This window comes from Trichomycterus rosablanca, chromosome 7 (assembly GCF_030014385.1).
Source record: "Trichomycterus rosablanca isolate fTriRos1 chromosome 7, fTriRos1.hap1, whole genome shotgun sequence".
NCBI classification, from domain to species: Eukaryota; Metazoa; Chordata; class Actinopteri; order Siluriformes; family Trichomycteridae; genus Trichomycterus; species Trichomycterus rosablanca.
Window position 1 is genome coordinate 35,555,210 of NC_085994.1, and position 124,167 is coordinate 35,679,376.

Here is a 124,167-nt window from a genome sequence, read left to right on the forward strand (position 1 = left end):
AGACAGTGAACCATGTTAAGAGTCATGTCCCACTGTGTTGCCCTTTCGGCCGGCAAAGGGAGCATGGTGGCGCAAATGATTGATGTGTCAGTTTCTCCTAATTAACAATCACTTGCGCCTCATGAATGTTAATTTGCTCCAGCTGGAAGATTTTCTATATATCATGGTTTCTCACTCTCACACTCGATGGCTCTTTTATCGGCAAACCTGCTATTTCTCTGAAGTAATTATAACAGAGTGCTCTGTCCCGTCTGGTTTGCCATTTGCATGCCTGTAAAACCACAATTTGCGTGGTGTGTGCCAGCTGGTGTGGTTGGGGTGCCACTGGTTTTGATTTGAAATTTAAGTGATGGAGATCTATTTATTGTTTAACTGGCTAACATTCTTTATAATTAACATAAAATTCAGTTATAAAGGCAACTTGTTTAAAATACTGAGACTGTACAGAATACCAGAATCTCTATTTAGCTAAATATCGTGTAGGTTTTAGGCCACTAAAAATCCTCTGTGATCGCTTTAGATCAGCCGGCAGATTTTTAATAATCAGTTATAAACCAGTTATATTAGATTTGCTATTATGCTGCCAAACTAAATTAAGAAGAAATTATTATCATGGATTTAATTATTTTTGTTTTTTTTAATTAAAGGCACAAATTGATCTAGAAAGTAATAAAATGCAGCATAGTCACTTGGGAACCAACCAAATAGCAGCAATAAAGATTTAACAAAATAAATTAATATGAAAATACACTGTAAGAAAAGCTTAATAATAATCCACCAAACAATTGAGTAACTGGAACACAGTTACAAACTACTCTCTATTCCTAAACAAACTTCACTCAAGTTATAGATTTATGGTTCTTATGGTAAAATGTACAGCTGTACCTGTTTTGTGAATGAATAATTGGAAAACATGATTCAAAACTTTTCTTCTGGGTTTTTTGTAAAACTGCATGACTAGAAATATATCCAAAATAATTTCCAAATAAATAAGTGATCTGTTTGTCAGGACAGCCGAGGGCTCAGAAAAGTTGTGCTTTTGAGGAGCAACAAACTTGAATCATGCTTTTTGGTGCCAATTTGAAATGAAAATGAACCTGAATGCAGCATTATAGAGCTGTTGATGCATTACCACTATGTAAAAGCCAGCTGAGGTCAGACAATGCACAAACCCTCCTTTTTAAACTCTGGTAAATGTCCGTGGTATAAGCAGGAGATTACCCCTGAAGTGTCCTGTTATCAGGCTAAAACAGATTTGGTAGAAGAAACTCTGAGGCTCTGCTTCGCCTTTTAAAGTTCTTCACTTCTGCCTCATCTGTTATCATCCAGGCAGTCTGGTTTCCTCAGATAATTCAAAAACAAGCAGACGTTTTAAATGCCCTAGTATGTGAGTGAGTGACTTCTTGTCTAGTAGGTGTATTCCACTGAGATTAATGAATTAATTCATGAATTAGATAACTTTACAACATTTGTGTCATGTGGAAGATTTTTTTATTTTTTACAGTTTTTACAGTTTAAAACACTGCATTTGCTACACACTAAAGAGTCGTTTGTAAGGTGAATGAATCGGCTCGAGTCACAAGATTTGACTCATCAAAGGGGGTTAGAATACCCTTAACTAGTCAAAAATATGTTCTCCTTCTCTGCCATCTAGTGGAAAGAAACATGTTTTGCAAACAAGGACCACCTTGCTTTCTATCATAACATTTCCTATCAAAAAATGTAAGTTTTAAAACATTTGTTCTTCAGTAATAATTTTGTGTACTTTATTTTTTGTAAGCCAGAGAAGTGCAGTAAAAGGAGGAAATTTAGTTTTGTTATTATATTATTTATTGTATATGACTGTATGAAAAACCTCTAACTGAAAATGGATTTAAATTAATTAATCATTTTAAGAGTTCAAGTTCAAGAGTTCAAGAGAGGCTTTATTGGCATTTCAGCCATATACAAGTACATACTGAAACGAAACAACACTTCTCCAGGACCAGGGTGCATCATAGAACAAAAAGTGCAAGACAGTACAATATACACCGCGCAGATAAACAACAGTACAATAAACCAGTACAAACAGTACTAAAGACATTTCTAATCTTAAACAATGGTTCTTTATTCGAGACGATGGTTCACTTAAAGGCTTCTTTGCATTATGAAATGTAGGCCTAATTATCATCGAAAAAGAAGTACTGCAAACCACATTTAATGTTAGTCCATGGTTTTGTTTTGTGTCCTTGATGCCACATTTAAAGCTAACAGAAGCGTGTATCAATCTCCCTGCTAAAACTTTCTTTTGGATCTAATTAATATTTCTTTCGTTCTTTTATTCATGACAGAAAAGTGTAAGTTTCTAAATACTTTGCTTTGCACATAGAGAAATGGGGGCATTTTTTATGGAAATAATAGTGTAAATTATATGTACGTAAAGTACGAACGCACCTTACGCACCTTGCGCACTCTACGCAAATTTACTACGCATGCGCAATGAGGCTCATTCCACGAATTTGTTTTGATTAATTTAAGTGCTCTTTTCTTTTGACTGTGTGCTTGTAAATGTAAACGGATTAGCATCTAATTATACATTTAAATTAACAAGGACAGATGTATTCGGTCTTAATTTAAAATGTACTTATTTATAAACCTGGCAACCACAACTACGTGGTATGGTATAAGCCCCTTGGTGGTGATACGCTGTGATGGTAACGTTTTATCTCAAAAGTGACGAAAAAGCAAAGCACCCAGAAACAGGAAATCTGAATATATATCCACAACCCTACTGAGAGCACCTTCACACGGCTATTCTAACCTCATTACTGAGTTTCTACAACGTTGAACTCGTTCAGAATGAAGCTCAAACCACTACGTCTCAAATCACGATCTAGGGTACTAAGTAGTGTGTAACGACACTGTTAATTACGCACTAGTTAGGCATCCTAGTTAGTACGGTAGTGTGCTGTTGGAGTAGTAGGATTGAAAATGTCACTGGGTAATTCCTGAAGAGTGAAGTTTTACCTCAATTGTGTCTGATTGGTTGAAATCTCACTCTGGTGCATTGTGATTGGTGTACCGTTTGGCCTGGTAACAATACGAGAGTGTTGATTGGACAGTGTCACTGTGAACGTTGAGTTTTTTTTCTCTAGCGCTTAAAGGATGAGTTTGCGTTAAATATTGTATAGGTAATCATATATTGTTATATTTTGTAGGAGAACTGTACATACTTAGAGTTAAAACAAATAATGCGAAGGGTCACGCTTTTTGTTAACGGCTCCACCAAAAATGGCAAGGTGAGTCATAAGTTTCAGTTCATTCTTACCTTGGAGTCTACAGTTAGCTTAGCAATACTAGCATGTGTAATTGAATGTAGTAAAAGTGTTGTTTGTTGCTGTTGGTGTAAATATGGTTTATTCTTTTAAATAAACTTGCTTTATTGTTTAAATATGTGTTTAAATAATCACTAACACATTCAAATGGGGTTAAAACAATGGTTCTGGAGCTGTCTTTCCGCAAGGCGTGTTTGCAAGAGTAGTGTCTCATACTGCATACTACCATCCTAAACAGTAGTTCATAATAATAATTGATAATACTACTTTGACATACTATGTAGTATGATAGTATGCTGTTACAGACGCAGCTACATTATACTACAGTACAGTACACAAATGTATACAGATGTTTCCATACACCTACGTGGATGTCATTAAATTATGAAGCTATTTTTGTGACAATGTTGGAATGAAACATGTTATACTATGGATGGATGATGTTGATTTCCCATAAAACATCAGTGAAATATGGAATTTGACAAGCTTGTCAATTTTGCAAAATCGGGTGTATAGTTTGGTAGTTTAGTTGTAGTTTTAGAAACCCCAAATCTGTCTCAGTGCCCACATGAACATGTACTGCATTATTCTATTTATTGTCCTTCTGCAAATTCTCTGGTCTGCCCTATATACATTACAATTACGACTGAATACAGTCAGAGCAATTGAGGGTTAAGGGCCCACAGTGGCAACTTGTTGATGGTGGGGCTTAAACCGGCAACCTTCTGATTACTAGTCCAGTATCTTAACCACTGAGCCACCACTGCCACATATGGCACACATGCTCTATATGGCTCAGTACACTGTTGCTCACTGCCTCTATCCATTATCTGTCACTGTATGAACACAGGATATTGTGGTGGGTGGCAGTTCTTAACCTGAGCCATTGAAGCCAAACAGTGCTACTGTGTCGTATACACTTGTAGCAGAACCACAAACAGTACTTTGTTTATTAATCTTTTCCCACTTCATTTGTATATAAATATTATTTGAGGTATATTCGATTTCCTACTGTCCTTTGCGTTTCTATAAGCGGCACAGCATAGGGAGAATTCTGCACCCCATCATCTGGCCATAAACTATTTAATGTTTTGGATATTCTGGATACTCTCCAGTATGCTGTTGGACATGGCTACAACATGGTAAAACCTGAAACAGCCACTCCTCAGTTCCTGTTCATTCCAAAGTTGTTTATTGGTGCAGAGGTCAGGGCTCTGTGCAGGCCACTGGGGTTTCTTTAAACCAAGCTTTACTTCATATCTTTATAGAGCTTGCTTTGTGCACAGTGGCACAGTCATAATGGAACAGGAAAAGGACTTCCCTAAATTTATTTATGGACTTCCTTTTTTTATTTAATTGATTTATCTCACCTGTTAGTAATTGTTGTAGCTCAAACACATACATTCACAAATTACAATTGGTGTCCCATTACTTTTGTCCATATAATGTAGTTGTCTGTGTAATGAACAGGGTGTTGTTTCTAATACACAGTAAACAAACACAGCAGTAAAAATCATCTGGACCTGACAACATTCCTGGGCGGGCCCTCAGAGCATGTGCTAACGAGCTGGCTGATGTTTTTACTTCTATCTTCAACCTTTCCCTCAGACAATGCACAGTTCCCACCTGTTACAAGACCACCACCATCGTCCCTCTCCCCAAGAAGAATCCCCCATCTTGTCTGAATGACTACAGGCCAGTAGCACTCACTCCAATCATTATGAAGTGCTTCGAGAGAGTGGTGCTGGCCCACATTCAGAGCAATATACCAGGCACTACAGACCCCCTACAATATGCATACAGGGCCAACAGGTCTACCTCGGATGCCATCGCCGCAACCCTTCATGTCTCTCTCTCACACCTGGAATATAAAGACTCCTATGTCAGGATACTCTTTATTGACTACAGCTCCGCCTTTAACACGGTTATACCTCACAAACTTACACATAAACTGTCATCTCTTGGACTACACCCCACCATCTGTGACTGGCTTTTAAACTTCCTGACTGGTAGGCCTCAGTCTGTTAGGATTGGAAACAGGACATCAGCCAGCATAATCACCAATATTGGTACCCCGCAGGGCTGTGTCCTCAGCCCTATCCTCTACACCCTGTTTACCCACGACTGTGTCGCCTCCCACCCCGACAACATCATCCTGAAGTTTGCTGACGACACTGCTGTGATAGGTCGTATCACTGGAGGAGAGGAGGCAGCCTACAGGAGTGAGGTGAACAGTCTGGTTACCTGGTAACCTTACACTCAACATAGACAAGACCAAGGAGATGATAGTGGACATGAGGAGGGAGAGGAGACCTCATCAGCCACTGTTTATCCGGGACCTTGAGGTGGAGAGGGTGAACAGTTTTAAATACCTAGGGGTCCACATCAGTGATGACCTCACTTGGACACTAAACACCACACAGGTGTTAAAGAGGGCTCAGCAGCGGTTGTATTTCTTGAGGAGGCTGAGGAAATTTGGCATGTCACCCAAAATACTCAGCAACTTCTACCGCTGCATCATTGAGTCCATCCTGACCAATTGCATCACCGTGTGGTATGGCAGTTCTACTGTGAAGGATCGCAAACGCCTGGAGAGAGTGATAAAGACTGCTACGAAAATCACCAGGACGGTACAACCCTCTCTCCAGAGCATCTACCATCACAGAGTCCACAGGAGAGCTGTGTCCATCATCAAAGACCCCACCCACCCCCAACATGGACTATTCACACTTCTACCCTCAGGCCGGAGATACAGAAGTGTGAAATGCAGGACAACAAGACTAAAGATCTCTTTCTTTCCCACAGCTATCAGACTCTTAAACAGCTGAGCTGATTATTCATAGACACGATCACACTTGCACACAATACTTGCACTATACCACATATGACTGTTTACAGGTCTACATACAGCTGCACATGTATGTTTACACTACTGTCTTTACATTTTGCACATGTAACTATATTGTCTGATTGCAATATATCTGCTCTTTTCTTGCACAATGTACATAACTTATACTCAGCGTGTTTTTTTTTACTATATCTAACTTTTATTTCTTAATTTGATTTTATTTTATTATTATCTTTGTACTTTGTTACATCATGTGTGGACAGCAAAATAAGAATTTCATTGTACAGGGAAACACGTTTCCTACTGTACATATGACAATAAAGCTTTGAAATCTGAAATCTGAAATCTTACTTTCATTTTTGTGTTCAATTTCTAATTCTCACAGGTTGTAGCAGTTTATGGGACTCTGGCTGATCTGCTATCCGTCGCCAGCAATAAACTTGGAATCAGGGCCACTAACTTGTACAATGGGAAGGGAGGCCTCATCGATGATATAGCCCTAATCAGGTAAGATCAACAGCCAATGGAAGACTGTGAAAAGGCTTTTGTTTGGTCATAAAGTAAGTTTCTGAAGCTACACACTCCTACTGTCATACTTCCCTACTTCATTAACTGTACGTGTTGTTAATGGGGGAAAAATAGTTTAAGGTGGACCACTGTGTGTGTATATTTATCACAGCTTATTGTAAGCACACATTGCTGTTTCAGAGACTTAAGCTAGTCAGTTTTTAAACAGTTTCAAGTTATTAAACTGAGTAAGAGCCCAATTTAATAGACAATACTTTATTACCAAACGATATACCAACATTTCTTATCCGTGACATACTACTGGCTTTAATAAAATACAATTATTAAAAAGTAGTTGTCATTTTAGGATTATTAGTATAATAGTATGATATTTAAGGCTGACCTTTAAGAAAGACATGCTGATGCAGCAGGATTAGAAATCAAAATCAGAATTAGTACTAAAATATAAACAGTAGTTTGTTATTGTTTAAAGATTATTGTATCTCAGTACTTAACCTTGACGGGTTGTTTTGTCTGTTTTCCAGAGATGATGATGTTTTATATGTGTCGGAGGGAGACACCTTTATTTGTAAGCTATATAATAATTCTTCCTGAATCCAAAATATTTCCAATACAATACCAATAAGTCTTGGTTATGTGTGTGTTTGTTTTAGACCCTCAGAATGAAGGGAGGGCTGCAGATGACTTTGGAAGCTCCCATAGTGATTGGCTGACTTTAAATATTGGTGGTCGGCTGTTCACGACAACACGGTACGAATTGTGCTGATGATGGTGCACAAGAGCGATTTAGAACCAAAATCAATTGTCTTGCTAGATGCTATCCTCCCCTATTTCTGACAGTGTTATGTACATTTTATAAGCATTAAGCCTTATTAATTATTCTGTTTTATTTCCTTCATTAGAAAAAGTGAAAGATTCATGATTTTGCTGTGTTTGATTATTTTGGTTACATTAGGAGCACTCTTGTGAGTAAGGAGCCTGACAGCATGCTGGCCCACATGTTTAGAGAAAAGGGTTGGTTTACATTTATTGTATTCTGTGTGAGATTTGTTATATGATGCATTAAGTGTAAGTTTACTTCCAATGGTTTCCTTTGATGCTTGTTCGTAGATGTGTGGGGGAACAAGCAAGATGAGCGAGGAGCCTACCTCATCGACCGCAGTCCAGAGTACTTTGAGCCGATCCTGAACTACCTGCGACACGGTCAGCTTATAGTCAATGAAGGAATCAACCTACTGGGTGAGTGTTTGCCTTGAACTGCAGTTTGCAAAACCATATAAAGTCCTGCTTGCATTATAGATTTGAAGTTCATCCACTCTGCACGGCGAAATAGTTAAATGCTTCAGTATTCTGCATCATTAATCTACTGTATTATTAAATTGTAGCATATTGTTTAAACTTTAAACACTAATTCTAATAGATTTTTGTTTTCTTTTATTTTGCAGGTGTACTGGAAGAAGCTCGGTTCTTTGGAATCGAGCAACTAGCAGAGCAAATAGAAGTTGCTATTAAGGTAAAAACAAATGCAGATGATGGAGACATAGCCCACCTTGTCTATTTCTCATTGGTTTTGTGTTCATAACTTGTCTTTTCCACAGAACTCCCACCCCCCTGAGGACCACTCGCCCATCTCCCGAAAAGAGTTTGTGCGATTTCTGCTTGCCACACCAACCAAGTCAGAGCTGCGCTGTCAGGTACATGCAGTCTCATTATACATTGAATCCTGATTTGAATTTAATTTAGTTACATTTGTTCTATTATTTATACCTCAATCTTGCTTCTTATCTTTCTATAATCCAGGGGCTAAACTTCAGCGGAGCAGACCTGTCCCGGCTAGATCTGCGCTACATCAATTTTAAGATGGCCAACCTGAGCCGCTGCAACCTTACCTGTGCCAACTTGTGCTGCTCCAACCTTGAAAGGGCCGACCTCTCCGGGGCCAATCTGGATGTGGGTATCACTCGTAGTATATGTCCAAACGCACACCCGATTCACATGAGTGTTTTTAGGCAGTAAGATGCATCATTGTGACACGACTCGTTATTGTACATAGTTGTTTTTTACACAGAGTAAAGCACTGCAATCTCAATTAAATTCCATTTGATATTTAACCACAACATGTGAATGTAACACGTGGCTTTTGGAAATTGACCACTTGCATAAAATAGCAATTTTAGAACACGCTGTTTTCTATGTATGTTAATTTTATATGTATTATGCAAATGCAAATTTTTACCTGAATAAAACCAAAACAGTAGTTAATTCCATTATAGCCCTAACATGATCGAAGAACTCTACTCTACCTTGCCATGTATGTAACTTAATCAACATTTTATAATAAAGTGCTTAGAGACTCTCTCTTTTTGTCTTATTAAATAGAATCAGGATTTAGACAAATGACACACGATAGCTTTTATTTTTGTCAAACAGGCCCGACCATAACTCATAGTTCCTGTTTTCTCTAAGTGAAATTTTGGTAACAAGTGCTTGACATGGCATTATTATTTTTTAGGGTGCTAACCTGCAGGGTGTTAAGATGCTGTGTTCGAATGCCGAAGGGGCTTCACTAAGAGGCTGTAACTTTGAGGACCCATCAGGACTTAAAGCCAACCTAGAGGGTACTTGTGTTTATTATGGCTGTGTTTCTTGTGACTTTTTTAAATAGAAGGTTTGTAGCTGTGTATCTTGATTATTGGAACTTAGACTCGTGCTGTAATATGTTATTATTATGTGCGTGATTTAAACATGTTAATGTAGATTGGAATTTTTGTGTTATTTGGTTTTGCAGATTTCAGTCCAGTGCCCTAACCACTGAGCTTGCACTGCCCTAATGTAATACCTTAATGTTTTATTGCCATGGCAGTTATGAAGAGTGTGGCAGGTATAAACACCTTACTTGTGTACAATTTTTGTAAGCTTCTTTGTGTGTGCTGTAGGGGCCAATCTGAAGGGAGTGGATATGGAGGGCAGTCAGATGACCGGTATAAACCTGCGTGTGGCCACGCTGAAGAATGCCAAGCTGAAGAATTGTAACCTGCGAGGAGCAACTCTAGCTGGCACAAATCTAGAGGTGAGAAAGGTTTAAATCTATAGGCAGAGTGTACTTAATAGCTAGACTATTACATTTATGGCATTAAGTAGACTTTTATCCAGAGTGACATTTAATTGTGTATTGCGTACAATCCATGCATTTTAGGGTTAAGAGTCTTGCTCAAGGGTCTAATAGTGGCAACCTGGTCATTGGGCCAGGCATTTTCATATTACTAGTCCAGTAATGTAACCACTAGACTAGCACTGCCCTGATAAGATTCACAATATTACATACTGACTGACACTATTTAAAAAATAAATAAATAAATAAATAAATAAATAAAAAAACTACCAGAAAGATTCATTTTATAGGAAACAAAATCTTATTTTCAGGGTCACTACTAGTACCAGTTGTTCCATTACAAAGAGACCACTAACTGGTATTTGTGCTGGTTTTCAATTGTCCTACATGTGAAACTTAATAAGTGGAATAGTATCATTCAGTGAACTTATAGGTCTCATTATAGAGCTGTTTTGCCTTTAAGGGTAAAAATGGGGCATGAATATGTGCATTATGGTAAATCTACACTTATAATCACCACTCTCTGATTATTGATGAGTAACAGGTTTGTAAATATTTTGGTTTATAGAAAGTGAAAAGCAGCTTCATCTTTACAATGTCTCCCTGTGTTACAGAACTGTGACCTGTCAGGCTGTGACCTCCAGGAAGCCAATCTGCGGGGCTCCAACGTGAAAGGAGCCATCTTTGAAGAGATGCTAACTCCACTGCACATGTCCCAGAGTGTGAGATAACCAAGCTGAGATGTCAGCCAACGAATGTTACATTCTCTTTTATAAATGTATGCAATACTGGCATTCCTTCTCCCCATTCCAGCTTTATTCTTGCACAGGTGCACAGCCAGGGTCTTCAAATAAGTGAAAGATTTTTTTTTAGGATTACAGATACAGTCCACTCTAGAATTGATGACATTCTTCAGGAAAATGGGCAAATGTGTGGCCTCACCTATACATATAATTAAAAAAAACTCTTTGTCTTTGCTGTAACAGACATTGTTAGTACAATTTATCCTCACGAATATTTAAAATAATTGCAAACATTTCTGTTCTTTACCTCCTCAAATCTACCTCCCTCAATGAATACTTTGCGAAGGACTTTGCCCTTTCAGTCCTTCGTTGTTGTTACAGATCCTCATGTAAAGACTTAGGAACATGGTGGATAAAGGAAAGGTGATTTACCAGACTGCGGTCACATAATGGAGATAAGCATTTGTGTGGCTGTAGGATATTCGATAATTGGGATAGGTTTTATTTATATGTTTATATCTTATAATGCCTTTATTTCTTATTAGTTGTCATGTAACTTAGGGCTGGGTGATGAGCAAAATTACTTTTTCCCTAGACAAAAACAATATTTGTGGAACACTTATGCTTGCACAAGGTTGCTGTTGCTATCTGGTGTCATGTCAGTCAGTTCCATGGTAATGATGGTCTCACAGGGCCAGCCCAACACAGGCTTATTGAAACCCATCCCTGTTAAACATGGGAGACAATTGTAGAAAAAAAAATGTATGCAGCTGGCCACATAGCATTCATTCAGGTCTAGTAATGTAGCATTATAAAGCATCAGTCAGATATATCTATAAAATATTCTAGCCTAGGGTTATTTGTTTTTACTCAACCAAAAAGGGTTAAAATGGGTGCTTGACTTCAGCTAGTGCTTCCTTGGGAATTATTATATACTCAAATGCTTTTTGCTGATGTCTTACCTATTCTTTGCTAGTAATGCTTAATTTGAGTGCTACAGGTCAACGCCAATATTAGTTCACCTGAAGCTCTGGTTCCTTATTCAGTGCTTTTGTATTAATCATGTGAAAGTCTTAAATCCTATTAATCTCATGTTTACTATGTACTCTGTGACTCATTTCGTGTCTATCGCTGACCTGGATTATTGCTGCATGGTGAAACCCAGCCATTGAGTTTTGAAATAAGCTCTGACAAGCTTAAAGCTATGATAAACCATTATGACATGCTGTTATTACTCTATGTAATCATAGGTACTCTTGTTAAATGAAGGCAATCAAAAGCAGACTTTTGCACTTTAAGTGTGAGTCTCTGTGTATATCAGACCTGAAATGGGTGCAGGCTATTTATTTATGTATGTAAGCAGACTGTATTTATGTCAAGTGCAAGAGAAGAGATGGCTCGTCTTTCTCCTCACTATATCTTGCACTTAATATGACGGAAGTGAATTTCCATAAACTGACTGTTATAAACAAACTGAGTTTCGTGTGATTACTTCTGCTACACAGACATTGTATGTTTTTATATTGCTGGTTTTATTCAGTGCAACTCATTCTTTTCCAAACGCAGCTGCTAAAAGGTCCAATGTTGGTACTGCAGGTGAGAACCTAGTTAAGGTGCATGAGGGAACAATGGAAAAGTACAGAGGGCCTGATGTTCTTTTGAGCATGTGGAGCTCTGTAGGAATCAGAAGGTCAAAAGGCAGCAGGAGTTTTGGAGAAAGTGCTAGTTTGTGCCCTTTCTCAGTCAGCATGGGTGTCAAGTACAATGTGAACTGGAAATGAAAAATTAGGGCAAAGCTGTCTATGGGGTGTGTGTGTATCGAGGAGTTTGGATTTTGTATAATAACCCTAACGCATGAACTAATTACACTTTGGTTTTAGCTCATGGTCCTTGAATCACCATCAAGAACTTATCAGAGTCAAGTGCCCGAAGTGGGCTGGTACTCACTCAAATGAACAGTAATTGTGCATTAAATGTGCTGTTACTTCCCTTTAGATGGTATGTTACCTTATTTTAATCTACAGTCGACAAAACATGGAATATGACCAGCCTGGAAGTTTTAATTATGGCAAATGGGAACTTTATAGTCAATGTTCATATTATTATTTAAAAATACATAAATATAGAAAACTAAAACATTTTACACAGATTTCTACATAGATTTTTCTTTCATATTTAGAAGTGATCAAATGTCTAAAATCTCTAACTTGCTATTTATTATTTTCATGTGTGTTTTAAATATTACATCCAATAAATAGGAATTAGGTACTTTTATTTTGAAAAGCGACATCTCACCACAGACAAGACTTTTACTCTGAGACCGAATACCTAATAACTTCGTATTGACTACATAGTCCACTAGATAGTTTTAAAGAGTCATTACTTTACTCCCTTCAAAGTGCACTCGTGTGCAAAGTTAAGATGTATTTGGGATTTGAACAGTTTGTGAATGAAAATGTGAGAGTTTAATCTTGTAAGTATAATCACTTTTTAAATCTTTAGGTTGGCACTAGTGGTGTGCGATACCAAGTAAATACAGGGCCAGCATCGCCGATACCAATAACAATACTTAAACTTTTTACTTATAAAAGCAGTTTGTTTACTTTCATGTAGGGGAAAGCAGTGTTTCATGAGTAGGGCATTTAATACCATGATGAACTAAGTCTGAGGTTTTTGTTTAGAACCGATTATATTATAACAAAACATAATTTATACATTCGTATAAATTCGAATTTGCGTAAGTTGCGCAAAGTACGTAAAGTGTGTTTGTACTTTACCTGTGTATAATTTACACTATAATTTCCATAAAACTGTCCCATTTTCTGCATGTGTTAAGAAAAGTACTCAGTAACTTACAATCTTCTTTCAGAAATAAAAGAATGAAAACAATATTAATTAGATCTAAGAGAAAGTTTCAACACTGAGATTGATATACGCTCCTACTAGCTTTGTGGCATCAAGGACACAAAGCAAAACACTGAACTAACATTTAATGTGGTTTGCATTAGTTCTTTTTCGATGATAATTAGGCTACACTTCTTAATGCACAGAAGCTCGACTACAGAACCATTGTTTTTAAGAGTGTGTGTAAATCAGGACAGTAATCAAGTACAGTTCTGAAAAATTTCAATAAATGCACTTTATTTGTACTTGTAAGTGAATACAGACAAAAACTAACACACTCACAACCGACTTAGCTTCTCAATGCTGTTACCAGATGATCATTTATCCAAATAACGCTCCCTGGCATCCTTGCTGAGTTTGTCTCGGTTTAGTTTTCTCTCATTTCGTGTCTGATTCTCCAGCTTTCACTGCTTTAAAAGAATATAAAATAAGTAATGCAGTAATGTAAGAGTCTCTGCTGCTACTTTCACTGTATCGCTAACAACAACAAACACAGTGGCGCGTTGGTGACGTCATATTAAACACACGTGACTGACAAGACCAATCAGCAACTAGTACTGAACTATTGAATCATTAAACCGACTCAGGATTCACATCGTTCATTTTAGTTTATAATGTTGCTTATTTATATTTAAATGAAATAATTTTTTGCAGTTCCATGTATAATGATAATAATTTGTACTCATTATTTATGACCGTTTTGATAATAAACGGAAATTTGACCAAATGAAGCGTTTTCTGTCAGAATGTTTGTGGTGTTTCTGCGCCATCATGTGGATCTGTGCTGAGGTAACTTCTCCAGCTGCTTGTTTGGGTTAAGCTCATCTTCAGGGGAGATTTACTATATAAAGAAGAGTAAATAAACATTAAACAATGTGGCTGCACCGCAACAGCGTCTGTACATGAGCTCAAATACTAAAAAAATAAAATAAATAACGCTTCCATGTTGTGTTTTGAGCACTGAAGCAAATCGAGTGATTTATGAGAGGAAAAAGCAGCTTCACTGTAAAACTAAACAGTGAAGATGAGCAGAAGAAACCGGGTGGTTTTATACGAGCTGAACGTGTTTTTACTTCTTAAAATAAGATTATAAATCACGCATTAAGCGCAATATGGCTGTTTTCTTCTTTTAATAGAAGCAGTTGAGAGTGCAGTGATAAAATACTCGTACATGAATGATAAACATGTACATTTATTATCGACCGAAGTTCCACTTTTCTGGCTTTTTTAAAAGTAAACAAAACACACAAAATTATGAAATAACTTAAATTCATTTTTAGTTAGTGGTTTTTCATACAATCATATACAATAATATAATAACAAAACTACATTTTCACTGCACTTCTGTGGCTTACAAAAATAAAGTTAACAAAAGTTTTACTGGAGAACAAATGTTTTAAACTTTACATTCTTTTTTTATTTTATTTTTTTCCATTTACTGCTGTAAAATATCCCCACCTCTCTCTCTCTCTCTCTCTCTCTCTCTCTCTCAACTCAAACTCAAAAGAAGCTTTATTGGCATGACAAATGATAACATTCGTATTGCCAAAGCAAGTTACAGAGTCAAGTCAAGTCAACTTTATTTATATAGCGCTTTTTACAATATACATTGTCTCAAAGCAACTTTACAAAATCCAGGACCAACAGAGAAATATAAAAATAAAAATAAGAAAGAACAAAAATATACAGAACAGTTACATGTGCAAAAAATATAGAATAGAATAAAATATTTATAAAAACAGTGCAAAATAATAACAATAAAAATTATAATATTTACAATAATGAGGTAGTAAAACAATCAGTTTGTGTGTGTGTGTGTGTATGAGACATGGTCACCCACTGTCCCTCACCTGGTGGCAGGTGTGAGTATAGAGTGCTGCTAGTTTGCAGCTCTCTCTGTGCTCCCCCAGTAGGTGGGGCAGTTTGTCGTGGTCTGGGAGGGAGGTGAAGTTGGGGATGATGTTATTAAATTTAGGGAAGAATTGGGAGCGGACGTGGTGGTACTTGGTACACCGGGTGAGGAAGTGCAGCTCCGTCTCTACTGTACTGAGAGTACAGTGCTGGCACAACCTCTCCTCCCGGGGCAGCCAGGACCGGGTGTGTCGCCCCGTCTCCACGGCCAGGTCGTGTGCGCTCAGTCTGTACCTCGTCAGGGTGTTTCTTAATTTAGGGTCAGATACTGTGCTCAGATAATCTGCTGCACTGTAGTGTCTGTTTAGGGCCAAATAGCACTGCATTTTACTTTGAGTTTTAGTTTCAGTTTCCCAATAATTCAGATATTTAGTTCGGATTTTTTGTGTAATTTGGTTTATTCTAATTGGGTTTACAGATTTCTCTTGTTCCTGAGTCTTTTTTGTGTTAGTGTGTGTTAGTGGTGTGTCGGTGTGTGTTATTACAGTGTCTGTGTGTGTTACTTGTGTATCTGTGTGTGTTAGTGGTGTATCTGTGTGTGTTAGTGGTGTATCGGTGTGTGTTACTGGTGTATCTGTGTGTGTTACTGGTGTATCTGTGTGTGTTAGTGGTGTATGGGGGTGTGTTACTGGTGTATCTGTGTGTGTTAGTGGTGTATGGGTGTGTGTTAGTGGTGTATCTGTGTGTGTTAGTGGTGTATCTGTGTGTGTTACTGGTGTATCTGTTTGTGTTAGTGGTGTATGGGTGTAGTGACTCCGGACCAGTTGGATGAGGGGACTGGTATGTTTGCTCAGCTCTTGGTGTTTCAGGGCTTTATAATGATAAGTTTGGGGGTCGCTCTCATTTAGATGGTTCCAGAAGTTGATTGCTCTTCTCTGTATGTTTATAATTAGTGGAAATCTGCCTAATTCTGCCCTGCACGCATTGTTCGTGGTGTGTCTGTGCACCTTTAGGATGCTTTTACAGAACTCTGTGTGCAGGGTCTCTAATGGATGTTTGTCCCAATTATGGAATTGATGGTGTGTAAGCGAACCCCAAACTTCACTGCCATATAGAGCAATCGGTTCAATTATTGATTCAAAAATTTTAAGCCAAATTCTAATCGGAATTTCTACGAATGTTTGACGTTTTATGGCGTAGAAGGCCCTGCGAGCTTTTTCTCTCAGTTCATTTACTGCCGGGTTAAAGTTTTCTGTGGAACTGATGTTCAGTCCGAGGTAAGTATAATCTTTAGTGTGCTCAATTTCATGGTGTCCTAATTTATATGTGTGTTTGGTTCCCTGAGATCTGGCTCTTTTCTGGAAGGTCATAATTTTGGTCTTTTTGAGGTTGACGGTCAGGGCCCAGGTCTGACAGTACTGCTGCAGCAGGTCCAGTTTGTGCTGGAGACCCTGAGCGCTGGGGGACAGCAGGACCAGATCATCTGCATACAGCAGGAGTTTAATCTCTGAGTCGTGTAGAGTGAGACCGGGCGTGGCTGAGTGCTCTAACATGGAGGCCAATTCATTAATATAGATGTTAAATAGAGTTGGACTTAAACAGCAGCCCTGTCTCACTCCACGCTCCTGAGAGATGAGATGTGTTCTCTTACTGCCGATTCTTATTCCACACTGGTTTTCTGTGTACATGGATTTAATAAGATCATATGTTTTACCCCCTACACCACTCTCTAACATTTTATAGAACAATCCTTCATGCCAAATAGAATCAAAAGCTTTTTTTAAATCAATAAAACATGCAAATATTTTAGAGTTATTTTGAACTACATATTTTTCGATCAGGGTGTGTAGGGTGTAAATATGATCGGTAGTGCGGTAATTTGGTAGAAAACCAATCTGACTTTTACTCAGGACGTTGTGTTGGGTAAGGAAGTGTAATAATCGTGAGTTAATTATACTACAGAATAACTTCCCCAGGTTACTGCTCACACAGATGCCCCGGTAATTATTAGGGTCGAATTTATCTCCACTTTTGTAGATGGGTGTTATGAGACCTTGATTCCAGATATCAGGGAAGGAACCGACACTCAGAACCAGGTTAAAGACTTTTAACATCGCCAGGTGAAATTTGGAGCTGTTGTGTTTGATCATTTCATTCAGGATCCCGTCAGGTCCTGATGATTTCTTTGTTTTTAGTTTTTTAATGTTGTCTTTAAGTTCCTGCTCAGTAATGATAGAGTCTAGAGGATTCTGGTGGATTCTAGAGGATTCTCTCTCTCTCTCTCTCTCTCTCTCTCTCTCCTGTATGTGCTTGGTCTTCTGAGCCGCTTAGTCACGTGACGGTACCACAACAACACACAGCAGAGCAGCAGGACTAAGATGAGAATGTAAGATGTGAGAGGAGCGGCTCTGTACACACATGGTTTCTACTTTCTAATAAAACAGGAGAAACGAGCTGAATGTAGCGGAGAAAAAGTAAAACTGAAGTATTAATACTATCGATATTTGGACCGATCCGCCCGTCCCTAGTAATAAGGTTAGAACAGCCGTGTGAAGGTGTCAATACCGAGCCTAGCCAACTAGTTTTGACTGACTAAAGCACAAATAACTCATACATCATAACTATTATTATTATTATGAAAGATAAAGACTTGTACACTGTGTGCAGTACATTAACTATACGAAATACATTACAGCTGTGAGTTAATACCCTGAGTCAACCACACCGGTACTTGTTAGCTTAGTCGCTAGTGTTAGCTGCTAAGCTAACTGCAGTGATTTCTGTTTCTATAAGCGCTCTGTATTTATAACTCTATCATATTATTATTGTAATACATTTTTGTAAGTAACTGCTCTCAGTAGGGTTGTAGATAAATTCAGATGTTTAAAGCGGTTTAAAATGTTTCTTGTTTCTGGTGCTTTACTTTCTCACAACGTTACTATCATAGCGTATGGCCATCTGGGTGAATCAATTTGTACATTTTTAACAGTGACCGAATACATGTGTCCTTGTTAATTTAAAATAAAAATAGATGCTAATCTTTTTACATTTATAAGCACAAAGTCAAAAGAAAAGAGCTCTTATTCACCAAAACGCACTCACAAAAGCCTCACTACGCATGCGCCGATTAATTTGCGTCGAGTGCGCAAAGTGCGTCCGTACTTTACGTACGAATAATTTACACTATCATTTTCATAAAACTGCCCCTATTTCTGTATGTGCAAAGTATTCAAAAACTTACATAAAACTTACAATCTTCCAATGCCTACCAACATACTGATGTCTGTTAGGATTTTAACAACATAACAACGTGACGATACCACAACAAATTAGATTACATGCTCAATTTCCAGAGAAAAACTGAAAAAGGGGGACTGTACATCCCTGACTTTCACATACACAATTGTTACAAAATGGCCATTGCCATGCACATTTTTGGACTGCAGTTTTCTCCCCAAATACATACCTATATGTGAGTGAATATTTGAGTTAATGAGGATAGTATACCTATACAATAAACTGGTGTGCTGTCTAGTGGTTCAAAGTATCTAGACACCAATTAGAATAAAGCAGTTATTTTATTTCTTATAAAATAGGCATTGCCATGCACATGGCTCATCAGTATAGATATACTGAATAAATGGGGATTTTGAAATGCTGTGTATTTGGCCAAATTTAACTGATTACTCTCTTTTTAAATACAATTCCTCTGCGTGCAGGAAACAACTAGATTGAAAGGGGGGAATGCACATAAATTCATAATATTTTTCTTTTTTACCAAAAATTTACCAAAATATCTTATACAAGTACCATTGCAGATGTTAATATTACGTATGTTTTCACACAGCTTTTACAAGAAGTTCAAAGATTGAAACATCTAAACTAAGAAAGCCACTGGAACAATTCAACATGGAATCTCATGGGCATCAGTGCTCCTGCAGTGCCCAACACTCCACCCCAAGCGTCCACCAAACCCTTGACGAGATGGATTTTGAGAGAAGTAATATATAAAGTCTCTAAAAGCCCCTTGAGAATCATCACTCATTCACACATTCATTGTTTTTTACAGGTATATGGTCAGCAGCTCTGGATGGTGATTTGCAAAGGGTTTGGTCATTATTGAGGAAAGGAACAGATCCGAACCAAAAGGACCAGGCTGGATATACCGCTTTGGTAACCCCATTATACTGCATACAGAAACATTTTGATCTGTGGTTTTGAATCAGTTTTCTTATGCCTAAAGAGAAAATGAAAAGCCTGTAGGACCAAGACTAAATGCCTATTATTTAAATACCTCTGCTATAGACTCATGTTTAAATCCCTGAATATATGAAGCTAGAAAAATACATTAGAAGTTACTTGCTATGTTTATCTACTAGTTTGATAGGAAAAATGTTTATATCACATTTTTATGTCTCTTTGTAGCACTTTGCCAGTCGAGCAGGACACCAGGCGGTGTGTGAGCTGCTTTTGGATCAGGGTGCCTGTACCAACTTCCAGACCAACGGTGGTACCACTGCTTTACACAGAGCTGCCTACTGTGGTCACATCGGCATTATTAAGCTGCTGCTGAAACATGAAGGTGATCCCAGCCTGACAGATGATGATGGATCAACACCACTGCACAAGGTAAATGACATCCAGTTCTAGTTTCAGAAATGTATGCTCATGTTCACAACTAAAAATGAGTCCAGTTGTTTCAGCCACACATATTGCTAACAGGTATGTAAAACCAATTATATAAAATTTAAGACCTGCTTCTAGCTGTGGCAACAGTTTGGGGATGGCCCATTCCTGTTTCAGCCACTGGGATGAGTTTGATGCGGAGGAACTCCAGTGTCCTGCACAGAGTTTTATTTTCAACCCTATTGGACATCTTCTCATATCAGCCTACATCAGTACCTGACGTTACAATTGCTGTTGACTAAAAGGGCACAAATTCTTGTAGACACAGTCCAAAATCTTGTGTCAAGCCACTACAGAAGAGTGTAGGCCCCTTAATATTAATGTCCATGATTTTGGATTGGAATGCTGTAGCCTAGTCGTTAAGGTACTGGACTAGTAATCAAAAGGTTGCTGGTTCAAGCCCCACTGCCAGGTTGCCACTGTTGGACCCTTAAGCAAGGCCCTTAACCCTCATTTGCTTTGACAGTATACTGTCACTGTACTGCTTGGATAAAGACGTCTGCTAAATGCCGAAAATGTAAATGTTCAACAAGCTCTTTGCTCCATGACCGTATAGTTTATATTGAACAGTGTCCTTCATACTGCTTATGTATAATGTAGAGCATTTTTCCCCAGTAAGTCCATGCTTGTTTTAGCAAGACAATTTCAGGCATCATTCTTAAATATATATATTGTATAAAAAGGTTGTTGTCTAATTGTGCTTGTTTGTGTTCCAATGTATCCACAGGCTGCTGAGCAGGGCCATCAAGGAGTGTGTGAAATGTTATTAAACAAATGTCCTGTCTTGAGAACTGTGAAGGATAAAAGATCACGCTTACCAGTAGATCTCTGTCCAGAAAACAGCGCTCTCCACGAACTTCTGAAGCTTTCTTAATGATGAGCCCAAAGACTCTCTTCAATATTCTGGCCAAGGTGAAACAGTTTTGAGACTTTACCAGTGCCTTCAGCTACACCTACATCCTGAATTTGTCATAAAAATGAAGATATATAACGTGGAAGCTTTATAAATACAAGAAATGACAAAATTACTAATTCAACGGGGAACTACGAGCTTTACATCATTAATTACCATTTATTTCAATGTCCGTATCAACTATGCTGAATGTGCCAGCAGGTGGCACTACTGACCATCCCATGCTTCTAACACCATCTCACCATTCAGCATGTTGGCTTATTTACGGTTTACAGTGTGTGTATACAGTATATTCGACTGAAAGTATGTGGACACCATTCCAAAACCATATTTATAGCAGGCTGTATGTTAAAATCTGTACGAATTTGTGCCCATTCAGTAAAAAAAAACACTGATTTTGGACAAAATGGCCTGGCTTGCAATAGATTTCAATTCACCTTCATACTTCACCCCTGTAAACAATGGATGTAGGCAGACTTGTGTTATGCTACATGGCTGAAAGTATGTGGACACCTCTCTTAATACTGAGTTTAGTTGTTTCAGCCAAACCATTTGCAAATATCAAATATATGAAATAATTTATACACTTCTAACAGTGTCGTTTACTCTTCAGAATCAGCTTTATTCGCCGAGTATGTTTGCACGTACAAGGAATTTGTTTCCGGCTGTTGGTACCTCTCTACAATATACAGACAATACAGTGTACAAAACACTAAGCAGAAAAATTGCCTAAAATACATAATACAAATTACAAATGAAATTACAGTAAAAGTCAATGCAGTATATGTATAAAGTGCAGTGTGGCATGTAAACAAGAAAGTAGTGAGACAGTGTTGTGTGGTATATAAACAACAGCAGCATAACTATTACCTATGCACAAAGCAAGGTCTAAGAAACAAGGTTTGATGAGTTTGGCATGGTAAAACTCCAAGTGCCTCCAGAAGCCATATCTTAACACCATTAAACAACTTCTGGATGAATAAGGCCTTCTTTGCCAACATCAGTGCTCACAAATGCTGTTTGACTGCATTGAAGCAAGAAGGTCCTGGGTTTGATCCCCAGGTGGGGCGGTCCGGGTCCTTTCTGTGTGCATGTTCTCCCCGTGTCTGTGTAGGTTTCCTCCGGGAGCTCCGGTTTCCTTCTACAGTCCAAAAACATGCAGTCAGGTTAATTGGAGACACTGTGTGTCTGCCCTATGATGGACTGGCGCCTGGCCAGGGTGTTACTGTGTGCCTTGCGCCCATTGAAAAGCTGGGATAGGCTCCAGCACCCCTCCTCGACCCTAATTAGATAAGCGGTTAAGAAAGTGAGTGAGTGAGTGAACTTCCACAGACACACTTTGAAATCTTGTATTGTGCCTTCCCAGAAGAGTTCTAGCCAGAAAGATGTACTGGCCTCCGTCCAACAGCTTACCCAGTGAATAGAGTTGATGTGTTATTGAAGGTGTTACAGGACAGGAAATTAGCAATGACTAAAAACAAAATGGACTTCCTCTTGTCATCAACATTGTGATTCAGCACATTAGAGTGGATTTGGCTGACAGGAGTTGGACCTTTGGTTCTGCTGACTCACTTCCAGCTCACTGCTCAGAATGTGCTGGCCTGTTTGTAGAATCCTTTTAGTGAGTAAAGCTGGGACGTTACCGGTAGTTTCTCAGCTTTGTGTCACTGCACCGATTCACCAAGTGATTTACCAATGAATATTCAACTTATATACACAGAACTGCTATTTATTTAATAATTTTGTGCTATTTATTTTAAGACTCGTTCCTTCAATTCTGAATCACTTCAAGTTACAGAGATTTCTTTTGTATATTTTAGTCGACTTAAATCTTCCCCAAACTGACCTTATATTGATGTTGGTGTGTCTTACCTGATAATACAATATTTACTTATTTATTTATAAGGATTTGATCGTCATGTTTACATCACTAGTTACTTAAGATTAATCAGTTTAAGTCTTTAATTTCAAACACAGTCATGGACAATTTTGTGTCTCCAATTCACCTCACTTGCATGTCTTTGGACTGTGGGAGAAAACTGGAGCTCCAGGAGGAAACCCACACACACGAGGAGAACGTGCAAACTCCACACAGATAGGACCCGGACCACTCCACCTACTCACTAAGCCACCGTGCCACCTGATAATACAATACACAGCCAAAAGTATACTGACACCTCCTAATGATTAAGTTTAGGCATTTCAGCCACACCCATGATTAACAGCTATATACAGTTTTTTTTTTTGACGTCTTACATATTAGGTGTCGCCAGTGGATCATTTGGCAGTTTTATGCCAGATGCCCTTTTGATTTTAACCATGTTTGGAATTGGCACTGAAAGTGTACTTACGTAGTGTGTAGACATAGCCAATCATGTCTGTATAGACGCCTAAGCTTAGCGTGACTGTGCCATTATGAACAAGGCAAGATCTATCAAGACAAGATACGACAAGTTTGTAGTGTAGAAACTCCAGTGGCCTTACACAAAGAGTGTAGGCTGTTATAGCTGTAAATGCAGATCTACCTACATATTAATAGTAGAGGATTTTAGCCCTCATGGCAACTATTGGCCAGTTCTTCAGTAGTAAAGGCAACTGTGTTCAGAATTTCTACTGTGTTAATATGATCTAGTGTGCAGTGCATACAACATACAGCCAAGAGTAAAAAAAAATAGTTCTCTAGAACCAAGGTTTGCTATCAATCTGCCCCTGATATTCTTCCCCCTGAACTCTTATGGGGATTTAAAAGATGACCGATTGAGTACATGCAAAGTAACTGACTTTTTACCCAAGTCCACGTTTCCACATTTCTGTTACATCCCTTGAGGTTTTCTTTGTGTTGTTTGTCATAGCAAAGGCTGTAGTCTGCTAAGTCCCTTAGTAGTACACACGTTTGGCAGAATAGGTAGCCCAGCGGTCACTCTGCTGATCGTTTCTGCAGAAACATCGCAAGGGTTGGATTCTGGGAAGTCAGAATACTCCTTTTCCATAGGAAACAGCAGATTATGCAAAATGCAATTGGACACAAGTGCTACAAGCCCAAGTATGTAGTGTTTGAGCATTATTCATCCATGTAGAACACAATAAGTGATCACATCAATGAGAACCTGACTTGATTGCTTAAAACTGTATGAAGTAGAAGTACAAGTCAAACTTATTATCTTTTGAGTTTGATAAATATATTTCAATTCCTAATTTGATGTCTGCTTTCAATTCCTAATTTGATGTCTGCTCCTGTCCCAACTTTTACGGAATAATACAGCATGTGTTTGATATTTTCTTCAGGTAAATAGGTGAATAAGTAAGCAATAAGCAGGTGATGCAATCAGCAAAGCCTTTATTTGCTTTGGCCTGGGGTTGTGTTAGTGGCAATGGTATGGGCTAACATGCACACCTGTAAAGGCTTTAATAATGCTGGGGGTTGCATGTGCATTTTGACATGTGCTACTATCTTATGTGGACTTCCCTGCTTCTTCCAGGCTTTGTAATGAGTGAGTGTAGGTGCTAGACTGGCCTGCCTGCAGTCCAAATCTGTGTCAATTAATTACAAAACGTAGTTAAGAGGAAAGGGATGTAACACAGTGGTAAACATGCCCCTGTTCCAAATTTTTTGGAACGGTTGAAGCCATCAGATCTTGAATGAGTGTAAAATAAAATGACATACAGTGGTACCTTGTAACTCGATGTCCCCTAAACTCGAAATCTTGAAAACTTGACACCCTTCGTGGAGAAATTTTTATTCACAGGCAGTGCACGAACGGTGAAAAAAGCATAAAAGTGAAAAAGCTATTTTGTCACATGTGAATGCACCTTTACTGAACGGAATATGGTATTCCAAGAGCAAGCATCTCCATGATTGTGAAGCGTAAGGAAACAATAAACAAGTAAAGGTAAAGTGCAGGTTTTATTGTATTTTCTATTGATTTTTAACTGTTTTTCAATTGCATTTCAGTGATTTTATATTATACTTTATATTATACTTATTATTTTCAGTGTATCAGTGTCAAAAACAACCCCATTATTTAAATTTTAGTATAAATTATATGCAGTTCTGCGGGACAATGGGACACATTAACAGGTTTCCCAAACATCCTTATGGGACAAAAAATACCTTGGAACTCTGACATCAGTCCCAGAACCAATTGACGTCAAGTCTTAAGGTACCACTGTACTTGGAAATCATTTGGATTTGGAAATCATTGCTGCCTTTTTGTTTACATTTTCCTGCTCTTTCAATCTTACATAATTGCTGAAAATCCAAAGAGCGTTTTCAGCAAACAGCTACATCTGTCCACCTCCTTATCTTAATGAATCCATGCAATTGTGTTTGAGATGTTTATTGGTGAAGGGAAATGAATCACCAATAAAGACGGTCTGGAAAAGTTTATTGGTTTGCACTTTCCTCGTTCCTCCTACTCAACATTATTCACTTCCTATTTTTGAAGGACCATCACCACACACATTAAACAACATAGCTGGTAAAACGAAAATGATGTACTATTAAAAAGACAAAAACACCCTTCTACTTTTCCTTCCTTTGGACCACACCACAGAGCTATTTCTACTGCTTACTTTTGCTCAAAGTAACCACCACCCCTAACCTAACGTTGTTTCTACATGTCTGCTTTACCGGATACATCCAGAGTAAAATGACATCTGTGTACAGAGCTGATTATAAATGAATAGTGTGTTCCATATTTGTACGTAAAGCATATGTAATTATTTTCATCTCACTGTCATGTCTCAACCTGTCAATGATAAAAACATCATTGTAAATATATAGGGATATTTCATATTTCAAAACACAAATCCTTCATGTCCTTTGGCATCAGTAAGTCCTCGCCTCCCAATAACCTGTCAGCAATTTGTGGCTTGTCCCTCCTCAGACCACTGTCAGTCGGTACTCTGCCTGTGGTTGCAACCCTGTTACTGTTTCCTTGTTGATACTTCATCTTTTTCTTCAAAGATGTTCCTGTATTTGGCTGCATTTATAATTTCTTCAATTCTTACCAGTCTCCCTGGTAACACCCATTTTGCCCAGATGCCCAATTTGGCCACTAGTAAAGTTCAAGGTTGGGTCACGATTCTATTCAAAATTGATGCCACTGTGGTCTTAGTCACAAGCCAAGCTTTAGATATTGTTTATACCCTCTCCCTGATCTATGCCTTACCACATATTCAGATCCTGTACAGATCCACAGACAGTTCCATAAACATCATGACTTGGTTTTAGTCCTCACAATGCAGTGTAAACTGTGGGCCCTTATAGACCCAACTGTGCGCCTTCCAAACTGTCCAATCAATTACTGGTATTCCTGTACAACAAGCTAGGTCATTTCAAATCCATAGTCAGTATATAACAGTACTTAGTTCTGTATGGGTAACAATAAAGTCTAGCCTTAAATACAGCAGTTTTGAACAGAAACGTTTATCTCAGACTTTTTTTTTGCCAAGCCAGCTGTAGATGTGTGATTTCTGTGGTCTAATAAAATTACATGTCACACTGCATGACATGATGCCAAAACATTCTTGGCTGGATTCTATAGCAGCTGGTGTGTTTTCATAAATTTTCCATGTCAGATTAAGTTTTAAAGGTCACTGTATAATTGTGGAAATGTATTTTAGTTGTTGAAAGAACCTAATTAAAATTGTTTTTATGGCAGGGTAAAAAAAGGACAACATGGAACATCTGTCCACGAAAGTGACTAGAATGTGACAGGTGACAAAGGCTCTTCCAGGGAGTCACAAGAGAACCACCTGCATGTTCATCAGTCCATTCACTTTTTAACTTCACTGATTTTTACTAATCATGGTCGGTGTTACAGTATTCCACCTTGGACAGGAAGCCTATCGAATGCAGAGCAACACACTCTCACATTTAATTTACACCAAGGGAGAATTTAGAGCAACGAAACCCCAAAGTGATCGTCTATCATAGAAGTCAAAGTCTAGATACAGTTATGAAGGAACTGGAACTAATGTTTTCCTGTGAGTAAAATATTTTTATATTTACATTCTTGTCCATTCTCAAGCAAACTTTGTCATTAAGGGCTTAAGACAGTGGCTCCTGTGGTTTGTCAGCTGTCCCACAAGGTGCACATTGAGATCCCATGCCTTGAGACTTCCGTACAAAAATATGCCTCTTCTCCTGCTTTTACTTGTATACTTATATACTGATCAGACATAACATCAGGCTCTTTGTTTCTACACTCACTGTCCATTTTATCAGCTCCACTTCTCATATAGAAGCACTTTGTAGTTCTACAATTACTGACTGTAGTCCACCTATTTATCTACATACTTTTGTAGCCTGCTTTCACCCTGTTCTTCAATGGTCAGGACCACCACAAAGTAGGTATTATTTGGGTGGTGGATCATTCTCAGCACTGCAGTGACACTGACATGGTGGTTGTGTGTTAGTGTTTGTTGTGCTGGTATGAGTGAATCAGACACAGCAATGCTGCTGGAGTTTTTAAACACCTCACTGTCACTGCTGGACTGAGAATAGTCCACCAACCAAAAATATATCCAGCCAACAGCGCCCCATGGGCAGTGTCCTGTGACCACTGATGAAGGTCTATAAGATGACCAACTCAAACAGCAGCAATAGATGAGCGATTGCCTCTGACTTTACATCTACAAGGTGAACCAACTAGGTAGGAGTGTCTAAGGGAGTGGACAGTGAGTGGACACGGTATTTAAAAACTCCAGCAGCGCTGCTGTCTGATACATATAATCTCTGGCTCAAGCACAACATCCGTGCTGGTCAAAGAGAGAGGAGGACTACACTAAACGGCCAGTGGAGATCTACACACTGTAGAACATGCTATATTTCAAGTATTTCTCTGCCCTCATACTGTCACCTGAACCTGACACTCAGAGTACCCAAACCCCTCACCTTCTTAAAAAGCATTAAACTTCAGGCTCCTTTTTTAAGTGTCTGTTTCTAAACCTATGGTTATGCTGTAAGGCCAGTTTGACTCTGGATGGTGAAATATTTGTTTCAACAGCTTCTAATGAAAAGCAGACCTGTGTTTTTGGTGACACAACCATTTCTGTCTGTAGAGCGCACAACCATACTATGGTGGGTTAACATAATAGCCAAAGAGGATGTTTTGTGCCAGTGGTGCATGAGTCCATGGTGCATTAATTGCCGGTAAGCATGGCACATGGATTTTAGGTCCACCTTTATTTAAAGAAGCTCCTTCCAGTCAGACATAGTAAAGCTGGTTTAACAGGACATTCATATGGACTTTCAGAAGATCATCCTGGCCTAGTCCTGCCATCATGTGTTAATTCTAGGTCCTCTCATTTGCCCTCAGGAATGTGTGTGTGTGTTGCTTCACCACATCCATGGTTTTGCCTGGAGAACAGCAAGCATCCATCTGGAGCTTATTGCAGCTGGCGCTACGCAATCCGTGGGTGGGGAAGAGCGGAGAGCACATTTGGATATGAGTTTATTTGTTCACTGGGGACGAAGGAATTGATTTTGTTTGTGTTAGCATTTCATAATATACGTAGTGCGCCGCAACATCATCTCCAATAAGCCATTCGTTTTAACAGATGTCCCTTAATCACATTACAGGTGGGTCATGGGAAATGCTGGCACCAGGCCTCACTCACTTCCTGTCTGTTGCTGAACGTGTTTGTGTGTGCCTTTCTGCCTATATGCCAGCATACCACTGCAGCCTAATGTACAACAGCAGCCTGGCTGATTCCTTTCAGATGGCACCGGCGGCATGATGTGAGACGTCTAACCAAGATCTCGGAAAAAAAAAATTGACTGCTCAGCTCTTGCCAGAAAGTCACTAATAAAAACCAACAGGTCCCAGCTTTTATGTTTTTTGTTTTTTTTATTAGTTTGAGTGTGAGTGTGTGGGTGTGTGTGAGTGAGTGTTTAAATAAAAGCGACTCTGAAGTGGGTAATGGTTTTGGCAAAGTTGGTGTTTTAAGGCTCCTCAGTTAAAGAGATGCATTTTATTCCAAATGAATCATTTCTATGCCACTAAGGATCAGCACCAAAACTTTGAAAAGGGATTGTGACTTGGCACGCAAAATACATTTTCCTCTGATTTTGAGCTTCACATGATCACATGGCAGAAATACTACAATCAGTAGTTGAAACCTTCACTCTTGAAGGTGAATAAGGGTGAATTCTAACACATGAGGGTGATTTCTAACTTTAAGGGCCAATTCACTTCATTTGACACCAAAAAGTGCAAAACTCTCTAATTAGTCATTGTTTCATTACAGATGTAATGTCCTTAAACTACAGGCTTAGGTGAAACTCTTAAATCATCACCAAAACATTATTTCTCCTCTACCAAACCTGTATACAATTGACAGTTGACTATACATTTGGGCAGGTAGTGCTAACCAGGTATCCAGACTAAACCAAGATTTGACGGACAGCACATTTCATCTGCTCCAGAGTCCAGTTTCGGGCTGCTATACACTAGGGTTCATCAACCTTTTCCACATTAAGGCCTACAGGAATTTTTAATACTTAAACCTAGGATATCAGGACATCTATTTATTTGTTTATTTATTCTTAGAACTGTTTCCATTTTTTGCTATTTCCTTCACAAACGATGTATGTCACCTGTATTGTCTCAAGATCAATAGATCATTTGATTTCCGACACCATGTTCATTAGAGAAATGAGACAAATGAGGCAATGCAATGTTTAGAAATGCACTAAACACCAACAATGGAACTTATACCAACTGTAAAGTATGGTGGAGGAAGCATCTGGTTTGGATTTTGGTCGTTAAATGATACATCAGGATAGTGTGCAGATTGTAATTGTGATTTTTGTGCACTACCTTACTATATATGCAGTGCATGTCTCAAAAACAAACCGCGATTTCTTTAAGCCGCAGTGTCTCACTCCCGGGCGTCTCACTTCCTAACTTCGGTTTGACCTGATGAAAGTGAGGCACTGCCATCACAAGCAAAAGAAATTGATTCTCTGGGGATTTTAAAGGGACGGCACATGGATCCAAAAACCAACACCACTTTCGTCTTTTCTTAATTTGTCTCGGTCAGAAACACAGACAGAGAGCGACCACAGAGGCAGGAATGTGAGTCCCCCTCGGTTAAGTGAGATTTATTTGGAAAAACAGTCGACTGTTTCACCATCCGCTTCCTGAGTAATGAAACTCAGCTCCACCAGTGCTCTCAGAAAAACAACCGGTTTGGTTTTGGAGCCGACCGTGAGGTTCACTTTTTGAGACCTGGTTGAGACGTGGTTGCTGTTTATGGAGAGAAGAGGAGAGAGAGCACAGGGCCAAGTCTGTTGGTCAGGCGTATGAATGGGACAGGATGTTAGCCATGCCAAAGCTAGCTCAGCACCAGCACCCACTGCCAGATCACACAAACAGAGTGGGAGTCTTAAATGGATGGAGGAAAATCTGACTACTGCGTAGCATTTATTCTACGCAGCTAGTCTCAGAATTTATTTAGTTGGCTGTTTTTATGTCAGGATAAATAAAATAGCGTCTGTGAAATCTTTCAAAACACCACAGCACATTTACAGCACATGTCTGGACTTACCACTACAGCAAACAACCACTCCAAGCTGACCAGCACATCCCTAACAGACACCACAAAAGTACTCAAAAGTTTGCATACACTTGTAAATATGTGTAACTATATAGTCAAAATTATGTGGACACCTGACTTCTAAGCTTTTTGTACATCCTTTTCCAAGGCCATGGGCTTTAATATGGGGGTTGCCAGAAACCCACATCCCTCACTCCCCTATATACACACACACACACACACACACACACACACACATATTTTTAGCTGCTCCTGTATATACAGTAGATTAAGTGTTGCTACAGATGATCTGGTTCACATACCAGACCAGGCACAGTTTTTTACACCCTTCTTAATGCAACCCTCCTATTTCTATCCAGGCTTGGGACCAGCACTTATAGCACACTGACAAGTGCACTTTCCAATGGCTAGGCTGTTTGCCCCTCCCCCCTCCCATGTTTGTTAGATGCCCAACCTGCCAATAGTACTACTGAGATTTGAACCCCTATGAGCTACCATATTTTACCCCTGCTTCACCCATTTGGTCCATGAGAAGTTAAAGTGTGTCTGTGAGAAATTGTGCCCATACTGGCACAACAGAGCTGACATCTCAAACTCATCGGTTCAAATCTCAGCTCTGCTACCGGCAGGCTGGGCGCCTACACGAACAATAATTGGCTCGTTTGCAGGGAGGATGCCGGAGGGGATTCCTCATAACTGATGCAATTACGACCTCTGTTGGCTGATTGATGGCGCTGCACAGAGACGAAGGATCATGGGATTAGGGTGTGACTCTCCATACACAAAGCTGATCCACATATGAACTTGCCTCATGCAGGTGAAAAGATGCAATTGGGGCTGTACACTTGTTGGAGGGGCGTGTGTGTTAGTCACGGCTCTCCTCGGTCAGGAGTGGAGGTCAACATCAGTAGAGAGAAAGCGTAATGCAATTGGGTAATTGGATACGACTAGATTGGGAGGTAAATTGGGGAGGGAGTGATGCAAAAGAAGCATTTGTGAGGTCAGACACTGATGTTGGACGAGGAGACATGGTCTTGCTAGAACAGGAAAGCGCAAACAGTTCCCCAATCTGCTGCCATAAAGTTAGAAGTATTAAGTTTGTCTAAAAAAATTGTTTGGGTGGACGTGGATATGGCTGAAACACCTAAACTCCACGATTAGAAGGATTGTCCACATACTTTCGGCCATATAGTGTATGTCATGATTTCTCTGACTGGTGTTTTACTACAACTGTATGACTAAAACACTTCTTGCTTCTTTGTATTTATTGTGGGTGGTTTAGCTGGTGACTAGGGTGCCCTCATTGCACCCATCATAACGTGCATTAATAAAGAAAAGATTGGAAAGAAAATTAAAACTGTCACTTTAGTCTGAGAGAAAATGTGTCCAGATTTAATCTGAAAGCACAACTGCCATAAGTTAAAACATGTTCCAACATGGCTCACTCTGTCCACAGTCAAGCAAGCTTTACAGTTTCACTCCCAGAAATGATTAAAATCCCAAAACTGCCATTATAAACATGAACCGTACAAGTGTATGTAAACTTTTGACCTCAGCTGTATGTGCACATTTCTAACTACTGTGATTGGATAATTCAGCACTTGTCAGTAATAACAGTGGAACAAAACATCAGTGTACAGCCATAACATTTCCATAGACAAACATTGGTCGTACTAAAGAGCTCGATGACTTTCATTGTGGCACTTTCAATTGATGCCATATGTCCAACAATTCAAATGTTAAATGTCTGCTCAGGTTGAGCTTTCTCAGCCAACTGTGGGTGCTTGTGTGGAGAAATAGAAACATATCAGCCAGTTAATATAACGAGGTCTGTGGTAGCTGGTGAACGTGCCCCGGGTTCCCAGCGAAGCAGACATTACAGAGCTCAGAAAACAAAGGCCTCTTATACCAGGCCTCCTAATTAGTGCTGATCACCCGCAGCCGTGGGGCTGACTACTTAAGCCAGCTCCACACAGCAGCGGGTGTCGCACCTTTGTTTGTTTTCCGGTCCGTGGTGGCAGCTCGTCCACACGTTCGTAGCCTTAGCTGGTAGCCCTGGTGGCGTATGCCATTCGGGTAAGTAAAACCGCAAGGTTTGAGGTAACTGGTATGTTCTGTTGGTCTCGTAGATATAGTGTGGTGCGACGCGGTGCAGTCCTCGAACTGCAGTTCATTTTGCGCTAGCAGTTAGCGTTAGCGGTTTCACTCAGCGCTGTGTTAAAGCGCTGAAGGTAGTCTGGCATCAGTGCCTTCAGTTATTCTGAACATTGGATTCTCCAACCGCTGGGTGGCGACTCCGCTGAGCAAGCGGTTGCCGTGCTAAAGACCCCGGTTCGAATCCGCAGTCTAGAACTGCCTAACTTTGTTTATTTGTTTCTTTCTGGTTTCAGATTGGTGTGTCAGCTCCGCGATCCAGGGCGCGCCGACCGGTCACTGCGATTGTTAGTCGCGGTGTTGGGTCTAGCGCTCCTCAGAGTTCCCCTCCTCTCCCTTCGCTCCTAAGCGTATTAGAGGTTCTCGCGCTCCCGTTTTCCAGCTCCACTACAGTGCGGTGGTAACGCTCCCGGCTGCCACGCGGCTGACCGGGGTTCGCGTCCCGCTTCCTTCTGTTTTGGTTTCACTTTGTTTATTTTTCATTTAGTTGCGCCAGCAGCTCCGTCGGAGTTTCCGATCGGGTTTTTTGTGTTCTGTTTTTCGTTTGCTGTTTATCTTTCTGTTGTCCTTATAATTAAATAAAATATTATTATTTTATTTACTTCTGCATTTGCGTCCTTTCTTCCCACGTGACAGAAAGGTGCGACCAACCATGGACGCAGCAGAAACGCCACCCCCTATCGACGTATTACGCCACCAGGGTGTGGCGTTAGGCAGGCACGAGGTGGCCATTAGCCAATTGGCGCAGCAGGTAGCTGCGCTTAGCCAGCAGTCTCCAGCTTTAGGAGCCGGCCCACACCCCCCACCCCATTCGGGAGGATGTGGAAGCCGCGACACCCCCATTCCTCCTCCTGAAAGATATTCGGGAGAGGCCAAGAGGTGCCGTGGCTTCCTTCTCCAGTGCGCGCTAGCCTTCGAGTTGCAGCCCTCCCGCTACCCCACAGAGCGGTCGAGGGTTGCCTATATCGTTTCTCTCTTGACTGGCCGAGCCTTGGAATGGGCTACCGCCCTCTGGGAGCAGAACGCTCCGGAATGCTCATCCGAAAGCGCCTTTAAGGAGGCCTTAAAGGAGACCTTCTTCCACCCCTCGGGGGGTCGCGAGGCAGGCCCACGCTTACTTGAGCTAACCCAAGGTAATCGGCCAGTCGTAGATTACGTAATCGAATTTAGGACACTAGCGGCGGAGTGTGGGTGGGATGAGGGCTCTCTCACCGCCATCTTTCATCGTGGCTTATCGGAGAAGATAAAGGATGAGCTGGCCACCAGGGACTGCCCAACGACCCTTAAGGCCTCCTATACGCTGGCCACAGCCATCGATACCCGTCTTCGCCAGCGGATCCGGGAGCGGGGTACCTGTCCCCCGTTTACCCGCTTGCTGGCGCCCCCTAAGTCTCCTCCACCGGCCCTGGATCCCGAACCCATGCAGTTGGGCTCAGCCCGTGCCAATGCCCGTTCGGCATCGGGTTCGTTCTCCCGACCCCGGCGGTCGGAAAAACATCTAGGCCGCTCTCGAGTCAGGGACTCGGGAGTGAGCCGACCTACCATCCCTGCCCAAGGTCTGCTTTTGCAGGCCCGGTTGTCCTGGGGCCTCGGGAACACAAACCTTCAGGTTTGTGTCGATTCAGGTGCGGTGGAGAATTTCATTGACAGCGATCTGGTACACAGGCTGGGGATTGAGGTCCAACCGCTAGCATCACCAGTGTCGGTCCATGCGGTGGATGGCCGACCTGTAGCGGGCAGCCCGATAACCCAACAGACAAGACCTCTCACGTTGCGTCTGCAAAACCACGAGGAACGGATTACCTTTCTTGTAACTCACGTTCCTCACCTCCAGGTGGTTTTGGGGTATTCGTGGCTGCAAAGACACAATCCTCAGATCGACTGGGCCACCGGATCAATCTTCATCTGGGGAACGCGGTGTCGCGACTCGTGTTTGCTGCAAGGTGGCACGAGTTCTGCTCCGACGGAACCGAAGATGGAGGTGCCGGATTTGGCAGCTGTTCCCCCTGTGTACCATGACTTACGGGAGGTTTTTAGCAAGTCCCGGGCGCAGGACTTGCCCCCCCACAGACCGTTCGATTGCGCCATCAATCTTTTGTCCGGCACTACTCCTCCTAGAGGGCGCCTTTTTTCGCTCTCCGGTCCAGAGAAGGTGGCTATGGAGGAGTATGTGCGTGAGGCACTTAAACAGGGGTTCATCCGTCCTTCCTCCTCCCCAGCTGGGGCAGGGTTCTTTTTTGTGAACAAGAAGGACGGCACCCTGCGCCCCTGTATCGATTATCGCGGTCTGAACGCCGTTACGATCAAGGATCGGTACCCGCTGCCGCTGATGGCCACGGCTTTCGAAGCCCTTCAGCGAGCTTCTGTTTTTTCCAAGCTCGATCTTCGCAGCGCGTACAATTTGATCCGGATCAGGCAGGGGGATGAGTGGAAGACTGCGTTCATTACGCCCACTGGCCACTATGAATACCGGGTGATGCCATTTGGGTTAATGAATGCCCCCGCAGTCTTCCAGAGATTTATCAATGAGGTCTTGCGGGAGACTCTTGGTAAATTCGTCTATGTTTACTTAGACGATATTCTTATCTTTAGTCGGTCCATCGACGAGCATATAGGGCATGTCCGACGAGTTCTCCAGCTTTTGCTCGACAACCATTTGTTTGTCAAACTGGAGAAGTCAGTCTTTCACTCCCCCACGGTTTCGTTCCTGGGGTTTGTAGTGGCCGAGGGCACCCTGCGCATGGACTCGGCTAAGGTATCAGCTGTGGAGAAGTGGCCAACTCCAAGTTCTTTACGCCAACTGCAAAGGTTTTTGGGCTTTGCAAACTTTTTTCGGCGTTTCATTAAGAACTTTAGCTCAGTCGCCTCTCCGTTAACGGACCTTACAGGAAAAGGTCCGTTCCGATGGACGGTGCAGGCCCAACAAGCTTTTGACGAGCTAAAAACACTCTTGACAACTGCTCCCGTTTTACAGTTGCCCGACCCAGAGGAACCCTTCGTTGTCGAAGTGGAAGCCTCCGAGGTCGGAGCTGGGGCAGTCTTGTCCCAAAGAGTGGGGCCAGAGAAGAAGCTGCATCCATGTGCCTTCTTCTCGCACCGCCTGACTCCAGCCGAGCGGAACTACCCGGTTGGAGACAGGGAGCTCTTGGCCATTAAGTTGGCGTTAGAGGAGTGGCGACACTGGCTCGAGGGGGCCAATCATCCTTTTCTTGTCTGGACGGATCACAAAAATCTGTCATTCATCCAGCAAGTCAAGAGGATGAACTCCCGTCAGGCCCGGTGGTCCTTATTTTTTGGAAGGTTCAATTTTACACTGTCTTATAGACCGGGGTCCAGAAACGTCAAACCGGACGCTCTGTCTAGACAGTGGGAACCGACCAGGCCGGAGACCGGACCTGATCCCGTGATCCCCTCGACCCTGATAGCGGCCCCAGTCACATGGGGCATATCGAAGGTCATTCGGGATGCCCACCGGGCTGAACCCGACCCCGGTGGGGGACCTCCTGACAGACTGTACGTACCTTCATCCGTACGGCGTCAGGTTTTTGAATGGGCCCATGCTTCCCCATTTTCGGCGCACCCAGGTGTGACTAAGTCCCTGGTCTTGCTGCGCCGAAGATTTTGGTGGCCGGGGATGGAGAACCAGGTACGTGACTTTGTCCGTGCTTGCTCTGTGTGTGCTCTGAACAAGACACCCAGAGAGCGCCCGCGGGGCCTCCTTCATCCGTTGCCAATACCTGCTAGACCGTGGTCCCACATTTCTCTGGACTTTGTGACAGGCTTGCCAAAATCCAGAGGGTTCACGGCGGTATTGGTAATTGTCGACCGGTTTACCAAATCTTGCCTTTTTATCCCACTGCCCAAGCTACCATCCGCCATGGGTACTGCGCAAATCATCCTGAATCATGTGGTGAGAGCACATGGGGTCCCATCAGACATTGTGTCTGATCGGGGTCCACAGTTTGTAAGCCAGTGCTGGCGGGCTTTTTGCCAACTTCTTGGCGCCACGGCCAGCTTATCCTCCGGCTACCACCCGGAGTCGAATGGGCAGTCGGAGAGGCTGATCCAGGATCTGAGCAAGATGCTCAGGTGCCTGACGGCAGGGAATCCGACCACGTGGTCGGATAAGTTGATATGGGCAGAGTTTGCTCACAACACCCTGCATCATTCGGCGATTGGAATGTCACCGTTTGAGGCTCAGTTCGGGTACCCTCCGCCGCTCTTTCCTGAGCAGGAGCAGCAGGTAGCGGTCCCGTCTGTACAGCTTCATGTCCGCCGCTGCCGCGCCGCCTGGCGCAAAGCTAGGCAGGCACTTGTGGCCACCCAGCGCTCTGTGAAGCGCAAAGCTGACCGCAGGCGGCAGCCGGCTCTTACCTTCCGGCCAGGCCAACGAGTACTTGTGTCAACGAGGGATCTCCCCGTTCGAGGTGCCCCACATAAGTTGGCACCCAAGTACATTGGTCCGTTCAAGGTGGTAAAGCGGATTAATCCGGTGACGTATAGGTTGGAGCTTCCTCCCCGTATGAAAGTGCATCCAACCTTTCATGTCTCCCATCTCCGACCATTTATGTGCGGGGGAGTTTTACCCCCTCCCCAACCTCCCGCCCCTCGTATCATCCAGGGTGCCCCTGCCTTCACCGTCCGCCGGTTGCTTGACAGCAGGAAGGTTCAGGGTAGCACCCAATACTTGGTGGATTGGGAAGGTTACGGCCCTGAGGAACGTTCATGGGTACCGGCTCGCCAGATCCTGGACCCTGAACTGATCCGCGAGTTCCGGCGCAACCGAGCTGCGGGTCTTGGGACCTCAGGAGCTGTCCCTAGAGGAGGGGGTTCTATAACGAGGTCTGTGGTAGCTGGTGAACGTGCCCCGGGTTCCCAGCGAAGCAGACATTACAGAGCTCAGAAAACAAAGGCCTCTTATACCAGGCCTCCTAATTAGTGCTGATCACCCGCAGCCGTGGGGCTGACTACTTAAGCCAGCTCCACACAGCAGCGGGTGTCGCACCTTTGTTTGTTTTCCGGTCCGTGGTGGCAGCTCGTCCACACGTTCGTAGCCTTAGCTGGTAGCCCTGGTGGCGTATGCCATTCGGGTAAGTAAAACCGCAAGGTTTGAGGTAACTGGTATGTTCTGTTGGTCTCGTAGATATAGTGTGGTGCGACGCGGTGCAGTCCTCGAACTGCAGTTCATTTTGCGCTAGCAGTTAGCGTTAGCGGTTTCACTCAGCGCTGTGTTAAAGCGCTGAAGGTAGTCTGGCATCAGTGCCTTCAGTTATTCTGAACATTGGATTCTCCAACCGCTGGGTGGCGACTCCGCTGAGCAAGCGGTTGCCGTGCTAAAGACCCCGGTTCGAATCCGCAGTCTAGAACTGCCTAACTTTGTTTATTTGTTTCTTTCTGGTTTCAGATTGGTGTGTCAGCTCCGCGATCCAGGGCGCGCCGACCGGTCACTGCGATTGTTAGTCGCGGTGTTGGGTCTAGCGCTCCTCGGAGTTCCCCTCCTCTCCCTTCGCTCCTAAGCGTATTAGAGGTTCTCGCGCTCCCGTTTTCCAGCTCCACTACAGTGCGGTGGTAACGCTCCCGGCTGCCACGCGGCTGACCGGGGTTCGCGTCCCGCTTCCTTCTGTTTTGGTTTCACTTTGTTTATTTTTCATTTAGTTGCGCCAGCAGCTCCGTCGGAGTTTCCGATCGGGTTTTTTGTGTTCTGTTTTTCGTTTGCTGTTTATCTTTCTGTTGTCCTTATAATTAAATAAAATATTATTATTTTATTTACTTCTGCATTTGCGTCCTTTCTTCCCACGTGACAGTTAAAGCACAAAGTATATTTAAAAAAATCTACAGTCCTTAATTGTAGCAGTACTTACATGAAATTTAATGGCTCAAAAAATGCACACAATTATAATATGACCATGTGCAATGGCCTACCACAGTGGGCAAGAAGGTCCTGGGTTCGATTCCTTTGTGGAGCATCCTGGGTCCTTTATTTGCATAGTGTTCAAGTGCCTCACGTTTACTGGTTAATTTGTACTATAAGGTGGTCCTAATGTAACCGAGCATCTTTAGCCTGACTTGCTGACTTTATAAAGTAAGCAAACTATTGAGAGCATAATACTTTACTGGCTTGTTCTTTTGAGGCGCAGCACAGACTACACAGAGACGATCACCTGTGTAGAGAAGCTCACTTTTCCATTGATTATGGAATCCCCAAGGGGACAAAATGTACATGTAAACATGTACATCAAACATTGTCAGCACACTACAGCACAGAAAAGTCTGTTACACTAGCAATTCTACAGCAATTCAGTTAGCAATCGGTTAGTCAAAATGTGAGTAAAAACACGACTTCTGTGGACACAGAGGGGGGCGTGTCAAAACACGGATGATAATTTCCATCTTTGAAAGAACAAGAAGCCTCGCACTGTCGCTGAGCGCTCTAGGTTTACATTAGGGCGAGCTGTGCCATAAAATGTGGCACTTTTCTTTAAAAAATTGTGAAATCTGTGACTAAAAAATAAATAAAGAGGTTCGTGAAATTAAGCACATTTTCCCATAAATTTAGAAGGGGCCCTAATTATTACCCACCATCATTACTCAAATTCATGAATGCACTTTTGGCTAAATTAATTAATTTAAATCCTTAAAGTCTGAAAGCATTTCCAGACTAATGGAGGCTGTCGTAGGAGCGAAGTGGGAACAAATGCCACATTAATTCCTAGGGTTTTAAACAAGTATGTGTGATGTTCAGGTCTCCAAATACTACACCCCTGTAGTGTGCCTGGACTCGCCTGCATATCTGCATACACAGTGCAATGAAAATGAGACAGCTTGGTGAAACCTGGTTCTCACATTTCACATTAAAGGCCACTTGAATATGTATGTGCGGTGCTTGTCTGCTCGTCTCTTATTGTTTCTCCCAGCCTCCGTTTATTCTTGCCCTTCATGCGTTCATTTTTGCTTGAAGCAGGTTCAATCTGGTAAATGCACCCTCCAGACACCCTCCCTTCAAAGCACCGCGCATCTCCAGAAGAGCGGTCCTGCATTACGTAATGCTAATCTGTGTACACAGCTTCATTGGCACCAGAAAACCCGCAGAGAGGGGGATGGAGGGGTGGGCTGGAGGTAATTTAATCCTTTTGTGGTTTAAAGTATCTTGTCATTCTGATGATTTATAAGGTGCATGACCTAGAGGACAGGCACTGGAGGTGCCAGAAAGACAGAGGGTCTGTTTGAGAGGCAAAACCGAGGTCAGATCCAGTGTCTGCGTTTTGTTTTACAGGTGGAACGTGTTTGAGTGCTGCTGGAAGAGAAACAGCCTGGTACCTTGAGTGTTGCCATGATGCCCAACAGTACAGGGGCAAATAATTGATTCTTCTAGATTCTTCTAGACATAGCTGAAGTGAAATGTTTACAAACAGCGTATGTCATAGCTGTCTTGGGATTCCAATTTCAGCTAGTGTTCTTTTTCGGACGACTTTTTTGTTAAAGCAAAAAAGAACTAAATATAAAATATCATTATAGCCATTATATGGTGAAAGCCCTTCAATGGATTATCAACGTGTCCAGGGTGCTCCTTCCCTGCACCCACTGTTTCCCAATCAAACCCTCTGACCAGCATAAAGCTTTTGAATAAAATAAAATGAAAAATATGAACGTTTCATAAATAGACAGTGGTTATAAAGATCACATTTGCCTTGGGGGCTGCTCTAAATTTACCTACAGACTGAATGCCGAGGACAGAATGACTGCATTTCCCAGGTTGCAGCTGTAGGGTGTGTCAGGGTTCTCACAGCAAGGATGCAAATGCAGGGATTAAAGTATTTTATAGCGCTTACAAAGGAATGATCAGACAACCAGTAATCAAAACTGGTAAACAGAACATGAACCTGTGATGCACTGCACGATAACAAAGAAAGGAACCAATAAAAGCAAAAGTGCAAAAAGAAGCAAGTGTGGGACAGACTTACACACCACAGATGAGGACTGTAAAGTGCACAGTGGTGTTCCTCTCATATTGCATGTTTTCACAACCCTCGTGTTTTGTTTGGGTTCCCGAAAACCCCAGAGCCTCTTTAACAGCTCACAAAATACTGTTAGCCTTTATCAATCAGATCAATCAGCTTAATACTTCAAGACTTTTCCTCATATTTATAGAAACTGCAAAAAAACCCAATAATTTTAAATTGCTACTGTGTTCCAAACACCCCCTAATTTATACACATATGTTTGGGGTTATTGAGACCCCAGCTAGAATGCATGGCTTTTTTTTTTCTTTTTCTCAGAATTTTTTCCCCCAATTTTCCCCCCAATCTAGTCGTATCCAATTACCCTGATTGCATTACGCTTCACCTCCACCGATACAACCCTCCGCTGCTGACTGAGGAGCTTTGTAACCAACACACGCCCCCTCCGACACGTGCTTAGTACCAACTGCCTCTTTTCACCTGCATGAGGCGAGTTCATATGCGGATCAGCCTTGTGCACGGAGACCCACACCATGATCAGCATTATATCCCAACCCTGCGCAGGCGCCATCAATCAGCCAGCAGAGTTCGTAATTGCACCAGATATAAGGAATCCTGGTCCCGCTTACCCACCCTGTGAACAACAGCCAATCGTTGTTCCTCTGGCCGCCCACCCGAGCCGGATGGCAGAGCTGAGATTCAAAACAATGCAGAATGCATGATTTTAGTTTCTCTCTGGCTCCAGGGGTTCGAATCTTGGCCTGGGCTTACAAATACAAGAGGCACACGATGGTACGTGAACCTATCCATTGAGGGGACACATATCAGTGCACCTTTAGTGCAGGTCCCAAGCTCAGAAAATAGGAGGGTTACATCGATCTAGAATTTGAATCCCGAGCAATGCTACCGGCCAGTCAAGAGTCTACATGAAATCATGATTGACTGTTATTTTATGGGAGTGGGGAGGTGGGGGTATAATCAAGGCTCTGTGATGGATTGGCATCCTATCTGGGGTTTGGTACTGCATTTTACCCACTGATTTCATGTACCCCACACCCACCCTGACCCTGAAAACAAAAAATCAGTGTTAAAATAAGAAAGTTCAGGATGATGTTTTTAATGATGACCACAGAGCTTCTATTGGCATATTGTACAACAAATGACAGAAAACTAATATAAGCTAATATAATTTAGTGTTAAAATATAGATTTTTTAAATGTACATTTCTATTGCAGCCTAATGCAGTGTGAAGCAAAGCCCTCTCCATACACCCGGTCGGTACAAGTGGCCACATGTGCGATGCAGGTGAAATGTACTTCCGAGTGATGAGGGCAAGTCGACTAGGGCATGCTGAGAACTGTATAGAAACAGGGCTGGGTTTCGGTGCTGTTATATAGTCGCTGTTATGGTGCTCTATGATTTTCTGTTTTGTTTGAACCTGTTGAGACACGTGTGGAATGCACCTGCGTGACATGCATTCACACACTGTAGTATATTAGCCAGAAATAGCCCTCATACAGCTTTCCATCAGCCAGACATGAAAACAGAAAGAAGAAAACATAAAAAGGATAAATGAATGAAAGAGGAGATGAGTGAGAGGGTGAAAAACAACATGCCTTTTTAAACCCCTGGGGCTCAAAACAGGAAGGTCTAGAAAGATAACAATGAACTTGAACTGATTGTCTTTACTATGTTGCTGTAGTACATTTTATTACCCTTGTACTTTTAAAATATGGACCCCTCTTCTGCAAGCCACAGTCAATCTGTGCTTTTTGGTTAGTCACACCAAATCTATGGTTACAGGTAAAAACAAAAACAAACATGATGTCTATTGTGCAACATAGAGGAGGCTCAATTATGTTTTGGGGCTGCTTTGCTCTCTCAGGCACTGTGTGCTTTGAATCTGTACAGGGCACAATAAGGTCAGACATAAATAATAATAATAATAGAAATATCACACTCATTATGTTGTCATGGCTGTAACATCTCACCCTGTTCATCTCAAGGTTAACTGACGTTGTTAACTGCTTACACTTTTACACTGAAACAAACTGCTTTTAGTATGACATAGCCACATCGTTTTTACCTCTAACTGCTGTAACTGGAGCAGACGTACCTGTGTGGGAAGAAGACATCACACTACATTTAGCTTTTTGTCTTCCCTCCCTCACATTATGCAAATTGTGAAACATGTAGGAGGCTCAATTATGTTTTAGGGTTGCTTTGCTGCCTCAGGCACTGTGTGCTTTTTGTGCATTTTCTGTGCATTGTGGAGCATGACATACAACCCAGTGTCAGAAAGCTGTGCCTCAGTCACAGGTCATGGATTTTCCTGCAGGATAACAACCTAAAATAAAAACATTAAACGACACCCAAGAAAAGAAAACCTCAATAATGTAGCCTGTTATAGTCCTGATCTAAATCCTATATAACATTTGTGGGGAAAAAGCTCAATCTGCAGTTCAGCATCCTTGAAACTGAGAGCTGAAGGAGTTGGTCAAACTTCCAACAGATTGGTGCAGATTGGCTGTGCCTGAGGGGAAGGGATGGCCGAAGCTCTGCAATGGATTGGCGCCCTGTCGAGGGCTTTCCTACCTTGTACCTATTGTTTCTGACAACCAAGACTAAGATAAAGAAGTTGGTGAAGTTTCTGTTTTATTTGTTGTGACGTAAAGAATAACATATCACCCTGTTCATCTCAAGGTTAATAACTGCTTTCACTTTTACACTGAAACAAACTACTTTTAGTAAGACGTAGCCACATCATTTTTACTTCTATCTGCTTCTAACTGGAGCAGACGTACCTGTGTGGGAAGAAGAGCTGAAGGAATTGGTCAAAACTTAGCTTTTTGTGTTCTCTTCCTTACATTATGCATATTGTGAAACATAGAGGAGGCTCAATTATGTTTTGGGGTTGCTTTGCTACCTCAGGCCCTGTGTGCTTTGAATCACTTGTACACTGAAACAGACTGCTCTTAGTATGACATAGCAACATCGTTTTTAATTCTAATTGCTGTAACTGGAGCAGACGTACCCGTGTGAGAAGTAGACGTCATTCTACATTTAGCTTTTTTGTCTTCTCTTTCTTAATGTCGGTGCAATTTTACTCTTTCTTAACACAGACAAGCTAATTTAATTACTGAAACCGCTAATGACAGTGGTGTAGAGACAAAACACTCGAGCGTGTCTGGGTTTGTTTCAGCACGCATGAATTTTGGGATCTCTGGGAACTCCTGGGTATGTTAATTATAGTTTAGCCTTTTTAAAACCAACCCTGCAATGACTGTTTCATTTAGGCAAAACAGTAAGGAAAAGACTAGCAGTGTATTGCATGGAATCTTGGGCTTTAAATCTTATAGCAGGTAAAATATTTGCTAAAAACATCTTAAGATACTTATTAAAATTTATTTAAGGTTAATTAGTAGGGTACGCAGGGAAGGCAACACACTCTAGACTACACTGACCAGGCATAACATAACCACTGACAAGTGAAGTGAATAACACTGATTATCTCTTCATCACGACACCTGTTAGTGGGTGGGATATATTAGGCAGTAAGTGAACATTTTATCCTCAAAGTTGATGTGTTAGAAGCAGAAAAAATTGGCAAGCATAAGGTTTGACAAGGGCCAAATTGTGATGGCTAGACGACTGGGTCAGAGCATCTCCAAAACTGCAGCTCTTGTGGGGTGTTCCCGGTCTGCAGTGGTCAGTATCTATCAAAAGTGGTTCATGAAAGGAACAGTGGTAAACCGGCGACAGAGTCTTGGGCGGCCTAGGCTCATTGATGCATGTGGGGAGAGAAGCCTGGCCCGTGTGGTCCGATCCAACAGACGAGCTACTGTAGCTCAAACTGCTAAAGAAGTTAATGCTGGTTCTGATAGAAAGGTGTCAGAATACACAGTGCATCACAGTTTGTTGCTTATGGGGCAGCAAAATGGGGACCAACACAATATTAGTAAGGTGGTCATAATGTTATGACTGTTCGACGTAGGTACCAGTTCATTGCAGGGCATCACCCCACTCATTCACACCTAGGCGAACTTTAGAGCCGCCAGTTGACCATCTGTATATTTTTGGGGTTGGAAGTAAACAGGACTTCTCAAAGAAAAGTCAAACAAGTTAGAACATAGCAAATTAATTACAGACACTGACCAGAAGTGAGGTTTAAACCCAGGTCTATTTAGAGACTCTAGACTATGCAGTAGCCTCTCTACACACTGCACCCCCACCAGAATTTTGAAAAGAACTCATAGCGCTTGGGGTAGGAAGTGTATATCTTATTGTACGCCTACTTTTCTTCAAAATCTCCTGCTCAGGGTCCTTGCTGTAGAAACAATGCTTGTGATATGTACTTGTGTTCTGACGTTGTTCATTTTGTTTGTGAAATGCCATGGAACAGTTCTGGGAGTAATTAGCCGAGCTAAGCCAGGAGGGCGTTTTCTGCTCAGAGCAGTCTGATTTAAATCTGCATGTGCCGGCACCTTGTTGTGAAAGTTTAGGATGTGTTAACATCAGCAGCTTGAGTGGTTTTGATCCCAAAGTCAGAAAATGTCAAGATGAGTTCATAGCTCATAACAAAACACGGCTTTGCCACAAAGTATCACGCCATCACAGAAAGTGCTTATAATGTTTCTTGTGAGGGAAATGCCAGGCATACTTCTCCCGCTGACATTTACTGCTACAAACAAACATTTTGGTTTTTGGTTTGATGTGTTTGAGGGCATTTTCTGATAGTCTGGCAGTTTGTAGATTATGATCAGAGCTGATCATGACACATTTTCATGGCTAAATACTGAATACACTATTTTTATTGTATTCATTTATGTTTTTCTGTTACACAGTAAGAAAAATTATTTAACCCCTTGTGTTTTGTTATTTTGTTATTTTACATACGTTTCAGTGTATATAAAGGTTCATTCATTTACATTTTCTGCATTTAGAAGACACTTTTAAAGTGACTTACAGTAATGTGACAGCAGCAACCTGGCAGTGGTGGGGCTTGAACCAGTAACCTTCTGATTACTAGTCCAGTACCTTAACCGCTAGACTACAACTGCCTCATTCAAGCAGTGTCATTTATCTTTGTGCTTAGAAATATGAACCAAAGACAGCCTCCAAAGACACACTTCAGATTCTTGTGGAAAGACTTCCCAGAAGAGTGAGGCTGTTATAGCTGCAAAGGTCGTGGTGGTGTGTGGGGGGAGGTGTATATTAATGCCCATGATCATGCTCATGATCAGGTGTTCATGTTCACTCACTCACTCACTTTCTTAACCGCTTATCCAATTAGGGTTGCGGGGTTGTTAGGGGGTGCTGAAGCCTATCCCAGCTTTTCAATGGGTGCAAGGCACACAGTAACACCCTGGACGGGGCGCCAGTCCATCGCAGACACACATACACACCCATTCAGCTATAGGGCAATTGAGTGTCTCCAGTTAACCTGACTTCATGTTTTTGGACTGTGAGAGGAAACCAGAGCTCCCGGAGGAAACCCACGCAGACACGGGGAGAACATGCACAGAAAGGACCCGGACCGACCTTCCTGGGAATCGAACCAAGGACCTGCTTGCTGTGAGGCGACAGTGCTACCCACTTAGCCACCGTGCCGTGTTCATGTTCACATATTTACATTTTTGGAATTTAGCAGACGCTTTTGTCCAATGCGACCTACATTATACAGTCTAAGCAGTTAAGGGTTAAGGGCTTTGCTCAAGGGCCCAATAGTGGCAACCTGGCATTGGTGGGGTTTGAACCAGCAACCTTTTGCTTACTAGTCGACCTTAACTGCTAGGCTACAACTGCATTATGAACTCAATAAAGTACCAGGAGATTTAAAATTAAATTGTGTCATTCTTTGATTAGCACATAATTAAGCTTTTATTATGACTGCTGCTTTGAAAATAATTCAAGCCTTACCACTGTCAGGTTGCTGCTGTTGGGCCCTTGAGCAAGGCCCCATTCCACCTCCCAAAATATGCTGGTAGATTGACTGACTACTCTAAATTGAATATATTCCCACCATGCCCACAGTGTTTCCAGTGTTCCTATAGGAAAGAAGTTCCTGTTGGAAAGAAGCAGTCCCTATAGATAATTACTTAAACATATTTTCATTCTGCCCAACCCTGATTGTGATAAAATGAATTTTATAGCATCTTACAAAGGATTTACCTCATAAGTAGAGGTGAACTAGCAAGATCTGTTAGGTGTGCGCTCTACAAATACTCACACAAGAAAGCCTCCACTGATTTATAGCGCTGACAGACAACTTGAACACACCCTCCATTAAAGTTTTTCTCAACGCAAGGCGACACGTAGACACGCCCACACACTAACAATGGCAAACAAATTAATCTGTCTGACCTGTTCATGTGTCAAAGTTCATCGACTGCTTCTAACAAAATATACACAAAGCAGAGCAAAACATTCAGCTTCTTATTTCTGAAAACCCTCCCGCTCGGTTTGAAAGTACCTCCCTTCACTCGGGGCTACGGTATGAACTCCCCCTATCATTTTCTGGCTGCTGAACTCGGAGACAGCGGCCCACACCCAGAGTCGTTAAGAAGATGGGATATCACTGAGCCTGTCTCGGCCTGTATGACTGTAATCCTGAAAATTATTAGCTGCCATTAAATACAGGAAAAGAACTGTGGCCATAAGTCTGAGTCTGGCACCAGGCTGCTTTTATTTGTACATTTTATTTTGTTTAAGAACAGTGATGGTTCATTTTGACTGATGACAGATCAGTCTATTCAGCTAAAGATTGAAAACTCATAGGCAGTAGTAGTCTAGCAATTAAGGTGAACTAGTAATCAGAAGGTCACTGGTTCAAGCACTACCAGTGCCAGGTTGCTGCTGTTGGGCCCTTGAGCAAGGCCCTTAACCCTCAATTGCTCAGACTGTATACTGTCCCAGTACTGTACTGTAGGTTGCATCAAATAAAGGTGTCTGCTAACTGCTGTATAATAGTAATTGCCATTGCATGGTCAATGTTTTTATTTTATTCTACTCTATTTTATTTACTCTAACTTTATTAACTCTGTTCTGGAGCTGCTATTACACTTGAAATTCCCCCATGGGGATCAATAAAAAAATCTTATCTTAAATGCTGAAAATGTAAATCCCAGAAAACACATTAAACTACTTTAAAAACTGGCATGATTTAGTACATTTTTATCTACAATTGCATGAACAAGGCTTATTGTGAGCATGTGTGGTGTAATGGTAAAAGCAACATGAGTTCTGGGGTTTGAATCCCAGACTGGGCTTACAAATACAGAAAGTGCATGGCGTAACATTGTGGGAACACATATCAGTGCACCCATAGTGCAGGTCCCAAGCCTGGATAAACAGGAGGGTTGCAACAGGAAGGGCATCCAACGTAAAATAGTGGCAAATCAAATATTTTGATATTTGACAAGCCAGCCCCCTTACAATGACAAGCCAGCCCCCCCCCCCACACACACACATACACACAATAACTCAACTCAAAGATCACCACCCCACCTTTTCCTGCACTTGACTTTACATTACATACTACATACTACACACCTAGTATATAGTGTTTTCCTATATAGTTGTAATTTGTCATACTGCTGTATAATAGTAATTGTATTACATAGTCAACATTTGTTATTTTATTGTACTCGACTTACCGTACTTACTGTATTTACTCTGCTGTAACACTTAAATTTCCCCAATGGGGATCAATAAAGGAATCTTATCTTAACTTATATGTAGAAGAATGATCTGCTGTGGCGACCCCTAATGGGAGCAGCCGAAAGAATTCATCATCATCATCAACTTTGAAGGCTTATTAACCAAACAACTAAAATACAATTTTATACTAGAATGTTAAAGAGGTTAAAGACCCCCTCCAAAAAGAAAAAAACATTTAGAGATCTTAAAATAATCTATAATATTAAATTTTTTTTTTCAGTATTTAGTGTAAGGACTAGAAGTGTGTACCAGCATGGGTCTGTTTTCACCAGGCGGATTTGGTTGTTGATTTGTTCTGCTCATCTGATGTCACTCAAGTTGATGTCTCATCCCTCACATTAAAGGGATTATATTCCCTGGGATACTTGGCTGGTAGCAATGACAGACCCAAATCCAAACCCAATATTCTTAAAACCCTTCCATACACGTAGTTGACTTTGCTTTGTTTGACTGGGAGCAGAGGGAGAAAGTAAGCAGTTAATCACTAAAGCAAAGTATGAAAATTAACATGCAAATTGCCGTACCATCGCCGCATTGTTCAGGACAGGCGTTATGGACCTGCCTGTTTGCCCTGCCGACGGTGTGTGGCTTTTTCTTCATTCTCTCACCACAGTGGAGAGCCTTCCTGCCTGCGCTAGCATCCGGAGAGTTTCCTTGCACTGAAAATGAAAAGATCGACCTCCAGCTGGAGGCATTATGAGGCAAAGCAAAGTCAACAGACCAAATAAAAAAAGTGTGGTAAAGAAGATGCTGCTGGTCACACAGGTGTAAGTGAAAGGCCATCGCTCTAGACCTAAACCTAAAATAAAATCACTTGCTGAGCGTCATTCTGAAAGCAGGGGAGTTGAGCTGGTCTTTACTTTACTGCTATAACAGTCCTTCTTTGGAAAAGGCTTTTTTTTTGTTAGATTTTGCTGGGAATCACGTCTCTTCAGCTTCACGATATTTAGTAGAATAAGAGATTAAGTCTAATGTTGTAATGGTGCTCTGATTAATCACTAAGTTACTGGATGGGGCATTGGACTTCCTGGTGCATCCTTCTGTTGAGCTGGTCATATTGTTTAATCACTGAATCCTGAACAGCACAAGCAGTAATCTTGTTTATTGTGCAGTTTGGTTGTTTTTTGGTATTGTTTTTTGTAGCTGTCTGTCACAAATATGCAAGTAAAGAAGCAGCATCAGAGCCCCACAGCAAACTTAAATAAAGGAGGCCCACAGCTTCAATTCAAGAGAACCATAGGCTACAGTATAGGACTGGGTTTTTAAAACACTGGGTCACAAGTCAAAAAATGGGTCGCTGAGGAAAGTACTATTACTTAATAAACAAATTTCAACAGACACATAAACAAACACCCCTTGTGGAGGCTTTACGTTACATCTTGTAAACCCCAGTGGGACCAGATTGCCCTCATTTTTATTAATTAAGTATATTTTATTGTGTGTTTTGTTTTGATGCATTGTCTTGTTAAAAATCATGGACAAAATGTGGGTTGCTTGAAAAAGAGTTTAAAAAAACAGTGGTATAGAGTAAGTACATAGCCCCAACATTTGCCCGAACCCTACAAAACCCAAATCTGCGAAGCTCTCAACAAACAGATCTTGCTGATTACGCTATTATGCTTCTTGAGGCTGTTTGGAGCTCCGTATTTAGCACTGCAAACAAGATGCACACATTTTGGAACTTGTAGTGTCATTTTGTGGACTTTTATAGTCTACCACAGTACTGCTAGGCTGTTCTTGGCCAGAACGGGTCTAGCAGGGACAAAATTTGCTGAATAGAGTGTGTTGGAAAGGTACTTTCTATTATAGTGTCTTCTTGAAGTAATTGAGCACTTGAGCACTAATATGATTCATTCTACTTAGATAGCTGGTTTACAGGGACCACATGCTTAAGTTTATGTACCAGTATAAAGATAACCTGTACGTCTGTGTGGGATGAGAGTTTCGAGTGGGCGTCATGCTGTGAGTTAGGTCCATGGATAGACCTGGTTACTCATTAGACAAGTAAAGTTTATACACACCTTGGACAACACAAAGCCTTCTTTTATTGCATCCTTATAGTGTTCTATGACTTGTTTGTATTTGGTGTGGGTGCATTCCCAGGTTTCATCGTGTCTCATTAACCCCCCTTACAGGTTTAGTAAAGACCTCCTTGTGTTGAAGTCTTTGTTTTGTGCTGGAAAATTCCTTACAGCTTCACTTTGCCACCCAGAACCTTCTCATTGTTCATGACCAAACACCCCCATAGGATCAGCCATTAATCCACACACACACGGTCCTACACCTGGTGTGGAATCCTCTGTGTTCTGGTTGAGTGGAAATAGTTTATTATTATTTACCCACAGTTTCACTACCCAGATTTTTTTCAAGCAAATCTTTGCTTCCTGCATCTGTAGTGTAAATGTGATAGACAATAATGCCATTACATTCATCTGTAATGAGAAAAAAACAAACATGTACAAATAATCTTTTGAAGTTTTAATGTTTTCTGCAGTAGTTCATTTTCTGTGACTGAATAACTGAGAGACATACTGTACTTCTTTATACAACAAAGAAAGTAAAATAATTTGCATCCTGAAATGTGGCATAGAAGGTCCTATTACATCATTTCAATTTAGCATTGAAATGAGGAGAGGGAAGCTAACCCACGCCCCCTCCGACACGTGGGCAGCAGCCGTATGCATTTTGTCACCTACACCAGATGAGATCAGCTGTGGACCAGCCCTGTGTACGGAGAGAGACACCCTGATCCGCACTTTCTCCCGTCTCTGTGCAGACGCCATCAATCAGCCAGCAGAGGTCATAGTTGCATCAGTCATGAGAGATAGACCCTGTCCGGCTCAATATCCCACCCCTATATGAACAACAGGCCAATCGTTGTTCATGTGGTGCTCAGCCCAGCCGGCAGGCAGAGCCGAGACTCGATACGATGGTGTGCTAGCGTGTGTTTTCACTGCTGCGCCACCTGAGCAGCCTCTAAAAATCAATTGTAAGTGTTTTGGATTGAGTAGCTGGTGACTTCTTTGTGTTGTGTCTGCAAGTTTGAGATTTGAGCCATATTGTGATGGCTAGACGACTGGGTCAGAGCATCTGCAAAACTGCAGCTCTTGTGGGGTGTTCCCGGTCTGCAGTAGTCAGTATCTATCAAAAGTGGTCCAAGGAAGAAACAGTGGTAAACTGGCGACAGGGTCATGGGTGGCCAAGGCTCATTGATGCACATGGGGAGCAAAGGCTGGCCCGTGTGGTCCGATTCAACTGATAAGCTACTGTAGCTCAAAGTTAATGCTGGTTCTGATAGAAAGGTGTCAGAATACACAGTGCATTGCAGTGCAGACCAGTCAGAGTGCCCATGTTGACATGTTGACCCCTGTCCACCACCGAAAGCGCCAGCAATGGGCATGTGAGCATCGGAACCGTATTCCCTGATGGCTGTGGCCTCTTTCGGCAGGAATGGTTTGAGAAGCAGAACGAGTTTAAGGTGTTGACTCGGCCTCCAAATTCCCCAGATCTCAATCAAATCGAGCATCTGTGGGATGTGCTGGACAAACAAGTGCGATCCATGGAGGCCACACCTCACAACTTATAAGAGTTAAAGGATCTGCTGGTAACATCTTGGTCCAGATACAACAGCACACCTTCACGGGTCTAGTGAAGTCCATGCCTCAACGGGTCATGGCTGTTTTGGCAGCGAAAGGGGGACCAACACAATATTAGGGAGGTGGTCTTAATGTTATGCCTAATCGGTGTAATGGGGGTCATAATATTTTGTCTCATCAGTGTATATTACCATATTATGAAATTTTTTTGCCTAAGGTAATAGTTTAGGGTTCCCACCTGACCTGTACTTTGTAATACTTGTAGACAAACTAGCCCTATTCAAATAGTCACATATAAGTGCCATGTTTACAGCATGAAGTCCTTTCTAAACACGTGTTCATGCGAATCACACACACTACACATGAAGCAGATGGGTTCAAAAACACTGGAACATTTAAAAGTTTATTTCCTGGCTTAACACACTTACAGCGACCTGTGTTCACTTTCTATTCACAAGACATAAGTAAAACATTAGTAAGACATTAGTAAGGTATTAGTAAAAGTCACTAGATGAAGTCTCTGGTGTTTATTCATTCAAAAGGAATCACCAAACTCACTGAGATGAGTCAGTATAATGTGAGTCATACTCAGCAGCACAGTTGGATAATGACCTCTATCAAAAGTGATAGTAAACAATTGCACAAAAGAGCGTAATATGGTGTTTTGCAGTGATGCTGTAATGGGGGTGTAATGGGGGTGGTGGACTTCAGGGGTTTTATGCTGCATTCCACCAGCATTGAGCAGTACAAACTTGGAATAACTTTAGTGTGTTACAAAGTGTAATAACAAGGATGTTTCCACTGAAGTCTATATTTAGTTTGCCCTGTCTGAGCCCCGAAAGCTCATGAAGAGTTTTATAGTGTACATTTTATTCAGTGGATTAAGGAATGACCTTTTGTAAATGGATTCAATTGCCATTTTTACCCATCAGTCTATACTTAATCACCCATAATGACAAAATAAAACCCATTTTTTTATTAATTTTAGCATTTTCTCCCTTTTTCTCCCGATTTAGTGTGACCAATTAGTCTTCCTCTGCTGGGGATCCCGAATGCATTTGAGGAGGGTATATTCGCCTGCTCCACAACCCTCTGATGCATGTGCAGTCCTTGGACCCCTTCTTTTTTGCCCGTGCCTTGGTGGATTTGCATACGAGGCTCCTCCACTTCTGCACAGGTGCCTCGGTCTTCTAAGCAGGGTCCTTGCACAGCGTTTGAAGACCCCACCCACTTTATTAGTCCGGTCTTTTCCCACTCAGCAGACCCGATGGCCAGTTTTGTCTGCTAGATGGTGCCCTGGTGTGCTAGTGGAATATGCCACTGTGCCACCTGGGCGGCTATAACACATTTTTTTCGTTAAAAATCAGCGCATTGTGGAAGACTCTTTGGCAGTAATGTCAGCTGTAGATCTCCCTAGATAAATCTCTGCAGGCTTTGCAACCTGGATTTGGGCAGTTTGTGTTGTTTGTCATGGCACATTCTCTGACTCTTCAGTGAATTGAATGGCTGGCATCTATGGACTGCCATCCTCAGGAGTCTCCACAGACGTTTTGTGGGGTTTTAGGAGGAGAGGAAGTCCAAAGAGGAGGTTTATGAATGTGGTGAGGGAGGATGTTCAGATGAAGATAAATGATCTGCTGTGGTGACCCCTTATCAAAAGATAATGACATATGGAGAGATCAGAGTAGAATTCATTTGTTGGATCTTGCTAGATCTATAAGTCTTGCAAGGTTGTAGTGATAGCTAGGTCTTCTAACACTTTTTTTGTTACTGAGCAGAACCCTGGTCCTGGAGGAACTGTTTTGTTTCAATATGTACTTATATATAGCTGAAAGGACAGTAAAGCCTCTTGAACTTGATGGCATTGCACTGCTCTTTATCCACACTAATCGACATAGCTAGCACTTAATGTACCCATACATTCAACTGAATGGCCTGCTAAAATTATTTGGTGTATGAGTGTGTCCATAGTTTGACCTTGGCTAGCCGTGTGATTCCTTCCCGCTGTCATTACAAAAGGGTGGTGACCAGACAATGACTGGACAAAGCTTTGCTTTTACTTCAGCCATATACTGATCAATAAACCTGATCAATGTTGTTAGTGTTGTAGAGTGAATACATTTTCCCATGTGTGTTTAGCTGGGTCTTGAGCTAAAGACCCTGGGCCATATTTATAAACATGTACATTAAAGGCCCAATGCTCTAGGTTTATGTTTTGCATTAAAACATGTTTTATCTTGAGTAACCAATTCATCCTGATAAGGTTCTTGGCGGGTTCAACACGGGGCAACAAACATGCCGATGCACATGCAGGCCACTGGAGTTTCTTTACACTGAAGTTGTCAAACCTTATGAACCTTGCTTTGTGGACCTTTGAGATGAATTGGAACAGCACTGGATACGAAGCATGAGATCTTTCCGTCTCATTTACGGATAATCGAATGACGCGTAAGTTCCGGTACAGTCAAATCAAAGATAAAACAGCGCTGCGCTGAGTTTAGCATCAAAGCACCAAATAAGATTTCCAGAACCACATGACTTTGCTCCATGAGGCTGCTGGGTAAATGAATGTGGTTTGGAGGTTAATATGGTGACCAGATGAGAGTGTTCAGATTCCTAATGCTGTTACATGATCTTCAGCATGAAGGGATTAGAAATGACAACCGAAGCCAGGCGTTTTACTTTCATCTAAATGACCGAATGGAACAAAAGCATTGTTTTGAATGTAATGTAAGCCTGAAGCTATTTTTTCCTGGTTCTGATCATTGGAGCTGGATTTAAACTTTGTATCCAGTCCTATGTTTAAAAAAAATGGAACTTGATACCCTTCAAAAGCACTTTTCCATTAATATTGTGCCAGTGAATAATCCTTACCCATTCTGTGCTTTGTTACAATATACACCGATCAGCCATAACATTAAAACCACCTCCTTGTTTCTACACTCACTGTCCATTTTATCAGCTCCACTTACCATATAGAAGCACTTTGTAGTTCTACAATTACTGACTGTAGTCCATCTGTTTCTCTGCATGCTTTGTTAGCCCCGTTTTATGCTGTTCTTCAATGGTCAGGACTCTCCCAGGACCACCACAGAGCAGGTATTATTTGGGTGGTGGATCATTCTCAGCACTGCAGTGACACTGACGTGGTGGTGTGTTAGTGTGTGTTGTGCTGGTATGAGTGGATCAGACAGTAGCATTGCTGGAGTTTATACTGTGGAGTTTACACAGTTAAATACTGTGTCCACTCACTGTCCACTCTATTAGACACTCCTACCTAGTTGGTCCACCTTGTAGATGTAAAGTCAGAGACGATCGCTGATCTATTGCTGCTGTTTGAGTTGGTCATCTTCTAGACCTTCATCAGTGGTCACAGGACGCTGCCCACGGGGCGCTGTTGGCTGGACATTTTTGGTTGGTGGACTATTCTCAGTCCAGCAGTGACAGTGAGGTGTTTAAAAACTCCATCAGCATTGCTGTGTCTTATCAACTCATATCAGCACAACACACACTAACACACCACCACCATGTCAGTGTCACTGCAGTGCTGAGAATGATCCACTACCCAAATAATACCTACTCTGTAGTGGTCCTGTGGGGGTCCTGACCATTGAGGAACAGCATAAAAGGGAGCTAACAAAGCATGCAGAGAAACAGAAACAGAACTACAAAGTGCTTCTATATGGTAAGTGGAGCTGATAAAATGGACAGTGAGTGTAGAAACAAGGAGGTGGTTTTAATGTTACGGCTGATCGGTGTATATGTATATATGACAAATAAAGGCGTTCTATTCTTCTGTTCTATGTAATCCAAGAATCATTAAAAAATCTGTCATCACTGTCCACAGTCCAACAAGCTGCACTGCATTGCATTGAGTCTTTTGGATTAGGATTTTGAGATCAAATAAAAAAAAACATTCATGTTTTATCACTGCTTTACCCTGGTCAGTGCTGATTACTTCATCACATTACATTCTTTTATTTCTTATTTGATTTGTATTTAACCACGTTTCTCAATCTTGTCTGGTTTTCCAGCCTGTACCTCATTAGTCTGGGTAAGGCTGCTTCACACCTCATTGCCACCTCTATTCACTTCTGTATTTGGCTATAAGCCCCCTTCAGTAGGTCAATGGGACCCTTTCTGATCCGACTCCGGCTAATGGACAATTAGTTAGATTTATTCCTGGGCTCTGACGTCCAATATAATAAGCTCCTGAAACCACTTCCTCCTCTCACAAAATGCACCTTTTGGCCTGTCAGGCATCTGGTCATGTGCTGAAGAGGGGTCGATTGTTATTACAATATGTTTAAAGCTTCCTTTAAAAAAAGAAAGGAAGAAAAAAACCTTTTATGCTACAGGGGGGAAAAACATGTCTTAAACTATTAAGCAGGCAAAGTCTAAATCTGTGCAGTTCGATCTCTAAGAACTGAGGCTAATTCTGAGGCTTTCTTGATATATGTGGAGTGTAACTCAGTCTGAATGATGGCCACTCGCTCCTTTCTGGATAACAGGATTGTTTGGAAAGTAAACTGGGGTCAGCCGAGGTTTAACTACCCCTCCATGAAATCGTGATAAGAATGGAAACAAATAAAAAGCTTGAATGGTGGCCAACAATCAACCCCATACGTTTGACATACGCTTTTGTTTCCAAAAACACTACTTCACTACACTTCTTCTAGGTATTATAGCAAATCCGCTAAAGGAAACTGCAGAGACCAGGGGTTACCAGCAGTCTGTTTATATCCTGCAGGATTTATTTATTTATTTATTTATTAGATTTTAACGTCATGTTTTACACTTTGGTTACATTCATGACGGAAACGGTAGTTACTCATTACACAGGATTCATCAGTTCACAAGTTTAATGTCAAACACAGTCATGGACAATTTTGTATCTCCAATTCACCTTACTTGCACATCTTTGGACTGTGGTAAGAAACCGGAGCTCCCGGAAGAAACCCATGCAGATACGGGTAGAACATGCAAACTCCACACAGACCCGGACTGCCCCACCTGGGGATCGAACCCAAGACCTTCTTGCTGTGAGGCGACAGTGCTACCCACTGAGCCACGGTGCCCCCTCTTCCTGCAGGATTTAAAATTGTGATTTTTGTTTATTTGTACTGGCTTTCAACACCTTTAACATGGTTACTTCTATAAAGCAAACACCAGCAGTACAAAATACTGTATGTTCAAATATACACAGTCAGACACACGCACACACACACACACAATACACAAAGCCCTATGCTGTACTGTAGCTTTGTTAGGTTTGTTTATCTGATAAGAAATCAGATACAATCAGCTTCTTTGTCGCCATCATTAGCACACCACCATACTGAAAATGTTGCCTGGGGCAATCCTCAGTTCCTTAGAATCCACATATACGTACAGCAGTCTGTATAACAAATTAGATGTGTATGAGTGTGTGTGTGTGTGTGCGTGCGTGCGTGCGTGCGTGTGTGTGTGCATTGTTAAATGAATAATAAAAGTTTAGATACACTTGTGAGCACATGTATACTATGAGGGTTTTGGAATTTCAGTGACTTACCACTAATGATTTCAATAAAATTAAATAACTAAATTATTAAATAAATGTTTAAAAAATCAGCTTGGTCAAAAATTTACATATAGCAACCAAGATTATTTATAAAGTTATATAGTGGCATGTCTCCTTCATTTTCATGTTTTACCACTGCTTAATCCTAATCAGGGTTGTGGTGGTTGTGGTTTCCTCAGACTTACTAGGCATAATGTAGTAACACACCCTGAACAGGATGTCAATCCATCACAGAGCTTCCACCCTCCAGAACTTGGCCAATCATGTCTGCCTGTAGATGCCTGACTGGCTGATAGCACTGCTGGGGATTCAAAGCCTAGATCCCTGGCACCACTCGAGCTGGTAACTGGCTACTGTGGCTGCTTCTATTAAAAAGTAAACTATATGACCAATAATATGTTAAAGTCTGACTATCATTTTGTTGAATATCCTGTTCTAAAACCATGGCCATTAATATGAGGTTTGGAGTCTGTCTGTGGTAATCTGTGCCCATTCATTTGAAGAGCATTTGTGAAAACAAGCACTGATGTTGATGCTGATGTCAGGCCTCAATCCATATTTCACTTCATTTCAAAAATGTTTAATAGAATTGAGGTCAGGGCTCTGTGCAGGCCACTGGAGTTCTTTAACATAAACTTCATAAAACCATGTCATTATGGATATCACTTTGGGCACAAGGGCACAGTCATGCTGAAAAAGAAAGCAATGGATATGGCTAAACCACCAGACGATGGTGGAACACAGGATACTCTCTCAACAGTCAAGCCAGCTTTACATTGCTGTGAGCTCAGAGATTGCCATGCAGTTAAGAAGCTCCATCCTCAGCCCCCCAAAAGTTTGTTGCTAATCTTATAGACAAATAAAGAGCGGGACCAGGGTTTCCTTCTTGCTTAACTGTGGACGTCTATGTTCAAGCAACTGCTAATTTATAACAGACGTGTTTTTAAGGGGTTCTTGAATTACATCTGACCATCCAGACAGATTTCCTCTTAGTGTGGGGGGAGGGGCAGTTTGGGTTTGCTTTTTTACCTTGGCAAAAAGAAAACACCACTGTCCATTCTCCATGTTATTTATCTAGTAGTCATATCCAAATATTTGTACACTCCTGTTTATATTCCAGGTTTAAAAAAAAAAAAAAAAGAAGAAAAATTAAGCTAGCACATTTCTTACAAAAAACAAACAAACTGCACATTTAACACATAATTGTTGAATTGTAAATTTTTATGGCACATTCAATTGTTGATAGTGTATTTTAATACACTTTTATCTTGTTCTTGTTCTCTTGAAAGCTTGTTCAACAATATACATATAGCAACCAAGATTATTTTTGAAGTTCTAAAGTGGTATGTCTATTTTTAATTTTTATGTACCACTGCTTTATCCTGATCAGGGTTGTGGTGATTTTGGTGTCCTCAGACTCACTAGGCGTGATGCAGTAACACACTGGTACAAAATGTATGGCACATTTAATTGTTGATACTGTATTTTAATACACATTAAATATTTAATATTGTATATATTAATAGGGGCAGCACAGTGGGTAGCTTTCATGTTCTCCCTGTGTATTCATGGGTTTCCTCTGGGAGCTCCAGTTTCCTCCCACAGTCCAAGACATGCAAGTGAGATGAACTGGAGATACAAAATTGGCCATGATTGTGTTTTACATTAAAAACTTGACCTGATTAATCCTGTTTAACAAGTAACTACCGTTTCTGTCATGAATCTAATCAAAAAGTATAAAACTTGACGTTTAAATCCTAATAAATTAATAAATATTTAAGTAGAATTGAATAAGTAAATTAATGAATAAATGTTTCACAAGTTTATTATGGGCTTCAAAACTTGTGGCTTCAAAAACCATGGCATGGTGGGTAGCACTGTCGCCTCACAGCAAGAAGGTCCTGGGTTCGATGGAGCAGTCCGGGTCCTTTCTGTGTGGAATTTGCATGTTCTCCCTGTGTCTGTGTGGGTTTGCTCCGGGAGCTCCAGTTTCCTCCCACAGTTCAAGACATGAAAGTGAGATGAACTGGTGATACAAAATTGTCCATGACCGTGTTTTACATTAAAAACTTGACCTGATGAATCCTGTGTAATGAGTAACTACCTGGCCTGTCATGAATGTAACCAAAGTGTGTAAAACATGACGTTAAAATCCTAATAAATAAAAAAATAAATATTTAATTTAAATAGAATTAAATTACTACATTTATAAATAAATGTTTAACAAGTTTATTATGGGCTTCAAAACTTGTGGCTTCAAAAACTGTGGCATGGTGGGTAGCACTGTCGCCTCACAGCAGGAAGGTCCTGGGTTCGATTCCCAGGTGAAGCGGTTCGGGTCCTTTCTGTGGAGTTTGCATGTTCTCTCCGTGTCATATTAATATTGTATTGCAAAAATTTATGTGATAGATAGATAGATAGATAGATAGATAGATAGATAGATAGATAGATAGATAGATAGATAGATAGATAGATAGATAGATAGATAGATAGATACTTTATTTATCCCGAAGGAAATTATTGGTCTCCAGTAGTTCAACAAAGAAGAGAAAACTTAAATATTAATACAGCATGTGGTATGCAACAGGAAAACAGCATGTGCAAACTGTGCATCTGGTACATGTGATAAAAGCAGTATTGTATTTATTCTCATAAACAATATATACAGACATATAAGAATAAATATAGAGATAAGGATGTTGTTATAGTTATAAATATCTACAATGTATCAGTTATGGGTATATATATGTATATAAAATAGAATATGAATAGATGTATCAGATATAAAATATGACAGACATAGGTATGGATGAGTACAGTATAGTAGTGGTAATGTTCTTGTATATTTAGAAATATAAATATATTTGTACACTAAAAGAGTCAACAAAACGTATTTGACCAGTTATTACTGGGTTGCATAACTCAATAATTAATCATTAAATTGGACTCAACTAATCCCGCGTGAGAGAACAGAAGGCATGCTAAAAAAACAAAACAAAACTACAATCCCATGATGCATCTCGGCCCCTGATGGAGAAGCACTGAGGTGTAGTGAGTGGAAGGGGGAGCCAGGTTTAAATCAAAGCCATGTTAAAGCGCGCCGCTCTGTAGTTCAGCAGCAGGAGCGACTCTCCAATCTCCACCTTCCTCCCTCTTCTTTTGGTTTCTTAGAGCTGGAGGGGGTGCGAAGAGGCCGGCGGACAGGAGGAAAGTAAAGCAACAACACACAATAATCAATCCGGGATGCGAGCTGTGTGGGTACAGACTGAACAGAGAGGTTCGGATTCCTGAGATTTGCTTCTTTTTTGACTCTTTTATCTAAAGGATTTACGATCAAAGACTCGCTGAACTTTTTTCTTTTACTTTTTCGTGCATCGGAGCGACCAGAGCAGATCAGACCGCGTCCCCGACTAAAAGGAGAAAAGTACGGACGGATATGTACTGCTGGAGGGATAAACTATCAGTACGAGTATATTTACTTAAGTAAAACTTTATAAACGTATTAAACAGTTGAGATCAGCGATCAGATTTTCTTTGAGTGATTTTAGAAGACGCGCACCTCCGTGAAGAGATTTTTTTTCTTTCTCCACCTCCAGTCTGGAAATCTTTACACATCGAGCGACTTTACGAACCAAAAACACCAAGTGTGGAGTTTTTCCTGGTCGAAATAAAACACAAAGACCTGAACAACACCAAGTCGGAAATATTTTAAGTCTGGGAGGCTTTTAAAACTTTGTTTTTCAATCTCTGGATCCAGAAAACTAAGAGCTGAGCAGAAGGTGAGTACCGACATGCTGGATTTTAAACAGATCAACAGTTTGATCAGGTTCAGGAGAAAAGCACTGTTTTTGTGTGATTTGTTTGCCACATATTTGCTGTGATTGTGTTTTGACAGGCCTTTTAATTAATTAAATAAATAAAACTACAATTTTTCTTTGTAGGCTGCTCACTTGTATAAAATTAAGGTAGATGTTTAGATATTGTTATTAATTTATTAGTTTAAGTAGCTCACAACTAAGTTATTTGTTCTTTAATAACTAATATAAACTATATGTGTATATATGGTAGTATTATTTATATTTGTAGGTACATTGGTAGCCACTGTTGGGCCCTTGAGCAAGGCCCTTAACCCTCTCTGCTCCAGAGGTGCTGTACAATGGTTGGCCCTGTGCTCTTACCCCAGCTTTCAAACAATCTGGGATATGCAAAGAAAGAATTTAGTTGTATTGTACATCTCTGTGTGTATATATGACAAATAAAGGCATTCTATTCTATTACATTACAACATGTGTACCTATTTGAAGTCCCCAAAAAGTAAAACACTGAAGGCAGTTCTTCCTATCTGAACAGACTACATTTTCTACTTAAAAGAAATTGTTACAGTTGTTCATAGATACAGTTTGCTCTGTTGTAAAATAAAACAAAGATATTACAATGAATTTTGTCTGAAAACTGAACTACACTTGGTAAATTTCTCTCCCCAGTTTGTGCTGCTGTGAGCTATGGAATGTTTTCTTGTTTATCAGGAACATCTCTGTATGTTTGAAGAGAAAACACAATAGCATGTAAGCTTTGTGTTAGTGCTACAAATATAAGTATGGTTTAGACCTGAGACCTAGATTCAGATATATAATATACTACAGAACAGATAGTGAGGTTTTGCAGGATTTGCTGTCAAAATGCATTCGCTTCGACTGGTTTTCTGGAAAAATCAGATAGTTATTATGGTAACAATTACTAATCATCTTGTTTTTATAGAAACCGTGATGGAATCTAGCATTTTTTGGAACTGGTTGACTTTCTTGCATGTCGTGATGTCTCCATGATTTACCTGAACTAAGATTTGCTTGGGATTTTTGTATTTTCCTCGTTGGATCGGTCAGAAAATACCGAAGTCATTTGTTTCTTTTTACTGAATACTGAAAGTTACATTGGGTTTGCATTTATTTCCATAAACTTCTCATTATGCCTGACCTCTTTGCAAACTGGACCAGATGGGAAGAGCTTGCAGCAGTCCTTGCTGTCATGGTCCACATGCACTGTATATTATGATGGGTAGTGAACATGGTTTTCTCTATGGTGAGATTTGGGTAGGAAAGAAATGTAGTTTTTATCATGCTTCTAAAGGACAGTATATAATTTCTTTACTAAAATGCTGCTGTTTATGTAGTGTTCTAGTTTTTGTTCTTCACCTTTGTTCTTTTTTTATATAAAAAGTAGCTAGCTGATGACCTAGTGTGAGATATTTTAGATCTAATGCTTCTAAAGTGAGCAGTAACAATTTATTCTGGTTTTTTTTGTTATACAGTAACATTTATTTCTGATTGGAGGATTTGTTCTGATTGGAACTCAAATGGCTAAAATTTAATTATCTGTTCCAAAAACGTATTGGAACCTTATTGTTTTCTTTTTTTCTTAAGTTTTCTATATTACATCCAGTTGGAGAAAACATATTTGAATTAAATATGGACTACTATACAGACTACAAACCTTTCCTAGACCTAATTCATATGCATGTGTTAAGTTACCTTTCAGCTATCTGGTTTTGATCTGCCAATTTGATAATGGACATAAAGAATTCTACTCTGAAGGCCGTCAAATTCACACTCTTCCTAGACTTCCTACACTTCAAAAAAGAATCCAACATGCAATTCCATTGAACATTTCTGTACATCTCTGCCCAAGTTCCAGTGCATTTTCAGATTCCCCTCCCTCCCATACCTGCCCACACAGACCCCCTACAGTGCACATGCCCCCACATGCAGTCTGTTCACCCTCCCCCGCTTCCACTTCGGCCTCCCTAAAACTCTCTCTGCTAAACGGCTGTTGTAACACAGTCAAAGCGTTCATGGTCAATTTCCAGCCTGGGCCTGGAAAGCAAAGCAGCTCGGATGCTGATGGCTGCACGCACGGACGTGATTGGAGTCTAATGCAAAGCAGACTGCATTCAAAAGGCCAATGAGTGTAAACATTGTTTTGTATAGATATATATAGATAGATATATAGATATAGATATATCTCAACCATTTGTCTGGAATAGCTTTCACTAATAAACCCCTACTAAGCTTACTAAGAATACTACAAACTCTGTTTTAAGTGGCTTGACTGCACATCAAACTTTAAGCTTAAGGTGATCTGAAGCTTGCTTGACTGTGGACAGTTTACCCATGTTCAATCAGTTCCTAATTCTAAATGTCAGACATGTCTTGGTGGTCCTTTGATTAGATCTCTCCATGTGGACAACTAGCCTCTGTGCAAATGGTTTGGGTTTTCTTCTCAGCCCTTGCAAGTAAACCACTGGTCCATGAACTTTGTAATGAGTGTAGTAAAACTAGCTCTATTTATATGGGCACAGAAAAGTCACCAGCTGTAGTCAATTATAATCACAAATGAGAAATGAGGAGTCTTTCTGCACCACCGCATTAATAATCTGATTTGCCGTGTATGTTTTTCAGTCACAGACAAAGAATAGAACTCCTTGTGGAATGATCACAATCACTGTGTGTAAATGGGTGTGTGCACATGTTTGACTCTTGACTAAAATTATTGATAATTACATCAATTAACGAAATTGGAGGGCAAATGGTAGTGCTCGCTGCTCCCGCCAGATTTGACCAGTGTTTCTTCAGCGGCTCCTTCAAAGTGGGTCAGAAGTTCAGAGGCAGTTGAAAAGCTGCAGTGGCCTATTTGGGGAAAGTCTCGCCGCACTGGCTTTTCGAGGAAGAAATATAACAATGGTGGTATAACTGAACATTGTACATCAGTCAGCCAGTTTGTTTACTTTCATACCAGAGATTCCAGTCACACTAAGCAGTTAGGTGGATTTTAAACCGGCAAAATAGAAGAGCTAGAGAGTGTGTGTAATGCTAGATTTAGACGTGTCTCAAATTGAGGAAAGAGGTGTGTTTCAACATTGTATGTACACTTTTTTTTGACGGTTGAAGTCAAAAGTTTACATGTGCCTCTAAGGGGTTTATGTTCTGCAATTGTTCCTGTTTGGTGACTGTATGATTGGAACAGCTCAAAATCGTTTAGAAAAGTTTTCTCATAGGTTTAGTGTGTTTTCTTTTTTTTTTTTTTCAAAATCCTAGTTTACTTGACTAACCCCATTAAATTGTACATGAAACAGTGGTCTTTTGAACCCACTGTTTGAACAGGGTTTGAACCCAATTTCTCTGGGCCCTGCAGCTGTGTGGCACCCATACAATGGCACCCAATGTCAACGCCAATCTAGTTTCTTATAATGTTGAGTCTTTCTATGAGATTTTTTTTCCTAGATAGATGCTGTTTTAATGGTATTTCATCTTGTGACAAAGTCTATCCAATTTGGGATGGCAGCTTATGGAAAAGCACCATGTAAGGGTCCATGTTTTGGACAAACTCAATAAAAAAAAAAGAATTGCCCATGCTAAATTATGAGAATATGTTTCTGCCAGTTGCTTTTCCAGAGTATAGTTGGCAAAAATATATACCATGTGATTATAGAAAGTGCCCAGTGGTTGAAAATGTGTCCTACTGTTCATACAGTGGTACTAACGGATGTAAAGAGCTCAAGTATACTGAACTGCTTTATGCAATTTTATGTCATACAAAACACGTTTTTATTATATGTATATGGTCTATGGTGGACGTAAAACAACAACAGAAAAAGACACTTGTAGCCTTTTTCTTTATTTAACATTATGAAAGGAGTCATGGTTGGGTTTTTTTTTTTTATTGGAAAAAGTAATGTAATACCAGAGCTTTAAAAACTTGGCCACATACTGGTTTTCCACTTATTTATCATGGAGCTGCAATTTTATACAACCACATGGATGAAGTGATGTCACTGGTCCAACTTTTTTGGCTTTTTGTCATAAATAATAATCGGTAGAAAAAATTGTCTTTTTTAAAACCTGGCATTAGGTGCCTGTACTAATGTAAAAAAATAGCCACATGTGACTGTTCCCTTTACTATATGTACTATACTACTAATAGCCAGTAATTTGGGCCATTTTGATATCACGTTTTAGCACAGGAAATTATATTAGATATAAAACGTCTAAAATCTACCTGGTAGAAATGTGTATCTACAATTAATTCTGGAAAAAAGCTGTTCAGTAGTGTAAAGTAGTGCCTAATATTGTAACAGTGGCAACATTATTACTTTTCCCATTGCTCAGGGTTCCAAGTTTTGTGCTCTTTACGCCAAGTAATGCATTTTTATACATTTCATTTGATAGCAAAGGTCTGACATGGACCAAGACTCACAATGATCATGGCACCTATAGGTTCATTTAATTCATCAGTGAGCTTTTGACTGGCAACCACTGCTCCTGTACGCTGATGCTGGAGTTTTACATACACAGTCTAGCCGTAGATACGATTCGGACACACGCTATTTGGTCCCTTGGAACTCTGTAAGATGCCTCATGTGTTCTTTGAAATTTAGAAATGTTAACACTTGTATATTTTCAGTTTTGTTACCTTCATTTAATCTTCTTGGAAGATCGTAAAAACTGGGAAAGACTGTATGAGGGCACGAGCATGTGGGAGTAGTGGAGAGAATATTCTGCCCTCTCATTTTTTGGCACTGAAAATGAAATACCTCTTCATAAATTACACCATGTTTTAAAAGTCATTTTTGTAAACCCAGCAGGAATACTGCAGCTGGTACTGTTGGTTTTTTTTACTACCTCCACTAGAAGTTCAGATATTAAGCAAGTGAAATGCATACCAGATTGTACCTGTCCTGAGATCTACCTGATCCAGGGAAACAAGCCGAGCAGTGAAAACTGATTTGAATAGTAGATGTACCTTTTCAAACAAATCAGTTATACACAGGGCAGGACTGTGAGGGGGAAAGTGAAAGTCCAAATAATAACAATAACAATAATAATAAAGCAAATGTCTGTAGTAATATATTACAAGTCCAGTCACACTGGCTCACTCCTCCTAGACACTTTCTAGAAGGTTTCGCTCGGCTAGCAGGCAGTGATAATGAGGGGGTGGGTTTGGGCCCCGTTCCCCTCCGCCGATCACAGCGAGATAACATCCTGGGCTCCGTTTAATTAGGGGTCCAACCTTACCGCTTTTCACTCTTCCGCTTCTCTCCTGCCTTACTCTGAGCCTTTAATGTGTAACTCGGTTTCTTCCACAGCTTGCATTAGTCTCCGCTAAGTTTGTTTACAAGAAAAAACAGGAAACTTGAACTGTTTGGTTAGATCTCTCGACCGTGGCCAAAAATTGAACTGCATTTTTAGTTCATTGCCACTGAGCTGAGGCGAATTGTGGTACTGCAGTCAGATTTACTGCAACCAGTTGCATGATTTGGCCAAAATGTCTATATAAACATGCTGTACGATTGAGATGGCTGCATATTTCTAGTAAGCTAATAAAAAAGTAATATATTAGGAATGCACTACGTTGATAATGATGTTTTGTATCAGTATCAGGACTTAAACACCACATTGTACAAAACTGATTCATTCTAACAAAATAATTAAATACACAGGTTTTAATTATTCCAGATTTAACTCAGGCCAGGTAATGTGCTTTGTAATTATTATAAATTATAATCTGGTTCAGTCTCCAACTGTATACAATCACTGACCAATACTACTATTTAATACATTTACCTTACCTGGCATTTAGACACTTTTTCTAATGTGACTAACAATGGTAGCCAATTACCATGCTAGCAATTGAGGTAAGGGACTTGTTGAGGGGTCCAAGTGTCAGTGGTGGTGGGGTGTAAACCAGTGGCCTTCCGAACAACAGTCTTGTACCTTAACCCCTGAGCTACCACTGGCATGTAGTACGACTGTAGTTCTCTTGAATGCTTTTTGAGATGCTGCCTATAGCACAGTTTTATTGCTTAATAAGGAGCAGGTAGCTAAATGGCTTAATTACAGAATTTTTTTAATTAGGACTCATTAGTTACCTGTAAAAGTTACACATTTAATGAAGAAAAGTTAAAAACTTTGTTCTTACTAATATTTTTATATCTTATTTCTTCTTTGTTCAGTTTTTGTATAAAAAAAATAATAGCTCATGCTCGGTCTTTCTCGCATTGTGATCTCAAAGCCTGTGGTGATGTAAAGCTTGGTTGACTGTGGACAGTGTGGATACTGCTGCCACTGAACCGAGCTCAGTTGTAAATTAGTTTAACATTTAAACGTCCAGTTTCTTTTGGCTTTTCTATAGTGACCACTGTGTCCCATATGCAGTGGATTTAGAAAAGTATTCGAACCCCCATAACTTGTCTACACTTCATTGTGTTGTTAATTTGATTTTAAATGGACATAGTTGCAATTAAGTTACCCATCAATCTACACTTAATCACCCATTAAGTGGATTGTATTTTCATGACTGCCCCCCCTTCACCAGACATAGCCAGTTATAACTGTGGAGACACGCATTTGAACCCGGATCTCAGCAGTTGTTACAGGTCTCACAGGCTGCTGTATTTTTCATTTTTTTTATTTAAATTTAAAAACTCAAATTTTTTTAAAATGTTAAAATATTCAGATTTGTCACTGTGGCGGTCCAGATTGTGCATCCTGTTTGCATTACTCATGCTTTAGACATGTCTAGGTGTGAACTAGAGTCCAGCTGTTGCATGAACTGTTTGAATTGATTAGACATAGTAAGGAAAGGCGAACACCTGGGTCTGTAAGGGCCCAGAATTTACAATGGATTTTCTGGATGTTAGTCCGGGGAACTACCTCTAGATCTCTAGCACGGTCACCTCACAGCAAAAAGGTCCTAGGTTCGATTCCCCAGTTGGGGCGGTCCGGGTCCTTTCTTTATGGAGTTTGCATGTTTTCCCAGTGCATGCGTGGGTTTCCTCCGATGCTTCGGTTTCCTCCCGCAGTCCAAAGACGTGCAAGTGAGGTGAATTGGCGATACAAAATTGTCCATAACTGTGTTCGATATAACCTTGTGAGCTGATGAACCTTGTGTAATGAGTAACTACCGTGTCTGTCATGAATGTAACCAAGGTGTAGAGCATGACGTTAAAATCCTAATAAATAATAAACAAATAAACAAACCTCGAGATCTCTGTAATCAGAATGTTGGAATACATAGATGGAAACAGGGCAATGTTATAAAACAATATCTAGGGCTTTGAGTATTTTCAGCTCCACAATGGCCTCAATTTGAAAAAAATTTGAGTTTTTTTGAGTACTTTATTTTCACCACACAGTGAATGTAATAGTTGAACTGGTGTATTAGGGAATTATTGTGTGTGTGTGTGTGTGTGTGTGTGTGTGTGTGTGTGTGTGTGTGAGGCCGAGATGAGGTGAGCGTAGCTGGCCGTAAGCTCTCACTTCCGAGTGTCTGGCAGCTGATGTTAGCTGTTGAAAAGCTCTCTGATTTATGCACATTCATTTCCTTAAAGTGTTCGTCCCTTCACCCGGTCCCTCTCTTCACTCCAGGATTCCATGTCCTCTCGTTTGACCTTTAGGCAACAGGGGGCACATTGCTAAACTCTGTGGGGTGCCGGTTTTTCCTTCTGCCTTCGTTCTGCTGCAGTCGTAGCATTTGGTCACTCGCATTGTCCTGACGGTCCTGGTGAGGCACAGCTGGAAAGGTGATCGGCATCATCGTTACTTCCAACTTCATACCAATAACGTCACCAGTGACTTTTGCTGCGTTTTAGTATCTTTCAGCTCGGCTTTGCTGAAGTAAAGCAATGGGCAGCACAATTGTTGCTTATCCTTCTTGAATGGATCAACTTAATGCATGACCGGTTGTTTCCCAGGCTGACCCCCTCCACCCAAACTGCTGTTTGTGTTTGGATAAGTGTGAGTGACATTTGGTGAATGAGCTCTGGTGGTCAATAGGACAAATGTTATGTGTTGGGTTCATGCCGGGATGGGATGAACTGGAGAATGGGGGGATGTATGTGCTTCTTTGTGTTGATCTTTCTTAAGGCTCTCGCTGTTTTTCTATAGAATTTTCTGTCCTGCTCTGTAGATGGATGGATGCTTTAGCTTCTGGTAAATATTTGTAATCATTGTAGTGTCAATCTTATTAGCTGGTTATCTGTTTAAACTGTCTGTTTAAAGTGCCAAATGAACTACTGAAGATTTATTTACCTTCTAAAGCAAAGTAAATTGGCAGTCAGGATATTTCAATTCTACTTTCGGTGCTAGTTTAGGGCCAAGTATCACTATTGCAAATAGTCTTATTTAGCAGATGTGCACATGAATTGCTTGCCCATTGTTTTTGTATCTAGATTTCTAGATGTTTAAAGTTTGGTAACACTGGGTACTGGTGTTTGTAGCACATTCACGTGAAGGACTTCCCATTCTGATGTATATAAGCACTGCTAATGTGTCGATACTGGCTGAAAACTTGCATCTAATGCGCATCGTCCGACCCAATCCACTTCTATGTTTTATGCTGGAAATGTGTGTTATGTTGCATGACAGCACTGATCGGCATTGTTCAATACTTAAATCTGCAATATTGTGTTTTAATCAGAAATAAACCTTTACTACTAACAACTGAGAATATAAAAAGCCTTCCTTGCCAGCTTGCTAGCATTTTAAGTTACTACATTTACGTGAGAAAATAGATCTGTTACTATAGTTGACCTTATAACCACTTGGGCCAACATGCATCACAGATCAACTCTAGATTAAAATACCAAATCGGCTGATTGGCGATCATGTGACTGAAAAAGAATCAATTCTGAATGTGCACCTTGAATTAAAAAGATAGGGACACATACTAAGACACTAAATTAGGAATTAATATGTTTAAAGCAACTACACTACTACACTACTACTACTAATACACACACCCATTCACCTATAGGGCAATTCAGTGTCTCCAATTAACCTGACTGCATGTTTTTGGACTGTGGGAGGAAACCGGAGCTCCCGGCGGAAACCCACACACACACAAGGAGAACATGCAAACTCCGCACAGAAAGGACTCGGACCGCCCCGCCTGGGGATTGAACCCAGGACCTTCTTGCTGTGAGGCGATAGTGCTACCCACTGAGCCACCGTGCCACCCTTCAGTTAAACATAAAATGTTAAATCCATTCTTACATTTAATGTAATGTGGAGCAATAAAAAATTGGCTAAGTGTATCCTGAATGCTGGTTTATTTAGTAATTTTACATTTAATTTTGGTGTATCGTCTTCACAGAGCTTTTTCCCTATTGTATTGTTAATGGCATTGTGTATTGTGATGATACAAAGCTTATAAAACTATAAAATGGCCGTGAATTGAATTAAATGATAATCTAATAGTTAATGATACAAAACGATAAAATTACACATTAAATGGCCTCATGCTGCTGAAAGCATGTTGGTTTTAATTCCTTTTAGACTCTCAATACTTGATTTAAAACACCAAGTCTCAGTTCAGCAAGCTGTGAATAAAAACCAAACCCTAAAGAAAAAAAATGAAAATTCATCTTTTTCTTATCATCACATGTCTGCGGATGACCAAGTTTGATCCCTGACTCTGGTAGGGACGTTCTGTTCTGTGGTCCGCACTGTATCACCACACAGTACAGCTTGCTTTTAAAGAAACATTGATGTGCCAAAATAAAGATGTAACTCTGTGACTGGTTTTATCAGGTTCTAAACGCTCCGTCAGTCTCTCTGACTGCATGAGGTCTGATCTGGTCAATCGAAGCAACGTAGCTGTTCCGAAAGAGCGGTTTCTGATTTTATAGGAATGTCAAGCTTGTGGTTGTTTTTCTTGGCCTCTAGCCCAGTTTGAGAAAAGCTTGAGCTGGCGGAGAGCGTGTCCGGGCTGAAGGACGTCTTTATTTCCCACCCACGCTGTAAAGTGCATGCAAAAATCCAAGTTTTATTCAAAATCTTACCTGAAGGTTCACTGTGATCATTTTTACTGAGATGTTGGCATCTTGTGAGTGCTGAGAATTTGAAAATGTGATATGGACTGCTCAGAAACCAAGGGAACTTGAATTAGTCTATTAGATAACTGGACTAAACAACATGACTAGAAAGTAATTCAATTAAACGAATGGTAGTAAATAGTATGTGGTTTTGTACACAAGACTTTTTTTTTACATTCAGATTCGGTTTGTCTATTCAGCTATTTGAAATTCAGATACTGGTGATGGAACTGGTACATTTGCTACTGCAACCACTATCTTTAGTATAAAATTGGTACCTTTGGCACTGGAATTGACTCCTTTGGTGCTGCACCCAGTATTATAGTACCAAAATCTCTGGCACTCTTGAATTTGAGTCTCAGCTGTGCTATCGACTGGCCAGGTGTCCATACAGTCACAACTATGACTTCTGCTGGCTGGTTGACATGCCTGCATGAGGGATGGTTGATTCACAGATAGCAGTGTGTGACTCTATGGCCCTCATCAGCCTAAACTGGGATAAATAGGAAATAAAATACAAAAATGGAAATATATGTTGGATGTTGTAATAAAACTGGAGTATTTGGTACTGAACTGGTGTCCAATAGGAAAAGTACAGGTACAGTTTTCTGGTACTAGACCTCTATACCCTGTGTGCATTGGTGGATGAGCATTGTGTACTATGTATTAATGAGCTTGACTATTTTTTTATGTTTTGTTTTGTTTTTAGAGCTGATGCCCTAGCTGTGTGTATGGAGAACTGCATCAGGTACCGAGCTCTGTTATAAAGGAGCGTAATGAAGTTTACAATGAAGGTCGTGCTGCTTCTGTTCTCGGTTCTTCTAACCCAGCTACTGCAAGGCCAAACCAGGCCTACTAGTCCTGAACAAGGTAAGACCCTTATTATAACACTAGTTGAACTGTTGCATCTCCTTGTATACAGATTAACCATCACATGTGATGCCAAATGTGAGCTGTGGTTCCCAGCTGGATATGACAAACTTGCCCTTATGACACATCCCCTACACAGAGAAGAAATAAACAACTCCATGGGAATGGGTTTTAACCGAGAGACTCAGGCTGTGGCTAGACCAATTCACTATTGGTCAGCTATCGTGGACAGTGAGGTTGCTGTTGACTACAATTTGAGACCAACAATTTAGCTAGCGAGCAATGTGGCTGTCATCTGTAATAAACCATGTGGCAAAAGTATGTGAACACCTGACCATGTGCTTGTTAGAAATGACATTCCAAAACCAAGGACATTAATATGGAATTGTTTGCCATTTCCATTTTGTGGCTATAACAGCATCCACTCCTATGGAAAAGCTTTTCACAAGGTTTTGAACCGTGTCTGTGTCTGTTTAGCCGAATAGCATATAAGAAATCAGGCACTTCTGTTGGACCACACAGAAACTAAAGCAAGGATGGAATGAAATCCTGAAAAATGTGTCTCCTGGCTGGACTCCAGCACAGTAAGGGCTGCTGTCTTGCTCACAGGTTGGAACACGCTCCAACTTTGGGAAGGAACTAACCACACATTAGAATTACTATACATATATATTCATCGACATGTATTTCTTTTTATTTCTAAATACCTGTAAAGGTTTTAAATTAACCACAGTTAGAGGAAGTGTGTGTGTAGGGAATATACACTGGAAGCACAGGCATGTAGCGGCTAGCATCTGTAACCTCCAGGTACGCAAAAACATCTCTCTTCCGTCTTCATCTTTCTTTCTTCTTGTATGAAAAGGTATTTGATGTCAGAAGAAGACAGGACTACTGTGAGAATATAAATGAGCACATTTTTTTAAAGACGAGCAGACAGCACTATGAGCACTTCTGCCCTGTGGCGGTATTCCACAACAGAGATCGAGTTTCTGGGAAAGCGAGCCCAGTTTTCATTTAGACAGAGATACGTGAATGAGACGGGGCCTAGATGTATTATTGAAACACAGGCAGGAAGTGGAGGTAAGGTTAAAGTCAGGGCAGCCAAGATGAAAATCAAACCCAAATTATTTAAATATGTATGATCTCTCAAGACTGTGATATGGCTGAAATAATGATTATTTTAATCAATATTACACAATAATATAATATAATTGAGAGCTTAGAAGGACGTATGTTGAGGAAAAACATTAATTAATTAATTCTAGTCTAGGCTAGTTTGTAGTCATGTAGTTATTTGCTGGCTATTTAGGCTAAACACTTTTTGGCTATTTATGGCTAAAATAATTATTACTTAATATTACGTAATAATATTATGTAATTAAGAGCTGTTTCTAATCCAGGCTAGTTTGTATTTATTTTTTGGCTATTTACTGTAGGCTAAACACTTTTTGGCTATTTGTGGCTAAAATAATTATTATTTTAATCAAAATAACATAATATGCAAAGATAAACATATGCTAAGGAAAAAAAAACATCGACTGTTTCTAGTCCAGACCAGTTTGTAGTTATTTTTGGCTATTTATTTATATTGAGCTAGTTTATTTGTTTGGCTACATTTTTAGCATTTGGCTAATTGTTTTTGTATGTTTGACTGACTATTTAGGTCTGTTTTACTTCACTGAAAAACTAGGCTAGTTTGAGTGTGCGTAATTTTAGCTAATCTAGTTTGAGTTGAGCTAATTTAGCTTATTAGCAATTCATTTAGCTACTTTTTTCTTGAGTTTAGCTAGGCTTTTTCCTTTTACTAGTTTATGCTTGTACTTTTGTGTTTAGTTTTTGAAGTCAGCTAAATATTTAGTGTTTTGGTTTAAAGCAGGGGTCATCAAACTACGGCCCGATGCTTTCATCTGACCGGCCCCTTTAACCACAGTAGCAATACATGTTGTCTGGCCCCTGTTCATCTTTAAACTCACAGTATTTTAGCGGAAAAAAAATAACAGAAAAAACAAAAATTGGCCACCTGGAGTCTCCGTAGATTATACGGCAGCGATCCAACGGGTGGCGCTCCAAACATGGTGGGTTCGGCGAGAGGAGTGATTGTGCGTATCAATAGAGAGATGACTGACCGCAGCCACTGCACTCTGTTGCAAAGCAGTTAAATGGAATTTCATTATTAAAATCGTTGTGTCCTGTGTTGATTTCATTAAAACTAATGCTGTTAACTACATGCAGATTCAGGAATTATTGTCCTGTTTGGACGCGAACAATTTTACTTGGTATACGACCTTTGTTTATACATTATTTTATACAACCCCATCAACATATAATATGCCAATAACAATAGGATTTTTTTTTCATGGGAACGGATTAATCATTTTCCCTTTATTTCTAATGGGAAGAATTCGTTTGGTATATGTCCTGTTTGGTATGAATCCAAGGATCTGGAACGGATTAAGGACGTATACCGAGGTACCACTGTACCTGTGAGCAGACTTTATCGAAGTTTAAACACCTTAAATCTCCAACCAGATTCAGACTCACTCATCAACACTTGTTACCTATTATGACCGGCAGTAACAGATATGGAACCTGATGCTTACTGTCTCGTCAGGCAAAAGCAGACTCACAGTTCACACTGATTTTTGGGGAAACACTGTATGAGTTGGGATAATGGAAATGATTAAAATAAATAAAATGTCTGCATTTTCATTATGAAGTAAAATTATACTACAGTTATACACAGCAGACAATACATCCAGTATACATAGTAAATAGCTTTTTTTGGGGTGTGTTTACTATTTCATCTGCGGTCCGGGCCCCCGAAACACTGAAGAACAGTAATCCGGCCCTTAAGTTAAAAAGTTTGAGGACCCCTGATTTAAAGTTTTTTTTCCAGCTGGTTTCTTTTCATTTGTTTCATTTCGTTTACTAGCTAACTGGTGTTTAGCTAGTTTTTTGTTATCAATTTAGCTTTAAAATTAACATAAATTACATTGTTTTTTGCAATACAAGCACAAATTAAATCTAACTACTGAAATGTGACACTTAACTATAGTCGTGGTCTGCTCAAAATCCCACTTTCTTTTATCAGTGGAGGAATGTTGGATTTGGTGACCGTTTGAACAGACTTGTTGATTGCATAATGCCTTTGGGATTGCTCAGATATGTCAGGAGGAAGAAGGAGTGGAACAGATAGTGTAGTGTCTGAACATGACGAATTATCTACTCTGCCACCGTCACCAAATGGTCAGCCATTCTCAGGGGCCCTCTGCCCTTTTCCTCCTCTCTCCTCCCGTCTTCCTCCCGTCACGCTAAACGGCAGGATTTTCCCGCTCTCTTTCCCCCCTCTGCTTCCTGTAGAGTGAATGATGGTTTCAGCTGTTGACAAGTGGCTTGACGCGCCGGTGTTTGTGCACTTTGTCCTCCTCTTTCTTGCTGGGAAAAAACAAACGAAACACAACACTGAGACCTCGCTCAGAAACACAGAGCGCTGTTCAGACGTCATCTTCGTGCAATCAGCAGTCGTAATTCTACCAACCTGGGTTGGTTTGATTACTTGGTTTGGAGAAAAATTTCCAGAAAATGTGTTTATTTATATAGCCGTGCCTGCATGTTGATGAGTTGTTTATTTAACGTTATCCCACAAATCTGTGTAGGACTGAATTCACTTCCCTCTCCGTCTTCACTACATATTTTTAAGTCAAGCCTGGTTTCTGTCTCCTATTTATTTTTATGATTTGGCAAAATCTGCCCTGCGTAGATGTTATAATAAACCTGTTGTGCTCCGAAGGAAGTCTGGAGTCAGATCTGTGTCCATTTTATATTTGAGTAGATTTATGAAAGATTTAGTGCCTGCTTTGTATAAGCCTGGTGGAGCCACGGACATCTAAGGGGCCCCATCACGTGCGGAGCCAAGCTCAAGATCAATCCCCTTTTGAATGGTGACTTCCTTCTCGTGACTGAAGGTGCGGTCAATCAAAGGAGGGAAAAAAGCGAGGAGGAAGACTGGTGGGCCGTTCAGAATGGGTGGATTAGTCGTAGCTGGTCGTATGCAGGTCTGAACCAGGTTTGGATGTTTGTGGTTTTGCTGTAGTAACAGATTTGAAATGAAGGAAAAGCCTGCTCATTTTGTTAAGTGAAGACTAATTAAATGCAGATTTGGAACTGTTGTGACTCGTTCGGTTATTTTATGCCAACAAGGCTTTGTTGTACTTGTGCCTGTCGTATTTGCTCTTACTATAACACAACTTAGCTTAACCAGGTAGTCTTAGCCACTGCTTTCCAAATTTGCCCTTAAGCCTGTTAGATAATCCATATATTCTTTGCTTTGTGTTATATAGCCATACTTGGGCCCACAAGGTTTTTGTTTTTTGCTGCACCCTACCAGTTTTACATGATTTATCCAGTTAGCCAAAGTCTTGTTTTCCCCAAACCAGTTGTGAGTTTTTGGTAGCCTTGTACTTTTCCCCCAAACCAATCCTTGTACCTACCAAATTGTCTACATGTTGACGCCTTCCTGCTGTTTAATGTTCCTAAACCAGATGACCAGATTACTGTATTCCATATAGTTCCTTGGGTACACATTATTGGTCTGCTCTTCCAGCCAATATAACCATGTTTTCTACATCACTGTTTTTAAAACCAGACCTTAAGACAATTCGGTCCTTAATTTTGCCATGTCAAACCATACAAAATACCCTCAACAAGTAGTCCAAGTCACTGTTTTCCAGTTTTCATTCCTGGCAGATAGTCTAATTATTATATATATTTTAATGTGTCCTACTATCCAACATATCTTAACCAGGTAATCTAGGTCATTGTTTACCAAACCAGCCCAAACCAGTGCTCACCACATGTTCTGCTCTTTCCTTAACTTAGCTTGTTTAACTAATTGACCTTAAATATGTCAGGTTTTCATGTACAGTACATTTAAAAGTAAATAACGTATTGCTTTGTAGTTATATATTCCTTATAGGATAGCATCCAAAGAAACAGTTGAGTGTATAAAATATGTCTACAATTTGATAGGTAGGTAGTATTGTATTAATCAAATGAAGGATGTGAAGGAATGTTGAATTTTTATAAGCAAAGAAGCATGAATCAAAGCAATTTATTGTTTTCTTTTACCCAATTGTGTTGTTTCTAGTTATTTCTTTATTTACTCACAAAAAATACTTGCTTGTGTTTTTGTCTAGCTAGAATTTTCGGCAGAACTAATCTGTAGATCTCTAACTTGCTTTTTGTTACTGTACTGTATATTCGTACTACATGTGGTATCACATAATGTTATTGTAGAATCTATTTATGTTATATATGTATGTTTGTGAATGTGATGTGATTTATTAATCAGCAATAATAATATGTTGGTGTATAACTAGTAATTCTTTAGTTAACCACTTGTGCCTGGTACGGGTTCAAATCTGGTGCAGAGCAAAAATGTAAACAAAGGGAAATGAGGTTCAAGTTTAGACTAAGTTCAAGGCCAAACAAAGTGTATTTGATTATAAAAGGAAGTGCAGGAGAACTGGGAGAAGGTTATCTGAAGCTCAGTTAAAACGTTCTCCGGCCTGCTTATCCTTGCCACCTAATTTGACTAAATTAGACCTCAAGTAAACAACTTTGAAACAACACATATTTGCCCGTTGTTTACTCTTAGGGCAAAGCTGTGGTCATTCAAATCCCAAGAACCTAGACACTTGGAGAGCATAATTAATAGTATTTACTTAATTCTTTAATTTAATAATGATTATTTTATTGAGTCTGTTAAGGATGGTGGTTGTATGGAACTGTAGAAAATCTGTACGAGTTTTTTCAGTGATCTGCTTACATTCCTTTCCACTATTTTCTTTTTATGTTGAATCCTCCTGCTCTTTATCTCTCTAATACACACTGGCTTGGGCTGCGTGGAGATCGGGACGGGTGGAGACTGAGGGAACAATAGGTGTGATTCAGCAGGACGGGCTAAGCTCACCCCCACTCCCGTTTGTGTGTGTGTGCGTGCATGCGTGCTCGGTTTGTGATTGTTTGTAGAACGGCAGCTATTGTGAACAAATACCATTAGCATCTATGGCTTGATGAAGGCCTGTGAGCATGCCGGGTGTGGATGGGGGAAGGGCGCTTGCTAGTCCCCGTTTGCCTGTTGACTTAAAATGGGGAGAGATCACTTATCAAAGCAATGTAGACCTGTTGAATTGTGCTAATTAATTCACATGGGCATTTTGAAGCCTTGATGCGGGTTCCAAGGTTTCATGTGAATTTGAGTCTTGGTATGTACGTATGTAAATTCTGTCTTTGCCCAGATGTCCAACAGATCTGTTTTTTTTAACATCCAAGCATAACCGTGTCATTCTGAATTTCTAGGGAATTGTTATTGTTCTATTTCCATTTTTGAACCCTACGTGTTGCTTCCTATAGGAAATCCAGCCGCTTATTCACTTGTTCTATTGCTTCCTATTTTGGCAACATCAAACTCTCTCCCCGTGTCTGTTAGTGACCCGGCGCTGAAGTGTGTACTCATTCAGGAAATCATCCTGCATTCCCACTGGTTTAAGAGCTGAATTAGCATTAAATCAGATGTTCTCAGCAAAAAATGTTGGTGAAGTCCCATATGCCATACGACTCTCTGTGAGACTTCATCTCTAGCTGTTGTTAAAAAGCGTCTGGACTGCGTTCATGTCGGAGACGCCTTGTAATAGTCTGAGACTCTCCTTGGTCAGAGCAGATGTAAAAAAAGAAATAGGGAAGGTCTCCGCTGGTCAGGTGGACCCTGCTAGGTTTGTCGACCAAATGGTGTAAAATTAGTATGGGGCAAAAATCATTTTAGCCATATATATAAGCATTGTAAGATGGTCACATGACATTTACTTTTTTGGTTATTGGCTCAAATGTACAAAATGTTGCTTTTCCTTGCTGAGGTACAAACCCTATTAAAATGAGTAGGACCAATAAACACCACTGACATCAGTAATTCCTCATTTCAAAGCAGTTTAATTTTTGGACTTTAATGGTTCAAAAATGTTTGATATTTGGCTCTAAATTCAAGACTGGTGTCACTGGAAAAAGAGCAGCACATCTGTAGCACAAAGCTCCCAGATGTGGCACACCAGTCCAGCTTTGCAGTTTTATTTTTGCAGTCACACTTTTCTTCTTGGTTCCACAAACCACACAAATAAACGTCTTTTTTTAATTCAGTCCAATTAATGTACTTTTCAGACACACCAATCTGCTGTAGCGACGAGCTTAAAGTTGGCATGTGGATACGGGCCATTTCATCTAAGCTGCTTATCCAAACGTTCGGACATTATGGGGCTTTGATCTGAGTTAATCTCGTGGTGAAATCTGAAGGATCTGCTCAGTTGTAGATTTTGCGAGACTAAAGCTCGGTTACTCATTTGAGATCAGACAACTCGTGAAGCAGGTTTATTTTCCAGTATTGACCGTATGACTGCAACAATCTGTTTCTAGTTCTTGTTGATTGACTTGACCTACAGTGTAATACGGCACACATCCCATTCCTGAACTATCCCTGCCGTGTGCTGTTGCCTTTTCCAGCTGCACTAGAGAACCCATGAATTTAGAAAAAAATTTCGTGTTCACTGAAGGTGAGGCTGTCATGGCATTTTTCCACCAGGCATTGAGAGCAAATATGGCAAAGTAAACAAAAGCAGTATCAACAACTGACTGATTTTCAGTTTGACTTGCTGTGGTTGATGTGTTGTTTGATTTTCCACTGTGCTGCTTTATTAAAACCTATTGCACTTGTATTATCTCACTCCAGTCATAATTCTGTTTAACTACTTGTGGTCTGCACTGTTTCTTGGCTCATCAATATGGCTTTCTTCAGTATGCTTGGTCCCTGGTCAACAAGGGTAACACAGGTATAGTATGGGTCACTTGGCAATGAAAACAATCACTTAAAGTGGGATCATGGATTTAAAAAGTCCCATTAGATAGTGTGATCTGTGTGGTGGAATTGCCATTGTCATCCAATTTCAGTCCTTTAATGCTTGAGCAACTTTATTGATACCTGAGAAGGAAGCAGATTCATTAACAGCCACAAATCTGCTGTACACAACAATAAAAACAGTGTACAGCATTACCCAATAACCTAAACCTAAAGACACTTAGTGGAAAATATTTCCTGACCAGATTGTCAGTCCTTACTACAAAACAGCATTTCCACAATGTGATGCTACCACCACTAGATTTTGTAGTGGAAATGGTGTCACACGACCCATATGTCTTGTTGGATTTAAACTAGACATATTCCATACATTTAAATTAAAAGGAATCACTTAAAAGTCTTATGAGACCAAAAGGTATTCGGACAATAACTTCTATCAAAACCACTTACTTTCGCAAGTATTAAGTCAGAGTGACAGTTGTTACCATAGTAGGATGGGTCTCTGCAGAGTCTGGTTCCTCTTAAGGTTTCTTCTTGTAATGTTAAGGAAGTTTTTGCCTTGCCAGCGTCGCCCTTGGCTTGCTCAACAGTGGTTTTTGGTCTGTCAGTCCTGGATTCTGTAAATTTGCTTTGAGACAATGTCTAAAAAGTGCTATATATATACAGTATATCAAATAGTGACATTTTACATGTCAGCATTTTAAGTGTTTGTAAATGGTTCAAAGGCTTAGCTTTTTTCTATTGGTTTGAAATGTAGTTTAAAACAATTGCACATAACAATAACTTGGGGGCTAAATGTCAAAGCCATGTATGATTGGAGGTTTGCCAACCTCAGCCAGTCACAATTAAAAGCCCCGTTGTTGGCATTAGGACGACAGGATATTAAAATCTTTTACCACAAGCTTGCCATCAGAAACAAACTCGGTATGTTTCCGATTATTGCGCAAACAGCTACCGCTAATGATGTGAGGCATTTCTGGAGTGCTTGACAGTTGACCCCAATGCAGAGGTCAGATCTGAGATACGGTCATCCTGCCACTGTGATACAAACACATACGACAAGAGGAATTTCTGGCCTTCGGGCAGTTGGAAAATGTGTCTGTGTTACTGGAATAGAAGGAAATGGAAGACTGTGCCGCAGTGGCTCGATTCTGTAGCACTTCAAAGTGATGCTGTGCTTTTACTGGACTCTTTTATGACCTGTCGGCGACCTGGAGTAAAACTGGAATGTTGACACGTGCTTATCGAGCACAGAAAGGAACTGAAAAGCTGTTGGATTGACGAATACCACGCAATTTTTATACAGACTTCAGTTTCTGACTGCAGTCAATATCTGTCTTGTGTTTTCGAGGGAAAGTTCAGCCCCCCCTATAACCCCTCTGTTCCTGTAGGGATTAGTAGTCTGTTCAACACATGCAAGCAGGAAATACCTTAACTAGGCCCTGCTGGGGTCACCATGGTAACTCTGCCCAAAAACCTGCCACTACAGGCCTCCAATTTACTTTCTCTCTTTTAGTCTGTCTGACTCGCTCCGTCTCGCTTTCTGGACTCGGGATGCTTTGTTTGGAAAGTTAATAGAAGCTAAAGAGGACGGAATTGTTGTCGCATTAACGGCCAATCGAAAGCTGGGGTTTGGTGGGTGTGATGTGCATTTTAATGTAAAGAGTTCAAACTGTTTTGTATTGCACTTTGTAAAACTAGTTAAAACGGCCATGTAGCAAAAGCTAAAGGCTAACATTAGCAGTTCTGTTGGGTCAATGACAGCAATATTGGGCACAAATTGGGATAAACATCCAACCACATGGCAATCATCTGTCCAGCCACTTTAAAATCCAATCTAATACATCAGATCTGAGAGAAAAGACCATCTAGCTGACTGCCAACAAACAAACGTTGGCTCACTTTTAGAGTGGAAATCAGATTTTGATATCAGACTTTGTATTTGTTGTCTTAACAGCCTAAATTGTGTAAAAGTAATTTCTATCTGCTAATAACTTAGCTTGCATTTGTCATTGTTTGTCAGAGTTATAATAACACAAAAGGTTGTGCTTCAATTAGCTATGTGGTATTTAATATTCAGTTTGGGACGCACTCATTTCTCTATAACAGCTCACTCAGCATGATGTGTGAATCTGTGGCAATTATTAGCCACTTAAAAATTTACTACATTAACATAAAATTAATATTAGCTAGCTGACTTACTGCTGATAACTGCTACTAGCTTGAATTTGGAGGTTTATTATATGTATTTTGGGCACTTACATATTGGTGATTTATTTAATTGTAAACAAAAGTCAAAATATTCCATAAATATATACATTTAAATGATTAATGAGTCAATAGCTAAAAGGTTTGCTTCACAATTGACATGACAAATGTATTAAATCAGATTAACACTCAAGATAAGTTGACTGTTGTTTGTTGGTTCTTGAATAGAATTTAAACTTCGTCTCCAGTGTTGTATCACAGATTAAGCTCCATGTTTATGTAAATCCACCACAATTTAATTAAAAAGTATTAAATTATCATTTGAATGCAGACCAGTTGGCTTTTTTTTTTGTGTTGCTATTCTGAGACTCTCACCTTTGCCTATTGTGATTCAAGCAGCAACAATTAGCAATTCACGTGAGGATGTCCCATTTAAAGTGAGACTTTTATAAGGAGAGCTGAGTGAAGAGACCCCCTGCAGGGTGACATTTGGAACCCCAACAAGAACCATTTGCCCCTAAGAGGGCAGATTGACTCTGCAGGAGCCAGCTGAGAAATAAAAAATGGCTTGTTGTTCCTTCAGTGTTATTGTGTTTACCATCCCCATTTGCCCTTAAGAAAAGAAGATATTTCTCCACTTGGTATTATCAGGAATGGTGGGACTCAGATGGCTGTCCCTGCTACAACACCCCCCACCCCCACCCCAACACACACGCATTCAGCCTACAATTGAATTTGGTCTCCATTTTTGGGATTGGGCTGCCAATTGGCCCTTGACTAATTCGAGCTAAGATTTGATTCTGCAGAATCAGGGTTGTGAGGAAGGTGTTTAGCAGGTTGAGGTCATGGATCCTGGAAACACAAGCCAGGCACACAAAGGTGTCTTCAAATCATGGCAGCAATCTGTAACAAAAATGTGTCTGTACCTTGATTAGTGCTTATAGTACTTAGTGCTTAATTAGCAATTGATCAATGAATAATTGTTAAATAAATAAATAAATGATAAATAGTAGTAATGACTTCCATTTGCCCATACGAATAGTGCTTGTTTAACTGTAGGCATTACAACGAACATGGAACAGTGGTCTTCTGCCATGGTTTGAAGAAACGCTTAAACTGACCTGTTGGATAGTTTTAACCCAAACACAAAAAACAGGTCAGTTGAAGCGCAGTTGAGGTTTGCTTTTTGTCTTTGTCCATTTGATTAGTCACAAACCTTGGTCAAAATTTTGGGGCAGGGTTTTTTTTGTTCACAGCATCCTATAAGCCCATTGCAAAGGGACATTTGCTGGACTATGAACAGTTTTGGCTGTTTTTTAGTGAAGTGGTTCTTGGTCTTCATGTCCACATGGAAATTTTTCAATAACCCTTTATTGGTCTCACCAAGAATTACCGATTACTTCTTTGCATTTATTGGTTTCTTGGGAATAAACCAACAACAAACTATTAATATTTTTTTACAAGTGCACACAGTATTTTAATGAGCCTCTACCAAACAGTTGAGATGATCACAAAAATGATAAATGATGCAACTTTTATGGATTATTTTTCATCATCAAGGTTAGAAAGGCTGTTTTCTTAAAAACATCTACCAATATTGTTAAGTTTAACACGTCAACCAAGGAGCAGATACAGATTTTGACCCAAGTATTTTTACCCAAATGGTTGGGCAGACTATTAAAGGGTTAAGGTAATATTTTGGGTTTTCTTCGCCACCTTGGCATAGAGACTTCAGCTACGATTCTGTTCTAATTTCAACTTGAAACATAATGGGACTGGTTTTTACCTGCATAGTTGGGTAATAACATGTTTATTAAGTTCCATGATTCTGTTACATCCAGACTTTTACTTCATCAGTTTCATAAACCTTAATCATAGATATATTTTTTGGCATGAAGTGAGCTATGTAGCTTCTGTTACACCATTGTGTTAGTAAGTGGAATTTGTTTATTTATACGTTTTCATCAGTATATTGGGGAGGGGTGTTAAGTGTATCTGTCCTCCCAATATATATTCTTATTATGACCTTGATATGCCATCAATAAAAAAATTAAAATACATAAAATTCTTTGTGACAGCATGTTGAATGAGGTGAAATATTATAATATAATTTTTCCTCATTATATATGACTCCTACGTTTTCAAGCTTTTAATCTAAAGCGTTCTGTTCATGTGTTTCATGCAGCTGCCCTGCTGGAAACAGATGCATACACACTATACGAGGGAGAAAAGCTCGAGCTGAAGTGTAGGGCTGACGACGAGCTTCAAGACGTGAGCTGGACCAAAGACCAGGTTCCCCTCGTCAACGGGGAACACACTCGTCTACGAAATGACCAGCTTGAGATTGAAGGAGTGGAAGTAGCCGACTCGGGACTGTACGGCTGCTTCGCCCGAAGCCCTGCAGGAAACCACACAGAGTATTTTAACGTCAACGTCAACTCCACGTGTAAGGAAACGAAGCTAAGAAAAGTATTGTGTGGTATTATAGGTAAATTTTCTTACACTTTGTGTTTTGTTGCTGTATTTTGTGTAGATACCCTGGCTTCTTCAGAGGATGATGATGATGACGAGTCTTCTTCAGAGGAAACCAAGCAGTCGAGCAGCCAGAAGTTACTCTCGAACAGCCAAGAGATGCTGCGTGAGTTTACAGCTCTTTACTGTATATCCATAAATATCAACACTGTAGCATACATGAGCTCCATCCCTGATTTACTAAACCTGGCTGATGCATTTACACTGTCTGGATTGTACTACACTTACAGTATTTATTGGATGAGCATGTCATCGAGACAGAATGCTATACAACCAACTGGGGTCTAAGAAATCTTGCTCAGGGGTCCAACAGTAGCAGCTTTATTATTTAATTATTATTATTGTCCTCTGTGACCCATATTGTTTTACCCCGTGTTTGAAAAACCCTGCTTTAGTCCACCGCCAGGCCAAGTGATGAGCAGACACAACTGGTCATGTCTGAGGGAAGGAAGGTTGGATTCACCTCCTTGCTGTTGCAACAATAATTTGTACTGGTCAAGGCCTGGCATGAGTGGTGGCAGAATATGAAGAGCGAAGCGTGGAAGTCTGTACATGCTCAGGCTCTCTGTGGGAAATCAGTGCTGGCCGGTGTAAACTTGCAGCTGGTGTGTTTATATGTGTCAGAGAAAGCATGTAGCAATGCCAGCCTACATTCCTTCTTGGCCAGCGGAGGTATTGTGCATCTGGCAAATGTGCACAGAGATATTGGGTATATCCAAATTAGGATGTAAAAAAGGACATTGTTTAGAGACAGTTATTTTACTGCTGTTTCTTAAATGGTTTTTTATTTATTAATATTATTACATTATTATCTGAGTTGCTTCTTTTTTGGTCTGATACGCTTCTGCCGCCTCTCGTTCTGCAGCCATGGTACCAGTGTGGGCTCATCCTGATAAGATGGAGAAGAAGCTCCACGCCGTCCCAGCCAGCAAGACCGTCAAATTCCGATGCTCGGCCAATGGCAACCCAACACCCACGCTCAAGTGGCTGAAGAACGGCAAGGAGTTTAAGAGGGACCAGAGGATTGGAGGGTTCAAGGTAAACCTTACAAAAAATACCTTTTTTTTTTTACCATATTCTTGACATGTGAAATGCACCAAGAGAACGGTACAGATCTAACTGCTTGATCCCTAAAGCAAGTCTCACTCGTATGTGGGTACATTTGCAAACTTGTACAACTTTTGACTATAATCTGCTACAGGGCTCTAATTGCACAATGTTTACCCCACCGATAATTGAACAATAACTACAATAAGACAACAAGTGAGCGGATAGATCACAATGCCGACTCATTGCATTGTAATATGCTAAAAATGCACGCAACCACGCAAGTAATACCTGCACACTGGTGCTCTAGTGGTCCCATTAATGCAAGGGATAGTAGGGTGTACTGTTCATCTTATGTTGTATCTACTGGGGTTGAGATTTACACCTGCGCTAGATGAAAGTTAATACCTGTCTTCGCTAACACAATAGGTCTTCAATATCAGGCCTGCAGGGCAGGATGTAGTATGTCTGACCTGGAAGCTTTAGGTTTCTGCTCCACTTGCACCACAATGGGATTAACTTTCCTTCATTTAGGCAGACCTCAGTTTCAGACCAGCTGTGTTTACACGTACAGGCTTAGGAAGTCCTAATGATAAGTTAATTCCACAATATAAATAGTGCTAATTTGGGCACTGAAATTTTGAGTTCTTGACTTTCAGTCTCATCTGTGCTATCAACCTCATCCATTTGGTTCTTCCAGTGGGAGGATGGACAATAGGGTTTCTCTTTGCTGCTTTATTTGCGGCCTCTACTGGCTGGTCGTGGCACCCATACCAGTGACTTGTTGAAATTTGTTGATAGTTGAAAACTCCTCAAGCAGCAGGTCATGGGCAGTAGTAGCTCAGTGATTAAGGTACTGGACTAGTAATCATAAGGTTGCCAGTTCAGGCATCACCAATTGCCACTGTTGTCCTCCATCAAGGCCTTTAACCCTCAATTGCTCAAATTGTATTCAGTGGTAATTGTATGTAAGTCGCTTTAGATAAAAGCGTTCGCTAAATGCAGCAAATGTAAATGTACTCATGGTAGGTATGTAAGCATTTATTCAAGTAGTGCCAAAGCTAAGATTGGTGTAGCAAAGTGGATTTTCTATTATGTTTGATTTATAGATTCTTCCAGACACCTTCAATTATAAATTCGTATCTTTGACTTTCCGTGTCTCTGGAAATGCAATCTCTAGTTTTACTAGTCAAGAAATGCTCAGGTGGCGCAGCGGTAAAGTACGCTAGTGCACCAGAGTTTGGTTTCTAGATACATCGTATCGAAACTCAGCTCTACCTTTCCGACTGGGTTGGGCGGCAGTATGAACAACGTTTGGCTGTTGTTCATGGGCTTAGCGGGTAGAGTCGGAGCATAGGTCCTCTTAACTGGTACAACTGCGGCCCCTGCTGGTTGGCTGACGGCGCCTGCACAGGGCTGAGGAATAACATTGAGGGGGGTGTGACCCTCCATGCGCAGTGTCTCTCGGTGTATGAACTCGGCTCGTGCGGGTGTAAAATGCAAGTCTGTACCGATTGCGTGCCGGAGGGGGCGCAATTCGGTTGAGTGGCGTCCTCAGTCAGCGGCAAGGGGTTGAACCAGTATAGAGTACATAATCAGGGTAATTGGATATGACTAGAATGGGGTTAAAAATTGGGGGGAAAAAGTGAAAAAAAATAAAAATAAAAAAATAGAAATGTGTGCCAATATTTAATAATTCAGAACGTGAAGTTTCAGAAGCTTTCAAAACACTCACTGTTTACTGTCACCACATTAATAAACTGACAGAGCCCACACAAGTTATTGAATTTTATTTAAGTCTCCAGTCACATATAAAACGATGCATGAGACATGAGTCATGTTTTCCATGGAGACGTTCTGGTGCGGACCAGGACCGGGTCTCGTCTTAATGAGGAACAGCACGCCAGCTCTGCTTTGTTTAGAAGTCTGGCTTGCTGGTGGTGCTGGATTATAGCGTCTTTTTCTTTTCTTTTCTTTTTTCCTTTTCTTTTTGGGATGGGGGGTGTTCTGTGTAGCCGTGCGGTTCTGGCCCTGCCGTGCCTGTGTTTCTCATTTAGGTGTTTCCCAGCTGGGAGGCATTAAACCTCTTCCTCCTCTCTGGCTCAGGCCATACACACTTTACCATCTGGACTGTGTTTCAGCCTGCCATAGTACATCACATGTGCTAGTACACACACACGCACACGCACATACACACTCAGTTGCAGGTATACACGCAGGTATACACTCATGAGGATTCGCAAACAAATGCGCGCTCATATGTGCACGTACATCCAAAAATGTCTACACACCTGACCATGAATTTAACGGACATCCGGTAGCACCGTCGCCTCACAGCAAAAAGTTTCTGGGTTCGATTCCCAGGTCCTTTCTGTGTAGAGTTTGGAATTACCTGTAATGTCATGAATGTAACCAAAGTGTGTAAAACGTAACGATAAAATCCTAATGAAAAAATAAATACATTTGTTGAACATCCCATTTTAAACCCATGGTCATTAATATTGGCTTTACACACATGTGCACACATACAATAAGTATTTCATGCTATACACACAATTTGCTAAATAGTTGCAGATGGGCACGCTCAAAACCGCTGCTACCTACGTGTGTGTTTAATGTTTGTGTCCAGGGGCACCTTCAAGGGGCAGCCAGCTTTTATGAATGAGCCCTTTCACAACCCACCCTTTCTCTCAATTCTACCTCTTTCCTTATTTTTTTTCCTTTTAATTTTAACAAGACTGCGGCTCTATTGTTCATTTACATTAGGCTTATGTTGAAAGAAAGCTAGACGTACCATATGTTTGAGCGTGTAGCCGAACACATCTGGGCTCCTGCAGCTGGAACTGCTATAACTCCTATTTCAACATAACCCACTTAAACCCCCTTCATCTTTCTACCTAACAAGAACTGGGTAATGAGAACCAAGTATTAAAGTCAGTTTTTTATTTGCAGATCTGACGTCTGAAATGCCTTTGAAATGGTTAATGCAAAGAAAATTAAAGGTTATAGGATGGGGCGGCACGAGGGCGCAGTGGGTAGCGCTGTCGCCTCACAGCAGGAGGGGCCTGGGTTTGATTCTCATGCCGGGCAGCCAGGGTGCTTTCTGTGTGGAGTTTGCATGTTCTCTCCGGTCAATTCGAGCTGTTTGCCTTTCCTGCCTTTCGCCCAATGAATCAGACCCACCCAGACCAGGATAATGCTTTGGTAAAGCACTGAATTAAGTTATCGGAATAGTCAAACATAAAATTTACAATCCAGTTAGCCAGGATGCTCTCGATGTCTAAAGTTTGGAATAGAGGGCCAGCTTGAGAAAGCAGACGGGTACAGTTCAAGAGCTGTGTCTCTGTCCTTTACACTACAGCGTCCTCAAATTAGTAACTTCTCCATTGTTCTAAATCTAATGTAGTACCCTATTTAGTATGTAGGAACACAACAGCTATCCTCTGCAGCCTGGTGCAGCGAGTTTCATGCTGATAAACATGCATGTGATGCTCCGTATCCATTTCATTTATTTTATATTCCCATTTTCTTTTTTGTCTTCTTCTTTTACTCTCTCTGCTCGCTCAGATTTCAGTCTTGTATCCCCAGTGAGGAAAAAAAACCCACAAGTTAAACACTGAACACTGATCGGCTGATCGAGCGTATTTGAAATAAGTAGAATGTTGTCATTTCTGGCTGAACTGTCATTAACGTAGTAAAAATAATCCAGTCAAGTGTAAAGAATGTTTTGTTTGGCGTTTGCTTGAATAGAGATTAGTATCTGTACAAATGAAAATGGTTTTTCCAGTGTGTAGTTTAGGGTTGTTTAAAGGCGTGCTGATGTTATCTCAGGCTTGATCGGATGTCGGATTGACTGTGTTGAGCCTTCTGTCCAACTTCAGCATATGGACACACTTGTCCCAGCTTTCGGAACTACCTTTTATTATATCAATCATATTACAATATGATATTATATCAATATGATAACACAAACCAAACAGGGCGGCAATCCATTGCAGTTCCTCAACCCCCCCACAAGGCATAATCATGATTTCATGTAGACACCCAGCTGGCTGATAGCACCTCTACGGATTCGAACTGGATCCCAGCAGTAGTGGCTTAGTGGAATTTACTGCTGCACCACAAGAGCGCCCCCTTATAATCATTAGAGCCTAAATTTTATGCAGCTGTTTATACAGCCCCTTTACACCCGATTCATTTGTGTCGAACTGCGACACACGCACAGCTGATTGCTTCTTACAGAGCGCAATTTCGCATGTAAAGAGCCACGCACTGTTATTCATGATCAGCCACCCTCATTTACATTATATATTGTGTGACAGTATATATTGTCTAAGCAACTAAAGGTTAAGGACCTTGCTCAAGGGCCCAACAGTGGCAACCTGGCCATGGTGGGGCTTGAACCGTCGTCCTTTCAATTACTAGTCCAGTACCCTAACCACTAGGCTTCAAGCACCTTCTGTGCTATAGAGACCACACTTAGACCAGCGATTTCAGCCATGGTTTCAACCATTGTCCCTCAGACACACAGCCAATCGTGTGTCTGTGTAGGCTCCCGCCGGCTGATGGCAGAGCTGCAGAGTGCTTTTTTTAATGTTGAATGTAACTATTACATGATGCTTTCAAGAACTTGGTCTTGGCCCTGTTCGTTTTGAATGTGAACTGGAAAACGCACATTGACGTGTATAGAAGTGCATATTTACACACTTTTTCCTCCACCAATAAACTAGGGGCAATGAACTTTGCAAATCCAGTCACTGCAGAAGACATTGTGTAGGAAGACAGCACAAGAAGTTTCATCTCAAATGAAATAAATCCTCTTTCTCTTTTTTGCAGGTGCGAGAACACTTGTGGTCGATCATAATGGAATCAGTTGTACCTTCAGACAAAGGCAACTACACCTGCCTGGTGGAGAATAAGTATGGCAGCATTAACCACACCTACCATCTGGACGTCGTTGGTGAGTTAACCTGTTTTCTGCAGCTTTTGTTTCCCTGCATAATGCCGACTGTTTTGCATGCGTGTTGCAGGATTAAATATGCGCCACTGACGGGTTTTACTAGACTCGTTTAATCCTGTTAAGTCCTGTCTGGCTTTTTAAATCACTGAATCGCCTCGTCCCTTTAAAGTGTCACCTCATTTGTAAGGCGGTTGTTGTTCTTTTAAAGAAAAGGTTAAAGAAGCTACACATCACGTTGACTGGTTGATCAAATGCAAATGTGTGTGGCATGTAAATGATGCCGTGTTTGTTCAATACTGTTAATGGGTGCCACTGCTGTACTGCAGTAAATGCATGTAATGTAATGTAATGTAATGGTGGCTCATTTAAACCGTGTGCGCTTTAATAGCCGGCTAATGTCAAGGACACATTCGTGCTGTTTGAAAATAATGCATATTACATGACAATGGAAAGATGGACTGTACATGCTTACCGGTTTCTAACAGGATGAAGTCAGAATATTTGGAATAAATTAGATCCCTGCTGCTGATTGGCTTGGACAGATAAGATTTACGCACCTCTCAAAAGATCCATAAATCGAATCCACACCCCTTTTGGACACCGAAGGTCAGCGATTTAAACGTTTTAAATCAGGCCATGGCATTACCTAAAGAAAACAATGCATACGGGCACTCGCCTACAAAAATCTAACTCAAGGGCGACTAAATATACATAATGTGTGCAAATGCTTCCAGTACGTCCTGTACGGTCAATAACATCCCAGTCTGCTCGTTTAGATGTAGAGAAAGGCTGAGCAGGTCTAGTTGACCTCTTTATTAAATCAATAGGGTGAAATGAAGGGATTGAGAAGACTTCTGTATTTTAGCATTGTATTTTATGTGTTTTATGGCATGTGTAGCAAGAACAGTCTTGACCTACCTTGCAGCCCTAATTATGAAAATTTAATTTAGAATCAAATTGTAAAGATAAAATAAAATAAGCAGACAGAAACATAACTATCGTGCCATAAAATGACACATAAATGGTAAACATGGCAACATATGCTGTGTGTAGTGTACACTAAGACAACAGTACCAGCCTGAACGTAAAACCCATATAGTGATTCTTATGTTACATTGGAACGGTTGCTGCAAACCAAAGCACCTATACTCTGGCCGATTATTTGAATAATATGATGGCTCCTGTTACCTGATGTGAGTGGTCTCTTCCAGGATTACAGTGCTCTTTCCACAGGGCTTGAAGGGTCACCAGATGGTTTAAGAACTATGTAAAAAGAAAACATGAGAGCAATCCTAAATTTCCTGGCAGTAACAAAAATGAAAACAAAAATATGAATGGACAAATAGAAACAAGAAATAAAAAAGAACTAAACACCAACCATGCAGTAAATGACACAATCAGGTCTATAAATTGGTGTAAAACCCAAATAAAAATGATGTAAATCATTCAAAGTAAAATAACTGGGGCAGAATCTATAGTCACATTAACACTATTCTGGTGGCTCATGGCAGGAGAGCAACAACTTAATAAGACATTAATTATGTAGTTTTTGGCTCTTATACACAAAACTACACGTGCATATTCAAACCCAGCCCTTATCATATTCGGGTCTTGGTTTGAGACGGGGTAATCTGTGGCGCCGCTGCGTTCAGCAAGAGTGAGAAAAGGCACTGCAGTGTAATTTCGTGCTGGCGTGCTCCTGCTCCAGACACAACGCTTCATTAGCTGCCTCTCCTTCATCACAGTCCAGACTGTTTTCTTTATACTCCCTGCACTTTCTACTAAAGTCGTCATGATGCCAGATTTTGTAGTCAGTAACAATAGTAGTAAAATTTTATTATTCTGTGTATCAGTTATTTTCCATTGTGCAAGCAGCAATACCATTAAAGACAATCATTTATTTCTATATTTTCTTAATTGTTTTAAATACCAAATCACATATAAGCCTATACATGTTTTACTAGTTATACACATATTTTTATATGTGTATAACATGATGTTAAAATCCTAATAAACAAACAATTAATGTTTGCATAGTGTAGCATAGTCCAGTAGTTTTCAATTGGGTAATTAATACCTGAGTGATGCATAATTTTACAAATACTATCCAAAATAGTTTTTAGCACCTTTGAATACCAGGTATCTTATTAGTAAGTTATATTTTCTCTTGCTTTAGAGATTTTCAATTGAGCTTACACATAGATTTAAAAAAAAGAAACTACAAGCTCCCAAGTTCTTCAGCTGCTATTGGCTGTTTAGGATGTCTGACCAAGTTTTGCTAGAATTCAATGTGTCCCTCTGGTTGGATCTGGACCTTAGGACCCAGTCAGGTCCTATTTACTATACATCAGACCCAAATATTTAATCTTCGCTTTCGTTGGTCTGGCACGTCTTGAGCTGTGTTGCAGTTTGGATGTTTAAATGATGGGGTCAGTGTGCATAGTGTGGGAGACAGGATATGATATTTAAGGATTATAATGGATGGTTAAAGATACAGATAGCTTGCACTGGTGTGGCTGGTGTATAAATACGTGCCACCTCACGGAGCCAAGGCTTAACCACTAAGTTATAATGCTACCTTAGTAAGAAGGTGATTTTAAAAGCATTTCAGCAGACTGTAATTTGACCATCACTTTTATTCTGTGCGTGTTTCAGAGCGTTCACCACATCGACCCATCCTCCAGGCGGGTCTGCCTGCTAACCGTACAGCGGTGGTGGGCAGTGATGTTGAGTTTGAGTGTAAAGTCTTCAGTGATCCTCAGCCTCACATCCAGTGGCTCAAACACATTGAGGTGAACGGCAGCAAAGTGGGAGAAGATGGGGTGCCCAACGTCAGAGTCTTAAAGGTGAAAACCAGCTCACTTTTAACTTATATGTGTTATACTATATATATATATATATATATATATATATACACTGATCAGCCATAACATTAAAACCACCTCCTTGTTTCTACACTGTGTCCATTTTATCAGCTCCACTTACCATATAGAAGCACTTTGTAGCTCTACAATTACTGACTGTAGTCCATCTGTTTCTCTGCATGTTTTTTTTTTAGCCTGCTTTCATCCTGTTCTTCAATGGTCAGGACCCCCACAGGACTTTTCTAGACCTTCATCAGTGGTCACAGGACGCTGCCCACAGGGCGCTGTTGGCTAGATATTTTTTTGGTTGGACTATTCTCAGTCTGGCAGTGACAGTGAGGTGTTTGAAAACTCCAGCAGCGCTGCTGTGTCTGATCCACTCATACCAGCACAACACACACTAACACACCACCACCATGTCAGTGTCACTGCAGTGCTGAGAATGATCCACCACCCAAATAATACCTGATCTGTGGTGGTCCTGTGGCGGTCCTGACCAATAAAGAACAGCGTGAAAGGGGGCTAACAAAGCATGCAGAGAAACAGATGGACTACAGTCAGTAATCGCAGAACTACAAAGTGCTTCTATATGGTAAGTGGAGCTGATAAAATGGACAGTGTGTGTAGAAACAAGGAGGTGGTTTTAATGTTATGGCTGATCGGTGTATATACTAACTATATGAGTTACTGCTGCATTCTATTATACTCTGAAGTCTGTAATTACACATCAAATTTTACAACAAAAAACAGTCTAAATATGTTCCAGCGCTTTCTTTTTAGCGGGCCATAGAAGTCTCCAACTGTGAATGTATTTAATTTTAATTTTATATGTCTTCCTTATGCACTAATGCACCAGATTTGCCTGCTTACAGCTCTTTGCAGTATATTTGATGCTTATCCTCATTCAAGAAACCCCTAAGCCATTAAAAAAACAGGTACATATAGGTTGTTACATATAGGAAAGTACAATAAAATGCAAAAAAAAGCAGCAACATTCAGAGCAAAGAATGAACAGAGCGCCCAGAATGATGCTTCTCATCATAATAGTAAATGTTTTTCCAGACAAATACCAGTGTAGTGTAACGACATGTACAGGATCATATAACCAGTTTTTGTTATAGACAGTTACACCTATGGAACACAATAGCCCCTTTTCACACTCAAAACCTGTGTAAATACCAGATTTCATTTACCGGTAATGGCACGGCATTGTAACATTCACACATGCAGGTTTATGTACAATATCCCGGGCTGAACCCTTTTACACACGGCCAACCTGAAACACGCAATGTGATATTGTGTGTTCAGAACGCTTTGATTCACTGGGCATGTATTTACTTTGCCTGACAGCGCTTTGTCAAAGGGATTGACTCCTGATTCATTCACAAATGATTCATTCTTACATAAAATCCAGTGTCAAGTCAGGAAGTGTTTTAGGTCTGGTGTGCTTACGGTCAACTAAAGGTTAATACCCAGGTAAATGCACATGAAACTACTAATTATTAAGTGTGTTATATAGCAGCACTTTGTTTCTCTCCTAAAAACTGTTTTATGTCTTATTGTCATCAAAATAATGTCATCCTAAATACTGTAAATAATACATAATAAATCCTGTTCGGATGGCATTAGTTTTAATTTGGGAGCTGTTGCTACTGTAATATTGTTATCATCCTGATTGACCATAACAGGACCATATCTAAACTGGTCTGTCTTTCTTAATTTTAGTTTAATTAGTTTTGGAGATGCACATGTATTGGCAGACTGTTAAAAGAAAAAGAGAAGTTTGCTTTAATTCTATATAATAATGCATAAAACATACAGTATATGGCCTAAAGTATTTGGACACCATGATCTTGTCAGTCATCCCATTTGGAAAAACAAATGGTATCAAAATAGAGTGACCACTGTGTAATCTTCTCAGTTTTAACAACTGTCACTCTTCTAGAAGGCTTCTTACAAGACTTTAAAGCATGTCTGTGGGAATTTGTGCCCATTCAGTCAAAAGAGCCCTTGTATGGCTGGGCACTGTCGGTCAAGAAAGCCTCAATTAATTGTCCAGTTCATTCCAATGCTGTTCGGTGAAGCTGAGTAGGCCACTGAAGCTTTTCTTGACGTCTTTATAGACCTTGCTTTGTGCACGTGGGCACAGTCATGCTGGAACAGGAAAGGGCCTTCCCTGAATTGTTCTCCAAAGTTAAAAGCATATAATCTTCTCTATATAATTGATTTATTACACCTGTTTTGTATTGTTGTGGCTGCAAAAAGCCATCTTGGGAATTAATTAATCCTGAATTAATTTATTGCCGTATGGATATGAGGTTTTATCATGGAGCAAAGCAGCACATATATCATTACAGACACCCCCTATAAATTAATCCCATTTGAACAGGGCTCATTAATTAAGATTCTTTCCACGTGCAGTTTTTTATTGTTGCTTGTTTGCTTTAAAGATTTATCTCAATGTTCCTCATATACCTTTGTTTGCCACTTGTTTTCCATCATCACATTACCAAACGATATTATCTAAGGTGGCAATATCGTCTTGAAAACGATCCACGGCAACAGCATTCAAGGAAAATATGACCCATCCTCGGAAAACGATCATCATCTAATTTAGAAGCGGATATTGCTTATTTGTTCCCTCTCATCCCTGTTTAGTCACCGCGGAAACCGTCGATGTGACTCGTAAGTTCAGTCAGCTTTGTTCTGACCCCTGACTTATGTTTGACCTCCGCAGCACTCTGGGGTCAACAGCTCGGACACGCAGGTTCTGACGCTGTACAACGTGACGGAGGAGGAAAGTGGGGAGTACATTTGTAAAGTGTCCAATTATATAGGCCAAGCCAACCAGTCAGCTTGGCTCACCGTCACTAAACACGCCTCCACAGGTAACAACGCACCACCTACAGGATTCCTGATGAGACAAAAAGCAGCAAAGCTGGTGGATAAACAGGCAGTTAGGAGCCTAACACCTCCCTCTCTCCCTCTTTGTTTTCCTCCCTTGGTGCCCAGGCCGTAATTGACGCCATGGAAAAACCCAGCAGAGCAGAGTGAAGGTGTTATGATGGACTTGTTTCTTGTCTTGTCTCGTCTCTTACCATGTGTCCTCCTAATAAGGGCACATTTCTGGCTCTCTGAATTACTTCTGCTTGTCTGACCTTCAAAGGCTTTTCCAGTCTTCTGAGAGACCATGAGAGACGCCATAACCTCTGCTCATGAAGCAAAAACAGCTCAGTTAGAACGCTTTCCTTTTTCTAGTCCTTTCAGTCTTGTTGCTTTCTCTTTAGCACCTGTTTACTGGACCTTTTTACTATTTTTGTTTTCATTGCCAAGTTGACCTGTAGCATAAGTACCTATGTTGAAGGTAGCAGGAGAATAGTTTGTCCCATTAATAGAAAAAAACATGATTGGTGTGATGTGCCAATGTCCGAATTTACCCAAAATTATTTTACAATTTGCATTCTAATTGAACCCCTTTAATATTTTGTTCTAAGAAAGCTTTAAAATCATCTGCAGAACTTTAAAATAATTTTTTTATTTAGAAATCAGACCTCATCCTCCACTAGTTTAGCCACCAAGATGTAGAAGAGTACCATGTAGAAGCACTATTAACATAATAGTTGTATATTTTTCAGCTTATGAATTATTTGGTTATTTAACAAATACTTGATTAAGGAATCATATTAATCATCGGTAATCACCACCCGACCCTCATTTAATTCCTTTTTTGGATACCAGAAGTAACATGAAACAGTAGGGGTGCAATAAAGAGGGGTTCAAACAACTACACATCCCTGGAACTATGAAAGAAACCCTTACCCAAGACAATACAAGAACAGACCCAAACTTCGCATAACCCAGCTTGTTTGGAAGCTGGAGTCAGATTACAGGGTCAGTCAATGTTCAGCGCCCCTGGAGCCAAGAGGGTTTAGGGCCTTGCTAAAGTGCCCAACAGTGGCTGCATGGTAGAGCCAGGATTCAAACTTTCAACCTTTACATTGATAACCCAAAGCTCTACCCACTAGGCTGCCACCGTCCCCCAAAGACAAGAAATAAAACAAAACCTGTCAAAATATGCCAACCCTGGAAAAGACACTAGTACTGATCAGGGGTATAGATATATTAGACTGTACTTTTTCTCTTAAATGTGCATCTCAGTCTCTTGTTTTCCTTTTTATGTATTTCTTCCCCGTCTATCTGTTGTACCTGACTTGTTTTTCAGTCCATGCCTTTGCGAGTCCTCTGCTGGGTAGAGTTCCATGTAGCCCATCTCGTGCATGTAGAGATGGAACGTAGGTTGATTAGGTTGGTGGACGGCCACCCTCACATTGAATTGATTCCTGATCCCCAGGTGTTGGTTTCCTCGGAAGGTTGAGCTCTCGTCTTCGTACTAACCAAAGATCTAATCAGCAGGGTCGTCGCAGGAGCTACTTTGATCAACTGGGAAAACATTACATCTTCTGTAATGAAGGGTGGAGGGCCATGCGGACCTCCGTCTCCGTCCATGATCTACTTTCTTTTTTTTTTTTCTCCTGGGTGCTTTCTGAAAATCACTCTAGCCGTTCTAGATTACAAACCCTGCTCTTTTTTTCTGGGTTGATTTCCGGGGTATTGCTCTCCTGCTTCATTTGTGATTCTTGTCTTCAGACGGCAGGCCTCAACACAACGGATAAGGAGATGGAAATGCTCAAACTCAAGAATGTTACTTTAGAGGACGCGGGGGTGTACACGTGCTTGGCTGGCAACTCTATCGGCCATTCGCATCACTCTGCATGGTTGACTGTCTATGAAGGTATCTATGGTTCTTTTGGTGCTCTTTTTTTCGGGTTTTCCTTCTCATACTACTGCTCACACAAAAAAAACCCTGTTCAGCCAAAGCACCCTGGGTCTTTAATTACAGGCTGCTGAGATGAAATGGAACCAATCAGTATTTGTTGCAACTAGCAGGATACGACCACGTTGGAGCCATAGTGGTGCAGTGTTGTAACATTTCAACCACAAAATCATACAATAAATTACCATCATGTGTTGCAAAACCTCCGTTTGGTCTCCGAGCGGCCCTGGAACTTCCTAAAACTAATTTAGCTCACAGGAGATCAGGTTTATCTTTGTGGTTACCTCGTGTGGTCAAAGCACACTATTTCTAGCTTTTTTGGCTTTGGCTAAACACCTGATTTTCATTATAATAGCAGTGGCCAGTGTGCTGAGGCTGAAAGGGTCATATTTTGTGTGAAAGCTACTTCCTCTGCATGGTCTGCTCCTTTAGGAGTGCAAACCATGATGAGATGCCTTTCTGAGTGAAAGAGGAACTTGGTGCCAAGTCAAACCACTTGCAATCAACGAAATTGAGAAGTTGACATCCCACCTCTTTTGAGGTTTAAATAATTATTGGATGTTATGAGTAAAGCTTAGCCACATGTGCAGTAGGTTTCTTATGTAGGAAAATTCTCATTCAGTTACTCCACTGACATAAAAAATACACTAAACATCTAACAGAATAGTTACAACTGTAGAGTTGTTTGCAAAGACACCTAGAATAATTAAATAATGGAACAAGGAGCAAAAATACACAAGTTTATATTATGTTGGGCTTTGCATGAATTTAAATAGGAAAAGATCTACAGATCCCACAATGCACTAGTTTTCATTGCAAGTTTGCTTAGAGTACTTTTAATAATTTCATTTCAGTGGGTGGAGTCACTGTTTAGCTTCTCTATAGTACATTTGAAATTCTATAATAACTACAGATAATCTAGAAACATGTAGCTGACTAAACTAGATTCCAATACTAAAACTTCTGAAAAAGTAAGTGGAGTCACTGTTTGTCTCTTTAACAGGATGATGTCTTACATTAGGAAGCAGATTGTATTTTGACCTCTAAAAGGGAAAACAAGTTTTTATTTAATATTAGATTCTGTAGTCATGGCTTTTCTGTCTTTAAAAATGCACTTTTTAAAAAAATGAATCTAATTTGTTCTTCTAAAATTCCATTTCCACCCCCCCTCCCCCAATTAAAAACAAACCCTGAAATGTAGAACTTAGCGAGACCCACTGCATAACAATTAATCAAATAAAGACGTCCGCTTTTAGAGAAGCAGTCGTTTGACCTGGTTGCACAAGTTCCATTTATAAACCTTTATTTTCTTCATTCCACTAACAAAAACATACTTTTCTGATTAACATCAGTGTTGGGTGTAATTGACAAGGCTTTCAAAGAGCGCACAGTGCCGACATCATTTCTTCTTGGTGAAATGATTTCTCAGCCTGCTCTTTGGATCTGATTTGATAAACGGCTCTTAAATGTGAGCGCATCCATTTAAAATGGATTTGGTTTATCAAACTGCTTGTCAAATAAAGCCTTAACACATAGAACACTCTTGTGTAAATGGTGTTGGTTTTTCAGTACCGGTCTCACTCTTATTTACTGTATGGTGTTTCAGACCTTCTTTCTAATAATTTCTTAGATAAAGAAAGTAAAAAAACACATTTAAATATAGAGGTTCCAGCTACCATTACACAACAGTTAGTTTCTTAATGAAAAAGTGATTAGATTGTACATTACAGTGTAAATATTTTGATGTTGTTTAATTACATAACAGGGTTTAACCCTGCATAACAGGGTGTCTGGAGGTCCTTAACTTGTCTTAATTAGTTTGATATTATGTGTTTTACTAGTGTCAATGAACTTATTATTCCAACTATTTATTAAAAATTACATTTTAACTGCTATGAAAATATTAAGGGTGGCTCGGTGGGTAGCACTGTCGGGTCCTGGGTTCGATCCCCAGGCGGGGCAGTTCGGGTCCTTTCTGTGCAGAGTTTGCATGTTCTCCCTGTGTCTGTGGGTTTCCTCCGGGAGCTCCGGTTTCCTCCCACAGTCCAAAAACATGCGTCAGGTTACTATGTCAGGTTAATTGGAGACACTGAATTGCCCTGTAGGTGAAGGGGTGTGTGTATGTGTGTCTGCCCTGCAATGGACTGGCGCCCCGTCCAGGGTAATAATATGTGATTGGTTTATAACTGTGGAGCTTAGAGAGTGATGTCACACAAATATTTAGCATCCCTGATTTGTCAGTAGTAAATAAAATATAATAAATGATCTTTTTAAGTTCAGGTGTACATAATGAATCCATTCTAACAAAAGGACACCTGCGGACACCCTGTTATAGATTTAAATATGTGTGCTTTGTGTATTTTTGTGTTGTGTGTGTATGTGGGGTGAAAATGTATCTACATTGTTCATTGTTCCTCCTTCTCCTTTCCAAAGCCTTAAGGCTGAGGAAAATTGCTTCCTCCGAGTAAGAAATAGCTTTATCATCCAGATTTATCTGGTAACATTAGCCCATGACCTAGCTCTGCGATTATGCGCCGCTGACATGTACCATCTGGGTTAGAACCTAGCGTCTTAGCCAACATGCAAAGCAGCGTCATTTATTTTACCAGTGTCTGCTCGCATTAAACCAAGCTGTCATCTTTAGCAAAGTTGGCATCGCTTGCATTGCAGCTTATGTAACTGTTTATACAGGACATTTCAATCTTATCTGGAGACGAAGGCTGCCAAATGTCACCAGCAGTGGTTTCCTTCTCTCCGAACAGAAGAATGCAGTCTGAAACCTGATGCTTGAAAGACGTGATTATGAAGCTACAATAGGAGTTTGTGCTGGGTGTCTGTTGTGTCAGAGGGCTCGGAGGGTGTTTTTTACTTTTCTGTATTTGTGGGTATTTGTGTGTTGTGTGTTTGGGTGGTGAATTGTTCGGGTGAGGGCATGTGGTGTGTCAGATAATAGTACATTCATTATTAGGAGTGCATTACTATTTTTTCAGGTATGTTAGTATAAGAATCTCATTTCTGGAGGGCCGGTTTTAAAGCAACACTTCTGGAGACAATGAAAGGAAATGTCTGAAGTGTACAAAGGTCAAAAGTTTACATACATGTGATTTTAATTATTTCTGCAGCTGTTCTTTTCTCTGACTGATTGGAACACAAGAAAAAATAAGCCAGATTAATTTGATTTAATAGATTTTTGTCATTGAAGCATTCATCAAATGTTTTTATCCAAAGCAACACACAATTATGATCAAATACAATCCAAACAGTTGAGGGTAAAACATCTCACTAAATAACCCAACAGTGGCAAACTGACAGTGGTGAGGCTTGAACCAGTGACCTTTCGATTAACCCCTATTCCCCTAGCACACCAGCACCGAGATTCTGAACTCCTCACTTCGAAACTCGCATGGCCACCGGTCAGCTGGGCCATCTAGCAGACGTAATTGGCAGTGCCTGCAGCAGACACGTTTCTGCTAGGGCGGAATGGCCGGACTATGTGGGTGGGGTCTTCAAACTCTGTGTAAGGACCCTGACTGGCAGATAGAGAGGTGCCTGTGCAAAATGCATGGGTGAAAGAGGGTTCTGCCAAGGGCCGGAGGAGGAGGCGTGAGCAGCAATATACCCACCTCGACTGCAAATCAGGAATCCCCTAGCAGCGGAAGACAAATTCACTATGCTAAATTGGGAGAAAAATGGGAGAAAATGCATAAATAAACATTTAAAAAGCTGTATTTAAACATGGGCTGTATCTTCTCTTTGGTTGACATGTTAAGCTCAAAAATATTGGTAGATGACATTGTGGTTTTAAGAAAGCAGCCTATCTAACCTGTATGTAAACTTAAAGCTAGAAGCTGAAATCCATCCATCCATGATATCTTATTTTTTAATATTCTATAATATTATTATAAATTATAATTGTTTGTTGTTAATATAGTCTTAAGAAACAAAAAAAATGCAAAGAAATGTTTTTTTCAACATTATTTTCTTGGCGAGACAATTAAAGGGTTAATAGTCAAATACCTCTGATTTAATACTGCCCAAAAGCTTAATATGGGTTTCCAATTAGAAAAACATTCTGTTCCCATATAAACAAGGCTTTTTGACTAGCACTTGAGAAATTGTTCTCTTGCCAAGGTTGGTCAGTGTAATCCATGAACCTTCAAAAACGCAGATCTGCACTGAATTACAAACTGCTGGAACTTGGGTGACACCACCCACAGTCAAGCAAGCTTTATATCATCATGGTCCAAGCACCTGCCTCTGCTTTTAATTCATTATTGTATTTAAAAACACTGAATTTTAACCTTGCATGACTGTTGACAGCATCACCCATGTTTATGTAGCTTTTAATTCATGGTTTTGCTGGTTTTAAATTAAATCTGACCAAATTTCCTCTCAACATGAGGTCATAGTTTGGAGTTTCTTTCCAACCTTTGGCAAGACACCACTTGTTTATGTACTCTTTATTAGTTGCAGGCAGACTAGTCCTATTGAAATAAACACTAAAACCTGACCAGCTGTAGTCTATTAATCACTAACCTGGAATAAACCACAAAGGTAAATAAAATGATTGAATTATTGACACAATCTACATTGATGTGTGTAAATGTAGACGCTATAGATTTTTTTAGAAACCCCACAACGAACTTTCTACAGGTCTTTTTGACTGTTTGAGTCATTTAGGCACACAAATTGCTACAAAAATGATGAACTTTTAAGAATAACATGATGTACACGTGCTTTATAAGTCTACGTAAACTATAAAGTCATGTGTAATGTATAATCACAAATTGTTTACCCATTTAAAAAAATATTCCAATCATGCGTAGAGATTAATCATAGTAACAAATTATGAAACGTCATTCCAAAAATGTTGCTTTTATAAAAGTTTTTTAACCGCCCAGCAGCTGCCCTTAGACTTAATTTAAGAGAAATTTACATAAACAAATTACTCAGTACATTTCCTAGTTTCAACCTAGTTTAATGCCTCTTCAAGTCCTGGTCTCATGTAAACAAATTCTTATTTTGTAAAGCAAACCCACCGGCTGCTCCAGAAATGAGACCACATGCCTGGAATAAAAGGCATTCTCTGTTAATAAGAGAACTAGGTCCATTAGACCCCCACATTACCCACAAACCCTCAAAATTTCACCCTTTTATGCCTCCTTCGCATTGCGTCTCTCGAGCAGCTTTGCCACCGACCCCGCTGCCCAACCAGACGTACCTAGAGGTGTTGATCTACTGCGTGGGCTTCTTCCTCATCTGCGTGATGATAGTGATCGCCGTCCTGGTCAAGATGCACAGCTCGTCCAAGAAGAACAACTTCAACAGCCAGATGGCCGTCCACAAGCTGGCCAAGAGCATCCCCCTGCGCAGACAGGTAACAGAAAGTAGATAGGGGGTTTGATCTACCTTATTGCAAACACTCACTATGTTCTCAAATATTCAGTAGATCTGTTAGGATTAATACAGTGTACGTTTTAAATAACAACACACTGAAATGTTAATCAGCTGTAGATTCAATAAAATTTATAATAAATACAGACATCCTTATGCTGAAAGTTATATAAACACTAATCTTTTATGGCTCTAACTAATTTTAGGTTGAGGGTTATTGTTAGATAACTGTCTTTAAAAATACATTCTACATTAAATCCCTAGTATTTTTGAATTGCTATTTTATGCTGATGCATTTCTAGTCATTATTCTTTGAACTGTTCAGTTTATGACTATTTGATTTCATAGCCTACAGTGAAATACTTGGTTTTAGTCCATCAGAGGTAAGTATAAATAAATAATGATTACTGGAACCACAGTTTAAAATTTTTAGAAACAGATAAATCTAAATATTCAGCACTACACTATATAGACAAAAGTATTGGGACACCTGACCGTGAGCAAAAACCATAGGCATTTTTTTATTTTGGGTGGCTCAGTGGCCTCACAGCAAGATGTTCTCCCCATGTCTTTGTGGGTTTCCTCCGGGAGCCCTGCGATGGACGAGTGAGTGCTTTCTTTTTCCTTTGTTGCTTCAACATCATTCACTTTTCTGGGAAGCCTTTACAATACCTTGGAGTGTGTCTGTATGAATTTGTGCCCAATTACTCAATAGAGTTATTGAAGTCAGGGACTGAATTTAGAGAAGGTTTAATTCATCCCAAAAGTGTTCAGTTGGGTTGAGACCAGGGATCTATGTAGGCATACCACAACTAGTCATGCCATGTCTCGATAGACTTTGCTTGGGTCTCAGGGACAGAAACAGAAAGGGGGATTTCAGATTGTTGCCCATATGTTAAAAGCATATCTTTTACCTCATATTATTTTTATACACCTGTTAGCAATGGATGTGGCAGAAACAACTAAATTCAATCATTAGTATGGGTGTCCACATACTTTTGCACATATAGCATATGTTGTATTTTGTATTCATATAAGTAATTATTCATACACAAACTCTAGTTAGTTCTCACTCACTGATGCAGTACTATTAAACGGAGAGTAATTTCTAGGTGTTTCCATACAGGTGTCAGTGGACTCCAGCTCGTCCATGCACTCAGGTGTGATGCTGGTCAGACCTTCCCGTCTCTCCTCCAGTGGTTCCCCCATGCTGGCCGGAGTGTCCGAATATGAACTGCCCCAAGATCCACGATGGGAGCTGCTCCGAGACAAGTAATACACAAACACATTCACACTATGTTAATTGTGTAATGATAATCCTAAGTAAATGGACACAATTTGGTAGCCTCTCAGCCCTCTTTGTACCTGTGATTTTGGGGCATGTGCTAGGGAATAACACTAAAGGAAAGGAAGACATGATGCAGCTGGTAGAGTGGGGACAGAACATTAGCATGGTCCCTGTGCTGCTCCCACAGGTTCGATCCTCACCTCGGAAACCTAGCATGCCCCTCCCTGTCTGTATGGTTTTCCGTTGGGTTTTCCTCTTACCTCCTAAAACATGCAGATGGGGTACAACAGGCAGCTTGCCCCCCAGGTTTAAGTTCGTGAGTGAATGAGTGTTGCATTGTATGTTGCCAAAGTATATATTGCTACCATGTGTCCAGTTTTTGTGTTGCCACTGGTCCAGATCAGGAGGAGTCTTTTATTAAGTCAGCTATTTGAATGACCAAATGAATTGTGTGGTTTTTTTTTTAAATAAAAAGTTGGTAAGAGGAATTCAGTGAAGCCATAACTTGTTTGCATACATTTTAAAACATCCCAATTAAAATTGGCATGTTGTTGGCATATCATTACTGTATGAATCACAGCTCTGTGGTTGGTACTTACATAGTAAATAAATGGTCACTTGCCACTTCACTGATAGCTAGAGTTAAAGAAAACAATACTCAAAACCAATCGTGCATTGTTAAAAAAAAATCTAGGCATCATGATCACTGTTGAGTTTGACCTGTACATGCATATATCTGAAGGTCTGTGTTTTTTCAGGCTGGTGATGGGAAAACCGCTGGGCGAAGGCTGTTTTGGTCAGGTGGTGATGGGAGAAGTTGTAGGAATGGACAAGGACAAACCCAACCGTGTGACCAAAGTGGCTGTCAAGATGCTGAAATGTGAGTATTTTTGCCAAAATTTTGTTATAACAATCCATTGGAACACAGATAAGGTCACATGGGGTTAAGAGTGAGGGTATAGTCATTATGAAGACTAATGTGGTGAAGATGTCCTCCGAGTCACATGTGTTTTCCACGCCACATGTCCATACACTGAACACACACCACCACCAAAACACACACTCTTATTTACCATTTTAGCTTGCTAATGACCAGAGTCATTACAACACTCACATCTCAAGCTTCACATCTATTCTAAACTGAATTGTAATGAGTGCCAACATAAAGGCGTCTATTGATGAATCTCTGAGAGAGGACTGACATTTAGGTGAATTAATCCTACTCTCTGCTTTGGATATCATTTCTAATCCTTATACATTACACACAATACATCCGACGATATGCAAACACCCCTTCTAATTACTGAGCTCAGGTGTACAAAATTACTTATATGCATAAAATACATTATAATTAGGGCCCTACTAAATTCACAGGAAAATGTGCTTAATTTTACGGACCTCATTTTTCAAAAATCACAGATTTCATGGATTTTTTTTCCATGGGAACGTTCAGCAACGATGTGAGGCTTCATGTTCTGTCCCACAGAATTGGTTGGGAGTTTTCCAAACTCAGTTACCTGAGTAGTGTGTTCAGCTGCTTTACACTTTAACATCTTGGACATTTTGACTAAGCGATTGCTAACTGAATTGCCGTAGGATTGCTAGGACGCCTCATAGTGCAAATTAACCAGTAAACGTGAGGCACTTGAACGCTACGCAAATAAAAAATTTTAAATTGCTAAACACAAACTGTAAATTTTGAGTATCACATCAAATTGCATATTACACGAGAAACAGCTTATTTCACGGCTGTGAATTAGGTAGGGCCTTACTTATAAGCATTTAGTTTTGTAGCAAGTTTGGAGCTTTGTACATGGAAAGGCATGATTCTAAAAACAAATGATTATTGTTAATCGTTTATATGATGTTAAACTGCATTGTTGTTGTTGTAGTGCAGTAATACCAACGTCTTCATGTTTTTAAATAAATTAAAATATCTTTTTTTTTTTCAGCTGACGCCACAGAGAAGGACCTGTCCGACCTCATTTCAGAAATGGAAATGATGAAAATCATTGGCAAACACAAGAACATAATTAACCTGCTGGGCGCATGCACACAGGATGGTAAGAGAGCGGGCCGGGATTCTTCTCTCAGTGGTTTTTATATTATGATGGTACGCTGGGTGATGCATGATGTGGGTCAGTGGGGATCAATAAGATGATGTGACCTCAATGATGGGATTGATATATACTGTATGATTTATTTTTCCTTAAATGTTATGTGGTTTTCATTTCATTTAAGAAAATGAAATCCTCCTTGATAAATGGTAGAAAAACAGCTAGCCCATGTCGGGAAAATATTATGATCTTATTTTAATACATTGCCTTAAAAAGCATTAATACTTCAGCTCTTTTATTCACACTTTGGCTTTGGATAAAGCCTTAGCTAAGTACCATAAATATAAATGTATATAATTGAACCCATTCCCCCTCTCATTTAGAGGGTGCCAGATTCAGTGTGATTTTTTTTTTTTTTTATTATTTCTTCTACTTCTGTATGATGAATCATGTGTTTAGTAAATTGTGTGCTTGTTAAAGACTGGTGCATGTGTCTTCTTTCAGGTCCATTGTACGTCATCGTGGAGTATGCCTCTAAAGGAAACCTGCGTGAGTACCTGAGGGCCCGAAGGCCTCCGGGCATGGAGTACTGCTACAACCCAGATCAGGTTCCTGTCGAGACCATGTTTATTAAAGACTTGGTGTCCTGTGCATACCAGGTAGCACGAGGCATGGAGTACCTGGCATCCAAAAAGGTACAAGTCCCATTCAGAAATTTCTGGTTTGATTGACTTGGGTGTGGCATTTTATAATGTTGAGTTGAATTTTATAAGCCATTTTCTGCCTTCTGAAGGTGAAGCTTAGGCCATATTTTTTCCTGTATTAAATAGAATGTCTAATTAGTGCACTACCAATGATGTAGGTTGCAGTTTGAGATCTGGCCGGGATATCACTTAAGAGATTGCAGCTCGCTCTTCAGGACTGCAATGACTCACAATTCATGTTGTCCTGTCCCGTATCATTTTGTTCATTTTATTTTTGTGTGTTTAGTGCATTCACAGAGATCTGGCAGCTCGGAACGTCCTGGTGACCGATGATAACGTGATGAAGATTGCAGACTTCGGCTTGGCCAGAGACATCCACCATATCGATTACTACAAGAAAACCACCAACGTGAGTGTGCCATGATAGTTCCATTTAGGGTCAGGTACCTCAGGTACAGGTTCAGATTGTAAAACTTTATGTGTAGTAATTAGATTTCTAATAGCTGTGAAAGGTTTTTGTTCTTTATTGAGAATGTTCCAAATCAACTGCCTCCTGCTGGTCAGGTCTGTGGGTCCAAAGCCTATCTCAGTAGACCCAAGGCAGAAATACACTTTACACAGGGTGCCAATGTATTTCATGGTATCACATTCAGCCCATTTACTCACTCATATTTAGTGACAACATATATCAGCCATTAATTTTTCTTCATGTTTTTGGGAGGCATCAGACTGTCAGGGTCAGCTATTGTATGGCGCCCCTGGAGCAGACAGGGTTAAGGGCCTTGCTCAAGGGCCCAACAGTGGCTGCATAGCAGAGCCTGGAAATGAACCGCCAATGCTCAGACACACTAGGCTACCATTGTCCCTTTAAGGACCCTAGTGCAGTGCTGCCTTATTTTCAAAATAGAATATTTAATTTGCTCTTATTTTTAACTATAACCAATTGTAATATCCTGTCTGCAAATAAGCTCCATTTTGCTCAAAATAATTGTTGGATTTGTCTCAATGCAGGGTCGCTTACCGGTGAAATGGATGGCCCCAGAGGCTCTGTTCGACCGAATCTACACCCACCAGAGTGACGTGTGAGTCTATCATTTCCCTTTAACATTAAAACTACAGTATTAGCACCATCCGTGTACATTCAAATTTTAAACATGATATGCTGTGACTGTGTCTCTTCGGCAGGTGGTCTTTCGGGGTACTGCTGTGGGAGATCTTCACCCTGGGGGGTTCGCCATATCCAGGCGTACCAGTAGAGGAGCTCTTCAAACTTCTGAAGGAAGGTCATCGTATGGACCGTCCCTCTACCTGCACCCATGAACTGTAAGATATACACTTAAGTTTAAATGCATTTACAAACGTCTGACTATGTTTAAATTTTTGAAATGGGCTGATTATTTTGCTAATTTGGAGACTTTTTTAGTTTTCTGTTGAAATTGTGCTTTTTATAGTATATATTAAAGAAAAAAAACTGACTCTGGCATTAATTCAATTTAATATCAGCAGTTTGAATTGAGGCATTTATCCTGTTACACCAGGAGCTGTTTGTATTAACATTTGCACTATACACGTCTCTAACCTATTTTATTTTATTTTGTTTATTCTAATTATGATCTGTTAATTAGAATAAACAACTTTACAGATCATAATTAGAATAATGGATCATAATTAGAATATTTTGTTTATTCTAATTATGATCTGTTGAGATCTGTTCATTGATTCATGATTGTTTAAAGAGAGACTTAAGATCCATCTATTTCTGAATTACTCTATTTGCAGTTCTGTTTTTCTTTTCCATTTCACATAATTCTCAGTACCATTTATGCCAATTTGCGCTTCTTCTCTTTGTAGATATATGATGATGAGGGACTGCTGGCACGCCGTGCCCTCTCAGAGACCCACCTTCAAACAGCTTGTGGAGGACCTTGATCGTACTCTGTCCATGACATCTAATCAGGTAAGTCTCCATTCCCGAATCATCATCTACCAGTTGAGTGCTGTTGTGAAGTGCAAAACAAAAGAGATACACGTTTGATCATTTCTATTATCCATTTAAAGGAATATCTGGACCTGTCAGTCAATCTGGACCAGTACTCCCCCAGTTTCCCAGACACGCGCAGCTCCACCTGCTCGTCGGGCGAAGACTCTGTATTCTCCCATGAACCTGCCGCAGATGAACCCTGCCTACCCAAGTTCCCCCCAAATCCAAGCCGTGTAGTGGCATTTAAAAAGCGCTAAGCACCATCACTTCCTGTCGTGTGATACTGAGCTGGACTTACTGAGCTGGACGGTACTGGACAGAAATGGACTGATCTTCACAGCGCACACGACATAGAGGATTTGGGACTTAATAAACTTTTTGTATTGCCTAGTACAGCATTGACTAGTTGTTTACACACTCCTCTAATGCTGCAGATGGGTTTTAGGGCACTTGGAACAGATCTGAGCGTCTGAATGGATGAACTCATTTTTTTACGGATCCCTTTTTTTCTCTCACTGGACTTCAAAAGGAGCAAAAAGAAGGAAAATGAATAGGGGACCTGGTCTATGAATGTTACAAATGTTTTGGATATTTTGCTTATAAACAAGGACCTTTCTTTTCCCCCTTGAAGCAAAATTCCTTTGGAAAAGTGCATTTCATTTAGAAAAGTATTCTAACAATGGATTGTCAGAACAGTTTGAATGACGTGTAAATACAGTTAGAAATTTATAAATATGAATATATATTTACGCTGTACTCCTTATTACCCTAATCTCTAATTTTGTGGCTTTTTGTATATGAATGTCCTTTTGTTCTTTAGGAAAGGACTAAACAACTGCCTGATGTGAAAATATGCTAATATTGGGATATATGAACTGATAGCTGGCCATTTTTTACTCATTATTGTTTTTGTTCTATATTGTCAATGGAGGTACGCTAATGTAGCCGCTGCTGTTGTAGCCTTTCAGTGGCATTCACTCTGTTCGCTAGTTGTTACATTATAGCTACTATTTTTAGTAGAAATCATTCCCATGTCTTGCTCATGTTTTGTTAAGATATCTGGCACCTCAAATGGTACTTTTTTATCTTATAAAAAATAAATCACCCCATGAGTATGAATATTTGTTTGAAAATCTGCAACTAGAAAGAAACACTTAGGCCTGTCACAAGTATCACACATAGATTTAAGGTGATCCTGGGAAGAGCGTAGCGCTCAAGCTGTGCCGGAAAATGAAAACTGCTGTAGTCTTGAACTGTAGACCTACAATATGTGCTAGCATGACAGGTAAATGTTAACAGTATTTAAAACCCCTAAATATGCTGCCTTACCTGACCCATTTAACACTAGTACAACATGACTAACACACATCATTACAATGTTAGTGTTATCGTAGTGCTGAGACTGGTCCACTGCCTAAATAATATCTGGTCTGTGGGGGTCCTATGGAAGCTTTTCCTTTTATAAAAATTTTATCTAAAGTCAGAATACATGTTGGTAGAATGTCGCAAAATGGGTGGGAAAACATAACACCACTACATCTTAGCCACAAGGGAAAATGTTGACGATTCTGCGAAAGGTTCAATCATCGAAAGAATTTGGGCTTTTTAAAATACAACGTAGATAAAATGAACAAGTCAAGTACAATTTATGTGTATATTGTGTATATTGATTTTTACAATGGTTTGTGGCTCTCCCACTATCAACAAACCTGAGTGATCATATGTGAGAGCCAGAACGACAGCAGCCAGACATCCCTGATCACCGTAAATCTATGCGATCGTCAACCCCCTAGCTCTGTGCCTATGCCTTTAAGGCAGTGTTGGACAATCCCGGTCCTTAAAGGCCACTTTCAGGACAGCCAGTATCCACAACATATCTTCTCTACCCCTATGACCATAAGGACATAACGCAGTTAGTTGTGCATATACATTAATCAATAAATTGGCACCCAAATTGTGACAGGCCTAATCCAAATGTTCCTTTAAAATGTTCATGTAATGGATTGACTGTGTGAAGCAAAGCTGCCAGCCAGCTCTTGATGGGTTGGGATTTGCGGATCACTTATGTCACTGTAAAAGCATTACATTAAATAAAGCGCTATTGAAAAACAAATCAAAGTTTGGAACAAACTTCATAAACAAGCTCGTAAATTTATTTTCCTCGGCTGGGTTTACAGCAATACATTTTATTAGCATCTCCTTCGATCCGCTCTTTGTTTAGCGCAGCTCTGCCAGGTGATTAAATATGGTAATGTAAAAGTCAGTCATCGCTCAGAATCGGGCTGACGTTAACGTGTTATTTATAACAAGGCAAATGAGTGTGTTAGTGGGATGCTACATTTCTGCAGCTCTATCAATCAAAAAACACTTTTAAAAGCTACCAGCAACTGATGCACCGCTGCCATGCTTAGCAACGAGACACAATCCTGCGCAGTTGTCTGTTATTAGCTTTTACTGCCTGTGCCACCACAAGCTGCCAACCGGGCTTGATCTATCTGCCTGGAAGAATACACTTGAAGGATAAAGGATGAAAGCATGCTTTTAAATTTAATGTCAATCCTTGCAAGGTCAGCGTACAAGGACTTTTATTGGATGCTGCTGTATAATATAATCTACAATCATAAAACAGATCTCTACAAGATTGCTTATAAATACATTCATGACAAGATTGTTTTTCCCTTAATGCTGTTCATTAAATCCAATCCATTAAAAAGTATTCAGTCCAGTTAGTTTTTGCACATTAATATTTGTCAAAAGCTGGGCTTTATATTTGCTTAATTATTGTATTTTTATTAATATTAATGAATACATTTTGCTGCATTTTCCCCCCAATTTGCCCTTGCTGCTTCTGCTACGTGCACAACACCCACACTGGACAAGGAGGACAACTAGTCCACACCTTCTCCGACATGTGCAGCGTCTAGCTATTTCCTTTTACTGGCAGTAGTGGATTTCTACAGAGAGCTTTATCACCACAGAAGATCACACTGTGCTCTCTTTACTCTACATGGTCAAATAAGTCTGTAAGCCACCAGACCAGTCTCCTCCCACCACCAAGACACAAGCCCTTGTCTCTGTATTGATGAGCTAGAGCTTTCACCTTTACATAGTTCGACTGGGAATGTTACTGTTTAAATCTTCAGCACAAATCAAAAACAAAAAAATCTTTCTACATGACGTGACAAACACATTTATTCCCATTGTTTAGTACTTGGTTAAGTTTCTTTTGGCACCTTAGTAAAAAGAAGTCAGTAAGTAGTCTTTTCACTTTGAATTAGGTTTGCTCTTGATCTCAATTTGTAGAGCGGTTATAAATTGTGCTCTAAGTATCCAGTATTTTTTTTTCCTCAAGCTCAAAGGTTAGTGCTCTCCTGTCTTATGAGGCTGAATTCCTTTCATCCCTGGCAACCTGGAATGTTAAAGCAGCATTTATCTTCTCCACTGCTGTAGGTCTTGTACAGTGACAAGGTGTGTGTATAAAGAAACTGTCAGAGTAAAATAGTGTGTGCTGCTAAGTGCATTTTTATATTAGACAGATGGTGGAAAGTAACAGTTTTTGGAGGAGTAAAAACAGGCTAACTTAATATTATTGGCCATGGGTTTGGAACTGAATGTCTAACAAGTTTTTGCCATGTGCCCACACAGGCCAAAACCTAGCCTTAGCTTACCCCAGATAAAGTCTAGCCTTAAACCCTATTAAATATCAGTGGAGAGACTTAAATTAGCAGTTCACAGATGCGTGTCATCCAATCTGATGAAGCTTGAGAAGACCTGCCAGGAAGAATGGGATAATCTTCCCAAATCCAGGTGTGCAAACAGACTTCAGTTGGGCTGCCAGTGGGTCTTTCACAAGACACTGAATTAGGGGTCCGGATACTTTTACTATATCAGTGATAGTGGTACTCGTGTGAGTATGCTCATCCATCTGGGATTTATTTCTTTAATGGCATTTACTCACTGCAGAAGTAAATTAAATATATTACTACTTTGTTCAGTATGGTTACTGTGTAATTCTTGGTTGTTTGAGTGATTTGTGATGGTTAAGAGATTTAGCCAGTCTGATTTAGTGAGTTAATTTATGAGTAAAATTGTTTTCTTTGGGTATCTAATCTTTGGCTAGAAGAGAATGTCTTCAAGAGCTAGAGGTGTCTGTGTCTCTCTGTGTCGTTATTCTTGGATATCTCTAGTCCTTGGAAGATAGAGTGAACATCCTGTCTAATACTAGTATTAAAATAGTCTTAGACTCAAGGAGCTGTAAATTAGATAAAGAAATTAACGTGACTGGTGAAATCTATTGTCTCAGACTGCACATTTTGAATAGAGTACATTAAGTTTATTTGGCATCTAGTTTATAATGTACTGTATGTTATGTTTAAAAAGCAACCAAACAGACTTATATTTTTTAGAAAAGAAGAAAAGACTTAAACTTTGGGTCTTCTTTGCAAAAGTACTGTTCTCTTTCAGCATGACTGTGCCCCTGTGCACAAAGCAAGGTCCATATAAACATAATTTAATAAATTTAGTGTGGAGGTATTTCATTGGCCAGCACAGGGCCATGACCTTAACACAATTAAGTGTCCTTAAGATAGATTGGTACATTGATTGAGTCAGGCCTGCAGGATCAATATCAGTGCCAGAGCTCACAAGCGTTCTGTTAACGAATGGGTGCAAATTTCCACAGACACACATAAAATCTTGTAGGCATTCCCAGAAGTGGTGAGGCTGTTAAACCTGCACAGAGGGAGGTTTGGGTTTGGAATGGAAAGTCGTAACAAGCCTATAGTTGGATGGAGTTTTTCACTGTTATTTCTTCCATTGGGTCTAACAAGCAATCAGACAAATGAGGTTTGATGTCAGGGATACAGGTCACTGACGCTGAGTTATAATTAAAGGTGACGTGAACTCAAACCAAAATTACTCCTACTGTAAAAGAAATAAAAGGTAAAGCTTCAGTATAAAGGCTCTATGAAGCATAGATGAAGTGAAATGCCTGCTTCTGAATTAATTTAAACAGCTCTTTTTCTGTAATCAAGACAAAGCAGCCAAATCCTACCTGTACCAGGCTACATATCAACCCAATAGATGTAAGATGCACTAAGCAGTTTCTGACCTGTTTAGGTTTACTGGCTGTGAGTGTCTGACAGAGGTCGACATGGGGCTAAACCACTCGGGTGGAACTGACAGCAGGGTCACGTAAAAGCCATTAGTTGTCAATCAGCCTGAACTTCTGGATCATTTCTTATTTCCTGCCTCTTCTGCACTCTTGTAAAATTAATTCATTCATTTTCACTAATCACTTTCCCCCCAGAGTCATTTTCAAAATTTAGGAAACTGGCTAGGCCAGCTTTTAACATATTTTTAAAAAATCATCCTTGAGTTACACTATATGGTATAGTGGTAATACCTCTGATGATCTGATGATGAACAACAGTTACTCTTCTGAGAAGGCTTCTCACAAAACTTTGTCATATCAGTGGGAATTTGTGCCCATTCAGTCAAAAAAGCATTTGTATTAATGTAAGTTGGTCAAGAAAGCCTCAACTGATGCTCCAGTTGATTCCAAAGTTGTTCAATTGGGCTCTGTTTTAGTCAGGGCCCTGTGCAGGCCAATGGAGCTTCTTTAACCCAAGCCTTGTGTCTTACTGTGGTGTTTGCTGTTCCTTAAAACACCTGGACCACCATTTTTCCCAACCATATTGAGTTGAATTATTGTCAAAAGACTTACTAAAGACTAGTTTTGTTTATCTGAAAATTGTTCTGGTCTTCTTTTTAGCTGGGAAGGGAGAGTTTTGTTGGTTATTGTTCTCTGCATAAATGTTGTTCCTAGTGTTTTCAGGTCAACCTGCAACTTTTTTGAAGCACTGCTGGCTTCTGTTTTACACCCCTTATCATATGCTTAAGAGCACAAAAATTATAAAACTATTTTCACCGACTGGTTTGCAATGTAATTATTTTATGGAAATTATAAACCCAAGGTTGTTTTTAAACACACATCGTGTTCATGTTAAAGCAAAAATAAAATAAAAAGTGCGAGTGGGTTTTCTATTAAGATTTAACATGAACAGATCTGCTTTGTAAATCAAGTCAAGTGCAGAAACATTGATGTTGAGCTCAAAGCTTTTGGTGGAACGAGTCTGGTTAAGTGATCAGGGCTAGAAAGACACGCAGAAGTCCAGCTCCTAAGTCGACAAAATCTGTCTGAAACATGAATGTTTTCATAATACATTACCTTTATAGTACCATCATTTTTATCATCGAACAAATTGCTTTAATATTAAATCTTGTTTTGTTTGGGTTTAATCTCTTGATTACCATGTCTATATTGTAACATTATTCTCCTAAAACTGTGTGAAATGTCTTACTGCTTTTAATCTGACAAATTAAAAATGTGACCCAAAAAAAACCCCTTAAAAATGCTTAAGCGTTGTAGCAAAAACAGAATCTGCCATTAATTCATAATAACCATCTAAACTTATTCAAGCTGATGTCACGTATCTAAATAAACTACATGGGCAAAAGTATATGGGACATCATATCAGCTGCTAACAGGTGTAATAAATCAGTTATATAAAGGAAATTATATGCTACCAGCTTTGCAGCAACACTTAAGGCTTAGAGACTCTGGTGCAAAACAAAATAAAGTCACTGCTTCAAAACTGGCACCCTAAAGGTAGATGTAAAGTGTGCTGATCACATTGACCACAAGTTTTTGATAGGATTTAAGAAAAATTCACTATCATTTGTTATGATGACTAGAAGTATGTTTGCAGGACAAAATATGTGGCCTCCAATCCAAACGGTACTGTACCTGCTGTCATAAAACAGGTCTACCATGCAACTGATACAAATGAACACTTTACTGTTGATTAAACTGGTGCATTGCAAAAACTGAGTGTTCCAAGAGGGCCATAACCCAAGTAAGTAAGTAAGTAAGTAAGTAAATTTTATTTATAAAGCACTCTTAAAACAACTTACGTTGACCAAAGTGCTGTACATCGAATAAGCATACATAACACAACAATATATTAAAAAAGTAAGAACCAAATAAAAAATACAGAGTAAGAGACAAAATAAAACAAATACAAATAGACTAAACAATTATAATTACCACGGCTCCTCACTGTTCAAATGCCAGCTTATAAAGGTATGTTTTTAGGAGTGATTTAAAAACAGCGGCCGAAGGTGCTTGTCGAATATTAGGAGGTAGAGTGTTCCATAGCCTCGGAGCATAAACTGCAAATGCACGATCACCTTTTAGCTTCAAACGAGCCCTAGGAACAGTCAACAAATTCTGAGTGGCTGATCTTAAAGATCGCTGTGCGGTTGCGGGAGAAAGCATACCACTGAGATAAGCCGGGGCTTGACCATTAAGCGCTTTAAAAACAAATAAAAGCACTTTAAAATGAATCCTGTGCTGAACAGGCAGCCAATGTAGTGAGGCAAGGACTGGTGTAATATGGTTTCTTTTCTTGGTATTAGTCAGTAACCTTGCTGCTGCATTCTGGACTACCTGCAAGCGCCGCAACAGAGACTGACTAATCCCAATATACAGAGAATTACAGTAGTCAATTCTTGCAGAAATGAATGCATGAATAACTTTTTCCAGGTCAGAATAGCAGAGAAAAGGCTTAATCTTCGCAATATTTCTGAGCTGGAAGAAGCTATTCCTTACCACAGAGTTGATTTGTTTATCAAATCGGAGGTCAGAGTCAAAGATAACACCAAGATTTCTCACAGATGTTTTGACACATGTAGACAAGTGACCAAGGTTATTGGAGACACTATTGATGTGATGAGGACCCCCAAAAACGATAACCTCTGACTTGCTTTCATTCAGCTGAAGAAAATTGTCAGCCATCCACCTCTTTATGTCCTCAAGACAACTGCTAAGAGATGTTAACGAGCCATTGTCATTCGGTCTAATGGGAAGATAAAGCTGTATGTCATCAGCATACAGGTGAAAGCTGACATTGTGCTTCCTAATTATTTGACCCAATGGCAGCATATAGAGAGAAAAAAGGAGGGGCCCTAGTATGGACCCTTGTGGAACACCACAAGAGACATCAGCAGAAGAAGAGAAATAGCTGCTAATATTCACTGAAAAGGTTCTATTCTTAAAATAAGATATGAACCAATTCAGGGCCTCTCCCTGTAACCCCACCCACTTTTCCAGGCGACCAACAAGTATGTCATGGTCAACAGTATCAAAAGCAGAACTAAGGTCCAATAAAATGAGGATGGCACAATTTCCCTCATCAACAGTAAGTAGCAAGTCATTTGTCACCTTCAGAAGAGCAGATTCAGTGCTGTGCATAGACTTAAAGCCAGATTGAAAAATCTCAAAAATACCATCTCTACTCAAAAATGGTAAAAGCTGAGAATATACAACCTTTTCCATCAATTTAGCCAAGAATGGTAATTTAGAAATCGGCCTATAGTTACTAACCACTGTAGCATCAAGATTATGCTTTTTGAGCAGAGGTGTAACTACAGCATGTTTAAAGCATGCTGGAACAGTACCAGTGGCAAGGGAAGTATTAATGATATCCAGGACAAAAGGTCCTAATATATCAAATGTCTCCCTAACTATCTGTGGGGGCATCACATCAAGTGGGGAGGTTGTTGGCTTTGTTTTCAGCACCAAATCTGTTAATTCGGAGATTGAAACAGCCTCAAACTTTTCAAACATTCCTGGGCACGGCGGTGGAAGTGGAGAATCTATACCCAAGTAAGTAATGCCAGACCTAATTGTTTCCGTTTTTTCCACAAAAAAGTTTAAAAACTCTTCACATACTCTAGAAGAAGGAACATTTCCAACTTCGGGTGATGATTTAAGTAAAGAATTTATTGTACTGAACAGTACTTTAGGTCTGTTATAATTTTTGGCAATTATGCTTGAAAAGTATGCCTCTCTAGCAGACTTAACAGCTAGCTGATAGTCTTCCAGGCAACCTTTAAAAATATCCAAACTTACTTGCAATCTGTCCTTTCTCCATTTCCGTTCCGCTCTTCTACAAGCCTGTCTAATTTCCTGTGTGGATGCATTTAACCAGGGCTGAACTTTTGGTTTTAAGCGTTTAAATTTCATAGGGGCAAGAGAATCCAGAACAGCTGAACAGTTATAATTAAAAAAAGTAACTAACTCATCCACATTAGCATGAGTCTGACCATAGTTGGGCAATTTTAACATGTCAGAAAAGGCTCTGGAAAAATCGTTAGATGTGGACGAAGTGATAATCCTTGACCAGTGCCCTAAAACAGGAGCAGGGAAATGCGCAGTTAAAGTTGAGCTAAAGACTACTGGCATATGATCAGAGAAACTAGCCTCCTCAATATCTAGTTTGTCAATATCAAAACCAGATGAAAACACTAAATCAAGTGTGTGACCTTGCATATGGGTGGGCTTGTGAATATGTTGAATAAAACCAAAAGAGTCCAGTAGCTGATTAAAATCATTCACCTGATATTTATCAGGGCAGCAGACATGAATATTAAAATCACCAAGAAGCAGAATGCTGTCAGACATAGGTACAATCAGAGCAAGGAATTCAGCAAACTCAGTGATAAAGTCGCTGTTTGGTTTTGGAGGTCTGTAAACTACTGCACAGAGTAATGGAAGAACAGAGTGAGATTTAAAAACCAGTGCTTCAAAACTTTTAAAAGTCCCAATATTCAGCATTTGGCATCTCAGACGCTGTTTAAAAACCACCGCAACTCCTCCGCCTCTACCCGTATTCCGAGGTAAACTGAAGAAACCGCAGTCTACTGGGCAAAGTTCCAAGAAGGGGGCGGAGTCGCTAGCCGATTCACCACCTGTAGCCCATGTCTCAGTTAAAAACAACAGGTCCAAACCATGAGAAGTGAAAAAGTCATTTAAAATAAACGTCTTATTGTGGACAGAGCGCGCATTTATCAGTGCCATATGGACTGACACAGAGTGAGACTGCAGTAACGGTGTGTGTTCCAGTGCTCTGAGATTGACAGTATTAACTCCTCTGTTTCTGGCTCGGAGTCTCTGCCGTGGCTGGAGGTGTGTAGCGGGCTGATCAGGAACCACAGGTACCAGCCAGGTGTAACGCGGTTCGAGACTACACGGAGATACTCCATTGGGAGTATACGGCGCATGCCTAGAAAACCCCACTTTACCATCCGAGCAGTTCCTTACTCTCACTGGGACAAGCTTCCTCCGGGAGCCCCTGTGAATATAACGAGGCCGGCGAAGGAGTCCAAGCTGTTTGATGACTAGAATACACGATGGAGTAGTGTAATTGTTGAACTTCATCAGCTGGTCAGCAGAATAGTTCAACATTGTGCCGATCGCAGGAAAAACTCACCCACCGTTCACCACGTAACTGTAAATTGTAATCCAGACCGTTTCAGGATGTGAAGAAAACGTACCAGCGTCCGCGTCTTTTAAAATGATCCAACACACACACACCACAGTCTTTTAGTATCCAACAGGCGCTGAGATTATCCGATGAAAAAGAAATAAAGCAACAGGAGCGGTAGCAATAACATGAGTATGTACAAAGATAAAAATGAAAAGAAAATACGATAAAAATACAATAAAATATGATAAAATACGATAACGGTAGCGGCAGCCAGATGCGCCAGCGTCCACCATCACCATGGCAAGCATTGAATGCAAGCACACATTGATTTTGTAACGGCTAAAATAAAACATTTGTAGAGGCCTTTCCAACAAAAACCTAACCAGAGTTGTGCCAGATATGTTTTAATGGCCGTTAAAAGCATCTGATTAGGATACAGAGTGTTAAAGGACATAGAGTATAACCAACAATTAGCTGTGCTGTATGTGTACCGTTGACCAATCAGTTTTTTGTTACAATACAAAATTATAAATAATTGGGAGATCTTGCTCGGGCAAAAATATTTAGTCACACAAAAAGAAGTCGCAGAACTCGTCGAAATCCAAAGACGTCTCTTACGTGACAAATAATGTAAATGAGAATTTTTTTTAGCTGAACTAGTTTCCAGCATAAGGGTATGATTGATCTAAATACAGACACCCTATATATGGCCCCACAATGCACCTGGTGCCCAGAGGCAGCGGGTCGTCCCTATATCTCTCTGGATCAGATTCCCTGTAAAGGTGAGTCACACACATCCGCAGGTGAGCAGCACCAGCCTCGGCCTGTCAGCACGTTTAATAGCGTTAGCCCTGGGCTAGATCAGTATTATGTGTGAACAGACAGACTTTAGAGGAAGCACAATCTCGTCTTACATTCACAGCTTTCTGCTTAAGGCGGGTTCGTCTTCTCCTCCAGCTGCACTGCGGAAATAAATAATTATAAACCAGGCTGTTATGATATAATCGCAATGACTATCTAAAGATTTGATGTTCCTGGCAACAAGAAGCTCATAAAAGACTAATAATATTTTGTAACTGTTTACGGATTTCCTTTTCGCACGAATAGTAAGTGGAGCAGTGATTTTGAATGTGTCATTTAGGCACACAAAAGGTCCTGCCCTCTACTACACTTTATGGGTGGAAATATGTAGACAGTTCTCCTTATCATTTATTACCAATTAAATAAGCTTTGTCAAAATATGACTGAGCCCACACAGTGATATCCATTACAGAAGCAGTGCCATCCAAGGAATCTCTTTTTATGCACAGAAATCTTAGCAACCACTCACTGAGGAATGTTGTTCTTGTTGGATCATTTGCTGACACGTTTGGAAAAATGCTCTCAACTAATTTACTCAATATATTTATAAGGGACAAGTATGACCATCAAAAAGAGTGTTAGCTAGTTTTATTCCAGCTTTTTGCAATAAACCAGACCAGCCTTATTCCAAATTTACTCTGGAATGAGCACTATGGTGGCATGGTGGCTCGGTGGGCAGCACTGTCACCTCACAGCAAGAATGTCCTGATCTGTCTTGGTTCTTTATATGTGAAGTTTGCATATTCTCCATGTGGCTGGACTGTGGGAGGAAACTGGAGCACCTGAAGGATACCCACACAAAGACATGCAGTCAGGTTATTTGAAGATACAAAATTGCTTTAGATATGTGTGTGTAAATGTGTGTGCGTGTGTTTGCCTTGTGATGGACTGGTGACCTGTCCAGGGTGTTTCCTACCTGTCACCCAGTGAATTGGACCCACTGTGACCCTGAATTGGATAAAGTGGTGGTAAACGGACAATAAATTAATAAATGATCCACTATTTAAAGTGGCAGGGTTGGTGGCAAGTTTGGGTTTTGCAGAAATGCCAGTCTGGACAAATCTAGCTTTTGAGATGGTCTGATCTGTTATTGGGTTCTGTAAAGTTTTACAGTCCAAGATTTTCTGATCAGTTTCTAAAGTTTCAGGATAACCTTTGTAAGCCCAGATTCAATTTGTGGCACCTGATATTTTGCCTTTTTATTTAATTATTTGTGTGTTTTTAATAGCAATTTGATTAAAAAATGTATAGTATATTCATTAATGTGCCGTGTAAACAGATATTTTGTCTAATAATACACTCAGGTGATTACATATTTCTAAGAACACTGTTTGCCTGCAGTACTTTTAATCTGTCTGCTTCATATAGCTAAACATGACATTTATCACAGTCATAATCAGGACTATAGCAGATAGGACTGGGGGCTTAAAGCTACTGTAGCTCTGCATACGCTTCACTGTAGTGATTCGAGGTTCGTGACGGACGCTGATGTGACTCACCAGACGTCTGACTGAAGCTTTTTAATCATATTGCTGAGCCACAGTCGTAAGTCTTAGGGCTCTCTTTAATGAAATTAGCCAGACAGATGCACAACAGCATGCCTTTTGTTTAACCTTAAACCTAATTCATAACCCACCTTTGACCAGGCTGCTGAGAATTCATGTTTTACCCTTTTAATTTCATTCAGTACCCTGAGAAAACATTTAGTAATAGAACGGAATATTTATATGTATGTATTGTGGCAACACAATATACAATATATTCCTTATGACCCGACCCCCTGGCATGTTTTGAATGCACCTTTAACTAGCATACTGAAAAAATTGGGCTATTTGTTATTGTGCAGTTTGTTCATTAAAACTATCTGATTTGCAAATTTCTTACACAGGTGTTAACTGTCAATATATCATGAATAAATTAATTGAGTTGGCAAGGTAATGAGATTTCAGGCAGCATAAAACTGAAGCTAGTGTTTTAAAGAAAAGGGGTGTTAATTCAAAATATTTTACATTATTCATTGTAGTAAATTCTCTTCAAGTTGTCTGGTATTTAGCATATCGACCTTGTTTATCAGCCTCACAGCCCTGAACTATCCGAGCACATGGCCAGTCACTGCTGTGTGGGGAATTTCCCATCAACCTGGCACCGGGAATAGTTCAGCTTTCTGATTTAGCAGCACGAGGGGCCAAAATCCAGAAAGAGGCAGCGAAAAACTCAAACAGATGTGTGGAAACAGAGAGCCTTTCACAGTGCCTGGCCTTAGATTCGACTCGGGAAGTGGCTTTGGGCTGAAAAGCTCAGTCCATATTTTGCTGCTTTTACCAAATGAGATTCAGTATATGAGGTGCAGTAGTGATTTCAGGTAGCTGGAGGACAGTAATGTCCACAAAACAGGATCCGGAACTGGAATATTTTCAAAAGAAAGATTTAGTATACACCTGTGATCCACAGGAGCCAGAGAGGCGAAGAAAGAAAAGCAGTTTATATCTAAAATTTGCGTAGTTAGGTAGATTTATAGACAGAATGATTGATGTCCACTGTTTTTACGATGGATCGTGAAGGATTCAGAATTTGAAGGGACATAGCTTTTTACCCAGTGGCATTGCTACAGCCAATTTACAAAGAGCATTAAATCTTTGGCCCCACAAATGGTTGCGGAAGGCAGATATTGGGAATCAAGAGGCTGAGTGCCAGGAGCACAGCTGGTAATAGTATGCCTGTGGGATCCTATGTGCTGACTCTGCAGAGTGAACACGGCCCAAACTCTCTCTCTCTTGTTTGGTCTCCTCCAAGTTCAAATTGAATGCGTTTCCTGATGTGCCAAAGTCTGTCTTACAGCTAAAGCTATCAAATACACACAGCTTCTGAAGAGCTGTGTGCTTAAATAAAATGAAAATATGAGAGAAGTTAAACTTTTAATTAATTTATTTAAAGGTTTCTGGTGCTTTGTGCAGCTTCCTTTTGAGATTCCACAGAATTTAATGGCACTACTCAATACAGAATCTCTCCAGATTCT

At 40.3% G+C, this 124,167-nt stretch overlaps 3 protein-coding genes across 5 annotated transcripts; all 3 read left to right on the plus strand.

Annotated features, from left to right (window-relative positions):
• Nucleotides 1–3,148: 3,148 nt before the first annotated feature.
• Nucleotides 3,149–12,018, plus strand: kctd9a (potassium channel tetramerization domain containing 9a). The gene is made up of 12 exons (XM_062998642.1): nucleotides 3,149–3,278; nucleotides 6,548–6,669; nucleotides 7,215–7,258; nucleotides 7,344–7,440; nucleotides 7,646–7,704; nucleotides 7,801–7,929; nucleotides 8,136–8,203; nucleotides 8,289–8,384; nucleotides 8,491–8,640; nucleotides 9,203–9,308; nucleotides 9,627–9,760; nucleotides 10,417–12,018. The coding sequence occupies exons 1-12, from the start codon at nucleotides 3,231–3,233 to the stop codon at nucleotides 10,531–10,533; spliced, it is 1,170 nt and encodes a 389-aa protein (XP_062854712.1). The 5' UTR covers nucleotides 3,149–3,230; the 3' UTR covers nucleotides 10,534–12,018.
• Nucleotides 12,019–17,633: 5,615 nt separating this feature from the next.
• On the plus strand, nucleotides 17,634–21,306 carry ankrd39 (ankyrin repeat domain 39). 3 transcript variants are annotated; one of them, XM_062998644.1, is made up of 5 exons: nucleotides 17,634–17,686; nucleotides 19,148–19,300; nucleotides 19,370–19,473; nucleotides 19,726–19,929; nucleotides 20,714–21,306. In XM_062998644.1, the coding sequence occupies exons 2-5, from the start codon at nucleotides 19,210–19,212 to the stop codon at nucleotides 20,858–20,860; spliced, it is 546 nt and encodes a 181-aa protein (XP_062854714.1). In that variant the 5' UTR covers nucleotides 17,634–17,686; nucleotides 19,148–19,209; the 3' UTR covers nucleotides 20,861–21,306. The 3 variants fall into 3 exon arrangements, with proteins under 3 accessions (XP_062854714.1, XP_062854713.1, XP_062854715.1); XM_062998643.1 differs by lacking the exon at nucleotides 17,634–17,686 and adding an exon at nucleotides 17,755–17,774; XM_062998645.1 differs by lacking the exon at nucleotides 17,634–17,686 and adding an exon at nucleotides 17,756–17,835.
• A 39,298-nt stretch (nucleotides 21,307–60,604) lies between these two features.
• Nucleotides 60,605–111,078, plus strand: fgfr1a (fibroblast growth factor receptor 1a). The gene is made up of 18 exons (XM_062999311.1): nucleotides 60,605–61,229; nucleotides 72,027–72,187; nucleotides 84,484–84,744; nucleotides 84,832–84,936; nucleotides 85,696–85,868; nucleotides 90,714–90,837; nucleotides 93,493–93,683; nucleotides 98,349–98,493; nucleotides 103,722–103,912; nucleotides 105,056–105,201; nucleotides 105,976–106,097; nucleotides 107,170–107,280; nucleotides 107,779–107,969; nucleotides 108,265–108,387; nucleotides 108,990–109,060; nucleotides 109,164–109,301; nucleotides 109,830–109,935; nucleotides 110,037–111,078. The coding sequence occupies exons 2-18, from the start codon at nucleotides 72,094–72,096 to the stop codon at nucleotides 110,214–110,216; spliced, it is 2,472 nt and encodes an 823-aa protein (XP_062855381.1). The 5' UTR covers nucleotides 60,605–61,229; nucleotides 72,027–72,093; the 3' UTR covers nucleotides 110,217–111,078.
• Nucleotides 111,079–124,167: the final 13,089 nt, after the last annotated feature.

Bases quoted from the DNA above. Each gene is read 5' to 3' on its own strand.
- kctd9a (XM_062998642.1), top strand. From the start codon at position 3,231: ATGCGAAGGGTCACGCTTTTTGTTAACGGCTCCACCAAAAATGGCAAG. The intron at 3,279-6,547 runs GTGAGTCATAAG...TAATTCTCACAG, and splicing joins GCTCCACCAAAAATGGCAAG to GTTGTAGCAGTTTATGGGAC. The intron at 8,385-8,490 runs GTACATGCAGTC...TCTATAATCCAG, and splicing joins AGTCAGAGCTGCGCTGTCAG to GGGCTAAACTTCAGCGGAGC.
- ankrd39 (XM_062998644.1), top strand. From the start codon at position 19,210: ATGGAATCTCATGGGCATCAGTGCTCCTGCAGTGCCCAACACTCCACC. The intron at 19,301-19,369 runs GTAATATATAAA...TGTTTTTTACAG, and splicing joins CGAGATGGATTTTGAGAGAA to GTATATGGTCAGCAGCTCTG. The intron at 19,474-19,725 runs GTAACCCCATTA...GTCTCTTTGTAG, and splicing joins AGGCTGGATATACCGCTTTG to CACTTTGCCAGTCGAGCAGG.
- fgfr1a (XM_062999311.1), top strand. From the start codon at position 72,094: ATGAAGTTTACAATGAAGGTCGTGCTGCTTCTGTTCTCGGTTCTTCTA. The intron at 105,202-105,975 runs GTAATACACAAA...GTGTTTTTTCAG, and splicing joins TGGGAGCTGCTCCGAGACAA to GCTGGTGATGGGAAAACCGC. The intron at 107,281-107,778 runs GTAAGAGAGCGG...GTCTTCTTTCAG, and splicing joins GGGCGCATGCACACAGGATG to GTCCATTGTACGTCATCGTG.